Source organism: Medicago truncatula, chromosome 3 (assembly GCF_003473485.1).
Source record: "Medicago truncatula cultivar Jemalong A17 chromosome 3, MtrunA17r5.0-ANR, whole genome shotgun sequence".
NCBI classification, from domain to species: Eukaryota; Viridiplantae; Streptophyta; class Magnoliopsida; order Fabales; family Fabaceae; genus Medicago; species Medicago truncatula.
This window is the reverse complement of record NC_053044.1, coordinates 54,026,142-54,128,779: the sequence shown is the minus strand read 5'-3', so window position 1 is coordinate 54,128,779 and position 102,638 is coordinate 54,026,142. Positions and strand designations below refer to the sequence as shown.

The 102,638-nt window shown below is 32.4% G+C and overlaps 12 protein-coding genes across 22 annotated transcripts; 7 read left to right on the top strand and 5 right to left on the bottom strand.

Moving 5' to 3' along the window:
• Positions 1-8,781: 8,781 nt before the first annotated feature.
• On the top strand, positions 8,782-11,788 carry LOC11436098 (BURP domain protein RD22). Its single transcript, XM_003603551.4, has 3 exons — positions 8,782-8,877; positions 10,551-10,656; positions 10,830-11,788. The coding sequence occupies exons 1-3, from the start codon at positions 8,839-8,841 to the stop codon at positions 11,651-11,653; spliced, it is 969 nt and encodes a 322-aa protein (XP_003603599.1). The 5' UTR covers positions 8,782-8,838; the 3' UTR covers positions 11,654-11,788.
• Positions 11,789-14,713: 2,925 nt separating this feature from the next.
• Positions 14,714-28,605, top strand: LOC11436097 (protein ANTI-SILENCING 1). The gene is made up of 11 exons (XM_003603549.4): positions 14,714-15,338; positions 16,989-17,157; positions 17,689-18,623; positions 23,471-23,497; positions 23,673-23,765; positions 24,193-24,271; positions 24,378-24,468; positions 27,337-27,445; positions 27,553-27,669; positions 27,786-27,869; positions 28,341-28,605. Exons 1-10 carry the CDS (start codon positions 14,994-14,996, stop codon positions 27,837-27,839), a joined length of 2,019 nt encoding a protein of 672 aa, XP_003603597.1. The 5' UTR covers positions 14,714-14,993; the 3' UTR covers positions 27,840-27,869; positions 28,341-28,605.
• A 3,406-nt stretch (positions 28,606-32,011) lies between these two features.
• On the top strand, positions 32,012-35,487 carry LOC11432502 (protein ALTERED PHOSPHATE STARVATION RESPONSE 1). The gene is made up of 4 exons (XM_003603547.4): positions 32,012-33,169; positions 33,378-33,553; positions 33,713-33,936; positions 34,497-35,487. The coding sequence occupies exons 1-4, from the start codon at positions 32,218-32,220 to the stop codon at positions 35,281-35,283; spliced, it is 2,139 nt and encodes a 712-aa protein (XP_003603595.1). The 5' UTR covers positions 32,012-32,217; the 3' UTR covers positions 35,284-35,487.
• Positions 35,488-42,613: 7,126 nt separating this feature from the next.
• On the bottom strand, positions 42,614-44,208 carry LOC11428859 (two-on-two hemoglobin-3). Its single transcript, XM_003603544.4, has 4 exons — positions 44,018-44,208; positions 43,755-43,885; positions 42,947-43,091; positions 42,614-42,862 (listed from the first exon to the last, which is right to left on the bottom strand). Exons 1-4 carry the CDS (start codon positions 44,152-44,154, stop codon positions 42,763-42,765), a joined length of 513 nt encoding a protein of 170 aa, XP_003603592.1. The 5' UTR covers positions 44,155-44,208; the 3' UTR covers positions 42,614-42,762.
• A 1,070-nt stretch (positions 44,209-45,278) lies between these two features.
• Positions 45,279-47,223, bottom strand: LOC11425869 (glycine-rich cell wall structural protein). The gene has a single exon (XM_003603543.3). It carries the CDS (start codon positions 46,659-46,661, stop codon positions 45,483-45,485), a length of 1,179 nt encoding a protein of 392 aa, XP_003603591.1. The 5' UTR covers positions 46,662-47,223; the 3' UTR covers positions 45,279-45,482.
• Positions 47,224-50,846: 3,623 nt separating this feature from the next.
• Positions 50,847-55,360, top strand: LOC11432006 (serine/threonine-protein kinase AFC3). 4 transcript variants are annotated; one of them, XM_003603541.4, is made up of 12 exons: positions 50,847-51,182; positions 51,259-51,385; positions 52,233-52,259; positions 52,345-52,498; positions 52,625-52,673; positions 53,092-53,206; positions 53,381-53,472; positions 53,559-53,706; positions 54,215-54,279; positions 54,365-54,462; positions 54,645-54,747; positions 54,858-55,360. In XM_003603541.4, the coding sequence occupies exons 1-12, from the start codon at positions 51,090-51,092 to the stop codon at positions 54,993-54,995; spliced, it is 1,209 nt and encodes a 402-aa protein (XP_003603589.1). In that variant the 5' UTR covers positions 50,847-51,089; the 3' UTR covers positions 54,996-55,360. The 4 variants fall into 4 exon arrangements, with proteins under 4 accessions (XP_003603589.1, XP_013461931.1, XP_013461933.1 ...); XM_013606477.3 differs by having other exon boundaries at positions 50,848-51,182; positions 51,267-51,385; XM_013606479.3 differs by having other exon boundaries at positions 50,848-51,182; positions 51,267-51,385; positions 52,233-52,498.
• Positions 55,361-55,840: 480 nt separating this feature from the next.
• On the top strand, positions 55,841-59,013 carry LOC11432005 (pentatricopeptide repeat-containing protein At2g20540). Of its 5 annotated transcripts, none has more exons than XM_024778352.2 (4): positions 55,841-57,791; positions 57,886-57,968; positions 58,583-58,701; positions 58,806-59,013. In XM_024778352.2, exon 1 carries the CDS (start codon positions 55,899-55,901, stop codon positions 57,600-57,602), a length of 1,704 nt encoding a protein of 567 aa, XP_024634120.1. In that variant the 5' UTR covers positions 55,841-55,898; the 3' UTR covers positions 57,603-57,791; positions 57,886-57,968; positions 58,583-58,701; positions 58,806-59,013. The 5 variants fall into 5 exon arrangements, with proteins under 5 accessions (XP_024634120.1, XP_024634121.1, XP_003603587.3 ...); XM_024778353.2 differs by having other exon boundaries at positions 58,803-59,013; XM_003603539.4 differs by having other exon boundaries at positions 55,841-57,777; positions 58,583-59,013.
• Positions 59,014-60,981: 1,968 nt separating this feature from the next.
• On the bottom strand, positions 60,982-62,775 carry LOC11432500 (tRNA (guanine-N(7)-)-methyltransferase). Its single transcript, XM_003603537.4, has 2 exons — positions 62,671-62,775; positions 60,982-62,009 (listed from the first exon to the last, which is right to left on the bottom strand). The coding sequence occupies exon 2, from the start codon at positions 61,992-61,994 to the stop codon at positions 61,227-61,229; it is 768 nt and encodes a 255-aa protein (XP_003603585.1). The 5' UTR covers positions 61,995-62,009; positions 62,671-62,775; the 3' UTR covers positions 60,982-61,226.
• Positions 62,776-70,422: 7,647 nt separating this feature from the next.
• Positions 70,423-72,615, top strand: LOC11432499 (protein CUP-SHAPED COTYLEDON 3). 2 transcript variants are annotated; one of them, XM_013606475.3, is made up of 4 exons: positions 70,423-70,582; positions 70,778-70,982; positions 71,223-71,494; positions 71,944-72,615. In XM_013606475.3, exons 2-4 carry the CDS (start codon positions 70,778-70,780, stop codon positions 72,538-72,540), a joined length of 1,074 nt encoding a protein of 357 aa, XP_013461929.1. In that variant the 5' UTR covers positions 70,423-70,582; the 3' UTR covers positions 72,541-72,615. The 2 variants fall into 2 exon arrangements, with proteins under 2 accessions (XP_013461929.1, XP_003603583.1); XM_003603535.4 differs by having other exon boundaries at positions 71,941-72,615.
• Positions 72,616-74,271: 1,656 nt separating this feature from the next.
• On the bottom strand, positions 74,272-80,613 carry LOC11437083 (uncharacterized). 3 transcript variants are annotated; one of them, XM_039832062.1, is made up of 15 exons: positions 80,151-80,611; positions 79,734-79,861; positions 79,525-79,596; positions 79,333-79,446; positions 78,691-78,759; positions 78,533-78,589; positions 78,142-78,195; positions 77,995-78,057; positions 77,786-77,848; positions 77,390-77,554; positions 77,160-77,315; positions 76,396-76,476; positions 76,238-76,299; positions 75,973-76,102; positions 74,272-74,617 (listed from the first exon to the last, which is right to left on the bottom strand). In XM_039832062.1, exons 1-14 carry the CDS (start codon positions 80,299-80,301, stop codon positions 76,021-76,023), a joined length of 1,317 nt encoding a protein of 438 aa, XP_039687996.1. In that variant the 5' UTR covers positions 80,302-80,611; the 3' UTR covers positions 74,272-74,617; positions 75,973-76,020. The 3 variants fall into 3 exon arrangements, with proteins under 3 accessions (XP_039687996.1, XP_003603582.1, XP_024635208.1); XM_003603534.4 differs by having other exon boundaries at positions 74,293-74,617; positions 75,973-76,105; positions 80,151-80,599; XM_024779440.2 differs by lacking the exons at positions 74,272-74,617; positions 76,238-76,299 and having other exon boundaries at positions 75,973-76,105; positions 80,151-80,613.
• Positions 80,614-94,650: 14,037 nt separating this feature from the next.
• Positions 94,651-95,472, top strand: LOC11436095 (probable calcium-binding protein CML45). The gene has a single exon (XM_003603533.4). The coding sequence runs from the start codon at positions 94,824-94,826 to the stop codon at positions 95,361-95,363; it is 540 nt and encodes a 179-aa protein (XP_003603581.1). The 5' UTR covers positions 94,651-94,823; the 3' UTR covers positions 95,364-95,472.
• Positions 95,473-96,380: 908 nt separating this feature from the next.
• LOC11436094 (bZIP transcription factor RISBZ4) lies at positions 96,381-100,697 on the bottom strand. Its single transcript, XM_003603532.4, has 6 exons — positions 100,469-100,697; positions 97,613-97,718; positions 97,353-97,503; positions 97,187-97,262; positions 96,958-97,083; positions 96,381-96,870 (listed from the first exon to the last, which is right to left on the bottom strand). Exons 1-6 carry the CDS (start codon positions 100,598-100,600, stop codon positions 96,574-96,576), a joined length of 888 nt encoding a protein of 295 aa, XP_003603580.1. The 5' UTR covers positions 100,601-100,697; the 3' UTR covers positions 96,381-96,573.
• Positions 100,698-102,638: the final 1,941 nt, after the last annotated feature.

Genomic DNA, 102,638 nt, shown 5'->3' with positions numbered 1-102,638 from the left:
ACCAAAACTAAAAACTACATTACTAGCTTTCAACCACCACAAGGAATAAGATTTTACTTTACCTAACAAATGTGGTAAAGAACTATGATTATTACTGAAAACGCTATCATTCCGCTCATTCCACAATATCCAAACACACAGCAGCCAAATTAGATGAAAAAAAGACCGTCGTGCTCTCAAACCACCTGCATAATTAATAAACTGCAAACAATGGTCTGTAATTGGACATGTATTATTTGACTAAAAGGCCACATTGTATGCATTTCTTAGTGTGGTTTAAAAAACCTAAACAACTATACTTATTGTAATTAAATAACTCATAGTCAATCACTTGAAACAAATAAAATTACGGTTGAGAAAACTCGATCGACTTTAACTAATTTAAGATTCCATTAACAACAAAGCGATTCAATCAATAGCCAAATTATTTACATCAAACTTTAAAAGTCAAACTTGAATTTACGTGCAGATTGAAAACCATTATCCGAACAAAACTTTTTCCAATGTGTTTTAAATTTTGTGGTTGGATTCTTCTAAACTCTCTTTAGAATTACACAATACTCCATCCGTCCCATAATATATAAAAAAAATATATATATCATTTTCTTTGTTCCAATATATAAGCAAAAAAGATAAACTTTTATCCTATTTAATCTTGTTTTTTTAAAAAATCATCTTTTCCAATATTTTGTTTGATTATTCTCATAAAATTAAATGCAAATTACATTCAATTTTCTCTCTCTTTTATTTTCTCCATAACCAATAGTCAATGAAAATTGTTTTTACATCTTCCTATAAAACTTTTTGCAAAGAAAACACAAAAAACTATATTTCAAATTCTTATGTTTTAGTTTTCTTAATAAGTGTGATTTTTTTTTTTTGCTTATATTATAGAACGGAGGGAGTATCATTCAATTTTTGTAGAGCAAGTGGAACTTTCAATATCATATTCTTGAGTTGGATAAAATATCTAAAATCTTTTTGAAATGTCTACATGCAAATAAATTAAAAATAATAACTACCATAATTGACATCTATTGTCAGTCATCTCTCTAAAAACGCTCTCACCTTTCTCTTCTAACCTAATCGTCGTTGCACCCCTTCCTTTTTAATCGTGTTTGTTTCATTTTTTTTAATATTTAAATTTATTCTTGTATATTTGTTACATGTGTAATTTGTATTGAAAATTAAGGGTATTTTTAGAAAGGGAAAAAGTCAACTCAAAAGAGCTGAATGAGGCTATTGGGAGCTTCTATGAAGAAGTCGGGGAATTGACTTTTTCGGTAAAGTCGTTTAATTCAGCCAATCAGATTTCAAGCCATGACACGTCAGATGTTGGGACAAATTCTAATATGGATCACTTGTTTCATATGTTCCACCATAGACAAGTTTATTTCAAGATCTTAACGGTTAGATTTGTTTGGTCTCTATGTTATTGTGGTACACCCTCTACACATGATTTTTCTTATTTTTCCAATTCTCTTTCCTCTTTATCACTCATTCATCTCTCTCATATTTCTTTATCTTTCTTTATTTATCCATATTCTCTTTCTTCCAGATTTTTATCAAATCACTATGTCACTCTTCAACATCTTCATCATACATTCATTGTCTTCATCATCTTCATGTGAAAAAAGTCGGAAAAAAAAAGAAGAAAAAGAAATTAGAAAATTTAAAAAAAAAATATAATAAGTAATTACATTTGCATAGAAACAACAACAACGACGTAAAAATGCAGATGAAGCTATAGATCTATCACAATAAACCTACCATAGATTCAAAAACGTCAACAACAATTTTGGGTATTTTTTTGTTGAAATTAAATTTATTTCTTTCAATTTGAGTGCTTAAAGTTACAAAACATTGCTTGAAATTGCAAAAAAATGTTACTTTTGTTCATGAATATGTGTTGAAAATTAGTTTTTGATGATAAAATGACTTAAAGTTATGTTTTTTTGGTTTTGGGTCACATGAATTTTAACCGGGTCGTTATGATCCGCCTAGAGGTAGAAGATGAAGTATTAAAAAAAAACATCTTCCAACATTATAAGAATCAAACCTATGACCAACCATTTGAAAATGTTTGCCTTAACCAACCAACTAACAACTATGTTTTGGAAAGTTAGGCGTTCTGATTTTATTTAACGGGTTTTAAATTGAATGAACAAATAATTATCATTAATTTCATGCTTTAGAAATTTCAATAGTACTCCTTTTTATAAGATACAAATGTAGAAAATTCCACCGACCAAGAAAATCAATTTGTTTACTATACTACCGGAAATTATATAAAAAAACAATTATATTGATAATTTTTTTTGTTGATAATATTATTAAACTTTTAAAGATATCAAAGAAAAATCATAAGCAATAATTGGACATGTCATTAACACAGCAAGGGTATTGAACTAAATTAAATCAATTGACTTAGTTGAATAGTTGGTCTCTATAAAAAATTGTAGGTTCTTGTTAATCGATGTCTTTAGGATAATAGTTAAAGAATTTACAGATAAAAAATTTGTCTTAAAAATATTTAATAAAAAACATTTATTAATGTTGATATTTTGAAATAGTCATGAGTTTTTAAAATAAATAAATTTCTTTTGGAGATATTTTTAAAATAATAATGAACTATTAAAGTTTTATCTTCGGTGTAAGTCGATCTGACAAACTATCACATTTGAAACCTAGTCAACATGGAAGGACATTGATCCGACGATCAAACTGACCAAATCGACTAACGATATCAAATATAATCAATCAGACCGTTGAGTATGACCTTATTAGAATAAGAACGAAGTAGGAACTGGGATTTTGGAAATCGAAATCTTCGGTGTAAGTCGATCTTACAAACTATCACATTTGAAACATAGTCAACATGGAAAGACATTGCTCCAACGATCAAAACGGACCAAATCGACTTAACCATGTCAAATATAATGAATCAGACCGTTGAATATGACCTTATTGAAATAAGAACGAAGCACGAACTGAAATTTTGGAAATCGAAATCTTTGATGTAAGTCAATCTGACCAACTATCACATTAGAAACCTAGTCAACTAGGAAGTACGCATGTCCGACGACTGAAAAGAGTCTAGGTCACAAACATAAACAAATATAATCAATACATTTGAATATGACCTTAATAGAGTAAGATGGAAGTAGGAACTTGAATTTTTCAGATTGAAATATGTTTGGTAAGTCGATCTGACAAACTATCCCACCAGAAACCTAGTCAATCGAGAAGTACGCTTGTCCAACGACTGAAAAGGGTCTAGGTCACAAACGGAAACAAATATAATTAACCAGACCGTTTAATTAGATTAACTTTTTTCTATAAAGATACAAGAGTACAAAATTTACTTGTCAATATTTTTATTATTTTTATTTTTAAAATTAATATTTTATTTCAAATAAATATCTCAACAAACTATTGATCTTATCCACAAAATATTTTATTTAATCTTTTTATTGAATTCCTAATATTTTATGTAGAGTAAATATCCCAACAAACTATATGTAATACTTTCAATCTTATCCATTAAATATTTCACTCCATTTGTTAAATAATTATTGGTTTAATGAATTAAGGGCTACTTCAATTTTAACATTATTTGTTTCAATAAATTTAGTTTTATATTTATTTTTGAATTTACAAATTTTCAATAAGTAGTAGTATAAATATATAATATATTTCACTTGATCACTAAAACAAGTAGTTGATATAGTTGTTAGTTTTTCAAGGATTTATTTTTAAGTACACGGTTCGAAACCTTAGAGCCTTCAATTTTTTCAAATTCTGATTATTTTTTTTCTATAAAAATCAAAAGTCAAAGCTATTCTAAAGTAATTGCGCATTTATTTCGGTATTTACTACTCCCTCCGTCTCTAATTATAAGACCCTTTTGAGAAAAAATTTTGTCCCTTTTTATAAGACCCCTTTGTTATTTCCAACTACATTAATTATTTTTTTACATACATGCCCCTATTTATTATACATCTTTTTCTTCAATCAGCAATAAGTAGCATATGGAAAACATAAACTAACTCTCTCTCTTAAGGATAAAATTGTAAAAACAATAGTGATTACAAACAACTTTAATACAAATATCCGTTTTCTTAATTCCCGTGATTTTAGCAAAAGGGTCTTATAATTAGGGACGGAGGGAGTATTATTAATAGGCATACCAAATCTAATAAATGCTTAATTATGTCTATAATGAAAGAAATCCACACATTAACTTTTTTATCATGATTTATTCTTAGCTTTCCTTAAAAATATTTGCTGCCGTATTAATTGGAAAACACGTCAATTGCAAAACAAAAATAAAGAGAGCAGGATCGAACCCGCGACCAAAATGTTTTGAAAATTCGCTAAACCACTGCAATGCATACAATCTATTTGTACCTTTTTTCGCTCTTTTCTATTTGTAATATATAAAGTCCGATTAAAAAAAAGAGGAAGTCGTCTTCAACCTCCAACGGGGTCGTTTAAACCCGATTCAGACCATTGGCACCCGAAATTGAACCCGATGATTTGTACTTATTTTCAAGGTTGAAAATGATGATTATAATTCGTTTTCAATACTCTTCTAATTCTCCTCTTCCTTCCTATCTATTTAAATCACAAAATCAGGTGTTTGGAAAAAATGTTGTGTGTTGTTCAAACAACATTTAAACCATCGCTGGATTACTGTTGTCATCGTCGCGTTCATCCTATCTTTGCGCCTATGTTGCTGAATTTTACGACATTGATCTGGAAACTTTCATAACACAAATCATGACATTTTAATTTTTGGAGGTGAATTAGAGTAGCTATTTTGTTTTTTGTTCAATAAAGAAGATGATGAAGGTATGAACATGGTGATGATGTTCATAATCTTCCTGGATTTATTTACTTTTAATAATGAAATATTTTTTTATAAAAAGGATTATCATAAAAAGGTTCATTCAAATATTTTTCGAAATAGAAGGAAGAAAAATTCAAAAAGGAGAAAAGAAATAAATATAGTGTGAAAGGCACCACAATAACACCAGTGAAGTGTTTAATTCGATGATTCAAAAAATCTAAGGGTTAAAATACAATTAAATTTGACTGAAGGTATACAATACATACAATGCATCCACCACTATAACATGACATAACTAACACACGTGGCGTGTTCTTATTAGCTGTAGGATTACTTCACCGAAGAAGTCATTTTGACAACTTCACCATAGAATTTCCCTTCTTTCTTTTTATATAGTACAGTTTATACATGTTTTTTTTTTTGTCGAATTATTTTATACATGTTCAAATGCAAGGGTTATCAAATAAAGATGCAAAGCAAGTCCATTGGGGGAGGTTATATTGATACAATTGTTTTTCTCACATACCTAATTGCTCTTTTACACTAGTAAAAAACAATTATACCTCTGATGGTGGTTAACTGCTGCCGAATTCTCAACGTAAGAGTTAACAACATTTAATATCGTTGTGGGTATAATGGTCTTTTACTAGTGTGGTAGAACAATTAGCAATTAGGTATGTGAAAAAAGCGTTTTTTTTATACTCCTTCCGTTTTAAAATGAGTGTCGTTTTAACAAAAAAAAATTGTTTCAAAATAAATGTCACTTTCAGTTTCCAATGCAATAATAACTTTTTCTTTTCAATTGTACCATTTAATTAATACTATATACATTACTTCAAAAGTATTATTTTTAGGATAATTTGATCGAATAACATCTCTCTTTCTTTTAATTAATACATTTTTTAATATGTGTGTAAAAATCTTAAACGACACTCATTTTAAAACGGAAGGAGTGTTGAAAAGGTAAACCCGCCCCACCATTGTTGGGTTGCCAAATGTAAAGCCAACAGTGCCCGAAATTGACTTCCTTAATGACTCAAACCACAAATATTTTCATTATTAACTAATGACTTGCTTTGATAAACTAATTTAACGTGAAGTAATAACAATTTGATACCATTTTTCCCCACCAAAGATTAATAATTAAAGGCTTAAATATGAAAATAGTCCCTGTAAATATCTGACATTTTAGTTTTAGTCCCTATAAAAATATTTTTTTGGTTTTAGTCCCTGCAAATATAAAAAATTTGGTTTTGGTCCTTTGTATTTTGATTTAGTCCTTGTAAAATTGATTCATATTGGATTTGGTCCTTGTAATATGTAGAATATTTGATTTTAGTCCCTCAAAACGAGGACTAAAATGAATATTATAGGGACCAATTTCAATATGAAATGATTTTACAAGGATTAAAACAAAATACTAAGGATCAAAACCAAATATTCTATTTTTGCAAGGACTAAAACCAAAAAAATATTTTTATAGGAACTAAAACCAAAACGCAAGATATTTGCAGGGACCATTTCCATATTTAAGCCATAATTAAAATACAGGGGTTTTACAAAAGCCTAACAGAAATGAGTACCAGTAATAGTAGTTATAAAGAAAAGACAAGCTAATAGTAGTGGACTAGAGCATTCTTTTTAGCCAGGCTAGATAAACCCACTGTTTCTTAGTTGTGAGTTGTGAGCATGTGCTGAAATGTATAACATTAGTAAGAACTTTAACATTTGATGTGAGATGACCATGTATACTCCTTTTGAAATGAAAAATAAGCAAATAAGGTGGTTGAAAAATGAATTAAATCACATACATTGACTTTTTAACTACCATTTTTCTTTAATTTTTAATTTTGGAGGAACTATTTCATAAGATTTAATACGTTATTTCATTGCAAGCTACGTATAGACTTTCCTCATAACCCAATATTATTATATTGAGTTAGATGGATGAAATTACACTTGATATAGTGGTTAGAGGAGGTAGGTAGTTTAATTAGTTTGAGTTAAGGTTAAAGAAGTTGAATGTTATGTATTCAAATTCGGACGAATATAAGAAGTTATCTCATGGCCAGTTTCTCTTAACTTAACGATGATCATCATATATTTTAGGGCTAGCTATTAACTTAACGATGACCATCATATACAAGGAGTTAAACTTTTAAGGGTGTCGTGAAGGTTCGTGAAAGCATGCTTTCGTTATAAAAAGCATTTTTAGGAAACAAATATCAATAATGCTATGTGTAGCGAAGGAATGCATAGCGAATGAGTTCACGAGACAGTTGGCAAATTTTAATGGCTTTGGCTTTTGTGTTCTCCGCCATTCCGTCGTGTTTTCCGCTAGGCACTGAATTTTCATTGGCTCAACAAATATACATACTATCTGCAAAGTAAGAGAAGCGAGGTTAAAGTGTACAATATGCTTATATCATGTCATTGAGGTGAAGTATGCATGCAATCATCGATGGATTAATGGCTAGTAGAGGATAGCTTGATTCGATGATATATATTTGAAAACGGCTATTCACCCACCTCCTAAATAATTCATTATTTCATCACTAGTATTTAAAATGTCAGTGTTGCCTTTTTTCTTCTTGTTGATGTGAACACGCATTTTCTTCTTTCTTTTACCAAGACACAATTCGTCATCCTGTCTGGTAACTTTGACCTACCTTCCATTTTTCCTTGCCTGTTTTGGTTGAAGATATTAATCGCAAGTATAATTAAACAAAGGGAAATGTTAACCCATTTTTGCGGCGGCTTTAGTTAAGAATCTAAAATAGTAACTTTTCATAAAAGTTTGTGCAATCTAATGTATTGAAATTAAAAAATTTGACATTTTTAAAAAATAACTACTTAATTTAATATACTTAAAGAGTGTTTCGGTGACATTATTGATTTAATTAAACTAGAGTTTTCTGTACCAAAAAAATTAGAGTTTAATTTGTATGAATGATTTTATATATATAAAATACACATTTCGTGAAGAAAAAGATTACACATATGTCTGATCATATTTCACTATTTATATTATGTCATAATATGATTCTCTAAAATATACAGACATGTTCAAATTATGAAATGTGAGTGAATTTACGTTTTTTTTTTATAACATTAGTACATTCATATAAATTATTTAAATTACAAGATTAATTATAGATTGAATAAATTTGTGAGTGCTTGTCCACTTTACTCTATTGGTTAAAATTTATATAATCCCACCTAATCACACATGGGTTCAGGTGGCGTTTAGTATGGACGAGCATTAGATTGTTTTACAACGGTCTAATGCACTTTGAACTACTAGATTAAACATAACCATATGTGCTATGATATTAGTCTCTCCACTTGATATTTTTTTTATACTATCTTCAATCTCTCCTTTTCGGTTGAAATTTTTATTTCATTTCTGCAATTCATTTAAACTATTTTATATTTTTTATAATAGTATTTAAATTATAAATTAAAAATTAATTTAAATCTCATTAAAAGTAAGAACACTGCTATTAAAATAGGATGAACAATCAACAATAATAGAAATGATGTTGGACACTATAATTTATTTATTTATTTTGAGCTTATATATAAAAATATTGCGTTTTTGTGTAACATTTTTTCCTTCATTTTTACACTTCACTTAATTTTTTTCCACCATTTTATCATTTCTTGCCAATAAAAGTGAAAAGACGGACACGTAAATACCTATCTTGGCGCTAGTATTTATAAGGAACAAAATTATTTAACCCCAAAAAAACTCTAAAATAAAATAACAAATAATTTGAGATATATTAATAATTCAAATTAAGTATCAACTCCTATTTGGTAACAAAAACTAACTACTATCGTCCTAAGATAAAAAAAAAAAAAAAAAAAAACTAACTACTATCGTAGGCTTATAAATATGCATTTAGGACAAATTGAGAACCATATCATTCTATCCAAGCTATATTTGCAACCAAGCTTTAGGTTGCAGTTTTAAAGCTCCCAGTATGGACTACCCTCTTCTACCCGTTTTTACGATACTCAATGTGAGCTTCAACTTTTTTTTTTTTGAAAGAATGAGCTTCAACTTTTAAACAGTCATGTTTCTTACTACACATATTTCTCTTCAAGTTGTGGTTTTATATATGTAATTAACTATGATTGCTCGATTTCTTCCTCCTTTATTTGTATTAGGAAATTGTTATTCTAGTTACTATAGGCTATATAGCTAGAGAAGTGGGCAGTATCTTTTGGTTATTCAATTCAATTTTTTTTTGGTAAATAAATTCAAAAGCTATTTTTAGTTGATAATATTATGGTGTATGTTTAAAAGGCTATGGTTATGATTTAAATCAATTGTGGTTGCACCATTTTGATTGTTTTTGGTGTTGAGGAGTGTTTTGGTTTTATGTTTTGGTGGTGCACATGTTTTGTGTTGCTTTGGTCTTGACTCTGTGATGGATAACTTATTTTGTTTTGATCATACCTTATGTTTGTATTTTAATTTTGCTTTTAATGATATTTTTTGGCTTCTTAAAAATAAAAAGATACATATACTTGTTTCAAATATTCAGCTGGGGTTTCGGCACTCCTTATGCTGAAATCTCCAGGTTTTCAGTAATATAATTCATTTTAACTTCTTAAAAAAAAAAAAAGAGATAGTTTTATATCTAGTTTTAAGTAATATTGGAGGAAATATATGATAACATAATGGTTTAAATGTACTTTTGTTCCTCGTATATATATATATATATATATATATATATATATATATATATATTTTTTTTTTTTTTTGGTTCTCCTATATTTAAAGTCAATTTTTTTGGTCCTCCAATTTATTTTTATGCATCATATCATTTTTGTTGATGTAGTAGTCTATTCATTAATGGTGTCACAATGTTTATTAGGCATTCTTTTGTTGGCCTGAATATTCAATGTAACCATGTAAATCTTGTGATAACATCGGTAAAAATGACCCAAAAATGGGACAGATATGGAACATTCAGGAAAGAAAAATGAAATTGGGACCAAAAAACTAGTTTATAACATAGGGGAACCAAAATTTATTTTAATTTTCTTAAAAGTACGGTGACTAAGAGTGCATTTTTTTACGCCTAAAATAATATTTATAATGAGATTAAAAATATGATAAGATTTGAAAAGTATATACCATTGATATATTTTGTAATGTTGTGGGACAAAATAAAATTGAGAGTAAATTATTTTCATCTCGTGTGCTTCAAATTCAAGAAAACTAAAACAAACAGATATGTCATTAAATCGCTAATCGAAAAAGAATACTGATTGTTAAAGAGTGTTAGAAAGAGTTAAAGAGAGTATTAAAAAGAGAGTGTTGTTGTTGGTGTCTTTCTCTCTCACACCTTGTGCAGGGGGAGAAACGGTTGTTTATATAATATATCATTTTGATTTGTTCAAAAAAAAATTAAAAAGAGAGTGCTGCTAGCACTAAGTTTTATTCCAACCGAACAATATAATGATTCTTTTAAATTTTATCTAAGCTTATATTTTGTTCGTCTTAACTAACTTAAATTGCAAGAAAAAAACACTAACATAAATAAGAAAATATAGTACTGTACAAATTACAATCTCTACATACTATATGTAATGTAATTCAATGCTTACGATAATTTTTTTTTTTTGAATAATGCTTACGATAATTGATACTGACGAGTTTCTATATTCTTAATTTAATTTGCAGCTTGTATTGGTTGCAACTCATGCTGCTTTACCTCCTGAACTTTACTGGAAGTCAGTGCTTCCTACCACGCCAATGCCAAAAGCCATAACTGATATCCTCCACCCTGGTTAGTACATGTATTGTTCAAGTTCATGGTTCTATGTTTAAGGACTAACTATTACTAAAGTACTAAATAGAGGTATTTTTAAATTGGTGAGACAATAGACTTTTACATATTTAAAATTGTATTAAACTTTTTTCCAATGAAGATAATCTTTGTTAATCATAATTACTATGCAGGTTGGATGGAAGACAAAAGCACAAATGTGGGTGTAGGGAAAGGAGTTTCTGTAAATGCAGGCCATAAGAGAAAGGGGAAGCCTGCAACTGTTGTAGTTGGTCCACACTCACCTTTTGCTTACAACTATGCTGCCACTGAGACTCAATTACATGATGACCCTAGAGCAGCATTATTCTTCTTGGAAAAAGACTTGCACCCTGGAACAAAAATGGACTTAAACTTCATTAGAAGTTCAAATGTAGCCACATTCTTGCCTCGACAAGTTGCGTCTGCAACACCGTTTTCATCCGAAAAGTTGAGTCATATCTTTAATAAGTTTTCTGTCAAACCTGAGTCAGAGGAGGCTCATGTCATGAAGAATACTATTGAGGAGTGTGAAGACGCAGCCATTCAAGGCGAAGAAAAATATTGTGCAACCTCGCTTGAATCCATGGTTGATTTTAGCATTTCGAAGCTTGGGAAAAGAGTTAAGGTTGTGTCTACTACGGTGGTAGACAACAAGAGTGCAGGGTTAAAGAAATACACACTAAAATCAGGATTAATGAAGCTAACTGCAGAGGATAAGGCTGTTGTGTGTCACAAACAAAATTATCCATATGCTATATTTTATTGTCACAAAACAGAGAGCACAAGAGCTTATTTTGTTCCTTTGGAGGCCGATAACGGGACTAGAGTTAAAGCCGACGCTGTAGTGATATGCCACACAGATACATCAAAATGGAACCCCGAACACATTGCCTTTCAAGTGCTCAAAATTAAGCCAGGAACCCTTTCGGTCTGCCACTTTCTTCCTGTGGATCACATTGTTTGGGTTCCAGAGTAATTAGTACTATATTTTACTGGCACCAATCCTTTTACCCCGTCCTTGAATAATTTGCACTGCTTTGTTGCATATTTTTATTGTTTGTTCATATGTATTTTTACCATGATGTGTTATGTATGTATATTTTGAATGTTATTGTTGTGTAATCTATATATATATATATATATATATATATATATATATATATATATATATATAGTGTGGAGTATAAATAAACGATTGCGCTAAGATCATTATATGTTCAACTATGTGATTATATTTGTTGGATACCACGTCATACTTGTTAGCGCACATAGGCTGCTATTCAAATCTCGAACACTTAATTATAAATGCTACCAATTGATCAATTTAAGAATGTGGAAGCAGGGGAAGACCCTGGCCCCTGCTAGGATCTGAAAATGATACTCAATTTTTCCCCGATAATTGCTATGTCCTGCGATAGACTAAACCACGAATTTCATGATATGGGTTCAATTATTTCAGTGGAAATAACAATTTCGATCTTTGATTTTAAACCTCGCGGATAAAATATAAAATAGTTTCTAGATACGCAAAATGGTTACAAAATCGTTTCGGAGGGATGAATTGGGATTTTAGAACTTGGGGATTATGTGTGTTAATTTCGATTGGGAGGGATGACCTTTGGTTTACTTTCATTTTGGTCTCTAGATCCATACCACACATTGCGAGACAAATCAGTTGTTAACTCGGCATTTAACGGTCAATTTTAACGACAGAGACTAAATTGGCTAGTAGTTGTAAATATCTATTTTAAATTTTATCCAAGTGAGACCATATTTTAATGTCAAGGACTAAACCACTAATTTATTAATATACATACATCAAATAATGACAACTATTTTATACATACATTTAATAATGTGTTTTCATGTCACTTAATCGATACGACATTTTATATATTTTCATATTCAATAACTATCGTGACAATATAACCCTCAATGTATGTGTAAAATAATTGTACGCAAACAATACACACCAATTAAATTCTTCTATTAATTACAGACAAAATTACATTCATGATTTGCTAACTTAATTTCATATAACAATTTAGAAGAGCTTGATCGCCCAGTTGTAGAGTAAAATGTGTCATGTTTGATGTGCACTGTTCGATTACCTGCTGTTAGGGTTGGGAATAGGCCAGGCCGACCTACAGGGGCCTACGGCCTGGCCTGGCCTGGACTGTTTAGTAGATAGGCTTAGGCTTAGACTTTTTAGAAAGCCTGTTTAGTTAAATAGGTCAAGCTTAGGCTTCAAAAAAAGACTGTTAAGCCTAATAGGCCGGCCTATTAATACTTATTTATTAAAAAATATTTTTTTTTTATATTAAAATAATTGCATATATTAAAAATATAAACATATTTTTCTCTATCTATTAGTCCCTTAATAGGCTTTGTTGTTGTAGACTTTTATGTAGGCTTTAATCTAGTTGAAATTTACCTGTAGTTAAATAGGCTTTTAAGTAGGCTTTAAGACATGTTTAACCTATTTAGTAGGTCAAATGAACTATTTGATGACCTTAATGTAAAGTAGGCACGTAAGTAGGCTTTCAGGTCAGTCCAGACTTTTAAATAGGCCAGACCAGGCCTAGAAAAACGGCCTATGATAGGCCATAGGCCAGGCTCAGGCTTGTGATTTATTTCGTAGGCTAGGCTCAGGCCTACCAAAGCCTGGCCTATTCCCAGCCCTACCTGCTGTGTCATTCTTAATTTTGAGTAACAAAAAAAAATCATATAACAATTTGGTCATTTATTTATTCATTGAGAAATGATATTTGAACATCTATTTGGTGACAATTTTTGTGACAACTTTCTCTCATACTCACATAATTTTTTACTTTATCTCTCTATTGCTTTGGTTTCCGTGCAAATACCTACATTTTCTTTATAAATTATGGTTGTCACACAAGTTGTCAACCAAATTAATTATTCATTTTACCATATCTTTGCCTTTTTCATCAATTTACATTTGAATTTTAAAGCTTCAAAACAAAATAATCACTTTTCAAACAATCTTTTTTTTAATCTCACTCCATAATCAAGTGGATAATACATTGAAATATATATTTTTCCCTCTCCCTCCTTCTCAAACCTTAGTCGTCGCCCATTCCATCTTCTTGTCTACCGAAGATGAGTGATTTAGAGTTAATTTTGACATAAAATGAATAAGTTATTTCCACATAATTTTAGTCTTATTTCATTTGTTTTTGTAATTTCGTCGTCTTTGCACGACTCTTATTTTGTTTTGATTTTCCGTCTTAGTGCGCTTTTTATTTATTTTAGGTTGAAAGATTAGCTCCGAGCAAGTGCAGATATAATAAATGAGTTTTGCGACGTCAACGTTGCAAATATCGAGACATGAGTATTCCGAAGACTTTAATATAGTTGTATTTGTAAACATATGATTTTTGCCGTTTTATGCCATTAATCTGGATGCTGAGAATTTATTCGTAAATTTTTCCTTTTGTTTTTACCGACTTTGGATTAGGGTGGAAATATGTTAGGTCGAGCTAGACTTTGCAAGCGTGGCCTGTCAAAATTTTTAAGGCTTATGTCTGGCATGTGGCCTTTTATAAACTTACTTTTTAGGTTTGAGTTTAGCCTTTTGAAAGCTTGATTAGGCATGTTTGTCTGTTTAAAAACATATTTTATATGAACATCTTTAAATATATATTATAATAATAAATAATATTATTCATACTGACCTAAGTAGACCGGCCTAATAGGCCTAAGAGACTTTTTTAATAGTCCATGACTTGACAATTTAAGCTAAATAAACTTAATAAAAAACTTAGGTCTTCTCTATTTAAAAAAAAAGTCTAACACAGTTTAGTCTCTAGTAGTCCAAATCGTACGGTTTCTATAGGACGACTTGACATATTACCATCCCTAGTTTAAATTTGTAGTGTATCAATATACTATATCAATTTGAATACATATCATTTATTTTTTTTAATTTTTTTTTTGGACAAGTTAAAATGAACACTTAGTTTTATAAATGAAAATAAAAAAAGTTTTAATATAAAAGTTTTGATATTTTTGTTTCCCTTAACCGATCGATTCACTTCCCGTCCCATCACTCTTCGTTATAAGTGCACACAAGATAGTTGTAACGTGCGTCTCTCCAGTTCTTGTTAGGGTTTTACGCTTGTTGCCAGACGGTTCCATTTCTTCCCGCTCGCTCACAATAACCAATGCCATATCAGAAAACCTAACAATCTTCCACAAACTTCCCAACTCTCATTCCATCAATTCTCACTTTCGTAACCGTTTCGCTTTCTGAATTTCATTTTCAGACGAAGAATCTGTCGAACCATCCAACTATGGTAGAAGATGCAAATGACAAGGATCCTGAATTCAAATGGGGAAAACATAAATGCTTCGGTGGCAAAAAAAGGGAAGTTAATTTCTACGAATCGTTTACTTACGATGGTGTTCATTACACTCTTTACGATTCTGTTTATCTTTACAAAGAAGGTGAACGTGAACCGTTTATTGGCAAAGTAATCAAAATTTGGGAAAATGCTAATAAGAGTAAGAAAGTTAAGATTCTATGGTTTTTTCGTCCATGTGAGATTTTTAATTTCTTGCAAGGGTACGAGCCTGTTGAAAATGAGTTGTTTTTGGCTTCTGGTGAAGGATTAGGGCTTACAAATATCAATCCTCTGGTAATTTGATTTTGATTTTTTGTATTTGAAATTTAACTGTTTGTTTATTTCATTTGCATTTATAATCAAATATATCTTGTATAATTTTATGGAAATTAGGGTTGTAGTGTTGAAAATGTTTTATTGAAATCAGGGTTATACTGTTGCAAATCATATTATTATGACACTGGATGATTGGATAATTGTTCTGTGAAGTACCGGAATGAAGAATCCCGGTTCTGTTAGAATCTTTACCACTATTGTTTGGTTAGAGTTTAGGGGGTGACATGACATGATAACAAACAATGGACACTAGTTACCATTGTTTTGGTTATAAATTGTGGTCGCGTTGTGATTCTCGACAATGCAGAAAATTGATTGCTATTGTGCGGCAATGCAGTTGCCAAAGTTGCAAAAACCATGATATCGAGTGCCTGCGGCTGCAATCATGGCTCTGATGTGGACCTTTATTTGAAACCTTGATTTGTGCTAATACTGTGGTTGTGTCAGTTTGAAATTCTAGTTTGAACTTACATCATGCAAGTGTCAAGTATTTAAAATTAAAATTGCTGTCAGAATTGGATTTTATAAGAGGAATTGGATTTTTTTGGCTGAGTCAAACTGCCAAACCTAAATCTTTGCTATAAGTTTATCATGTGCATGGTTGTTTGTTTTCTGTGGAACAATTTATGTGTTACAGAAACCTTTGTTGTTTTATTTTAGTGGTGCTACTGTTAGATGAGTAGCTACACAAGACAAGATAGGGTAAGCAATAATATTGTCAAGAGAAAAACAGTAGGTTGTTTGGGCAAAGTGTAGAGAAGAAGACCGATAGAAACATTGCCAAGGAGGATAGATATGACAGAAGATAGTTCATTAGACAGAAAGATACCTACTAAAAGTCAAAACATAAAGAAAGACTTGGAGTTTAATGGACTGTCTGGTGTTGCTGAATGGTTTTGTCCATGACACATGATCGCACCATGATGAAATGGTGTGGCTGAATTTTAACAAGACACCATACAAAGGCTATGGTGTGGTGACTTCCTTGTGGCTGGCCATGGTACCTGCTGCATACATGTTGGAAAAAGTCGAAAAAGCATGAAAAGGGGGTCAGGTAGCATGACCCAACCACTTAATCCTGCTATCACAGTTCTGTTTCAACACAAGCTGCTCTCTCCATCTTTCGGTCCATCCATTCACCCCTGCAACCTTCCTCTTGCAAACCATATACCTTTTTCTGTTTTCTTAACTCCATCTTTTATGTCCTTTTTTTTCTGTCTCGTCCTTAATTTTTTTTTCCTTTCTTTTTCCTTTTATACGATGCTATTTTCTCCATCCTGCTTATTTCTTGTATCTCCCCCAGTTGATCAACAGATTTCTCCATCCTGCTTATATTTTGTATCTCCCTGAGAAAAGGAAAAGAATACAGAGCATTACACTAGTAAACAGAGAAATCATAATGAAAGCAAAGAGAAAACAGTAAGAAAAGTGAAGGCAAATAAAACAGAACAAAAAAGAGAGATTTTGTCAGCAAGCTTCTTTATTGGATCACAATTTTATTTGCCATACTTGTATGATGAATTGTTGTTGTTACTATTGTAGTATTCCTCTTTAATGGTTAACAGCATGACTGTGCTATGTTTTTATTCGTATTGTATACCACATCAGGAAGCTATTGCTGGAAAATGCAATGTTGTTTGCATTTCAAAGGACAACAGAAATCCACCTCCACCAGACAAAGATCTTCAAAATGCCGATTTTGTATGCTATCGTTTCTTTGATGTTGGGCAGCATAAAATATTGGACAAGGTAGATGATAAGATTGCTGGAATTGAAGGTACGCAATTATATTTATTTAAAAAATATTATCGGAAATTCCTGTAAAACTTAAGACGGAAATACAATCACACCTGCGTTGTTTAGGGCTGTTTCATTGACATCCATATGAAATTGTGTCTTGCTTCACTTATCTCATTCTTGAGAAATCAGCTGAGTCATATTTTTTAAGAAATGAAACTGACATTCCAGGCGTTGCCTTTTCTATTATGGAAATTGAAGTTATTTTACATAATTACTGATTGTAATTAAACATACAATTAACGAGAAATCTTCAGATTTTGAGAAACCTGTAGAGCGAAATTCGTTCCAAGTCTTGTCGAATGATTTTTTCTTGCCTAATGGGAATTTTTTTGTTACATGTGCATACTGTTTTATAATTGAATCTTCAAACTATTTCAAATTTGTTGTTAATATTAATGTTCACATTGGGAAAATTTTTATTTTTAATGTTATAACCCTAAATAATATGGAATGAGTGTAATTTTTCATGATCGAATATATTTTGAAGTTGTTTATTTAATTGTTGCAGTTAAAAATATTTTTAACAATTTATATAGTCAAAAGCTTGGCGGTTTTTCGAAACTTGGTTTAGATGAGAAACAAGTTGGCGTGAAAGTCACGGAAAGTAATGAAGCGGTGGCTCTTTCAAGTAAAAAAAACAATAAGCATTTGATTGAAAAACTAGATGGCAAGTGTTTTGATAATGTTGATTTTAAGCCATCATTGGGAGAAAAACGTACCTCTAGCCTTGGTTTAAAGGACACTAGTAAATCGAATGGTGGTTTGCACTCTATTTCCCGTGACAAGACCTTGCCTCAAGCCAAAGAGAAAGAGAATGGGGTTAACAAGGCTTCTTTGGTTAAACAAAAATCATCTTCCAAACTATCACATTGCTCTAGCGATGGTTTGGAAATCGTAGGAATGTCTAAAATTGGAGGAAATGTCTCCATTGATAAGACCGTTTTGAAGTCCAAGTTTGATTCAGAAATGGGCGGACGTAATGTTGTTGGGGTCTCCGATCGACACATCAACAAGCGATTGGGGGAGGGCAACACCTCTGAGAAGGATAAGTACAATTTTTCTAGTGCAAAGACGACAAATAATGTTAAAAATCGAAGGGATGTCGATGTGAAGGAAGTCCCTTCAAAAAAGCTAAAGATTGACACAACGTCAGTTAAACTCTCTAGTGACAAGTTGGCCGACATGCAAATTAACAAGCGATTGGAGGAGAGAAAGGCTTCTTTTAAAGAAAAATATGGCGTTTCTAGTAGGACAAATCATGTGCAAAATCAAAGGAACCATGATGATGATGTGAAGGAAGCCCCTTCGAAAAAGCTAAAGATTGACACAATGCATACTAAACTCTCTAGTGGCAAGTTGCGTAAAGAATCGTCTACAACCTCTCCAAACTTGGAGCACAAGCAAGATTACAGTGTAACGGATGTTACTCAAAGACCTGACGTTGTAAGTTGCAAAACAAGCACTCTCATTTTGTCATGCTAATTATTCATCTCTTTACACCTTATACCTTACTAGTTTAACATTATCCCAATGAAGGACGTTGTCAAAATAGGGTCAACATATAATCTTAGCCTTCATCCCAATTGTGTCTTTAAAGCTTGTCTAGAAAAATGATATTGTCATGCTAGTATTTCACGTCATTTGTGCTTTATCATAGGATTGCGCAGTGTTGTCAGATAGCGGTTATAGTGTAATGGAATTTAAACAAATCATTATTGTTCCTCTATACGCTATTGTGTTTAGTGTTTTGCAACAATTTGTAAAGTTAGGGGGTTAAATTGCTATGTTTTTTTATTAGGTGGTCGAAATTGCAACTTTTGAATTGTTTAAGGGCCAAAATACACTTGAACCTTAATTTTTTTTCTTCATGTGATAATTTTGGGTCCAAACTTGTCTCATTTTATGTTTTCTAAGATTCGTATAGGCAATACTAAAAACAACTCAAATCAAAGATACCTTATACTTTTACCATTTTAGGTCTCAATAGAGGTTTCCTTTTAAAAGATATTCATTCGTAGTGTTAAACATTCTAAGCCTATACACTATTGATGAACTAGTCATTGCCATTAGATTTTTCATAGTGTTAAACATTATATCCCTTATTATTTTTGATTGAGTGGTTGAAACTAGGGAGCAATAGAAGTAGATGGAAACCATAGAATTCAACCTGGGTGGTTGAGATGGAGGAGTGCCTTAAGTGTTTTATGTGATGAGAAAGTACCACTCAAGTTTAAGGATTTTTTTTTATGTAAACCATAGAATTCAACTGACGATGTTCAACGTGACAAAGTGTTGGGTGGTGTAAACCATAGAATTCAACCTGGGTGGTTGAAATGGAGGAGTGCCTTAAATGTTTTATGTGATGAGAAAGTACCACTCAAGTTGAAGGATATTTTTTATGTAAACCATAGAATTCAACATGATCTACGAGACAAAGTGTTGGGGGTAAAGAACCAACATGAAAATAAATTAAGCGTAGTAGAGATGAGAATTTTGTGTTGGATGCGTGGTGAAACTAGTTAAAATAAAATTAGAAATGACTACATTAGAGAGTTGGGGTTGCACATATAGTAGAAAAGAATGTAGAAACTAAACTTAAGTGGTTTGGACATGTAGAGAAATTACCAGAGGTAGAGGTAGAGGAAAACCTAATAAAACTATGAAAGTAACTATCAAGAAGGATCTAGAGATCAATCAGTATGACAAAGACATAGCTTTTGATAGAACATTATGCCATTGTTTGATTCATGCAGCCAACCCCACTTAGTGGGATAAAGATTGGTTGTTGTTGTTGGTTGATTGGTGTCATATTTTACTATCTTCTAAATGTAAAGGTGAAACAAAAATGCAGTTTTATGTTTGAACTTGGTTGTATCAAACAAACATAATCTATAACTTTTTCAAAATGAATTTTGTTGTGTTAATGGGTAAGGTGTTGAGTCACTTGAAAATGGAAAAGAATTGCTCGAGAGAAATTACACTTATCCTTGTTGTTTATAACCAAGGGATTACAGTCAAACCCCTTGATTATAGGGATAAGAACTAATAAACCTACTCATATAGAGATTTACTCAATATAATTAAAATCCTATACATATCTTAACACTCCCCGTCATGTTGGTGCATATGTGTGTGTGCGCGTGCGCGTGCGCGTGCGAGTGTGCGTATTAAGCTTCTCACATATATAAGATATCCTCAGGCCTCTAGCAATTTGATATAGATATCAACCAACTGATCATTAGAGATCACCAAGGATGTAACTATTTGCTTGGAAAGAATTTTTTCGAACGAAGCGACAATCCATCTTTATGTGCTTAGTCCGCTGATAGAAGATATGATTAGACGCGATATGTAAAGCTGCTTGGTTATCACAAATGAGACTCATCAAGCACTTGTTTCAACCAAATAAGTTCACAAGCAGTGACAACCATGAATTAGTTATGTGAAATGTTTGTGGGGTAGTTGAACCCAAAAACCATCTTTATGTGCTTAGTCCGCTGATAGAAGATATGATTAGACGCGATATGTAAAGCTGCTTGGTTATCACAAATGAGACTCATCAAGCACTTGTTTCAACCAAATAAGTTCACAAGCAGTGACAACCATGAAACAAGTGCTCCCCAACTCGCCAAACAACTTCTTATTCCTCAAAAGAGAAGAAAGTATATGGCATGCAAATTTGATTTCAATGATGTACATAAATTTGAATTGAGGTGAAATTTGGAGAACTTATTCTAAGTTAAATCTCAGTTTTATGTATCTTGGGTTTATAATATGCAAAAATGTGGAAATAGAGGGGAATGACAATCATTGTATTCAAGTAGGCTTTGATGAAAAATGAAAGAATGTTTCGAGTTTTAATTTGTAAAAGAAAAATATCATTCGAGCTCAAAGGAATAGTTTGTACTATTTTAAGACATGTTGGGCAGAGGTAAAGGAAACATTGAAAAAGATAAGTCACATGTTGGGCTAGACAACATACCTATTGAAGTGTGGAAAAACCTTGGAGATAGAGGCATTGCAAAGCGTACCAAACTTTTCAACAAAATTATGAGATCAAAGCAAACACGGGATGTGTAGAGAAGGAACACTTTAATTCCAATCTGTAACTCATATCATGAAGTTATTGGAAAGAGTGATTGAACTGAGACCAAAAAAAGAGATGCAAGTTGCTGATAACCAATTTGATTTTATGCTTGCGAGGTCGACCATGGAAGCAATCTACTTACCACAACATGTGATGGAGCAGTATAAGATGGATAAAAAAGACTTGCACTTAGTTTTCATTGATTTGGAGAAGGCATATGAGAGTGCCTCGAGATATTTTGTGGAAAGCCCTAGAGAAGAAAAGTGTTACGATTGCCTATATTTAAGCTATCAGGAATATAAATTAGGGGGTCTCAACTTGTGTGAGGACACATGATGGTGAAACCAATAATTTTCCCACAATAATAGGATTACCCCAAGGTTCAACCCTAAGCCCTTATCTTTTTACTTTAGTTTTGGATTTACTTACGGAACACATCCAAGTGCTAGCACCAAGGTGCATGATTTTTGCAAACGATATAGTTCTACTTGGAGAGTTGAAGGAGGAATTAAATAGGAGGTTGGAGATGAGCCTTAGAAACGTATGGCCTCCGCCTGAGTAGAAAGCAAAACAAAGTATATTGAACGTGTCTTACTTTTCCTAAAAAAAAAGACATATGCTTTAAAACTTGTCTCTTATCTCATTTATTTATTATCTTATCTCTCCAAGAAGTACCTCATTGGAACTTGATGTTAAATCCTGGTGAAATTGTTTATGTTGTGGAATCCTGTCGATGCGTGCTATTCATAGCCAGTCTCAAGCCCTAATAAAAGGAAAGGGTTTTGTTAGGCCTCAACAACCAACCTAAAACAAATTCGAATCTTTATGACATTGATGGACCAACGATATTATCAAGATAATGTAAAACATTATATAGAGAGATGTCCTATGTTTGTTGGGGAACAAAATTGAGTTTTTGTGCTGTCTTTTATCCTTTTTCTGTTATGTCCTCTCACCACTTTCAAATTGAAACAATAATTTTTATGTTATCCTGTTCTTTAAGTTTTTGCAATTCAATGGATCCTACGAGATTACCTATCAGATTCCTCCTATGCTTTCAACTCATACAACACCTCCTATACGTCTCTTCTTCATACTTGCTCTCATTATCTAGCTCTTGATACCAAGTCTATTAGGATCTTCTTTTGCATCCATTCAATCAATTTATTTGTCAATAAAATGTCTGCATAACAGAGCATGTGAGTACGATAAACTAATCTATATTGCTTTTGTTACTAATTGAGACACGGTGCAGAAGTGACATACAAAGATCCCCAAAAATAGATAGAATATAAAGGAGAAAATGGTGATGGTTGGAAGGCCGAAGAGAAGAGAATCGTATAGATAGTGGCATTGTTATACTAGAGTTTCTCATTTAAGTATAGGGATTTCACAATTTTGCAATAAAACCATCTGTCTAATTTCGCCCCACTTATGACAACATTGGTTTAAACCTCCATTTTGTATTGTTTTTCAACATAAGAATTAGCACTATTGATTTTCCTCGTGGGCTTTTGGCATGCTAAAGTTGGTCCTTATTTGTGCACCGGAACAGTTGGCACCTGTGTTGTGTCGGGAACGTCATCTCCATATGAATATTTATTTTTCCTTCATATTGCTCCAATTGGTCCAGCTTATCAAGAGGATAGATTTCATGACATTTGGTGTCTATAGATTGGAAGTAATTGAAGAATTTTATTGCTTCATATTGCTTCTGATTATGGCATATATTAACAAGAACTCTGTTAGGATCCTACAAATTCTAACCTTCAAATATTAGGGAAATAGATTATTCGCACATGAATTTGTTGATTCGAAAGAAATTCGGGATACAAAAGTGATTCTCCCCTCAACTAGTGCATTCTCTAGCTCACAACTTTCACAAATTAATTTCCTAACTATACTAAATGTATGATTAGTCCTATTTATAAAACAAACTAAAATACCAGAAAGTCTACTGTCTATACCTAGACTATTCTAACTAGCAACAACAAGCACAACTAACAACCACTATACATTCTTATACATTTTCCAGAGAAACAAAGATCTAATAAATTTTGACTTTACATATTGTATTTAGTAAATCGATGTACTTTTGTCAAGTTTCAATTGTTCAGTTGTTTTGATGCATGATGCTTTTATACATCAATTTTTAGTTTTCTTATGCATGTTTTTCTTCTTCTTTTCTTTCACTTGATGACAGGATAGAAGCAAATGGTTTAAGCCAATGGTAAGTTTTCTTTTTAATTCTATTCTCTTTCAACATCTTTATTTGATTGACTCTTGTAGGATGTAAACTTGAAGTTTCTCTTTTTTATCTTTCCGGAAATCGGACAATGCAGTTGCATGAGAGTAAGTGAAACATAGCTGACTTATGTATGATTGATCTTTCTTTACGTTTTCAGCCTTGGGAGGAAAGAATGAAAGATGCTTATGAGCAAGGGAGACTTGTGCTGCTTGAAAATTTGGATCCTTCTTTAACTTCATCAGAAGTGCAGGTAATAATCATTCCAAAACCGGCATTTTCATATTTTTGTAGGTTATGGGGAAAATTATTATAAATACAAAACTAACATTCTATAACTACTGCATTACCAGCGTGTTGAATCCTATGTAGACTCTAGACGTGGTTAATTTGTGGGGTAAATAGCCTCGTTTATCAGTACTCCTTGGTTTTCTTTGTAGTTGTGTTTTATTTGGAATAGAAGAGGCTTTATTTGCATTTGTACCATTTATTTTTGGGGTGATTCACTTTTAAGGCTGTGAGCATCTGTAATAGAGATGCAATATTCTAGCTGTTGCATGAATTCATTTCTTTTATGTAGAATGACTAGTCTATCCCTTAATGACAATTTCATCCGCTTTGTTGTTATCTTACTAACCTTCCTATCTCTAATATCTTTGACATACTTTTCTAAATCACAGGATATTATTTTGGATGGCTTTAAAGAACGATGTACTGCAAAGCTGATCCAGAAGACCGCATATTCTAGTCCTAATTCTGGTTAGAAGCTGCAGTCTTTGCTCATTTTTTCTTACAAGCTAGCTGAGATTGCATGCACTTTCATATTCCTCTTCTCATCTGTGTTTCAATATTATTTACGATACAGGTCAAGCTTTTGCTATATTTAAAAGAAAGGAAGCAGCAGAATCTGTCATTAGAAATTTGGAGGAGGGGTGTTTCTTGATGTCAAATGGGCGGTATGTACTCCTTTGTAAATTCTTGATAACTGCACTAGCAAATGGCTTAAATCTGTCTATATGATATTAATCATGCACAAACATTCATGAAGCATGATGTGCGTACTCTCTAAATATTTTTGTACCGATTGTTTCTTATACCTCATGAGAGTTTTATTTAGATTCGGGGAGGGGAGTCGATATCATAAAGTGTGGGAGAACATTTACAAGAAGAGGTAGAGGGGACTCAGGCTAACAAGAGAGACCGAGACTTGTGAAAACCCATAATCAGTTCAAAGTGTAATAGAAACTAAGCTAACTGTAAAGGTAGAGGAAAGTTTAGAGAAAGTAAAGGGAGGCTCTGGAATGAATTCAGTTAGTTACCATCTATTTGACGCCTAACTGAATCTTCTTCAGTTAGCTACAAGTGACTCTAATTAGTTAACTCTGACTCAATTAACTGTAGGTTAGTTAGGACCAATGTTTTGAGTCTATCCCGTGCAGGGTCCCTAGACTCGACTCGCAAACTCATAAGAGTTTATGGACTTCAAGAAAACCTATAAATGACATATATATCCTCCGGTCACTATTATAAGCAACAAACCACTTTATAGGTTCATTGAATAACTAATGTATCTGGTCTACATTATTAGACCAGTTACATTAGTTTTTCGGTGAATCTAAAAGGTGATTTTTTGCTTATTATAGTAACCAGAGGGAGTAGATATTAGATAATAAACCACTGATCTAACATAAAAGTTATTTCCACATTTCAATTTCAACCTCAACCTCAAATTGGGGTTAGTAAAAGAAAACAGAACAGGTCAAAAAACATGCTATAGTAAAAGAAAAGGAATAAAGATTGCTTCAAGAAACAGAGCAACAAAAGAACAAACCAGAGCTGCTCGTTAGTCTTGATAATAGATAGCAAAACAAAGCAAAATAGCAAAACAAAGCTAGATAGCAAAACAAAGAGCAACATTATAAGATAGCAAAACAGTTAAGAGGTTACAAGAGAGGAAAACAGAGCACACAAAATCAAAGAGTAAAACAAGAGCATCGCATAACACAACTGACTTAACAAAGCATTGCAAATGAGACAAAATGAAACAAAGAGGAACCCCAAACCTGACACGTGAAAACAAGAGCAGAGCGGTGAAATACAAGCAAATCTTATATATCGAAGAGAAACACTTAGGTTTGTAGTTTGTCCTGAACTGTGAAGACGATTTGAGAGCCTTAGAATTCAAGAAACGTTGAAGCAGTACTGCATTTTGGGCTTTTTCCATAAGCTTTTTTGAACTTGCAACAGAATCATGAGTTTTTCCTGAGGCATCTGTGTCTGTCCAGAAAACAATTCCGCTTGCAGTCAACTCAGCCTTGGCTAGATAACATACTCGGAAAGTTAGTACAGCTAGATAACATATTTGCAATCTCCTCTAGTTACTACAGAGTTGATCATTTGCTCTATTACTTTCCCTCAAAGTCAGGATAGCAACTTAGAGAGCTTTTGCCAACAGCTTTGAGCTTGTCTTTTGAGTGTATGAAGTTTTAGAGGAGACAAGGGTTTGATGAGTAGATCAGCAACATGGTCTAAAGCTGGAATATGTTGAACTACAAGGCTCGGAGAAAAAAAGATGGCAAGTTTCATGTGCTTAGTTTTGGCATGCAAAACACAATTATATGAGAGGAAAGGGAAACATGATGACATTAACTCTGTCTTACTGCCTTACCGTAACTCAAGTGGTTGGGACAGAAATGTTTTGAAAACATGAATTTTGGAATTTGCAGTAAGATTCAGTCATGAATCCTGGTATTGAGCAGTATCTTTGATAATTGGCGTCGATTCATCAGAGGAAGCCATGGTTTTGGATAAAAAATGAGCTCTGTGATACCATAATAGAATCTAAGCCATTGTCAAAGAAAAGGAAAGTGCAGAGAAAGTAAAGGAAAGTTCTGGAATGATTTCATTAATCAAAAGATGAGTAATATACTTCAATGGTATTTATATGGACACCAGCTATCTAACATCTTTTAACTGAATCTCTTAAGTTAGTTACCAATGACTTAGTACAGCTAGATAACAGATTTGGAATCTGTTATTCGATTAACTATAGTAACTATGCAGTTACCCTATTAAAGAGCGTAGTCAGGTACGATTGTCTTATGTCTGAAGCAATGTTCTGAAACCAGACCGGTCGTTGAATTAGTAAAGACACCAGTTTATGGTTCAACTGTGGTAAAGCGGTTGAATCAATTATAGTTAAATTATTATTGGTATGTTTATTATATTTATTAGATGCTAATATAAATTAAATTCAATATTTATATATAGTCCTAGAAACAGCCTCTTGTGTATAAAAAAGGGTAAGGTAGCGTACAATACACCATTTGGTGGGACGCCTTCCTGGGCCCTGCGTAAGTGGGAGCTTTAGTGCACCGGGCTGCCCTTTTTTATTTTTTATTTTTTTAGAGTGTAATACACATAATAGTGCTTTCTAACATAACGCATTTATAGGAATGATGTAATATTATTGACAATAAAATGATGCAAAAGACTGAAAACGAATTTCTATTTATAAGGTATATTTGTAACATGCTGAAAGTTGAATAAGCATTAGCTTGGAGATTTTTACAATATAAGATTATCTTAGAATATCTTTATACTATGTTAGAGTATCTTGGTTTATCTCGTAAGATTAGTTTCCTTTATCTTGGATTGGTTTCCTAAGATTAGTTACCTTTTTTTGTTGAGAAAATATAACCCGTGTAATCATATATCGTAGTGCGCTAAAGCGTACAACAAGTTAAATGTTTGTAAATTTGCTTGATATTGTTTGCTCTTATGTATTGCTTACTTGGAATATTTAATTTTACTGTTCGGTATAGCCCACTTGTGGGAAGCTTTGGAAGACTCCCTTGCATTCCGGAGAAGAAGCCGACATTTTATGGTCATCATGTTATTGACCAACTTCGATTGCAAACACAACGTGAGATGGTATGGTCAGATTAATTCTTGTTTGAATTCGTATCCTAATTTTGAAATTATTTGGCAACAAGTTGGTTCATTTTCTTTTTTTCGTGAATCTGATTTTGGTTGAACAGAAAGATGCAATATCTACTTCACATTGTTCTCAGCCCAACAACATTGAATATGATATGGCTGTAGAGTGGTGTTTACTACAAGAAAGAGCGGACAAATCTTGGAGAAAATTATATCAGGTATTGAATTGTTGAATTGTGTCGGAAATTATTCATTTCTGCTTTATTTTAAGCAACATTGAATTAGTTTTGCTAAATCTTAAGCGATATTGATATTTGGTTATAACATTTTTAAGCGACAAGGTGGGGAGTTGAGCAAACTCAAAGCTAAGTTGAAGTCTAAACTCTAAACGATTTCCATTGACCCTTCTATTTTGTTGGTAAGTTTTCCCTTAAAAAAAAATTTGGTTGTGAAGTTTTTTAATTGGATTTTCTCTATTGCTTGTATTAAATACGAGTTTAGACTGTTCTAAGCATTATATATTCAACTCAATGTTTTTTTTGCTGCAATGCATGCGTTTTATACTAGCAGATAGGTTGTTATTTTTATTGAACTGATTCTGTTTGATCTTTTGAAAAAAAATAAATCACATGATCGAAGTTTTCTTGTTCTTCAAAGTTCTTTTTTTTTTTGTTTTGTTTTGTGATATTTTGTTCTTCAAAGTTATACCATAAGTATCGAAACTATGAAGTTATGTCTATGGATCTGGTTTTGAGACTATGACATTTATATTTTGTCTTCCTCTATTTTTGAATATAGAATGAGTCCTATGATCAAAGGCCTGAGCTGTGGTTGGTTTGTAGTGGGTTGTGAAATTTTGATCTGACAAGCTTCTTTTTCCTCTCTGCAGAACGACACTGACTTTGTTCACCTAGGTTGTGGCATGACTGGCAATTGTTTTGGTTCAGCAGGTGTAGATATAACATTCTTGGGGGTTCTTAGTATACAGCATCTCCCTGGAAAACTGTTGAACGTTTTATTGCCCAGTTAAATTTTGCTGTTGTTGTACTATATATAGTTCCTTGTCTTTGATGCAAACCCCATTAATTTTCTTTGGCAATATAAACTCCATTGTCATTCAATTCAGTTCTTATGATGAGTATAATCCTTTTCAACTTTCTTCCTGCCATATTGTTGTAACTTGTCCATAATATGAAAATTGGCTTGAAGCTATTTATAAAATACTCCCTCCGTTTCAAAATATAAGCAAATTTTATTTTTTAGATTCATTCAATTAATGATGTACTCCCTCCGTTTTAACATCATTAATTGAATGAACGTAAAAAGTAAAATTTGTTTATATTTTGAAACGGAGGGAGTACCTATTTAAAATGATAATAACAAGAAAACAGTAAATACTAAGTTGTGTATAGCGACAAATAAAAAAAACATAACAAACTAACACCGAAAATACTCCTGCATGGTTATTGGCAAAGTTTGGACTTCAATAGGAAGAATCAAGAGTGATTTTCAGATATCCTAAATCCGGAAAGAAAGATAAATTAATGGAAGATCATGTTGATGGAAAATAAGCATTTTAAAATGTCTCACTAGTTTCCTCTACATCGCTCAAATCTGTTACTCCTTCCATCCCAAATTGTATGTCACTTTAGACAAAATATTTGTCCCAAATTATATGTCGTTTTACGATACCAATGAAAAAATAATGTTACTTTTCCTATTATATCCTTAACTATTTATTACTCTCTCTTCTTTCAATTTCTTTATTTATCTTTCCCATATCATTTATTGAGGACAATTTTGTAAAACAACTCATAATATCTCTTTTCGACATAATATTAATTACATTTCTTAATATGTGTAAAATGTTCAAAACATCGTACAATTTAGGACGGAGGGAGTAAAATACATTGTCGGACACTGCTAACATAAGGATGGTAGATCGATAGAATATATTTAAGGATGATAATGGGTACTCTATGTATGGGGTATTATAGTGATCATCTTCATACTGCATTTGTAAAAAATGTCTGTATTCTTGTGGGCAACTGTCCATCTACATACCATATAGACACCTAAGTGTTTATACCCACACTTTAACTATGAAAAGACAATAAAAAAACATCACAATTGAAATAAAACTATGATCTAGTTTTTTTTAAAAAAAACTTACTCAGAAAATAGTACGAATTGTAGTATTTAACCAAATAAAAAATATTCAAAATATCCCTAAAAAATTGTACACAGGAGGGAGCGGTTATTGTATTAAGCAATTTTTAGGTTTTGATTTAGGCTTAAATAGTTAAATAAATTAATTAATTTTAGAAAAAAAATTATTTATCATAATAGATAAATGAGTAATGATATTTGAACGACTATTTCATGACAACCTTTGGGACAACCTTGTTGTTCTCTCTTGTTATTGATCAAAAACAATAGAGAGAAAAAGAAATAGAGAAAATAATAACACAATGTGACTATGATAGAGAAAGTTGTACAAAAATCATTGAACTCAAGCTGAGTGGTTGAATTGGAAAAGAGTCTCAGATGTTTTATGTGATACGAGAGTACCACTCAAGTTAAAGGGAACGTTATATTGGATAGTTGTTAAGCCAACAATATTGTGTGAAACAGAGTGTTCAACAGTCAAGAACTAATACGAGGATAAAATAAGTGTAGCGGAGATGAGAATGTTGCATTTGATATGTGGTAAGACTATGAATGATAGGATTAGAAATGACAACATTAGAGAGAGTCGAGGCAACACCTATGATATAAAAGATCATGATGAAAAAAAAAACTTAGATGTTCGAACATGTAGAGAGAAGATCCGTATATTATGTAATAAGGAGAATAAATTAGATGATGGATAATCATATTACAAAAGATAGAGGAAGACAAAAAAAAAAGTAAAAGAGAAACTATTAGTAAATATTTAAAGATTAATGAGTTAGATTCAAATATAGTTCATAGTTCGGATAGGACACTATCATATAATTTGATCTATAAAATCGATCTAATTTAGTGGGATAAAATTTCATTGTTGCTGTTATATTAAAACATAGTTGATTAGACAAAAAAATTACTTTTAATTACAAAATAGTTTATTAAAACAAATATTCTAGAATAAATTCTCCTCATATTATTATTTGTTGAAAGATCGATATACATTCTTTAATATAAGAAAATTTTCAATTTTTTTATTCTATTTATAAGAATGAAGCGTACATTAAAAGATTATAAAATATCATTTATGTAGTCTGAAAGATGTATAATTAGGCTTGAGCCTCAACCATAAGTTGGACTTTATATCAGGATGATTAAGGTGTTAGAACTAAAAATCGTATCTTAGACTGCTTTTTTAGTGCACGGTTGTACACATATCATGATTTGTTTCAATCAGACAACCTTCACTTGATCTGATAGTTCTGATTATGTCTTCTACGATGTTTCTAGGGCGAATCTATGTAATGAACCACTTATGAGCTAGTGACTCTGGATTACCCGGTCTATTGATGAATTGAACCTTGCCTAGTTCGCAACAAAAAACTACATTATAGAAACTAAAAGTTCATATGTCCAACCACATAAAATATTCGACCATGAAAATGTGGTAGAATGAGGGAAAAGGATGAATGAAGAGGAATGGAAGAGGAATGGAAGAGGAGAGATCGTGAGAGAAAATGAGTGTTGAAAATGTAGTTCTAAAATTGGAGTATTATGGTCTTTTCAAGGTGTAACTAGTTTTTTTAAAGAGTTAAATAAGTTTTTGGTCTCTGTAAATATATCAAATTTTGGTTTTATGGACATGAAAAACGTGGCATGTTTATGTCTTTATAATTTTTTTAGCGTGACTTTTTAAACTTGTAAATTTTTGAATAACTTTTTACAATCTCATTTAGGACGTTATAAAAAGTTCTTTAACAAGAAGTTGAAATTTTTTTACATTAAAAAATTAAAAGTGAATTTTTAAACTTTCAAAAAGTTAAAGATAAAAACAATGAAAACTATTGGCGATTGAAATCTATTTTTAAATACATCTTTAAAAATTATTAAATTTTTTAAAAGTTTAAGGATAATCAAACATATTTAAATTTAACGGCGACTATAATTTTGCGGTGAAAAATTTGATTGACTCCAACCGTCATTTTTTTTTATGATGATTGGAGTTAATGACTCAAAAAATGACATGTTTGAGTCTTAAACTTAGATTAAATGTGAAAAAACTCTATGAAGTATTAACTTTTTTTATGACTCAAAATTTGATAGAGAGTCTATGAATGTTTATTTATTGAAGTTAAAAACTTATTTAACCTTTTTTTAATGGGTTTGACTAGAAAAAATTAGTTATTTTTGGGTAAAGTTTTTGATTCATTAAAAACAAACGAGTTTCAATTAACTTAATTTAAAATATAATTAATTCAATACTTAAATAAGAAAATATTTGAAAAAAAAAGGTATTTTTAGGAAATTTAAAGAAATGTGAATGTCCACTGAAAATATGACCGTTGTTTAGTATAGACAAAATTAAACTCCTTAGTCTCATCTCATCACCGAATCAAACTAAACAAAACAAATAACTGTGTTGGGTTGTATGTCACTACCTCATTTTTGGAGTTCATCCTTCTCTCTCTTCTGTCCTCTCTTTGTCACCATTCTCATTCTTCTTCACTCAAATCTATAAACCCTTTTCTTCTCAATCCGACGTCGTTTTGTTTTGCTTTCAAGTTCAAATCCAACACACACATTCCATTTTCTAACTCAAAATGGGTTGCGCTCAATCACGCATAGACAATGAAGAATCAGTATCACGTTGCAAAGACCGTAAAAACTTAATGCGTGAAGCTGTCGCCGCTCGTAACGCTTTCGCCGCCGGTCATTCCGGTTACGCCATGGCTCTCAAAAACACCGGCGCCGCTCTATCCGACTATGCTCACGGCGAAACTCATCTTGACGACATTGAGCTTCATCCACCGCCTCTTCATTCTGATCCGCCTCCTCCACCGCCTTTGGAAGAATCCCTCCCTCCTCCACCACCTCTTCCACCTAATTTCTCACCGGCTTCTCTCAAACGCTCTGTAACATTGCCGCCTGTGTCGTTGCAGTTACAGCACCGCAAGATCGGCGGTGGAATTAGTGGTGGAGGTGACATTGTTGAAGAGGTGGAGAAAGGGAAAGGCGGTGATGGTGATGGACTGGTTCACGCGCCTCACGCGCCTCACGCGCCACCTTCTCCTTCTTCTGGGAGTAAAGTGATGCCGCCACCGCCTTTGCCGGATTCGAAGAACATGGCTTGGGATTATTTCTTTATGGATATGGATAATATGGGAAGAGGTTCTTTGAATGAGGAAGATGAGATTGAGAATGAAGAAGGCGAAATTGAAGGTGAGAATGTTGATGTTAATGGAGGACATGTGGAGGATGAGATTGAACCCAAGACACCGGAGAAAGTTGAGGTTGATGTGTATAATAAGGAGCATGGACATGAACATGAACATGAGGATGATGTGATAAGAGAGGCTACACATATTGAACATTCTAAAACTGCTCCTGCTGAGTTTAGAAGAGCAATTAAGGTGGTTCCTTCTGTTACCCTTATGCAGATTCTTAGTTCTCTTGATGATCATTTTCTTAAAGCTTCTGAGACTGCTCAAGATGTTTCTAAGATGCTTGAAGCTACTAGGTTGCATTATCATTCTAATTTCGCCGATGGTCGGGGTAATGTATTTTCTATTAGATTTGTTTCCTTTATTTATTCAATTTCAGTTAATGTTTGTAAATCGCGGGCACCACAAAATCCTTGATGTCATTTTCCAAATTGTGGTCCTAGACCTTTTTTTAAAACACTAATTGTGTAAAGTTTAAGGTTTTTAGTTGGTTGGAATGGACATGTAAGGTTGAGGCTAATTTGCAATGACATGAGCAGGTCACATTGATCATTCTGCTAGAGTCATGCAAGTGATAACATGGAATAGGTCATTCAAGGGTGTATCCAATGGGGAGGGTGCAAAAGATGATTTTGATTCTGAAGATAAAGAAACACATGCCACTGTTTTGGACAAGTTGTTAGCATGGGAAAAGAAACTCTATGAAGAAGTCAAGGTAGATGTCATCTTCCATTTTTTACATTTATACTTTCATTCATCTTATTAGTTAGCTTTCTCATTGTTTTGATTTGATTTGATTTTCCATTGTACTGTTATGTTTTCTATTACTATTAATGAGGGCTTGCCTTTTTAAAATTTCACTTATTGTCGACAGCAAGGTGAGCTTATGAAGTTTGAATATCAAAGAAAAGTTGCAATTCTGAACAAGCAGAAGAAGCGTGGTGCCAGTGTTGAATCATTAGGAAAAACTAAAGCGGCCGTAAGTCATTTACACACAAGATATATTGTTGATATGCAGTCGATGGACTCAACAGTTTCTGAAGTGGACCATATTCGCGATTCTCAGTTGTATCCAAAACTTGTTGCTCTTGTTATTGGGTAAGTATTGCCAATGGGAAATCAAAGAGATATAATTGATTATCCTGTGCTTATTTGATATCTTAGTGGTAGTGAATAACTATGCTTGAATGAAGAATAGTGAAAGAAACTCGAGCCGTTGTGAACTTACTTGAAAACTTCCTTTAACCGATGACAACGTCCTAAGTTTCATGCTTGTTGGCCTGAATTAGTCTTGAATGTGAGATAATCCAGCATCCTAGTAGTAACCGATGTGCAAAATATATTCTAGAAAATCGTAAGTGGGACATCCCAATCGAAAAGCATTTTATTTTGCAGTTTAGTACTTAGATTCTCGATCTATATTTGTCATTTAAATTCTGAGCCTAGATACTGAAGTTTATTTTAATGTTGTAATAAATGTCCTAATAATCGTGTCACTTTACATGTATTGTTTCCTAGTTTTCAATTTGTTCTGGTATTGGCTGCTACATGATCCAAAATTTTGCTAACACACCAATCAAGTACCAAGTTTCTATTTTTTGCATCACAAATGGATTTTATCTTAACCATGATTCACGAATCTACTTGATTTCTTTCAGGATGGCCAATATGTGGGAGAATATGTTCATGCATCATGACAGCCAGCTGAAAATAGTTACAGACCTCAAATCTCTTGATATTTCTCAAGATCATAAGGAAACAACCAAGCATCATTACGACCGCACCGTGCAGCTTTGGAATGTAATCCAAGAATGGGAGTCACAATTTGAGAAGCTTGTGACTCAACAGAAGCATTACATCCAAGCTCTTTTTAGCTGGCTCAAGTTAAATCTCATTCCCATCGAAAGCAACCTAAAAGAAAAAATCTCGTCTCCGCCAAGAGCCCAAAATCCACCAATCCAAGCCCTTCTTTATGCATGGCATGATTATCTCGACAAGCTTCCTGACGAGCTAGCGAAATCTGCTATTACCTCATTTGCTGCAGTGATAAAGACGATCATACTTCAGCAGGAGGAAGAGATGAAGTTAAAGGAGAAATGTGAGGAAACTAGAAAGGAATTCTTGAGGAAAAACCAAGCTTTTGAAGAATGGTACCAGAAGCATTTACAGCGAAGGGGGCCCGATGATCCAGAAAGAGATGATGTAAATACAAACAATCCGGTCTCGGAGAAGCAGTTTGTCGTGGAGAGCTTGAAGAAGAGATTAGAAGAAGAAACTGAATCTCACAAAAAATTGTGTGTTCAAGTAAGAGAGAAATCACTCCAGAGTCTCAAAACTCGCTTGCCTGAGCTCTTCCGTGCGTTATCGGATTATACTCAGGCGTGTTCTGATGCTTATGAGAAACTGAAGTCAATTGCACACTCTCAAGGTGGTGGTGCGGCGTGACAAGTTTTTCTGTTCTTTCTCTTTTGAGAAAGTTAGTTTATGTGTAATTTTAAACCTAAGTTAAGCTGCATCCTCACACACGAAAGCAGCATACATGTTTTAGCTGAACATGCTGATTTATCAATCTTGTGTGAAAATTTTGCCATAGCTTTGTAGGTTCTAACCATCCTTAATTATGGAAAGCACATTTGCTTAAGTGTTCAATTATGTGCCTTAAGATAGTGTTGTGTAGGGTAATATTAAATTATTAATTATTTAAGTTGAAAATTCAAAAGTTCCTATCAAATTTAAGTTAGTCATAGCATATGTTATGACTCATTATGCTATTGACATGGATCTAAGTGTATGTTTCGTTTCACTTTTAAAGGAATTAAAAGTGATTCTAACATGTTTGGTTCCTTTAGAGGAGAATTGATTTTTCCTCTTTACTTATTTTATTTTAGATCGCAAAATAAAAAATACACTAAACAACAAAGTGCATACATATAGTCAGAGAAATGTGTTCATTATCCTTGACTTGTGAAAAATGAAGATGGAAAAGGAATCTCAACTTCAGTGGCGGTATCTGGTTTGGCAGTATTTACACCGGTGGAATAAGTTAAAATCTTCAATTATGGTCAGAATAGTATCCATGTGAAACTGATGAAAGGAAAATATATATATATATATATATATTTTTTTTTTTTTTACCAAAGGAAAATATTTTATTTAAATATAATATACAGGAATTAAATTACATCCTGAGTTGGTGAAATAAGAATCCTATATTTTGTAGAAGGTAGAATAAGAAAATGGGTAAGGTGATAGAATTTAGGGTTAATTATATCCTGAGTTGGTGAAATAAGAATCCTATATTTTGTAGAAGGTAGAATTAGAAAATGGGTAAGGTGATAGAATTTAGCGTTAATTATGTTTTAGGTCTTATAAATAGGCGCGTTTCTAACATTAGTCCTTACTTACATTCTATTAAATTTTTGGTCCATGACATTTTTTTTCCGTTAGCAAAATAGGTCCTCGCTGTTAATTGTTGCTGATTGAGCAAACGGAAGCACACGTGGATGCCACATCTGACTTTTTTTTTGTTGGGTTAAATATGTTTTTAGTCCCTATAAAATTGAGGCATTTTAAGTTTAGTCCTTACTTAATTTTAATAGTTGTTTTAGTCCTTACAAAAATACAATGCATTCAATATTATTCTCTGCTCAATTCAAATTTGTTTAATTTATTCTTAAACTCTTAAGTTTTTTAACAATTTTTTGTAGACGTGTTAAGAATATTACTAAAAGTTCCGCCGCAAAATTTGATTTATATGTCCATATTTTATTACTTTTATCTTTAACTTTTATTGTTTTCAAAAATTCATATTTAATTCGTTTCATGTTAAAAAATTCTAAATTTTTTTAATTGAACCTTTCATAGTGTTCTAAACTTGTCTCAAAAAATTCGTTCAAAAATTTAAGAGTTTAAGGAAAATTAAACAAACTTTGTTTTAGTAGGGACTAAAATTATAAGTAATATTTTTTTTTTGTAGGGACTAAAAAAACCTACTAAAACTAGTTATGATAGTATTTTCATCAAGAAAATATATTTTTGACTAGTAATTATTCCAAAAAAAACTATCAATTCGGCAACAAAACCACTCATGCCCGACAATGCAAAAGAAGTCATTGATAAGATAGTGAAAATCGTGAATATTTTTGGCATTGGGATAGTCATTCCACCCATTTCGTCAAGATAAAGAAGACGGTAGTCTATCATAACAAAAGATATTGACCAAAAGATGTTGAAGCGGCATAGATTATTTGAGCAGAACCTAATATCTAACCAGGGGCAAAATATTGAATGGGCGTGGAAAAATAATTCCATATTAATTCGAACCAACCCATATGCTTCCATTTCATGCAAAATTAGTGGCAGTATACAAGATGCCTACAGATTAACCAAAGAGTAATGCTTAACACATCTACAAAAAATTGTTAAAAAACTTAAGAGTTTAAGCATAAATTAAACAAATTTGAATTGAGCAAGGACTAATACTGAGTGTATAATATTTTTGTAAGGATTAAAACAACTATTAAAATTAAATAAGGACTAAACTTAAAATGCCTCAATTTTATAGAGACTAAAAATATATTTAACCCAACAAAAAAAGTCAGATGTGACATCCACGTGTGCTTCACCGTTTGCTCAATCAGCAACAATTAACAGCGATGACCTATTTTGTTAAAGGAAAAAAATGTTGGGGACCAAAAATTTAATAAAATTTAAGTAGGGACTAATGTTGAAAACGCGCCTATTTATAGAGACTTAAAACATATTTAACCCTGAAGGGTGTGATTGGAATACTGTTTATTTATTCTTATTTTTAATACTCAAAGCTTAAATTTTCATATTTGGCGGTGCATGTGTAAAACAATGACTCGTTCTGCAGTAGTATAACTTTGACACTTCAAATGAATACACTTCATTTATTATTGTTTTTTCTCTTTAATATCCAATGGCTGTTTTACATTACATGAGACTTTTATAGAATTTCAAAGTGTCTAAATCACCTGGTTGTTGCCATGGTGGCCGATCTAAGCCTAATTTCACCTCATCAATTATTATATAAAGGATTATGGATAAAGATTAAGGACAGGACAGTTTCACACCAACAAAGAGACACAACTACCTTCAAATACTTGGTAGTTATAGACATTGTAAGTAAAAAAAAAAAAAAAAAAAAAACCCTTTAAATATATAGAAAGGGATATGCCAAAAAATTCCATTCACCTTGGCTTTAAGCTTATGAAGGAAAACTTGATATAGTGATAGAAAATGGACATGAAGAAGTACATGTTTGGTTCAAGAAGGGAAGCAAGGTTAGGTAGGAGCTACACAACAAAGACAAATTATCATAGCAATATTTCACCAAGCAACTATGATGGTAGCAAAAAAACAGTATGGCAGAAGATTTGGAAAAAGCTAAAAAGAGATAAGAAGAAAGTTTTCAATTCTCCTTCTCCTTCTACTATAGTTGAAGATGGTGTATCATATGATCAAGATACATACTCAATGAATTTTGATCATGGAACAGGTTGGATGGAACCAGATAATCTCCCTCGTTCATTTTCAGCTCGGTATGCTGATCCATGTTGGATCTTAACACCTAAATATTTAGTTGGTCGATGATTATATTTTTTTTTTCTGTTCTCTATTTCAGAGTCCATTTTTCTATATCATCGCAAAATTTTATCTGATTATTGAGGTGTTGATCAGATTTACCAAAATTTGAATCAACTTAGAGTGTGCAATCTATGATTGTAAATTTATTAGAGAAACAATAAAATATACATAGAAATCTTAAGAGAAATTTAGTATGGATAAGTTTTTCACGAAAGTCATGAATGTCTAGCTGTGAATTTTGTATATGATAGAAAAAAACAATGCTATAGATTGCAAGAAAAAACATAACGAATGCATAGCGACAAACTATGATCGGTTGATTCACATCACCAGCAATGCTATATCTCTAGAAAAATAACATCAAGAATTCTTCAAGAATAAAGAGCAGCCAATCACAATGCACTATTTGCCACAATTCAAGGAGGTGTGACTGAAAAATATAAAGTGAACAAATAAATTATGCAATTAAAACTTGTCAGCTGTGTATTGAAAAATTCTTGATGCTGTTTTTATAGAGAAATAACATTTTCCTTCACACCACTACCTGGGTGGGTGTTTTGCGGAAAATAGGGAACTTAAAGCAAAATTTAAAAACCTTTTTGCTATGTATAACACTTTCCAAATATATATTTATCACTTGAAACTTTATCTTTGCATCATCTCAAGTTTAAACAATAGATTATAAAAGAGCGCTTGAATGGAATGATTCAAGTATCTTTGAGCATAATCAAAGAGAATAAATGTGAATACAACAATGTTAAAATTTTTAAGATAGATGTCCGGTTTGTTGGTTTGCAAGTGTGAGTTATATGTCCCACATCGGATAAAATAGTAAAGATTGAACACCTTATAAGTAAGAGGACTCATAAATCTAACATATTATCTTAAGGTTTTGGGTAAGAGTGTGATGTCTCTCTTGCTTGAGTGGTTGTTCCATCCTCGACGTGGACGGTCCCCCCTAACTCCCGAACACGGTTCAAGATATCAAAGATTGTACAAAGGTGATAATTGTTGCACCTAAACCCTTGATTTTTTTGTTTTCATTTACCTTTTTTTTTCCTAACACTTAATGGCGTTACATTCCGAGTTGTGATATCAAGTTGTGGATTTTGTGTTTGTTCTTTCTAGCAAGTAGCAACTCAATAATGATTTGCTGTTCAGAATTGACCTCATTGTCGCAATGAAGGAAAACTACAGCAGACCATAATAAAATAAAAAAGTATACGAAGGTTGAATGTTTCTGACTTTTGTGTCTTACCTAGTAAAAAAATGAAAGGTAAATGCAATGCTGCTACTTTTTTTATTGTTCCCAACAGAAAATGTTCCATATCATTACTTTAAAATCTTACCGACCATGAACAATTTTGTATGAGACATTACTAACTTTTCGGTCGGATTCCATATTACTAGAGTTTCTTCTCATAAAAATCGAATGATTGATGTGAAAAAAAGTTACGTTATTCCTTAAAAAAAAAAAAGTTACGTTATATTTTTTTTTAATTTCATAGATCATGAAAAAGTTCATTTTTTTCTCTTTTTGCTTTCCACTTTTTCCCTGCGGTAGTGGTAAATTATTATACCTTGCTAAACCCTATTTATATGTTAACCCAATTCACATATGTATACACGTTAATTCAGTTCATCTATATATACGTTAATGAGTACGCATGTGAACCGAAAACTATTGGAATTTAAATAGGGTTGGTTAGATCTCTCCCTCTCCAATAAGCCGGCTCTAGTTTTTTCTCTTTAAGTTTTCTCTTATTGTTTCTTCATTGAGAGATGGTTTTGGGTCAATTATTGACCTAAAATCACCCCTCTTCATCTTTTTCTCTATATTTCAATCTAAATAAGTGATTTTCATATAGATCTAGGTTTTTTTCTTTGTGATTTCATCATCTAAGTGTGATGGTTTATTGTTCGTCGTCTTATGCGGCGTGTTTCATTTTCCGTCCTCGTGCGGTGTTCATTTGATTTATATTGAAAGATCGATTATTCAATCGAAGATTTGGGCGTCAACGTTGCAGATCCGGAGGCCATGGATATTCGGGTCACTTAAATTTTATCATATGTTTTTGTAGGCATTATACAGTTATATGCTATTAACTTGGATGATATGGGTTTGTTCGCAGATTCATCCTTTACGTTTTTAGCGGTGTTGAATGATGTAATATCTCGATTTGAATGAATGAATATCATTTTGTTTTTGTAAAAAAAAAAGGGTTGGTTAGTGTCGTCGTATTGACTAGAAATGAGCTACAAGAGTGATATATACAATAATAACAAGTGATTCATATACTTAATAAATCAAGATTTTAGATAAAGATGCGTTGTGAAAGTCTTTTAATAGTCCAAATCATTAACTTGTTGTGCTCTTCTGGACTACAACAAAAATATATATGTTGACGTGAACTAAGATACGTTAGACGAACGTGGAAATTATGGATTTACAAGTGTTATTCACGTAAAAGGTATATGTTAACGTGAATTAAGATACGTTAGGCGAACGTGAAAATTATGGATTTACAAGTGTTATTCACGTAAAAGGATTTGAAAGTTATATGTGGCAAAACTATTTTTTGACCTATTGAGGATTTTTGGACCTAGAAAAAATGAAAGGGAAATGCTGGTACTTTTTTTTTATTGTTCCAAACAAGAAATGTTCCCCTATCATGTAACAATTGTAAGTTAGAGTTCGATCAAGAGTGAAAATATTTTTTTTGAAAAAAGGATCACGAGTGGAAGGTTTTTTTTAGATTACTCTCTTTTATTTAGAGGGTATTTTATCCTCTAATGATATCAACCAATCAAAATGTAATATACATTGACAATATTAAATGTCATAAATGAGTCAATTTTTTTCCAAAATAAGAATCAATTACAATCATAAGGTAACTTTTAATACTTTTAGAAAAATCAAGTCATCATACCTATAATTAAGATAATGATTACACCTCAAGTCAACATTAAATGACATGATTACTTTTAATCTTTAATTAAGATAAAAGACCCATAATGTAATATTGCCTTAATTATATTTAGGTGTTCAATCTTAATTAATTTACACTACATGACTGACTTAGAACAATTAAAATTTCACATCAAATTTCTTTCATCTGAATGTCCTTAAATTTATCAATTATATTCATAAAATTTATTCCTCCCATTTTGATTGTTCAATTTTGTCGTTCCCAACTGCCGCATTTTTCAATTTTCGTGAGAATCGTCATGATTTCAAATATCGTGAGAATTGCCGTTATTCTAGTACAACATTAGGTATGATGACTTGATTTTTATTTTTGATTTGATTTTTCTTGGTTGTGAGGTAGTTAATTATAACAATTGAGTAAATCATCCGTTGTACTTTGAGGGCTGCTAGCATGTGTTGCCGCTGTGATGTTGTGGGAGTTTGCCAGCATTTTTTTGGTTGCTGCTGAAATAGTTATGTGATGAGGCTTTTGTTCTTTTATTTGGACTTAAAAGGCTTTTGCTGATAGTGAGACAGGTCTATGCGTGTTAACAGATTTTATTAGGTTGGCTGCTTAAATAAAAAAAATAAGTCACGATACCTGACACGGTTCTAGAAACAACGACAATTCTCACGATAATTGGAAATTGCGGTAATTTGAAACGATAAAATTGAACAATTAAAATGGGAAGAGGAATGAAAAAAAAACTATATGTTGAGATCAGACAGATTAATTATTGTGTGTGAAAATGTTTTTTAACTTGGTGAAAGAAGTTTGGTATTTGGTAAGCATTTAAATATTGCATTTATGTGATAGAAGATATTGACCGAGAGAAGAGATTCAAATGTTGAGAAAATGGTGGTTGTGCCTGTGTCAGTGTGCTCTACTTGTAAATACCCCAATGACAAAGTTATTGGATGAATTTGGGGTGTTTGTGGTTTGGTTTAGAACATATTTAGGGTAAAGATTCATACGGTCAAGAGATTAAAATGACAAACGGTTCAGTTCGGTTTGAATTGCTTCATGAAAATCTAATCTGATCAAAAGCAATTTGGATTAGACTGATTCATTTGATTTTATGATGGTATATTTATACTATGTCAAATATAATTGGTCCCTGTATTAGTGTCTCAAATTCATTTAGCAAATTTAGAGCATGATTGCAAAGTTTTGTCTAAATCGGGTGCTACGAAAGATTTGAAATATGAACAACGACATGAACATCAATAAAAAAAATTTGTTACAAGATCATCAACAATAATTGATGCCGGATAGATTTGAAAAACTATATAAATTGTATAATACTAGTTGATAGATCCTTCAACCTTTTGCAGAAATAAAAATGCTAAAAGTTTTTACATGGATGCCTTCCATCTGCATCCTTGCAAGGGTGAAGGCTTTGATTCTTTTGTTCAACTCCAGCAACAAGAAAATATGCAGTGTGCCTGAAAACATAAGGTTGCTATTTATTTTTATTGATTTGATTTCTACAATGTGATCATATAATTGAATTGGGGAAGATAATAAACCTGAAAAAGTTCATCAACATTATCTTGGAATCATGATCTATATCTGAAATGTTGTCCAATGCTTGTTGCATATGAAGTAACCACCTCTCGGCAGCTTCATGTGTCACAGGAAATGGTCGATGTCTAGCAATTAGAGCAGGATGTCCTGTAATGTGAAGTACGGCATCAAAGATTTTGAATTTCAAGTTGCTTTGTTTTATTATTACTCTATTTTCAGTGTGATATATCAATATATAAAATTCTTTCCATTTTCTGTGATTCTGTTGTCTAAAACTTTCCATTTCAATAGGGGGAAAAATCAATTTTGAAATTTATAAGGACAAAATAAACAAGATAAGTGGATGGAATAGCAAAATGAACTAAGCCACACGTTTATTAGAGATATATAAGGACCTAAATATAAGTTTCAAAGCTTAGGCAATAATCACTTATAAACTCATTTTGTAGTAAGTTCAAAACCTGTCATTTTACTAAGCATCCAATAAAGAAGAGTATCATTGACTAAATCACATACACTAAAAAAAATTGTTAGTAGGTGTTAAATTAATAGTATTTTTCTAAATATATCTATCATAGTATTTATTTATTTATTTGAAAAAATCTATCATATTGTTTTCTTACTTGAGTACAAAAAAAATCAGTAAAATAGTAATCACTAATTAAAAGTATTTATTTTTCTGAAAAGTTAAAAAACTAAAAGTGTTTCTATAAAAAAAAGACTGTTTGTTTATAGTTCTAATGCTGGTGAAGTATGAAGGTTTAATAAATAAAAATATGAATAATAAAAAATAAAATAAAGAATATTGACCTCTTCTTTGAGAATACAGAGGAGGACCTCCCATTCTCTGTACCAAGAATTCGTACTGATTTTGAATTGCTTTGTCTTTATCAGATTTGGCGAATATTGAACGAAACCACTCCTCATCGTCAACATAAACTCTATTATTTATAGCACAACCATTAATTATCATGAACATAGTGAAGAAAGATTATTTAATATTGAAATATATATATATATATATATATATATATATATATATATATATATATATATATATATATATAGAGAACCTGTTGTAGAAATTGGTGGAAAGGTTAATGAAAGTTTGAAGGCCTAGCTTTTGAAACAAGTTAGTGTCATCAATGGCAAAAGCATGATTTGTCTCAACACCACTCCATTCAGAAGCCTTCTCTTGCAGATTCTGCATCTTATTCTCTAATGTCTATGTATGTATGTGTGTGTGATGAAGCAAACTGCTTTGTCGCTTCCATATTATATAGAGCTTGTGGGGTTTGCGTGGATTGCACGGTCTTCGTGAAAATGATACGGTAAATATCATAACATCATGAATTAAATAATCATTTTTTGTTAAAAAAAAAATATATCATTTATTTTATTTACTACAATCGTTATTCGAGTCGTGAGCATAACTTAGTTAGTAAAGACATTACAATATATAAATATCTGGGTTCCAAACAATCAACTCAAATAAAATTCAACTTGGTCATCCAATTTGATAATCATGTGTCCCAATCAAAGATTTCAGTTCAGCGAAGTAATTTGGCAAATTTTGCCACCTGATTTATGAAAACTCTATTAATGCAGACTCTACTATACCCCTTCAATTCACCTAATAAGCAAATTATCATTTCCATGCGTTTACACATAGCTATAGGCAGGGGAGTCAAGAATTAATATATCAAAGATTGCTAAACAGAGTAGCAAAAGTCACAATATATTGATTTTTTTGAGTGGACAGTATATTGCATTGAGGAGTTGTATGCAATAAATGAGAAAGCTTAATTGTAGGGTAACCTTATACGATAGTTTTACTCACTAGCCATATTAAATTGATGTTTTAGTCCTTGCAATGCATTGTAAGTAGATTGAACATAGCTCTCATGATTCATTTAACTGCATGCATGCCTATGTTAAAAAGAATGGGGCTACCATCTTCCAATTTGTTATCTTCTATACATAGATACATATATAGAAGATCTAAAGCAAGAAGCATTAAGAGCAACCAACAAATCACCCTGACAACAATCAAGACCCAGCATAGTCTCTCTCACATCTTTATTTTGTTGGGGCTCGTATCATGTTTTGGTGACACCAGCTGACTAAGAGGGTCTCTAAAAATTTCAGTTTTACTTTTATATGTAAATTTAGCTAGGTAGGTAAAAAGGAGCAGTATCGTACTGTGCAATAAATGGAACCATCAGGTAATTTGCTTAACAGCCAAGCCATTCTTGACACTTTAGTTGGATTGGATCTATTATCTAGTCAAGTTTTGTGATCTCAAGTAAGAAAATGAGCCGTTTGAAAGAATAATTGAAGAGAAAGACAGAGATCACATTACAGATGTTTATAAGCAAATAATACTCATTAATTAAGAATACCAATATAAAGCATAATTAATACTATTTGAATCACACAAAAGAGAGGATTGTAGCTTGACTAAAAATTACTAGGCATTCATAGTTTAAAACAGATATATAATGACTCAGTATCAACATTCAACACTAGTAATACCGCCTAAGGGCTGCTGCCACCACCGGCTCCAGCGCCACCGCCAACTCCAATACCAGCACCGACTCCAAAGCCGCCTCCTCCACCACCGCCGACTCCTCCCCCAAGGCCTACTCCTTTTCCAAATCCACCACCAACACCAACCCCTCCACCAGCACCTCCGCCTACACCACCACCCCCGCCAAAACCACCTCCTCCAGCAGCTCCACCTCCAATCCCACCACCCGCTCCTACACCGCCTCCACCTCCTGCTCCTCCACCAAAGCCACCACCACCTCCTGCTCCCCCACCAATGCCGCCGCCACCTCCCGTCCCTCCACCAATGCCACCACCGATACCATGGCCTAGTCCACCTCCACCACCAACACCTATGCCATGGCCTAATCCACCTCCACCTCCAATGCCACCACCACCTCCTGCTCCTCCACCAATGCCACCACCAATACCATGACCCAATCCTCCTCCACCACCAATGCCGCCGCCAACACCTGCTCCTCCACCAATGCCACCACCGATACCATGACCCAATCCTCCTCCACCGCCAATGCCACCTCCAACACCATGACCTAATCCTCCACCATGACCAAGCCCACCACCTCCGCCAATGCCACCACCTACACCATGTCCAAGCCCCCCACCACCACCAAGTCCACCTCCACCTCCACCTCCTAGACCCCCACCACCACCTACTCCTCCGCCAATCCCACCACCATGACCAAGTCCACCACCGGCACCACCACCAAATCCGCCTCCACCTCCTAAACCACCGTCTGCACCTCCACCAATGCCGCCTCCAACACCATGACCAAGCCCACCACCGCCACCAAGTCCACTTCCTCCATCTCCACCAATGCCCCCACCAATCCCATGTCCAAGCCCTCCACCAGCACCAAGTCCTCCACCTCCTCCGACACCCCCACCAATGCCACCACCAACTCCACCTCCAAAACCCCCACCAATGCCACCTCCTAGTCCTAAACCTCCACCAGCACCAATGCCACCACCACCAAACCTTCCATGTTTGAATCCGTGACCTAACAAATGTGGTGGATGAATGAATGGTGGATGAATCAAATGCTTATCATCCTTAACTTGTCTACCATCCGCCACTTCAAACAAGCCAGTGACAAGTAGAATATTGCACAGGATGAAAGCAACCACAACGCCATTAGAAAAAACTCTCATTGTTAGTGAACTTAATGAATGTGTAGTATTGAAGGAAGGAGTAGTGAGGTTATATTATATAGTGAAGGATGAAAGGTTGATTTCAAATTTCAATATTTCTCAACTGCCACATTTGAAAGAGGAGTAAATGAATAATAAATATTTCCAACTGTCCTCTTCTCTTCTCTTCTCCTCTCAAACACGCTCACTGCTGAATGCTGATCTCTAAAAATAAACTCATGCATGTTTTTCTTTGTGATACGGTAACATGGTTTTTTACTGCTTTTTCTTTTACACCTTATTGGCCATTACCTATTTCAATCTCGTTGATCTGCACAGGGGGTCTTACACTCTAGTAAGCTGCTTCTGTCGTATTTATTAATGTCTTCCACTGATAAGCATTAATGTCTCTACCAACCAATGTTCTCTAACTGAACTCTACTATTCTATTGGTGCTACTGCTAGTATTCCGTTCTATGGGATCAAGGCTAACAGAGTGTTTCAATATAGATTGATACTTGTGAAAATGACATGTATATCAATTTAACTTTAATGTGTTTGTTTGGAAGAAGAAATCAATTTTAAACAAGTTTTCTTGTGCAAAACTTCTTTAAAAATCTGATTTTATTTAGAGAAAATTACATGAGTATTGCTGTTGACACATGTTGTTTGGCTGAAAAACACATGTAAAATACTAAAATACCCTTCAGCAGTTAATTGCTGAGGAAGTCCAAAATCAGCTGCAGTTAACTACCGAGGAAAACCTCGGCAGTTAACTGCCGAAATTCAGTTTCACCCATGTAGAGCATTTTCTTCCATTCTGTAGTCATTAATGCATTTTGCTTTAATTATGCCCCCATTGATTTGATTGTAATTAAGATTTAAGATTTTTAGTTAGCACTATACACACTAAGAAGGTCAATTAGAAAGTTTTATTGAAGTTAAATTATATATTTAATTGAGCTGCGCAAGTCAATTATCTTTTATGGATAAGAACCAAGTGAATTTGTTTTTTTAGAGGAGCAAGTGATTTATTTTATCATTATAAAGAATTATTTTTTCTGGATAAGAACCAAATTCGTCATATTTGCGGGGATCAAAATCATATTTTAACCTTTAAAGAATAATTACTTAATTTAGAATGGTTAAAGAGTGCCCTGGAGACACTCGTTAACAAGACCTTATAAATAATTAACTTCTTCAATCAAGGTCTCTGATATCAGAGCAATGAAAAAGTGCCAAAGCTATAGAAGGCTAGATTGATTCATAAATATCCCAAGGTAAAATACAACTTGAAAATATCAAAATATTGTGAGATTGTTGTAGAATTAGAACAAAAACGGATCCACCATCATTAATTACTTTTTATTTTGTGTGTGTTTATCTCCTCAAATGGTAGAAAAGGAGAGGATTATAAATGGAGAGAATTTGGAGCATTGTGAAGTGATGGACATACAGTAGTTGCACGTATTGTGTTCCACGATGCAAGAATGTCTTGATAAATTTGAAAATGTCGAGACTTCTTCCAAAGTGACATTAACAAATACATCATTCGGTCACTATTATAAGCAAAAATCTATTTTTTAAGTTCATTCAATAAATGATGTATGTGGACCACATACATCATTTATTGAATGAATTTAAAAAGTAAAATTTTGTTTATAATAAATCAGGCTTTGAGAATCCCTTGCTTATTGTCTAAATCATGAATCCCTTTCACCAATACAACCATTTGTTAGATCAAACAATTCAATGGAAAACACAATAATAAGTCAGGCTTTTAGAAGGCATAAGAAATTTGTTGGGAAATGCCAGTACAATTTCTCTCCTCCGTGAACTCAAAATAGACACTTTAGCGAAAACGTAAAATGACACACAATAAAATTTTAGCGTGGAAAACCTTCTCAATGTGAGTAAGAAAAAACCACGGAACCCGTAGGCCTCTTAAATCTCCACTATAATAATAATGGGAATACAAATCTTCACCTTTAGATGGACCTAACTATATATCTCAATTTGTAGATACAACTCTCATACAAATTGGCTCACTATATTTTTCTCTCACTCTTATGAGGAACTTTCTATTTTTCTCTCAACTCTGTGTGAGTGAGGATTGTGCTATGTTGTGGTGTGTTTGCTTTGCTGAAGCTCTTCTCTATTTATAGAGAGAAATGAACCGTAAGCATTAAATGCTTGGTTCACACTTTCAAACATTGTTGCACCCATTTTCCATTTATCCTGACACAAGTAGAAATTAAGCACCACATGCTATGATCATATGTGCATGTAGGATAAGAAAATTCAACATTTCACATTTGTGCACAGTGCACCACTGTGCACTACTGTTGGCTGGACCCCAACAAAATTGCCCCGCCTCAAGTCTAGTCTTAATTATGTGTCCAAAACCCTCCAGAAAATGTGTGCCACCAGCCAGTCGTAGGCAGGGTAAGACCTCCAAGACAACAAGTGTTGGATCCCAACCTCATAGCCAAATTTTTATATACAATCGAAACTCAGACAAAACTATGTATAAGAAGTCGTATCCAAAATGGGGTTGTTAGATTGGTTCCTCTGTTTAGAGGTTATAAAACTCCAAACTTTGCTACATTCTTGGGGGAAGTTGGCAAATAGGCTATGGAGCACATCAGAAGATTTATTGTCCAGTGCGGTGAGAGGAACTAGAATGATTCCAACAGTTACATTTGTTCCCTTTATTGTTGATATGAACAAAATTCTGGTGGTACTTTTCCCTCCCACCAAACTCAATCCAAGCATGGGAAGACATGTAAACTTGTTTCCATGACAAGTTTTATTAGAAGTTATGACAGTTGATCTAATGAATCTCAAACAACTAGTAGATGAATCAGTTGATGACCTCGTTGAAAGGTTAAAAAAAAATGGTTGGGAAATTTTTAGTCTAACTTCTTGACGTTGAATATGCGTCAGTGGATGCTCTAACAACTAAAAGAGAAATTGGTTGGTCAATTATGTCATGGTTTGAACGAATTGGCTTTCTAAGAAGCATACATATATAGAACCGCTCATTCAAGAAAGTGAAAATATGTGTGCTAACCGAGGGAGATGTCTGCACCTTATTTCGATCGCATACGGTAAGGAGTTCGATGATGATATGTTAGTCGATTCAACAAACAAATATTCTAACAATTCATGAGAAGGCCAAACTGAATATGCCTTTGACATAACAAAAGTTGGGCATATATTCTACTATCTGCTTAAGAATAAGCATATTCTGCTATTAGATGGTCATAAAATTCGTCTAACTGACGAAATCAAAGACAAATGGATTAAGCAATTGCCCTTGATAAAATTCGGCTACCATGACACAATTCTTACAACCATTCGAGACCGACTGCATTATCTTACGAAGAGCCACTCAAAAGGCAATTAAGCAATGCATGCTTTAGTTAGTGAATAAGGGAGTTTTGGAAATGTCCATTGATACCGATTCCTTTCCAACCATATAGATAGTCATGTTATCATTCTTCGAACCAAGTAAGACAAGGTCCTATTTATCCAACATAGATCATGCATCTTACGTTAAGGGTAATTAACAATGGGACTAAAATTGGGGACTTAAAAGTTTAGGAAGACTATTATTCAATTAAACGTTTTAGAGAGACTAAAAGTGAAAGTCGAGACATTTAAAAGGATAAGAGGCATATTAACTTTTAAGAAAATCCTAACAACTTGTATAGTCAACCTTTAAAAAGTATAAAAAAAATCGTTTATGATATAAAATTTGCTTTTTTAACCATAAGTCTTAACAATATCAATTTGTCTTAAAATATAAAAAATTAACACCAATTTATTTATACACAAAATATAATCTAGTAATTAATATTCCACAAAAATTGTAATAAATAGCCATACACATTTTAAGTAAATATATGATTTATTAATGTGTACCATAGTATAAAATTATTTTACATGTTGATCTTTTATTGTGGTGGCTGAGGTTCAAACTTCGCACCTTACATATATTATTTATTGTTCATACTAACTGAGTTAAACTCATAAAATATTTACACGTTTATCTAATGATGTGTTACTATGTCATTTAATTTAATATATTTAAAAATAGATAGATTGTCATACTCATTAGTTGACTTGTTAAATTATCATTGAATAGACATGTAAGATAGCTTAGATATACATAACATACTAGTACTAATTAATTTATCCCTAAATTTATTCGTTACAAAATACCGAATATTGCAATTTACGATTAAACCGAACCCTAACTCCCAACGGCTTATTCTGGTTCTCCGTTCTTACACAGACACAGGAATCCCGTATCTTGTCTCTGGATTTACATTCTTCATCTTCTTCCTCACAACTGTCAATTTCACAGTCCAAATCTAATTTTTGTTAGAAAATTTCGTCGCAGATATGCGTTTCAACTCATCCATTAATTTAATCTGCATGTAAATGGTATCTAATTTCATGGAAAGGGAACGAACTCGGAAACGACCTCGTCTCGCTTGGGATGCAGCAGCAGCTCCACCTCCTTCAATTCCAAAGGTATGTAAATTAACCTCCTTCAATTTCACTCTCTTGATTTTTTTATTATTTTTTTATTTTTAATTTGAAATTTTAGGTGCCCAGAAATTTGGCAGTGGTCGGTGACGATGGAATCGAAAGAAAGTATGCTTCGCCTCCGAGAAGAGACGACGATCGTGATGGCCATTATGTCTTTAATCTCGGCGAAAATCTCACTCCTAGATGTAACTAACTTCTTTTCTTTTTATATAATTATTATTATTATTGTAAAAATCATAATTATGGTTATGAACCCTGTTTCTCAATTTAATGTGTGTTTGGTTCTCTAGCGACCAAAATTTATTTTGAATGAATTGATTCAGCAAACTTGATTTCGGCTAAACAACTTAATTTGGGATAAACAACTTAATTTGCAACTCAATTTTGAATAAGCTATAAGCTGTTTTCATCAGCTATATTGGAGAACTTATGAAAATAAGCTGAAAACAGCTCGTGGACATGTCATGAGTTGTTTTTATAAGTTCTTCCAAACAGTCTAGTAACTAATAAGTTCTTATTCAAGTAGATAAGCTAAAATAAGTCAATCCAAAAAGACCATTAATTTGTGACTTGATGCTGCTTTTGTGCTAGTTAAAATATTAGTTTGTTGGCTTGATTGCACTTTTGGTCCCCTATTTTATAAAACTCATGAAAATAGTCCCTTCTTTTTTAAAATCAAACTTTTAAAATAGCCCCCCCTTTTCTAAAATATTTGTTCGTTGCAATTTTGATCCCAACCCATGTTTTTTGCCCTCAAAATGGTGATTTTTAGCGCTGCCCCAACATTGATTCTTAAGACAAAATATCATTTTTGATACCTAAACTCACCTTTTTGGATTCCAAAAGCCACAATTTTTAGGGCAAAAAAACGAGGTGGGACCAAAATTGCAACAAATGTGAAAATAGAGGGACTATTTTTCGTTAGTGTAATTAAGCCTAGTTTGTTCGTTGTCTATTTTTCTCACTCTTCAATTTGGTGTTTATGAAAGGTGTGGTGGTTTGAACTTCTTTTTCTTAATTTATTTTTGACAGATAAAATTCTCAGCAAAATGGGTGAAGGTTAGCGGTCAAGTGCTCTCTGAATACAAGTTTAAATTTTTATTTGACTCTGCTTGTGTCATTCAGCATGTTGCTAGTGCTGTAGGCACCTTTGGTCGAGTTTTGGAATGTTGGGATCGTCAAACCAGAGATTATGTAGCTATCAAGGTAATTAGAAGCATCAAGAAGTATCGCGATGCAGCAATGATCGAGGTTGATGTGCTTGAACGTCTTGTGAAGAGTGATGTGGGATGCTCAAGGTACAACAATATATATAATACCTGCTAGAGTTTTTTTTTTTTTTTTTTTGGAAAGGATACCTGCTAGAGTTTGCTTACTGATTTTTTTAATTAAGAGATGACTAATATAAATATTATTATTTGCAGCTGTGTACAGATCCTGAATTGGTTCGATTACCGGAATCACATATGCATTGTAAGTAGTCTTATTATATTTTTTTCATCAAAATGTTTTCCTCATTTACCATATCCAGTTAGTTTGTTTTGATAAAATTTGTTCCTGACCTGAGTTGAAGACCCATATAATACCGGGTGGTGGGGTAGGTGATAGTTTTGTATTATTTTGAAAATGGGTGTCATGATTCATGATTGGGATTATTTTGAATAAATTAGTTCTGTTCTCGACCGACACACAGTCTTGTTCTTTTGTGCTGTTTGTTTTTTTAGGTCAGGAAGTATAGGTGATTTATCCCAATTTTTGTTGCAATTTTGTTGACTCGATAAGTTCAGCTATAATAGATTATTATGTACACACATGTCCATGTGGGATTTATTCATAGATCTGGAAACTGAGTGGAAACATTCCTTTCAACGCATTTTAATGGTGTTATCAGGTCTTTGAGAAGCTTGGACCAAGTTTATTTGATTTTCTAAAGAGAAATAAATACTGCCCATTCCCTGTGGATCTTGTTCGTGAATTTGGACGACAGCTTTTGGAATCTGTAGCATGTCTGTGGATTATTCTTGACCTCAAGCGTTTATTCATCATGTTTTATTATTATATCTCTTGGTTATAAATCAACATCATCTTTTTCCTTGGCTTGCTTAGTTTGTCCCATAATGCAGTGTATCTTTGTTGTGCGTGCTTACTTTAATATGTCTCTCGTGCGTTGTCATATTCAGTTATGCATGAACTACGCCTAATCCACACCGACCTGAAGCCAGAAAATATACTTCTTGTTTCTTCTGACTATGTAAAGCTTCCTAGTTGTAAGGTACTTGGTATTTTCAGATAAAAAATAACTACATTTGTTGATTCATTATAATAATATATTTAATGAAAATTACTTGATTGGTACAGAGGGTTATGTCAGATGAAACGCAATTTAGGTGCTTGCCTAAGTCTAGTGCGATTAAGCTGATTGATTTTGGCAGTACTGCATTTGCAAATCAGAGTCATAGCTCCATTGTTTCTACAAGGCATTATAGAGCCCCTGAGGTTATCTTAGGTAACGAAATATGTTTTTGGTTGGTCACAATGTGGTTGCTTTACTTGTTTGTCTGTTTCTTTGTCCAGAGTAAATGTCGTTCTTGACGATGAAAATAGTAAATGACAACGAGAAATACTTTGACCTGTTAAAAATGTTTCCAGTAGCTGCATCACATCTCTGGTTAAATATCCCAGCAACCATTTCCCAGCTTATCTTATATTATCCTAGATCTTTGATCTTCACTATATTTGTTGTTCTGAGCCTTTGTACTGTAATGACCGACATTTTTCCGATTTCCAATTTTGATTGTGCTCTCATGATGGATAGCCAATTATTTTTATTTTTTTTTCTTATACACTTTGGTGGCTGTTTTGTTCTTCTCTCATGTTGATGTTATGAAAATAATATAGAAATGCCAAATCTATTTTTTGTTGATGACTATGTGAAATTAGTAAAACTGTTGGGTTTATCAATATAATTTATAGCTGTTAATGTATTCTCACATGCATCTAAAATTACATTCCAGGTCTAGGGTGGTCATCTCCGTGTGATTTGTGGAGTGTTGGATGCATTCTCATTGAGTTATGCACGGTTGGTTTTCCATCTATCAAGATGTAGGCATGTTTTGAATCTGGAACAGCTGGTTTTAGCATTCTAACTGTGGAACTTTTGCCAGGGAGGAGCATTGTTTCAGACTCATGAAAATTTGGAGCACCTGGCAATGATGGAGAGAGTTTTGGGACCTCTACCAGAGCATATGGTTCAAAGGTCTAAGTATGTAATAGATTTTCGGCATGGTCTCTAATTTCTCTTTCCATTAAATTAACTGTTTTTAAGATATATTTAGTGTCTTGTAAGTTATGAATCATTGACCAGGTGATTAAATGTTATGATTGAGTGCAGTAAATTTGTTTAGTAACATATTTTAAATATATTTGCTTCACAATATCTCGCAGGGGTACGGAAAAATATTTCAAGCGTGGATCACGACTAAGATGGCCCGAAGGAGCTGTTTCAAGGGAGAGCATAAATGCAGTGAAGAAGCTTGGCGATCTTAAGGTTTGTTTTGTTTCTTCTTCTATATCAGTAGTTTTGGGGCTTGATCTTAATAAATCTATTAGTTTGTGTGAATTTTAGCATGTAATGACCGATTATTATTCTTTATGCAGGATATTATATCACGTCATGTTGAGTCGTCAAGGTCCTCATTAACTGATTTGTTGTATGGTTTATTAACATACGAACCATCCAAACGCATTACTGCTCGCCAAGCTCTTGATCATCCCTTCTTTAGGATTCCAACTTAAGAAGCCAAATACCTTATGTTATTTGAATGATTATCAGTTGCACAGACTACAATTTTGCTTTAAATGGATTTATCATTTATTGCAGTGGTTTAGTCGCGTAGAAAATATTTATTTATCATGATCGTTTTATTCAACCAAACTGTATTTGCAATGGATGGGTGGTATGAGAACTTCACTCTACTGAACATAGTTATTGGATAGAGGAATTATGTTGTACTCGAGAAGGTGAAAAGTAAAATAAGTATCAAGAACATAATGCCAAAAAATTAGAATGTATCCAAACTTTGATTATTTTTTTTTTTTTAAGATGGCACTCTGGTAAGCAAGGCCTACTGGGACATCATTATTTGAAGGTTCATTCACAATCGATTCTTTGCAACATTTATTAATTCTTGTTTATGCCTGGATGGGATTGATGTTTTGTTTACGTGACTTTTACTCATGTAAAAAAATAGTAAGGGATTACACTTTCTAATTCTATTATTGATCAAAGTTTCATATAAAATGGTCTTTTTTTTTTACAATGGACCAATGGTCATTTAGTTGAGCATCCACGATGAACACCCTCACATTTGAGATCTTAAACGGATCCCCGATGGGGACATCATTTTTTTATTATTTTTTAATAATAGTACCTAATAGGTACTCAACCACTCAAATAGAGATCTTCTATCAAAAGATATAAATGGATCCCACCAATAACAAAAGCAACTCAAATAATGATTATTTTATTGAAAAGTGGTGTAGGGTCCACTTAAGATTGAAGGTCTTAAGCGAGACTCCGGGTCTTAAGAGACCCTAAAAAAAAAATTCTCCATAATGGAGTAGAATCATTCATGTATTGTAGTTCTACAATCATTCAAATAACATACATTTAAAAAACCCTTGGATTTTCTCTAAAACATGTTGATTTCCTTATGTTTATGTTTATCTCTACCCAAGCTCTTCTCATATTTTCTCACTCTTTCGAATATCATTCATAATTCATCAATGGCAACGATTTTCATAAGAGAACTCGAAAACCGTTACATAACCTCATTAAAAAACTGCTTCAAAATAACACAACTAAAGAAGATTCATGCTCACGTCGTAAAGCTTTCACTTTCACAAAGCAACTTTTTAGTCACAAAAATGTTGGATTCATGCGACAACTTGGGTCACGTGAGTTACGCTACCCTGCTCTTCAAGCAACTCCTTCACCCAAATATCTTCACCTACAACGCTATCATCAGAACCTACGCTCACAATCGCCACCATTCTTCAGCAATCTCTGTCTTCGTTCAAATGCTCACACATTCAACAAATTCAGTTTTTCCAGACAAATTCACGTTCCCTTTTGTGATTAAATCATGCACGGGAATTCTGTGTCACCGGCTTGGTATGCAGGTTCATGGGCTAGTTTACAAATTTGGAGCTGATTTTCACTGTATAACCGAGAATGCGTTGATTGATATGTATACAAAATTTGGGGATTTAACCAATGCGTGCAAGGTATTTGAGGAAATGAGTCATAGAGATGTGATTTCTTGGAATAGTTTGATATTTGGGTATGTGAAATTGGGGCAGATGAATAGTGCAAGGGAACTGTTTGATGACATGCCTGTTAGGACAATTGTGTCTTGGACGACTATGATAACTGGGTATGGGAGAATGGGTTGTTATGGTGATGCATTGGATGTTTTTCGGGAAATGCAAATGGTGGGTATTGAACCGGATGAGATTAGTATTATAGCTGTTTTGCCAGCATGTGCACAGCTTGGAGCTCTTGAGGTTGGGAAATGGATTCATATGTATGCTGACAAAAATGGGTTTTTGCGGAAGACTGGTATATGCAATGCGTTGATTGAAATGTATGCCAAGTGTGGTTGCATTGATGAAGCTTGGAACTTGTTTGATCAGTTGGTTGAGAAGGATGTGATTTCTTGGAGTACCATGATTGGAGGGCTGGCTAATCATGGGAAAGGTTATGAGGCAATTCAACTCTTTGAAGAAATGTGTAAGGTGCGAGTAGCTCCTAATGAGATAACCTTTCTTGGTGTTTTGCTGGCTTGCTCTCATACTGGCTTGTGGGATGAGGGGTTGAAATATTTTGATGTTATGAGTGCGAGTTATCATATAGAACCAGAAATTGAGCATTACGGTTGCCTTATTGATCTTCTTGGACGTTCGGGATGCCTTGGTCAGGCTCTTGACACAATTTCAAAGATGCCAATAAAGCCGGATTCAAGGATATGGAACTCTTTGTTAAGCTCGTGTAGGATTCATCGCAATCTTCAGATTGCTGTCATTGCAGTGAAACAACTCATGGAGCTTGAGCCAGAGGAATCTGGAAACTATGTTTTGCTTGCAAACATGTATGCAGAACATGGCAAGTGGGAAGATGTATCAAATATTAGGAAACTCATAAGAAACAAGAGGATAAAGAAAACCCCGGGGAGTAGTTCGATTGAGGTCAACAATGTGGTTCAAGAATTTGTATCATCTGATGACTCAAAGCCATTTTCACAAGAGGTCTTTTGGATCCTAGAAGGGCTGGCTTTAAATCAAACTAGAACTAATGACTTGATGGAACCTGTAGAGGAAGATGCTGATAAAAGTTCACTGTAAACTGTTACTTTTCTTGTGTACTTCAGCCTTTGGTAGCACTATAGGCACCTTTGGTTGGGTTTGGAAATGCTGGGACTGCCAAACCAAAGAATATGACGGTAACTAGAAGCATGAAGGAATATCTGAAGCAGCAACGCTGGAGGTTGGCGTGCTTCAACCTCTAGCATAGAATGATGTGAGAAAATCACGGTACATACTTATAGAGAAATCCTGCTAGAATTTGGTTGTAGATTTTTTATTAAGGAATAACTAGTATTTACTCCATCTTAATTATTATATGCAGCTGTGTACAGATCCGAAATAGAATTGATTACAAGTTGAATTATTGTGAAAACAAATATGATGATTGGAATTTTTAAAAAAATGGTTAGTTTTTTTTCTTCCTTTTCTACACTGATATGTACCTGTCTTTATGTTGATTTCTTCTGCTTTATCTTTTAATTCAGAGAAGAATGGTGATTAATCCCCACTTATGTTGCAAGTAAATCGACTTGCTAAGTTTAGCTATAATAGATTTGTATGTGTATATATGTCCATGTGGGGTTTATTCTTAGATCTGGGAATGAAGCAGAAATGTTCTTTTCAACGCTTTTCAATGGTGTTATTATATATTTGGAAAGCTTGGACCAAGCTTATTTGATTTTCTAAAGAGAAATAAATACAAGCCTTTTTGAATTTGGACAGCAGCTTTTGTTATTTGTAGTGTTGAATGTCTCTGGATTATTCCTCATACTTTTATTCTTTTATCTCTTGGTTAAAACCAACCAAATCCTTTCCCTTAGCTTCCTTACTTTGTCCCTGGATGCAGTGTATCTTTGTTGTGTCTGGTTATTTTAACTTGTTTCCTGTGCCTTATCATCGTAAGATATGCAGGAACTAAGCCTAATCCAAACTGACCTGGAGCCAGATTATGCTTGTTTTTTCTGAATATGTAAAGCTTTCAATCTGCAAGGTATTTAACATTTTTTGACGCAATTCAGGTGCTTTCACAAGTCCAGTGCTATTGAGCTGGTTGATTTTGTACTGCATTTGATAATCAGAACCATATAGTTCATTGTTTCTACAAGGCATTATAGAGCCTGAGATATCTTATTCTTAGGTAACTGAATATGAGTCATTGACTAGCTGATTCATTTCAATTGAGTATTGCTAAATTTATTCAGTAACATCTTTTAAATGTATCTGGTTGACAACATGTAGCAGAGGTACAGAAAAATATTTTAATCTGGGAATTGGGATCGCGACTAAGATGGCCTGAAGTAGCTGTCTCAAGGGAGAGCGTAAATGCAGTGAAGTAGTTGAATGACTCCCATTTTAATGATTATTATGTTGCACAGGCCACAGCTTTGCTTTATATGTATCTACTGCAGTATTTGTTATTTATTGTAGTTGCTCATTCTTCCCCCCCGTTTATTTGGTATATAAGTTTCTTTACTCATTCTTTGTTTTTTTAACAAACCGTTTTTGCATTGGATGCACTCCATTCAACTTCGCGTAGTTTTATTTTTAATCAATTTTACATTTTATATTTGGATAGAAAAATTATGAAGTGCTCGTGAAGAAGGTTAAAAGTGAAAAAACTACCAAGAGTAGCACTAATATTTTTGAATGTATAATCAAATTCGTTGGATATTTTGATACCTGGTCTGAGATGGCACTCTGGTGTGCAATGCTCTTTGTGAGATCACTAGTGTGTGACCCATGCCGACACATGGATATAGATATCTTTTTTCGAACAATTTAATGTGAATCACACGAATGATATCTAATAATGGAAAAACGCTAAATATAATTTATTCCTACGGAACCTATTCCCAATTCTTCAATATTGATAATACTAATAAGAACAAAACAATGACAAGTAGAGTGATGTATATAAGAAAACATTTAGCCATTTTAAAAGTATTGATAAATATTCTAAGAATGTGAAAATTATGAATGAAGGTGAAATATTATAGTGATAGAACGAATTTTGTAAAATGTCAGTTACATTTATCATTATTGTTAGCGTTACCGTTATTGTTACCGTTAATTTTATTGTTCATGATCGTTGGTCAATGAGTGAAATATTTAAGTATGTTCCACCATCTAAACTTTTGATAATTTTACCGTTTCATCGGGTGTTTTCCAAAATATATGTCTAATCAATAATTTAGATGGCTTAATAGTACTATGAAAATTAAAAATTCAAATTAACATTAAATATATATCAAAGATTAATTAAGATGGGGTTGGATTAGTGTATATGACGTGCATCAAGGTAAAAAGGGTGTAGCAACAAAGAGAGTTTAGCAACTAAGATAATATAGCAAACTTTTAATTGAAAACCACAAATATATTACAACTAATACACATAAAGAACCAAAGCAATCAAACAACGCTTGACACTTAATGGTTCAATGCATAATTATACACTACAACACATGGCACATGGTCATGATATACCCTTACAAATAGAATTAGAAAACCAATCACATGAAAAACCAAGATAACCACATAGACATACAATCACGCAATGGAAAATATCAACAAATTACATTTTATTCAATTAAAAAAAAATAAGAGTGAGAATCAACACTACAGGTCAGGTCATCACTTTCCCTTCTTCAGTAGCAGAGCTTAAATGCTTAACAGCCGGATCTGCTTCAAGTTCTTTCTCAGTCAAAAGTTCAATAATGGGTGATTCTCCAAACAAGATTTCATCCAGTCCCCAAGTTCTTCCACGTCTGTTATGCTAAGAAGTCCCCTCCCTAATGGTGAAGCAAAAAATAGCACAAATTGGGGAAACTTGATATTCACTTCAATAAAACTAAATGTGGTTGGTATCATGGTGGGTTTACCGAAATCACAATGTCATTTTGCTAAAGATAAACCTTCACCATAATTTCGATAAACTCATTGTGATACCAAACATGTACTAAAGCTTCTCCGCAAAGTAATATTGCAATGATATATTGATATACCCATTTATTAGCTAATAACGTTGTGCAGAATGGAACCAGTAAACCGTAAAATGATTGAGTTTTGGTGCCTAATATTCTCTTAACGAAAATTGCCAACTAAATGTCTTTGGTTGTTGCTTTCAAAAACAATTAACCTAACATAGCAATAAGGATGATTTAATCATGCTAGCATAGCAATGAGCTGATTACCAATAACATACCTAATAGTCTAATACACAGCTTAGATTCACCATAAGACACAGGCAGGTGGATGAAATATTAAAATGCTGTAGGAAATAGTGATAAACAGAAGGCAAACAAACAAGTAGTTAATTACAAATGAATGAAAGTAAATAAATATTCCTTTTAGCTTCTATGAGGCTTCTTTCCATTCCAACCAATGGCCTTAACCATTGGAAATTCATAAGGCGTTAACATTGCAAAAGTGAAAATAATCATATTGATGGCAAATATTAAAGAACCAAAATTGTCACCGGCAACAAATCAAATAGGTTGAATCCTCAACTACACTGCATGATAATTTTGTTTTCAATATCAAATAGGTTCTATTCAACATGAAAATAAGCACATATATAGCAAATAAAAAATGCCAAGACCATATGATTCTTCTAAAAGCAACATATTTTTGAATTCCCAGCACATTAGATTAAGCAACTAAAATCTAGGATATTTGATCAGATGCTGCAATGCGTCTGTATACAGCTTGGAAAGTTTGTCCCTCATTTCTAGCAACCTTTTGGCCTTCTTCAGTAGCAGAGCTTAAAAGCTTAACAGCCGGATCTGCTTCAAGTTCTTTCTCAGTCAAAGGTTCAAACAATGGGTGATTCTCCAAACAAGATTTCATCCAGTCCCCAAGTTCTTCCACATCTGTTATTGTGTATATAATTCCACCAACCTCGAGAACAAAAGCATACTCATCTAGTAAGAATGGGCTGATAACCCGACGGCGATGGTTCTTCTCTTTAAAATGAGGATCAGGAAACAGGAAAAACATCTTTGAGAGTTGTGCTTTCTCAAAGTGATTGGGAATGTACTTCATGGAGTTAGTCCGCACCACAGAAACATTTTGGTATTGACCTGGATTTGCTACCCTTAAAGATAAAATTCGTTCCTTAACATACTCGGACACTTTATCTCTAAGTTCCATTCCGATCATCAATGTTTCTGGGAACAGAGTGGAAAGACTGATGAGCAGCCCTCCAAAACCACAACCAATATCGGCAAACTTAATCTTTTTGCAACTATCAGCTTTGTCAGACGAGGGAAAGAATTGAGGATAATGGAGGGAATAGTCAACATGACTGGGTGATAATGGCACAGGGAAATGAGAGTCACTGAGAGGGTTGCTGTGTGCTCGTGCTCGATAGAAGCGCTTTCGAGGCAATCCTGTAGACTTGCTGAATGTTGAATTTCCACCAGTCTCAGGCATGTCTGTTTATTCAGACTGCAACATAGTCAAAGCGAGAATCTTCAGAATAAAGGGGATACACGATTGATAAAGTAACATATTTCAATTATAAAAAGTACATAAATATAAATATCAAGTGAAAGGCTTGTGTGTAAATAACCAGGCTCCATCATGGGTCATTAACTTCAATCAGTTTACTAACTCTACACTTTTCAGGGCGACAATCAAATGGCGAATATCTTAATATCAAGTAGATCAAAAATTGAAACTATGAACCTACTTTCATCTAATCAAACGAGCTGTTAAACTTGTACAAAGAGATAATCAAAAAAAGAAATGCAGGTTTAAGCATAACATTAACAGACGAAGCAAAGAAGGATTGAATACTTAAGAACCTAACTAAAATTCATTAGAAGGTCAAGCCATAACTAATTCTAATACATTAGGATTTATCAACAACAGAAATTACAATTACAAAGAAACCAAATTGGTTCGAATGCTTTTTCTATTCGGTTATAGTTATTGATAACAAATCAAAATATGAAATACAATAAAATTGGACAACTAATGCGATATATATGTATATATATAATTAGCAAAACAAACCTTTAAATTCATCCTAATTCGAAGCAATAAAAATCTTAAGCAAATGGCTAGAAAGAATAATAATAGATCGAGATAAAAAAAAAAAAGTTACCTGGCAATAGTAGCAACAGAAGGATTCGGAATTCTTCAAAAACTTATATTGAACGAAGGGGTAGCAGACTAGCAGTTCTAACGGCGACGCAGAAGGGAGGGAGGGAAAGGAACGCGAACAGAGTAATAAATATGTTTGGGCTAATCTTGTTGTATTGGGCCTCCAATCTAACTTTGTGTCAAGTGACATTTGGTAATTGCTATATAAACCCCCTCAGATTATTTAAACTTTTAATACTTAAGAGACGACTATGAAGCTTCATATAAAAGTTTAACAACAATATTAATATTTTAACACTTAAACAATCAATTTCATAAATTAAAATAAAAAACAACTTCAATACTTTTAATGTATATAAGAGACCCTTTTGAATGATTTTGCCTTTAAAATATTAATTTTTCACAAAAGACCGCAAAGAAACTAGATTATTAGTTCAATTGATAAAAGATTGTCGTGTCCTTTCCAAAAATATTGGTTCGACTCTCGTTGTCAATATAAAAACCTTGTTGTTGATTAATCTAAAAATACTTTTGTGAGAGCACTTGAGGTCTTTGAGATTCAACTTTCCTAAACTTTGTATAACCAAAAGAATATGTACCACAAAGGAGTGCTTAAAAATGATTGTGCAGATGTGTCAAATGTAAAAACATGGGAGTATAAGATAAAAATAAAAACAATAATAATATTTCAACAACTTTAACACTCATTCAACATCTCATTTTCCCTTTATCTCTTTTTATTTTATTACATCTATCACATCATTCTTTATCTCTTTCTTTCGAAGCGTATACATATTTATATGAGTATCCACTAAATATGTTTCAAAAAATAACCCCACCTCCAAGTAAGCAGGTGTATTTAATAACCCAATCTTCATTGTTTGACTTTACTTTGTTTTTTATAGGAGAAAATAGAGTTAATAATAACATGAGTCAGGTCTAATGGAAGGGTTAGACTTTTACAACCTAAACTAAGTTCGATTCTCGATTGATATGGTTATCCAAATTTAAGGTCCTATTCGATTCTAATAAAATTACCTCTAGAGGAGGAACATATAGGAGAAAAAAATGTAGTTAGGACAAAAATAGAGGTGTGAAATTGTAGCATATGTCATTATTTGGAATATTTTTTAGATTTCAGTTGTTGCACCCAAGAGGAATGCCTCAGAAAAACAGCAAAACTATACAGAACTACGTTATGAAATTAATCTAGTCTTTGAATTCATTCTTTTGGTGTAATGTCCAAGTTTCCTATTTTGTGTAGATCATGATAGAAATTTCAAGCTATAAAATAATGTCTTTTCATATGCTGGTGTTCCTTTTGTAAGTTTTCTTGCACCATATTATCAGATATGTTAGGTTAGAAAATATTAAACCCCTTTCCCACCTTTACTTCTGGTTGGACTTTTGTAATCATAGAGTCTGCAGGAACAAAGGGTGAATGATGGTATATCTTTGCATACAGAATATTGTATTTTTTTCAATTCTTTAACATCTATATATATTACGTGCAGGAAAAATTATTTTGACTGATTATAAAATTGAAGGTTTAGCAATCTGCACAAATTGAACAATAAATAGAACAGTTTGCAGTTTATTATGATTTACATTCTTTAATCCATCTTAGTTATATACCATGTTGCCACTGATTTTACAGTGAGCACTCATGGTTTTAAATTGCGTTCTGCAAACGCAATTGTGCCCGCAATATAAAGGATTTTAAAGTCCCCCTAATGGCTTCACACCGGTATTTTTGACTTGCCGTTGACCTCATTTTACCACTTTCTGTTGAAGTACTTCCTCCGTTACTAATTATAAGCAAATTTGACATTTTTATGTTCATTCAATTAATTTGCTTATAATTAGAAACTATAATGGATCTCAGTGCCACAATCACAATTTAAACCATTTTAACCAGATCAATTATATTGAAATTGTCCAATTTTCCAATATCTGTGATATTTGGGTATAAAAAGGTGTGCATTATGAATACGCACATTTTTTCAGGTAAATTCATGACTTGCAATGTCATAAAAGCAAACAGAACATATCAAGTCACGGTGAAACAAATTTGAGTAATTAATTCAGACAACTATACGATGAAAACTTTTATATAGTAGAAACGTCTCAATAAAAGATTATAATAGCTCAAATTTAAACTTCAATGCATGTAAGCGCCGACGAATTTCAATTACTTTCTAAATTTGCAGCTTCATTGTAAAGATTGGCTGATATTTCCAGAACAGGTAAACATGATAGAGACTGTTATAAATTAGATTATTTGAAGTGAATGTTAAGTAACTAGTGATTGTGATATAAAAGATTATGGATATTGGAACATTTGTTTAAGCTCTGAAACACAGTTATAAGAGTCTTATAATTAAATGGTAAAGCTATGAATCTTTCCAATATCATAACTACCTAACTTTGAAAAAACAGCAACAATCAAAGGATATACTGCAAATAATTCACCATCATCCCGACAATTCAAATAACGTATGAAACAAGTAATGCAGCTTTTACATTCAAAGACAAGATTAGTTATAAATCAAAAAACATTACCATGTTATTGTTTAATGAAATATATAATATCTTATGAGTTTTTGCAAAAATCCCTGCTGTGTCCATCTGGCAGACTAAAAAATGAAAAATTTACATGAAGCCGATTAACTAAATCTAGAAGCGTTGAGATAAAGAAAACTTAGATTTGAGCCTCCAATTTACTGAAGCGGAACGAAAATGCAGACTGGTTTCTAGAGGGAGTACTTAGGAATGACTATTCGATTATTGAATTCAATTGTGTTTTCGTAGGATATTTGGATTTTGAGCTTTCTTTAGGAGCTCTTTCCAAAGCTGTTTTTGGACTTTAAAAAAAATATATAATTCAATAAGATACTAATGAAAAAATATAGTATTACTAGAACTGTGAATAATGTTGGCTTTGGGAGCTGAAATGAAACATGAAAATTTTCTATTTTATAGAACTGTGAAAGAAAAAAAATTGTGGATTTGCTTTGCTTATAAAACGACTCGAATACAAACTTCGTAATTTTTTGTTTGACTTATCTTCGTAATTTTTTTGTAAAATGTGAAATTACCACCATTAGTTTCATTATACCACTAGCGTTTAGAGATGTATCCGCTCTTTTTATTGCGAAAATACGTATAAATTAAATTATGAACAATATCCTTTTATGAATTTTTTATTATAATTAGTTTGATTTTGATTAAAATTATATTTATAGGTAATATATATATATATATATATATATATATATATATATATATATATATATATATATATATTTTGCATTTCATATTGTACAAAATTATACTTATCTTTTTCAAGGATATCAACAATATAACAAATATAATATAAATTTTTATCTTTTTGAATAACACCAACAAAATAATATTCTTATTGTCAAATTTAGTTAAAAGTATAATTGGAAGTGAAAAAGCAACCCTAGATAGATCATGTGTTCTCTCTATAGTATAGATATCAAATATAGATGCTAATTTGTATACCGATATATTTTTATTTTTTTTTATAGAAATTAATAGTTATTTTGTTAGGAGAAAAAAAAGTACCAACAACATATTTCAAAATTTTCCTTAAAAAAAAAAAACATATTTCAAAATCTGAACCTCGTTCTTAATATTTCTTTGATTTATCTGCTCATATCATTGGGATATACCTTCAGAAATTTGATAGTAAATATATTATCTTTTGTCAAAAAAAAAAAAAAAAACTAATTTTTTATTTATGTTTGATAAATAATGATGATTCGTATCAATATTACCGATAGCCATAGTGTGAAAAGTGTAAACTCATTCAGATGCCTATTCGGTATTAATTCCACTCTAAAATAGTAGTACCAAGCTTGAGTGACACATATTTGGTCATTGAATGACATGTATATTCGGTTTTGAAGAGAAAATTGAACCTATCTTTTTATTTTTTAACAAAAAAAATTGAACCTACTTAGTGTTTGAAATTAGTGTGACTGCGCTGGTGAGGCAAAGAGAGGTGGTCGATGGCGAACTAGTTTGATATGATAATAGCGGTGCAGATTTCCTCTTACTGCTAAGCTAATGAGGAGGTGTATTAGAAATAATTGACGACCATTAAAATATTGTTATGTCATTTGATGACAAAAAAACCCATTTTCTTGCCAACAAGTTGCAACAGCCAGGTGTGAGGAAAAAGGCAAGTTGTGCATCAGGGGAAAAGGATTCCCCTTTCTTATGTTAAATGTCACCACGGTAAACGGTCAAAACACGTACGTATCTTCAAAATTTAACATCTACTTGCTTAAATAAAAAAGTTACATTTACTCGGTAAGTTCTTAAGGAGAACGAAGCACATAGATTTTTTTTTTTTTTTTTTTATGAAAATGGATTTCATTAACTTAAGAGCAAGCTGGGAATTGGAACTTCAGTTCATGATCTATAGGTCATCCAAATATTTAACGGCATCCAATTTTTTTCTCTTGACTAAGCAAAAAATTCCCAAGTCTTACTATTCACCCCAATTTGATCATCTAGAAGAGGAAAATAAAATAAAAATGACTATAAATTAATCCTGTATATATTATCAACATAATTAAACTTTGTTTAAAATAAACATAAATAGCGCATTAGTTTCGGTGTATTATGAAGGAGGGGGAGGCCTTAGTCAACAATGAGAGAATATCATATGTTGCTTTAATATGCATTTATTGTTTTTGAAGGGACTTTAATATGCATTTGTTGCCTAGCATTTGCAAAATGATACAGACACAAGTTAAAAAAAAAAAAATGAATGCATATGTTGTTGTTCTTTTTTCTTTTTAGGTTCCTAAATAAAATAAGATAAACAATGTTTTTTTACATGTATATAGAGTACATAGGGGCTACAATGCTTTTCGCTTCCGCTTTCTCTCTACCTTGTAGCACAAGCAAATCTCATGACTATAAAGCCATATAGTATATACATTAATTAATTGAGTTATAACACTTTTTCACCAATTATTAAGTAAATTTAAATGCCCTATATGTGTTCTTATACTGATCACCTTATAATTAAAGCATGGCCAGTATTTACTCTTATCTTGCCTCAACAAAAAAGAAAGAATATTGATCTAACTGAAATGTAGTGTAAGTGATAATAAAAATAGAATATATTATAGAGCTAGCAAAAACAATTAATTGAGTGTGGAAGGTAATTATCTGAAGCTAACAAGTTGAAAAAAGACAACAGGATTCCTGGAAACTGGCCAGGAAGAAAAGAAACGGTCTTCCTTGAAATAATTAATACATTTTTATGTTTTGGTGGTTGGTTCCTTTTATTGACAAAAATGGTTGGTTTCTTAGGGAACCCATATTCATTCATGTGGTTTTGGTTCTTCATCGTCATAAATATTCTTATTCCTCGTGCATTTTGACTTCTTTGTACACATGGGCTCCACTATAAATATACACTAGTAACGTGGCTGATTGTTATTCGTTATTGTAGATTCATTCATGCTTAAAAAAGAAGGACCTACTAACTCAAATTTTCTCTGAAATCCACACGTGTATTTCTACTTTCTAGCTAATATCTTTTACGTGCCTATTTTTTTTTTTTTAACGAACAATTAATTTAAATCAATAAAAACTTCGATCCATGACAATATAAATATCAAAGTCGTTGAACTATAAATGATGAATTTGTGAAGAAATTCACATAATATCAAAATACATACAAATGTGACAAAATAAAGATGTTTGAAGTATCCATTATAATGTTGAAAATACCAAAGTTATTGTTTGAATTTGTAATAGACACCAAAAGGATTTTTTTTTTATCAATCTAAGCTAAACAAACACGACACAAATATGAGAAATCAAACAACGTTGCAACAAGATGACAAACAAAAACAACATTGAAGGAGGAGGCAACTAGATTGTTAGGTTTGCAGGTTTACGTGCCTATTATTATTATTATTATTTTAATTTTTGAAAACTTGGTATCCAGTCTATCAACCGACTAATTCGAGAGGACCAATCCCACCGCTCACTTACGGGGCTCCATTTAAAGTCAAATCAAAGTTTTGTATGGACTTACCCAACGAAATTGGCAACAGAGGAAATCGAACCTGAAACCTTAAGAGGAGCAAACTCCAAGATCCCAAACCAACCACTAGGCCAACCCCAAATGGGTTGTGCCTATTATTATTATTATTATTAAGAATTCAAAAAATACTATTGTGTAATACATTACACACTCCAATTCCACAATGATCGATCATTGACAGAGTACTTCCTTCAAGCATTATGATTAGATAATAAGGGATCTTTTATAAGGTTTTCGATTCAAATCCAACCCTAAAGGACAACAATATTAAATCTCTTAAAAGAGAGTTTCGTCATTTATAAGAGTTTTACCAAACTCAAGAGATCAAACTCTATAACTACGTACATAGATAATGTGGCTTAAAAATTGGTTTTGTCTAAGTGAACTAATAAATGACTTTGTTCATAAAATGACTATAAATAAGATCCTCTTGTTTTTTCTTTTTTTTAGGGAAAGATCCTCTTGTTTTGTAAGGGTTTGACTACCTTTGTTTTTGCTTGTCAAAAAGGAAAATCAAGCATGATTATTAATAAATGCAAGCCTCATATTTGCTTAATGAAAATTTAAGATAAAAACTAATGTTTCATATTTAATAAATGAGAGAAAAATTGGAAACATAAAATTAATAATGGCCCCTCAAAAAAAAAATAATGTAATGAAATGACGAAGCGACATTTAATTTGCTAAAGCAAATATTAAACTAAAGTGGATGGAGTACAAAACTCATTTGTTACGAATTAAAAAAAAAATTGATATTTAATAATTTAGAGACTCTATAAAAACTAAAATTTGTTTTATGTTTGTCTCCTGGTATCAATCTATTTTATGTTTGTCTATCACAATATAAATTATTTTAAAAAAAGTTAATCTAATTTGTTTGAATACAACTATATAAAAGAGTCCTAACAAATTTAGTTTGTTTGGATAAAACTCTTAAAAGTAATTATTTTTTTAAAATAAATAATTGTTTGCTTAAACAAAAACAAGAACAAACAGCCTGGTATATGCATGTGGATGTGATTGATTGATTAAGGGAAGAGTAAAAAACTCCTCTTATAGTCTTAATAATTAGAAGTAAACGTTTAACTTCACATTTAGTTTTTATTTTTTATTTTTTATAGGCGTTAGTTTTTTTTTTGACAAATATATGGAAATGCATAATATATATGCAAGGTCCGGGTTTCTCGGTCATCACAAAAAAAAAAAAAAAAAATATTATGTGGATTGAACTCAGGATATGATGAGCTATTTACGCATGACAACATCACATTAACTAAATATTTGATTAATTATAATTAGTTAATTTTGTGATAAAAAAATATTTTTGAAATTTCTTTTGATAAGATTTTCACTCTCTAAGTCTCCTGTGTTCACGTATGTAATTCGTTTGGGTAGTCATGCACTAAATTTTAAGGAGACAACTTGGGTTCGATTCTGAAAATTAACATAACATTTAATTACTAACATTTGCCTAAAAAAATAAAAAAAAATAAAACCCTTAATGATTTAAATTTTACAGCTAGCAAGCTGGTCTATATATAAAAAAACTTGAAGGTGAAGACCCACATTTGGTGGAAGCTTAAAAAACACACTCCTCCACTGTTTTCTTCTTTGCCTTAATACTTAAATTCCTCATTTAACTTCATATATATGCATGATTAGTAGTAACTAGAAAGCTCTCTACAACTTTGCAGTATCCTTCAAGTTACTGTTAATTTCGTTTCCTACTGAATGACATATATGACTACCACTCAATATATATAAAGCATCAATACCTAACATTAAGAAGAATTTGTCTCTCTCAATCCATGCGCAAGTAAGCAACTTCTTTATTCACATTCATCTCTCTCACAATTCCTACTTTTCAAGGACATGTCTTATTAATTTTATCCCAAGAATGTGCTAGCAAGTGAACTTAGAACATGCTTAATTGAACTTAATTTTTGTGCTTGCATGGTTTAAACTAATTAAGAAATCTATGATTATGTAACTTTTTGTGCGGTATACACAGATGGAGAAGGAGAGGACCAAGGATATAGAATTAATGGAAGAAAGTGGTGGAAAAGAGGAAACCCTACCACCGGGATTTCGATTTCATCCTACAGATGAAGAACTCATCACTTGCTATCTCATAAACAAGATATCAGATTCTAGTTTTACAGGCAAAGCAATAACTGATATAGATCTCAACAAATCTGAACCATGGGAGCTACCAGGTATGTATACACACGCGCGCACTAGTGTGTATAACCTTATATGATTTTATTTTTTTTGAAGGACACCTTGTATGATTATTTTAGTCCCAAATAAACCTTATGCGATTTATGTGCATACATACTATATATAGTTGTAAACATTATAAAATGATGTTGATATTCTCATTAAACAATTAAGAAAGAAAAAATTGCGTACAAAAAAAAAATGAAGTTTGTCTTTATCGTGCATGAATATTTTAGGGAAGGCAAAGATGGGAGAAAAGGAATGGTACTTTTTCAATATGAGAGATCGTAAATATCCAACCGGTGTGAGAACGAATCGAGCAACAAACACCGGATACTGGAAGACCACAGGGAAAGACAGAGAAATCTTCGACAGTGTTACATCGGAGTTGGTTGGAATGAAGAAGACATTGGTCTTTTACAAAGGCAGAGCTCCTCGAGGAGAGAAAAGTAATTGGGTCATGCATGAATACCGTATTCACTCTAAATCCACCTTTAGAACAAACAAGGTATGTAGTATAATATACAGGCATAGATTTATGACAATAATTAAGTCGTTAGCTTACTGATAATGTGTTTGAATTTTACATCTGTGTTTTCTTTATCTTTTTCTCTACATCTATAAAAGCTTGCACGTCATCCTTATAGTCATATTAATGGTAAGAAAGTTACTCCTCCACTAATTGATTGGATCACATGGTCTCAAACCACTCGAGTCACACTTAGTAGATGTTCAATTTTAGCATGTTAGATTAGATGAGATATAATCCGAACATGTGTTGATAAATCATCGTTCACATTTTAAGTTGATTTTGTAAAATTGTGATAGACTTAACCAAAATTTGAATAAGATGCCTACAATCTTGCACTTTACTAGTGCATTTAATAATTACATGCCCTTATTATTGTGCAAAGAAAGTGAGCAAACTAACTAATTGTGATATGCGCTGCGCAGCAGGATGAATGGGTGATTTGTCGGATTTTCAAGAAGAGTGGCAGTGGAAAAAAGTACCCTTGTAATTCTAGTTCCAACAACAATACAAGAGCAGGATTGAATCCTTATAGCATGCATGAAATAGGTCCTAATAACATAAATCTGATATCGATGCCACCACCACCAATGATGCAGTATCTGCATGAAGATTTTCCTTCTGCTCCTCGTAATTTCCTTTACGGACGGAATCAGCATAATAATAATTACATCAACTGTAGTACTACCGCACCAATGATGCAATATTCCCAGTTGAACTACCCTGCATCTTCAGCAACAGTAGGAGAAGGATTCAGCATTTCAGGGCTTAATTTGAACCTTGGATCGGGCGGAGGAGGAGGAGCTACCACAACAACACAAACCACTTTGCGGCCAATGCAACATTCCCCACATTTTGCTCATGCAACAATGAATAGTTATGTTGATGCAGATCAGAATATTATTAATAATATTGGAGTACTAGAAACCATGAGCAACAGCAATAATGACTCAAATGGTAATAGGTACATGGGAATGGAGAACTGCATTAATGGTCTAGATACTTACTGGCCTAATTCCTACTAAATTAATTATCGTTAGGAGACCGGTGATTGGTTAGACTTGAATATGAATAAATAATTAAATAGTAGTTATCTATAATTGGTTTTAAATGTCCTTCAAAGTTTCGTGCGGGACGGGTTACTAAAAAAGCAGTAGCCCTGTGATGCCTGTGCCCTTTGCACCAAATAACTTTTTGAATGTTATTGTTTACCTTACCTATTTTCCAATTATATACCGCAAGATAAAAAAGCACGCGATTTGGTTTGCTTCGGTTGACTTTAAAAATAAAATCCGAACAAACCAAACCAATGTGGTTTGGGTTGGATTGGTTGGTGCGAGCTTTTTCGAGACGATTCAATTTTTAGTTTCCAACATTAAAATCAAGTAAAAAAGATTAAACACAACTTATTTTCAGCAATGTTTTAAATTTCATCAAATATTACAATTTCGTTTTCATTTTACAATGTTTTCGACAATATAGACTGCATAAAAAACATGGACAAAACGTAATCCTATTTTGTAAGAAATGCAAAAGACTAAGATTTTATCATTCTCTAAAATTTCAAGTGGCACATAAGCACGTTTTTAAATAAAAAGTAAAGAAAGAATCTAACAAGATAAAAAAATATGTCATTTTATAAAAACTTCCATTGAGTTTCTATGAGTATTGGTCTTAGGTGAGATATATTTAACTAACATTTTTCTTATGTTGCGGTTTGGTTTGGTTCGGTTCAATTGGTAAAATGAAAACCGCAAACCAAACCAAATCATACGGTTGAGCAAGAAAATGATCCGATTACATCCAAACCAAATGCGGTTTTTGCAGTTTCGGTTTGGATTGGTTCAGTTTGCGATTTTTCTATTGGATTGATTCTGTTTTAAACACCCTTGGTGAGAAGAACGGTACTCCGTACAAAGCTAGGTGATTTTTTTTAATCATTTTTTGCTTGCTTTGATTTGTATCAATACCCACATTGTCTTGTATATATTTGGTTGTCTCAAAATAGTTGTTCGAATAAGACACCTCGTCTTTTTTTTAAGCAACGTCCTCTTAATCCCATCTCTGTTGACAGAAATATGTATAGGAAATTGAGACGTGATTGCACAACTCATATGTATACGAAATTGAGACGTGATTGCACAACTCATCATTTGGTTAATTGCCTAAACCAATATTTAGGTCAGTAAACAAGACGTCTACTAGCGCAAACATATCCATCACCCTTGTAAAATTTACATAAACCGATGAACAAAGTAATTAATTAAACAGTACGATCTGTTATAGTTGCAAAATATGATAAAATTGCTAAGCAGCCTCTTGTAGTTGTATTCAAAATACGACCAATGGCAAATAAAAATTTCTTTGACAAATAACTTCCAGAAAAAATTGTCGTAAATACAGGTGACAAGTATATCCAAACGAAAATTTTGCTCCCGTTGCCCACACCCAATCCAAGCAAAGGATGTATTTACAACAGAGGCTCAGTGCATAAACTGCATAGCAGCATGTATAAATAAATCCAAAGACACAGAAGAAAAATGTTATTTGTTAGCAAAAAAAAATGTAATACTTAAAACTCTTAGATGAAGTGAACAAGTGCACTTAAAATTCAGTGCGTCTTAACATCGTGAAATTGAAAATGGTACTTTTGTCCACTGAGCCACAAATCACCAAATTAGTTCGCTAAACGTATCATTACATAATTTTCAGAAGACATTTCAACAGACTTGATTAACAACAAAGAATAAACCAAATGAAAAAGGGAAAACATGAAGTTCCAACAAAGAATAAACCATGAATCAGTTTCTTTGTGTGATAAACTTATAGTACAGACAACCGGAATAGGCGCTCTAAATCTAATAAACATACTTGAAAGTGGAAATGCTTTTGCTAGTGTCTATAAATTTAAATAAAAAATCAACATAAAAGAGTGAGTACCAGGTTTAATAACAAATATAACAGCCATAATACATGAACACCCAAACAATATTGTGCGCCCAACTCTACAGTGAAACGTCCTAAATTTACCTAACCCAAAAAGAAGTGCAACATTCAAGCCCCACGTTCAAATAAATATGTAGCCCCACATGTGCCAGCCATCTGCAAGATACAGAAAGTGTTTTTCAGTGCTATATTGAACTATGATTTGTGAAAAACATAAACATAGAAAGCTAAAAACTATAAACTTATTAATGAAATGCTACATTGTCGAAGTTAATTCATAGTTTCATTCCTTCATATTTCTGTATGATAATCAATGTCAGAAGCCAAAATTCAAGATACAGAAAGTGTTTTTCAGTGCTATATTGAACTATGATTTGTGAAAAACAAAAACATAAACATAGAAAGCTAAAAACTATAAACTTATTAATGAAATGCTACATTGTCGAAGTTAATTCATAGTTTCATTCCTTCATATTTCTGTATGATAATCAATGTCAGAAGCCAAAATTCAATGTCCAAACTCCAATACTCTCAGTTCTCACATTTCAAAGTCAGCAATCAACTAAGAGACTGCTCGGTTTGACAAAATATTGTATTTTAATTTTGTTTCCTTTTTCAAGGATTTTCATAAACCTATTTAAACAGAGAAGAATAAATGGTGCTTTTATAGTTAAAAGGAAAGAAAAATTAAAACATTATATTTTCTCAAACGTTTTGGACCTAAATATACTCTTCTAATCAAATGGAGAAGTATACGGTGTGTCCTCTGAAATCTATGTTTTTGAAAAGGAAAAAAATTCAAAGCATCTAGTCGGATATGAACATTTAAGATCACACAAGGCATCCTGAGTCCCACTGTGGAGACAGTTGGTGATTCCTGATTTTCACAAGTTTTTAAGATCACGCCAAGTCCCACTGCTGAGACAGTTAACGATTCCTGAATTTCCTCCACTTTAGCTACCCTTCCCTCTGCCAATAAGATGCTCACTCAGACAATGCCAATGCACCGGTCAAATATGCATATTTAAGATCACACAAGGCATCCAAGGGTGTGCATGATGCATAATGATGTAGATACTATCTAAATCGCTGAATAAAAAATTAATGTTGACAAATGAGTTTATTGTGTTATTTACAAAGCAACCCATACCAGACATACATGCCAAGCATGTGTGTAACATAAGCTTATGCATTACTCTCTGTTTTACTTTGGGACATGTTTCGTAAAAGTCGGATATGCACATTTAAGATCACACAAGGCATCCAAAGGTGTTGAATTGAACACCCAAAACAGTTTTCCCCAAATAAAAAATTAGATCTACATGATATATGATGAATGATGTAAATACTATTTAACTTGCTAAATCAAAAATTCAAGGTGACAAATGAGTTAATTGTATTATTTACAAAGCAACCCATACCAGACACGCATGTCAATAACATAGCTTATGGTAAAAAAAATATCAAAGCATGCTAGGGATCATGTATGCTACAATAACAGAACAACATACCTAAACTTCTCTCCGAAAAAAATAAACCAGCAGCCAACTTCATGCTATCTACTTGTCTGGATGACCTCGCTTAGCTTTACGACGAGCATGGTGGGTGTTTCCACTTCGAGCGGGTTTACTTGCCTTTTTGCTACTGCAGATGATAAAACATTTGTAACTATGTGCTCTTTTTTTCAATACAAATACGAGGAAGTGCATATATGGAAAGGAAAATAAAACAAATCAGTATGGGTTTAAAAAGAAAAAACAAACATCTAAGACTAACCAGAAAATGGCAGAAAAAACTCTAGCTATTAAGATAATAGGCAAGGCCAGAAGGGCAGAGGCCTGCATAGTTTCAATTTGATATGTTTGTCAAACCACCTAACCATATTTATATTTTAGTAATAATATTTAGGATATAGAAAATACTCCGATACATACCGCAAACCATTCCAATTCTTTGGTAGCAAGAGGTCTAGTAAGCTCGTGCTTTTTCAACGTCTCTTGAACAGTAGCTTGGACCTTGAATAACGAAAGACAATTCAACACTCAAAAAGGAGCTAAGAAAACTATTATATAGTGAACTATTAAAAAACAAACCGTTCAAGATCTGGAACTAATAAGAATTTCAAAGAATAAGCAGTGAGGGAAATAAAATCAAAATTGTAGTTTCACATTCCCGTCACAAAATGATAAGCAGAAAGGGTAACTGCCATGTCTATATCATGTTGCAATCTCCAAAAAGCATATCATGAAAAGAAGACACACAGCTCCCTACGATGAGGAAACATTAGTATGGTGATGTCATAATATCAAGTTGCCTTTGACTAGATTTCAGATTGTGGGAATAAAGCAGCTGTAACTTTCAAAAGACAGAGACAGCCAACTGAAGATTCTATTTTCAATTATCTGGTGTGCATATACAGTATGGAGCAGGAGATATACAGCATTAAATAAAATCACACATTGCCGGCCTTGCTAACAACAGCAGCAGCAGCAGCAACAACAAAAATACAAGAGGATCAGGAGGGGTTGGGCACAGCTGGTTTGAGCTAAGGGATAAGGAGTTGGAGGTCCTGGGTTGAAACCCGAATGAAGGAGAAAAAAAACTAATCTAACAACTAATTACTAACATTTGCCATTCAAAAAAATAATACAAGAGGATTAGCATAAATATATAAATAGTAGGAAAGTAAAGTCTGAACCTGGCGATGATATGCAGTGGCTGATTCCAAGAAATTCCCATAAGCGAGAACAACCTTCTTTGTGTAGGGCTTCAGAACCACTTGTACATTCTCAACATGAGGCTTAGCCGCAGTAGCGACCTGATCAATGTATGGCTTGCTAAACTTTCGAGCTTCCTGTCAACCAGTTGAGAATACCTCAAGAAAAACATAAACAAACAAACCATACAGTTCAATGAAAAAACTTATACCTGATAATAAGGATCTACACATTCTTTTGCCTTGTTCAAGTGGGGAGCAAGTGCATCCTTTGAGGACTTGTAAACCTCAACAGTCTTTGAAGTCAGTGCCTGCACATGAGGTTCGGCCTTTGTTTTCACCACAGACCACTGTTCTTTCACGGCTGGAACCCATTTCTTCAGTTGAAAACAGGGAAGAGTGAGAAATAATAACTTAATTTGCCCAAGTATTTAACACACTAGGAGCTTTCTGCCAATGTTGAAACTCCTAAATGGTCAACAAGCTATCAGGACCACGGGTAAAACAAACAAATTGTGGATGAAGCAAATCCAACATCTAACCACAGGGCACAGTAATTGCAGTAACCTAAAGATCAAAAGTATGAAAGATATAAATGATAGACTTACGGTTTTAATTGTTTCCACGTGAGGTTCAGCCCATTTTCCAGCTTGTGCCTTTTTCTCTAGGGCCTAGAATGCATAGGAAAAGCGTTAAAATACAGAAATCAATAGGACTTGTGTGTGCTGAAGAAGAAGAATTAAACCTGGATCTATAATTTATTGAAGTAGCAGAAGAAAACATAAGACTGATAGCCAAAATAAATATCATATAGTACCTTTTGAGATATCACTTCCAACAGAGGCTTCCCATGTTCATTCCAATGACTCTCAGCCACGGACTAACAAAAAAGAAAAGAAAATTATTAGATAATGTGAATAAGGCTGTTCTAACCAACGTCACAGAGCATACAACATAAACTCACCTTACTACGAATATAATGTACAGCCAGCCAAGGAGGAAGCCAAGCACCATGAGTCTGATCATTAACACCAGTAAGCATCAATTAATAAAATTTAAAATCCACAATATACCTTGTCTGATAGTTTATTTTTATAGTAAACTATCAGGAATAGAACCAATTACCAATATCACATAATATAAGGATTTTTTTTACTAGGAGAGCTATTTATATTTGTGCGAGCTTTCCTTCATTCATCTATATACAAGAAAATGGCATGAATTAAACATTTCTTTTCAGTTTTAGATTGAAGTCACATGTTGCTAATAATCATGGATTACTTTTAAGGTTTTCTGGTGGCTAACAACATTTAAAAAGATTACATGGTTTAGGGGCTCAACTAATAAACTATTACCTCGCTCAGCTCTTTTGCTTTGGTAGTTGCCTCTAGCTTTGCCTTTAACATTTCTTCCTAAATAAGAATATCAATAGAAAAACAAAAACTTTCATCAAAATCACCACCATCCTACACAACATTGGCAAGAAAATGTATGCACTCACAGTCTCACATACCTCGGCAACTTTAAGTGCACGTTCAGTTTTGCGGATTTGTTTCTTTTGTTCCTCATTTATCTTTTGAACCTGTGGAGAATACACTGCTCAAGTCAAATCATCATCAAAAAGATTATGTTTTGATAACAAACTGACATCATTAGATGGTTATAGATGAATATTTTAGAAATATAAAGAATAATATCTTAATTTTTTTTTCATTAAGTAGTTAGGCCCATAGCGGCCATGAATCATGACAACTGCACAATTGGCTAGTGACGATGATTTTGAGAACAACAGCAATGACCCAAAATAGGCAATGTGAATAACCTTAGGAAGTGGTAGTTGTGGGAGTGTAGTAAAGGTGGACTGAATTATACAGATAAAAGAAGTTAGCAGAGGTAACTTCTGAGCATGCTGATCACAATCAGAATGTGTTTGTTTACTTAATAAGCATCTCATTTTGCAAAAAGACAAGAAATAAAAAGTAAAATATAAATAAACTAAGTATAAGTATTTTTCAAAAGAGTAAATTAAGTTCCATGACTGCAAAAACTTCTTTTGCAATAATACACACACACACAAACAAGAATAGGAACTAGTCATAAAACTCAGATTTACTTCTAAACAAAATTAAACAATCTAGCCAAGTGTACAACTTACATCCTCTAGTTTTGAGTTCAAATCATGAATCTTTTTCTCTAACTTGGCTACCCGAGATTCCCAGTTCACTTTCTCACTGTTTTGTGCTTCGAGTTCGCTTTTAAGCTTGTCAACCTGCATTAAGAATTTCAGACTATGCACAAAGAATAACAATCATTGCATAATATATCAATTATCTCCTTCATACATGACCTGCTTCTGTAGTTCACCGGCACGTGCATAAGCCTTTCCAACCTGCTCCTCAGCATCCAATGACCCTTTTTTCTGAGGAAAAAATAATAATTTTGAAGGGTTTAAGCAAATAACAAGTGGTGAGTATATGATCTCATTGATAAATACAGGTTTACAATTCCAAATGAATGAAAAATCCCTAAAGAGGGTCTAGTGAAAAGTGATCTCACCTGAAGAGAAGCAACCTCATTCTGCAAGGATTGAATGCTACTCAACTTATCTTGGAAAAGTTTTTCTTTTTCTGCAATTACTTGATCCTTTTTCTTCAATTCTTGTGTTTTCTCACTGATTTGAGACTCTTCAAAACAAAATTAAGTACAATAACATGTATTAGCCACAAAAATCACGATTCACAAATATAAAAGTTCCTAAATTTGTAAATTAATAGCCACAAAAATTTCCTCAGTAATTTCAACTAATTGAAAACGCTAACACCACAGTAACATCGATTTAGGAAAAAGAAGTTCATAAAAAAAAAAAAAAAAACTTGGTTCAATCGACTACACAGTGTAATTAACTACAAAAATTGAAAATGGATGAATCGAAATGAAAGAAAAATTATGATAATTGAGATTTTGGATTGATACCGAGAGATTGGATCTTAGAATTGAGTTGATCTAATTGGATCTTAAGAGCAGAGGAATCAGAATCTTCAATAGAAACATCGGCTTCGGAAGTAACGAAGGAGAAAATTAGGGCAACGGAAATAGCGAAGACGAAAAGCTTCGGAGGCGCCATCAAAACCGCCAACAAAGCTTCGTTCGGAAAACAGAAGAAGAAGAAGAAGAAGAAGAAAACAAGTTAACTGTTATTCTGATATTTATTACACCATTACACTGCTCAAAAACCAAAGGGTTTGGTATCAAGATTTTCACTTTTTTTTTTTTTTTTTTCTTCTTTTTAGATGTTTTGAATGAATTTATATGATCAATATTTTTTAAGTTTTAGTGTGACAAAAATTTCGATGAAAAAGATGTGTGACAATTATTTATTAATTGAATCATAACATAAAGGTGGTGGATGTTGGTTGATTCAATTTTGTAAAAAGAGTGTCGTGGCTGTGGGAGAGAGTATCTAATCTAATCTGATAATAAAATCAAAATCATAAAGTATAATATAGAATAATCTAAAAAAATAAAGTGAGATCTAAACATGTGGCAAGCGAGGTCCATCAAAATCTACTAGTTAACTTGTTGGTGATGATATTGATGATGAAAGATAGTTTTGTTCACCGTCAATATTCAATATTCAACAACTTGTACTCACCAAAAATAACTAACGTACTCTAGAAATATTTTTCAAACTTGTGAAATATTCCGAGTCAAAAAGCTAGATGTGAAAATATTCTTTCTAATTCTAATATTATAAAATAATTATTTGACTTTTAAAATATGGTGAGTTTTTTGTTATCGGTAATAATGAGAGACGTGGTTGGGTTGGGTAGGTAGGTAGGTGGTAATAGCCCATCACTGCCGTCGAGGAAGGTTTGAAAATGCATCGGCAAGGACCAAAAAAGTAGTTGAGTTGAATAATATTGATAATCTACATTGTACTCTATCAAGACAAGACGGTGGATTGTGGGATGTTCACATGGATATCCTTTGTTAGCCCTCTTGATGTTGGCATTGCCCAATTTTTTTAGGTCGTAATTACAAATCAACTCACTTGAACACACTCGCAAAAGTTTTTTAAATAAACTAAATTAGTTCACCCAAATTAATATTGCGGATAATTGATCTGACATTATAAAGAGGAGTGTGCTTTCAGTATTTTCAGGTAATTACTATCATATCAACTCAAGTAGATTAACGCACTCACATAAGTATATATTAATTCTTATTAAAAAAATCAGTATATATTAATTAATATGTTCAATAATAATAATATCAAAATTTTGATTCTTTTATTTCTACATTTTTCCATTTGTAAATGTGTTTAAACTATATAAATTTAGAGTTGTGATAAATTGACGTCAATTTTGTGACAACTTAAAAATACACACCCTTACCTTTATGATAAATTGATGAGCTTAGCTCAGTTGGTATAGACAATGCATAATATATGCAAGGTTGGACCACCACCCAAAAAAAATTGAGTAATTAACATGGTGTTTTAGAAAGAAAAAAAAAATTCACTTCTGCGAAAATACCACTATATACATAGAATTGTCGAAATAATTGTTGCAAAAAAAAATGTTCAAATATCATTTCTCATCAATCTATGGCCGTGACCGCGTAAGTATTATGCCTTTATGTTGGGTTTTATTAAAGTTAAAATTAAAATACGATAATTATTTTGTAGGCACGTCTAATTAATTGCATAACATTAGTGTAGTTCACTTTATTTTTAAATAATTATTAATTTTAATTTTTCATATGATATTAGTTATATCATTTAATTAATATATTACTTAATACTTACACAATCACCCAAAAAAAAAAAATTACACAACTTTTGTCATGTCATTTTAATTTGTCCTATTTTTTGTCGGGTCATTCCAATTTTGTCTTTTAGGAACACATTTATTCTCTCTCAAAAAAAAAAAAAAAAAAAAAAAAAAAAGAACACATTTATTAATTAATTCTCATGCGTTTTTCTATTAATAATATTCATGTGCTTTTTTTAACACACTCTTAGTCTCGTTCGTTGATAATTAACGTCTTTGGTAGAATCATTCATTGATGATTATGATGCTGCTCTCCAATGAATCATTCTTATTCCTTATGATGTTGATCTCCAATGATTCATTCTTATTCCAATTCACAATACATGAACATATATCACTACCTGGTTCATTGATAATTTTTTTTTTTTTGAATGGGTTCATTGATAATTGTTGTTTTCCTTGAACTCGGTTTCTACATTTAATTATAGTTTCATCCAATCACCTCTTAAATCAGTCAGCCACCAAGAGAAAGGAGTCGATGTGTTAGAGATCAAGGCTTATTATATGTTGATTCGGGTTGCGTGCATCCCTATCCAATAAGAGACGAGGGGTGGAGGTTTTCACCGTTGACGACCATATTCTCTGGTTCTCACTCTTGTATCATATCAGCAACATCAGGTTCCGCATTATGCGGAACCATTTCTTGTCGTGGATAAAAAATTAAACTTTTATCCGATGGCGGTTATGCAATACCTGAGTAAAATCGGATTGAAGCCGTTGTAAATCGTGCAAAAATGATGGATCTTGTCGTAGGTGCATTTACATGAGCTTCTAGTAACCAAATATGAACTTGTACCATAGGCACTCACTTTGACGGAGAAATCGGCAAATATCGAATCTTTTCCACGTAAGTTGGTTGTACAATGTTTGTTTGTTCATACAAGAAAAGCCTTATAGCTCAATCAATCGAGGTTGCTCAGACTTGTCCACACACAGCCTCTCATGAGTTTTATCCCATAGGTGCAAGGGGCAACCCCCTAGGACTTCTTGTTTGAGTAGGAAGATCTATTTTTATCGTTTCTGATCCCAAACTTGTAGTCTTCGTGACCGGCCTACTCAATTGTGCATCAATCAAAAGGAAGGGCGTTAGAACCCCCAATGAAGTGCCATAAAATATTACTATTAGAATTGAGGATGCTCTAAGCCGCCACAAGGCATGAAAGCAATGAAGCTAGCATGTGTGGGAGAAAGAAGTCAAGTTGTATACCACTATTGCTTTCATAGTTATGCTGTTATACCGACTTAGTTGATGTGAAAGAACCCTATTGCATATTTTTAGGTTCCTCTATTCTTGATCATCTTCTCTCTTTTGTGTATATGATATGCATGTGTTTACTTTGAAAGACGAAAAAAATTGTTGTTTCTCCCATTCTCTAATTTACAATATGATCCATGTCACTGATTTTTTTATATTTATTTTGATGTTAGGAATCTGCACCTACTTTTTTCTCCTAACGAATCTACATCACGTTTTTCTCAATGATTTTTCATTGATTTTCTTGAGTTTTTCTTCAGTATTTTTTTACTTCATTTTGTTCTTCCAATTTAGCCCAGGTTTAACGATGGAATATGAGGTAGTTGGGGAGGATAGATAAGACTGCTAGTTGCTCGATCAGGACCCTAGATTTATTGTGACCCAAAAACCTATTCCAGGGGCATTACCCTGATAAAATTAATTTAATTATCTTATATATTATATTATATTATATTATATTATATATTTTCCTATTTTTCATCGTAAAGAGAATTCAAGTCATTTTATCGACATGAGTGTTCTATAGAGCGAACTACTCATTGCAGTCTTTCCCCAACCCAAAGCCGTTAAGGTTGGTGAGGAGCATTGTTTTGAGGGAGCGAAAGTGTGGTTGACAAGCCACTTCGAGGAAGCGACTGGGGACCGAGAGAGAAGGAAAAAGAAATTTGAGAGTTTTGTTTATAGTTTGTTTTCTTCTATTTCCCTTAATATTATAAGATTTTTTATCATGTCAAAATAATAATAATTATGATTTATTTTTTTATTTTTTTACCATTTTCTGCATGTATCCATCTTCTCCTTCCTTTGTTAATTGTGGTTGCTAAAGGTGATCCCCACATTCGAGAAAATTAGCCGTTCAAAAGGTTGTTTATTTTCTTTCTATGTTACTTTTCGGGTTGCACTTGTGTAACATAGCGGGTTTCAATGTTATATAACATCAACCCTTATGATAAGGGTGTGCCATGTGGCACACCTTTTTCTTTAAAAAAAAAAAAAAGACAAAATGAAACTCCCAACACGTGAGAAGGAAAAAAACTCAGAAGCTTCACACTTTCTTCTTCTTCTTCTTCCTTGATCCCCTTCAAACCAAAACCCACCCACCGCCGGCCGCTACCGCCGTCGATCTGCCACACCCTGTTCTTCTTCTTCCTTCCTCTTCAAATCAAAAGTAAAATTATACCGCAAACACATAAATTCCATTATTTCATACATTAGTACTTCACCAAATTATACCGCCTCCGCCGCCGTCGATTTTGCGCACAACAAACCCTATCTCTCTCTCTCTCTCTCTTTCTAATTCAACAAACATACATACAGAAGGTTTGAATGTTGAAGGTGAAGCCGATTCATGGGACTTTCGTGTTGGTATGTATTTATTCCCTTCCATATATCTATCTTGTTGGCAAGTTCATTTTCTTGTGACCTTTGATTTTGGAATATTAAACTCACCGAGTTAAGTTTTATATCCTCGACGGCGGCGGAGGCGGCGGCGGTGGGTGGGTTTTGGTTTGAAGGGGATCAAGGAAGAATTTGTGAAGCTTTGAGTGTTTTTTCCTTCTCACGTGTTGGGAGTTTCATTTTGTCTTTTTTTTTTTTTTTTTTAAAAGGTGTGCCGCATGACACACCCTTATTGGTTGATGTTATATAACATTGAAATCCATTATGTTACACAAATGCAACCCGTTACTTTCCACCATATTTGAAATGAACCTTACTTTTATTTTGTTTACCAGACTTGCTATTTTTTATGAGTACAACCATTTTAGAGAAAACTATGATTTTATGTTGTGTTTTAGTTTCTAATAAAAAATTGAGACATGTATGTGAGTTTTAAATACATTTTTAAAAGCAATGTATCATAAACATCTTAAAAGGGTGGTTACTATTTACTAATCAAGATCTTGCAGTGAAAGAAGATACCGGTGACGCTTCTCCAAACTCGTTGCATCATCTTTGTTCATGACATTTACATCAAAACACTTATGATAACGTGAAGTAAAATGAAATATAGCAAGTATGATACATAACTAGGAGAAAAAACAAATAACATAGGCCACATTACAGTTGATAATAACCTTGGTGAACCCACTCTTTAACAAAAACAATGCATATAGTTGGAATTCAAGTAATTATGAAGAATTATTGTTTTCTTATAAGAATCTTAGGAACAATTTGATTACGACATTTGTATATATGCATATTTCCGTCAACATCATACATGTCTATTACTTGTTTGCAAATAAAGGTTAAGACAATTCAATAAGAAAATAGATTCAACCAAAATAAATTGAAATCATTGTGTACAATATAAATTAGTTTAATGTGTTAATTATATAAGGTTTAAATATTAGATGTGCATTCTTCTTCTAGACTTAAATGTGCCCAACTTTTAATGTAAAGAAAGGTGAAAGGATGCACCCTCTTTAATGTTTTATTGTGGGTTTATTTTGAGTTCAACCTTTTAAATGTATTCTTAGCCTTTCAAGTTCACACAAACTAATGACTACCGCATAAATTGATTATAAATATGTCTTATGAACAACTCTTTAGTACATGAGTATATGAAATTTCAATTTGAGAGGGTATGTAAGAGTATTGTAGAAGAAGAATTCTTAAAAAATTATGTTATCTTATTGTGCCTTTTTTTTCTTCTCTGGAGTCAACTGAGGAGGATATTGTGGTGCATAATTTATCCGTTTAACTCTAGCACACCATGTTCATAAGAAAGTTTTATTTGTGCTCAAAACATATTTCATATGCTTCTTAAATACAACATTTTTATTTTAATAAGTTATTTTATTTTTGCTTAATAAAAACCAATGGAAGACATTAGGAGGCGTCAAAACATCCCAACTAAGTTTTCACTCCAAGACCAGCTCCATCCTCTGCCACCATGATCATAAAATTTTATTAAAAAAGAGAAAATTGTACAACCGGGGCAACCAAATCAGAACCCGCAAAATAAAACAGAAAAACAGAAACAAAACGAAGACCTATGGAGCCCAACCCAATCTCTAAAAAAATCCTGAACATGCCCATGAATTGGTTCAGCAACAAACAAAATCTCCGGCCTATGATTCCGAAAACAAACATAAAGTGCAGTTCGAGATTCTGAATTTCATATACCTGTTACATTCCAAAAAATATCTTCCCTGAGAAGTGAAACTACATAAGAAAGTTATTTTAAAGTTAGCACTAAACTTGCTAAAAATGATATACACCATTTATATATATTAGAAGATTAAATATTGGAACAACATATAATCAAATTAAATTTTAATACAAATTATTTATGCAAGGATTAAGATGAATAGTGTAATTAATATTTTTATATACTATTTATATTCTATATTCACTTGAAGGAAAAAAAATAAATATATTTTAATAGTATTTTTTAAATCAAATTTCTTATTTCCAGTACATTAAAAAAAAACAGTATAATCAAACCCGTGCAACGCATGGTTATATACCTAGTTACATGTATTTTTTACACAAACCATTAATTTTAGTTCATTGGACAACAAATCATCAAGTACACATCTATAAGAATTCATCAATTCAACTCCCATTAACCTGTAAAATAAATAATAAGTGTGTGACTATCCTTTTTAAAACAAAAATAAGTGTAAGATGCAATTTAGAAATGATAAATTATATTTCAGGGTTAATATGTCTTTACCCCCTTGTCATTTAGGCGAGTTTCGGTTTACCTCTGTAAAAAAAAGTTTGGATTCCAACTCTATAATTTAAGATTCTTTCGTTTTAGACCCTGAGGCCATCCGACTGGACAAAATGCTGACATGGCATGCTGACTGTGCATATATGATAATGTGGCACGCTCAATGTATAATTGATTTTGTTTTTTATTTTTTTAAGGGCACACGTGGCATCTTGCCTATTTTTTAAAATAAAAAATAATTTTAAAAAAATCGTATAAAACAATGTATTTTCAAAAAAAAAAATTATGGAATTTAATTTTTAAAATAAAAAAACACAAAATGCAGAAGAAGAAAAAATTTGAAATTAAAAAAATGTAAAAATATTTTTGATTTTATGAAAAATATATTTTTTTTTAAATTCAGGAATTTTTTTTACTGCAAAAAATATTTTCCAAAATTTTTATTTTTTGTACAAAAATGAAAATCAAACTTTTTAATTTCGAAAGAAAAATCTGAAATTTTTGAAATACATTATGTTCCAGATTTTTTTTCCAATATTTTAATTTTGAAAAAGATTTTATAAAAAATCTGAATTTTTTTTATTTTTTGAAAAAATATATGAATTTGTTTCCCATTTTTTGAATTTTGAGAAAATAATAAGAATTTTTTTGTATATTTTTAGAATTAATTTTCAGTTTTTTTATTTTTAAATGAAAATAAAGAAATTAAAAACATAATTAATTATACAGTCAGCGCGCCGCATCATGTAAAAATGCTGACTCAGCATGCCACGTCATCATGTTTGCACAGTCAGATGACCACAGAGTCTAAAACGAAAGAATCTTCAAATTACAAGGTCTATTTCGAAAGAATCTTCAAATTATAAGTTTGAATCTAAACTTTTTTTGTTACATGAGGGTAACCGGAACTCGCCTAAATTACAGGTGGTAAAGACATATTAACCCTATATTTTATTATTCTCATCTAATTGTGGAGGATGCATGTTATAACTAACTTTGTAGTTGATTATATTTTATTAGGGTAAAATATGTTTTTAGTCTCTGAAAATATAACGAGTTTGGATTTTGGTCGCTGGTAAAAAAAAGTTTTGAAAAACGTCCTTGCAAAATTTTATGTTTTTTAAAATAGTCCCTAAATCCACTTTTCTTGCTGATTTGGCACATTTTCTCTCATGTGGTAGGTGCTGACTGTGTAAACTTGTACATGTGGCATACAAGTGGCAATTATTTTATTTTAACTAATTAAAAAACATTTTAAAAAATCAGAAAATACATTTATGAAATTAAAAAAAAAACATTTATTTTTAATTTATTAAAAACAACAAATCCTTCTACTTCACCCCTTCTTTTTGGCAGATCCTCTTCTTCTTTGTTCTTCATCTTCGTCGTCATTCTATTCAATCCTTCATCAATTCATTTTCTTCAAATCGAAATTTTGGAAAACAAATTATGAATTCATCTTCAAGTAGCAGCATCATCTTCTTGTTCTCAAATTTATTCAAATCCAAATCAAAATTCTGGAAAACGACAGTGGTTTAAAATTCAGATGAATATTCATCCATCTCCAAATCGAAATTCATCCAGATAAAAGATAGTATAGGAAACATGATAAATTGGGTTTGTGTGAATCATACTGGTAGTAGATTGGGATGCAAAACGATGAAGAAGGAAGAATTTTAGTTTTTTGGATTAAGAAAATTAAAATTAAAATAAAACATTTTCTTATTTTTTATTTTATTTTTTAATTTCAGATAAAAGTCAGGTGGGACAGTTCAGATGCCACGTATACAAGTTTACACAATTAGGACATGCTACATAAGCAAAAATGTGCCAAATCAACAAGAAAGTGGGACTAGAGACTATTTTAAAAAACAAAAAAAAATTGCAAGGACGTTTTTAAAAAAAAAAATTACCAAGAACCAAAACCTAAACTTACTATATTTGTAGGGACCAAAAACATATTTTAACAATTTTATTATTGTCTTCTAATTATGGAGGATACATGTTATAATTAACTTTGTAGTTGTATTGATATATTTGATTCTTGTCACCATTTATATTCAATGTTGACATTTTGAAGGGGTGAAAGGTGAATGAGGTTGATGTTGATGAGAAGAAGAACTAGCATGGAAATAGTAAGAAAAACGAGAATGGCGTAGGGAATTAGCATGGTTCGAACTAGGGGTGATCGCGGTGCGGTTTGGTTCGATTTTAAGCATAAAAGTCATCTAAACTACGAGATAAAAAAGCATGTGGTTTGGTTTGGTTCGGTTGATTTTTAAAAATTCATCCCAATCAAACCAATTCGGCTTGGATTGGTTCGGTTTGTGCGGTTTATCGCGAGATAAAAAAATATTACATTAACTCTAATATTGCCAACTTATTACAAAATAAGACATTTTATTTTGTTGTTTATACGATAAAATATTAGGTAAAACTTATATTAAAATAGATAAAATTAAGAAGAAACATAAGCATGAAACAAATTATTTGGAAGTAAATGAAACAAATTCATCACTGAAAATAAATTGAAAGAGATGGAAAGGAATTAGAATCGAACCTGATGGTGCAACAATGGAAAAATCGAATCGAAAGAGATTATTCTTGAGCTATGTAATTGGGCTAGTACATGTTTAAGTAATATTCATTATTCTTGGGGTTTGGTTTTGTTGTTGAGATGCAAATCGCAAATCGAACCGAATCGCACGATTCAGTGTAAAAGTCATCCGAACCAAGTGCGATTTTTTGCAGTTTCGGTTCGAATTGGTTTGGTTTGTGGTTTTTTTATTAGATTGGTTCGGTTTTGAACACCCCTAATTCGAACGACGTTACTTGGAGAAAGAACCATGAGAAGAACTTGGTTGAACCATTATTAGTGGAAGGTGTGTCTTCGTAGTGAGAGTTTAGAGATTAACAAGATCGTTGGAGCTTGAAGGATGCATAAGGGTTTGTGTTGGTGAATTACGAGTTTCTTTCTCGAGTATAAAAAATGAGTGTTGTACTTAAAGTAATTTTTTACGGTAATGATATTTAGACCCCCAAATTAAATGATTCAATATCCTATCTATCTCTTTGTTTCTATCATTTCAATCTCTCTATATAGGTTGAAAAAACAAAAGAATTCTGCTCTTTATCCAACACAAAACACTCGCGCCTAACTGATTTTTCAAATATATTTCTGCGTGAGTTAAGTCACGCTGCGTGACTTAACTCATGTGAAATGATGTGAGGAAATGAGGAAGTTTGAAGCAGATGGGAATGGTAACATAGATTATAACTACAATAAATGTAGTAAAAAAACGTGTAAAACTTGTAAAAAAATGTGTAGAATCAAGGTTGAAAAACTGACCACCGTCCAAAAAATGTGTATTCTTGAGCTCAGACCACCGACCAACCCGCGTGAGTTAACTCGCGCACAGGCAAGTGGTGCATGACTTAAGTCATGCTGAGCTATTAGGTACGTGAGTTAAGTCACACAACGTGACTTAACTCACGCTTGGGTATATTTGGAAAATCAGTTGGACACGAATGTTTTGTGTTGGGTAAAGAGCAGAATTCAAAACAAAATAGGTAAAATTGATTTTGCGGTCTTTTAAATTTGAGCATTTTTTAAATAGTATTTTCTCTCTCCCTTTACCTCCTACTCTCTATTTTAAACTCCAGTTCAAAAACCTAAAAAACATATTTCCTCCGGTCACATTTATAAGCAAAAAAAAAAACAATTTTTTAGATTCATTGAATGACTAATGTATCTAGTTCATTTAAAGACAGAATACATTAGATACTCAATGAATCTAAAAAATTATTTTTTGCTTATAAATATGATCGGAGAGAGTAATATACATTTTTTGCATTAATTCAAATTTATGGACCCTAGCTAATGAGTCGTTTATCTTTACGGTAAGGCGTGATGAGTGGACACTTATTGCACATATGATTTTTTTACAATATAATTATGGTTTAAATGTATTTTTAACCCTTTAAATTTTAAAAAGTTATGATTTTAACCCTATAAAAACAATTTTGCACTTTATCTTTAGGAAAATATAATCTTTTGACCCTCTATTTTTAGAGATATGCTCTTTTAGCTTTCTATCTTTAGAGAAATATGTTTTTTTGCCGGCAAGTTCTATGGTAAACCCAATAAATTTAGATGTATCGGTACACCAAGTCGTAAAATTAATAATAAATGAGTTGTTTTTTTGAAGAAAAATAATTATTTTCTATCATTGACAACTAAGATAATTAAATTTTATTTACCAAAAGCTTCGACGAAATAAAATTTAATTTTTAAGAATTTTTATTACTCATAACAATGAATATTGATTATTTTTTATGACAAAATGTAAATTTTTTAATATGATCCTTATAAACAATGAAATGATGGTTTTTCTTATGAAATGATGTTTTCTAAAATATAAATATTAACAAATACATTTGTATTTCATTAAAGTGATCCTTAATTTATATATTTTGTGAAACAAGAGTCCCGATACACTTAAAATTGTGACTGTACCATAGAAGTTTCCTTTTTTCCCCCTTATCTTTACAAAAAGTTATAATTTTAAAATGATTATTGTACATCTCTAATATGGAACAAAATATGTTTGAAGGAAAAAGTTTCATTTTAGACCGATATCCTCGGTAGGATAATTCAGTTTTTTTTTTGTTAGGTAGCCTAGTGAGTGAAGCTCACATGTTTTAAATGTGGAGAAGTGGGGTATCCAGAGTTCGAACCTCAGACCATATTATTCTAAGCACTTCTCTTTGTTTTTTTTTTTAATTATTTTGATTGCAATTTTTTTCTTTTTTGAATCAACAAATATTATTAAACGTCATCCTCGCAATACGCAAGATATGGACGAAACAAGATACAAAAGATGCCGCACATAGACGGTGCACCATAACCACCAAACAAAACCCATGAAGATTGCAAATATAATTAACCGTTTCTACCACTCTCTCATTCCTCCCACCCTGAACACCCACCCCCTCCCATTCTCTGTATATCTTTAGGGGATTGAATCTCGCACCATTCTCCTCCTTGTATGGATCGTATTTCCAGCTCTAAAAATTCACAATACTACATCTGTCAATGAATTAAAAATAGTGCACGTGACATGAACAACAATTATTGCAGGAAGAAAGGCCAACAAAATGATCCAAAAATAAGTTTAAATATTTGTTGGCACAGCAACTGAACGCGTTTTCTGTCCATCCATGATTTAAAAAATGGCTGTATCACAAATCTGATTCAATCTACAGCCTAAGCTATAAATCATTTCATTTGTGACTTGCATTTGGAGCATTATTACAATAAGATAATAAAAGGAAGTGTACCAAGGAGTACACCCATTTGGAGCATTATTTGATTTATTTTATTTTTCACTACATTGGAGTAATACTTTTATTTTTACATCCAACTATAGTTTTTTTTCTTGAAATAACTTTGTTCATTTAATTAATGATAATAGTACGAATACAAGTGGGTACATTAGTGAAAATGTGGAGACTAACATAAGATGTCTCGTCGCAGTTATAAAGTGAGCAACTTTGTTGATTTGCCTCATAGTAAATTCAACATAAAATTTATGAAAAAAAAAAAAGAGAAATGATATTTGTACAACTATTTTTTGACAACTTTTGTGACAATTTTCTCTCTCATACTTACATTATGTTTTTACTTTCTCTCTCTATTGTTTTGATTTTTATACCAATACCTTTTTTCTTTATAAATTTATGGTTGTCATAAAAATTATCACATAAATAGTTGTTCAAATAACACAACTAAAAAAAAAACTATGTATACCTCTACCGTTGCGAATAATAACTCCAAACCTCGTGATGTCGTCTCCCTTTGCTTTTAAACTTTGAAACTACCGTTTGAGAGACAACCTCAAAATCCACATTACTCAATCCTAGTTCTTTTGACCCAAAACAAACCCATGAGGTAGATCAATTGCTTGTCCTTCAACAACATCAACACAAAGCAAAAACCATTCCGTCCTTGCTAGAAGTCTAGAACCAACCTACCTTCAAATAACTAGAGAACTAATCATCAATATGGGAGTATTTCGTCTGTCCGCTTTATTGAAGGAACCATTTTTAAAAAAATATTAATTAATTGTTTAATTTTTTTATTCTCTTATTTATGTTAGTTAAAAACTCACCCTCTACCAATAAATAAAAACACTCACATAATATTAATGCTTTTAAATGTTCTTCTTTGATCATGATAATTAGACCTCTTAAAAGTATTCCATCTAATCTAAGTTTATATGTCATTCTAACAAAATATGCTTATCCTAAATTACACGGCATTTAGCAAAATAAGTCTGTTCTAAATTACATGTCATTTTACAATAATAATAATAATAATAATAATAATAATAATAATAATAATAGGAAAAAGTTTAATGGTACGATAGTTGAGCGACGAAAAGCAACGAATCCACTGCAGCCATAGGATTATATATTTTAGGCTGTGTTTTAACTTTATTTATTTTAAAAATGTAAAAATCCTACCAACCTTTTATCGTGTGCGTCGTGGGCATATACTTCGCATTATATAGCAAGGCTGATAATAATAAATTAAGGATAATGCTATCAAATGCCCCGGAGGCACTGGTTAAGAAGCAATAAATTCATAAATTCTACTTATCTACCTTAATTAAAGTGAGAAATAATAAGTAACTAATTAAAATTAATAAAAGCTGTGATTAATACTCTCTAAAGGATGCAATTTTGTTTTGAAGAGGACTAAATTACACATTTAATGATTTTGTATTTGATATCTTATTTGATTATGTTTTATCTTTGAAATTGCTAATTTATTTTGGACTTTAAAATATCTTGTCTTTGTTTAATTATTTCAATAACTTTTAATTAAAAAAATGAAAGAAAGCATAAGAAAACAATATGCTGAGTAAAATTCACGGGATGAAAAAAAATGGTGCAAAAAAAAATTCACAGGAAAAAACAATACTGTTGTGAGGAAAATTTACAAGAAGAATTCAAATAATATTAGGTTTCTATTTTACAGTATATAAATTGGTCAACTCTCAAAATTATATAATAGTTGTGCCTTTAAGAGTATTGAATACAATTTTAATTAATTGGTTTATTATTTCTCATATTAATTGAGATAAAATAAATAGAATTGATCAATTTATTGCTCCTTATCCAGTGCCCCGGGCACCGGTTAGCAGCACCCATTAATTAATTATGTTTTTCCTTTTTTTTTTTTTTTTTTTTTTTTGAGAGATTTTCCTATTATGCTTTCTACTATTTATTACTCTACCAATATTAATGAAGAACATTTTTGTAAAGTGATTCATAGTTTCTTAATCTGGTGCTGATCAATGAAGAGACCACTCACTCTGGAGTGTTGGTGGACAATATTTAGTACCAGTGATTAGTGTTCTCAGTCATCTTGTCAGTTTTCCATGCCTTGGATGCAATATAGTAAAACCAAAATTCATAATACATCTAATCTAATACTGCATACACTAATGCATGTATTATGCACTTAACACATTCAATTGATGTGCCAGCTGCCTTGGAACTCTATAATGCAAATATAAAATTGCATACAATTATTAACATTTATTAATTGATAATTGCAACAAACAGTGGCACTTGAGTGATTTACAATTGAAACAATGGCATAATACAAATGATCCAACTATAAAAGAAGTGTCACACTAGTTTGAGCATAGAAACAAAATCTTCCACTGTGCTTTCTATTACTCACTTGTTCTTTTCCAATCTTATTTTTTTCAAATAACAAAGTAGTATTCAAGAGTTTTTTACTTTTTATTTTACTCAAAGTAGTATTTAAGAGTTATATCATAGTGTTTTTGGTCTATTAAGAGGTTCAAATGGGTATAACAGAAGCATTTTCCAAATTTGTAGTTGAATTTTTACAAACATTCAAAAACTCACCACCAAACTCAATGCCTCATCATGATCACCTTGATCAAAATCATCAACAAAATATGCTCAAGCTCGACGAAAGGATGATTCGAGCTCTTGTTACTGTCTTCGGAATGGAAACAAATGGAAGAATCAAGAAGGAAAATGCTAGGCAAGTGGTGGAGAAGCTTGGTTTGATCTATGGTTCTGATCACAAGGAAAACAAGGCTTTTCAAGATGATGATGAAGAAGAAGTGGTTGTTGAAGAGGTGCTTGGTGAATTGGAAGATATGTCAAAGAGAAGTGAGTTATTGCTTGAAGCTTTCAAAATATTTGATGAGGATGGTGATGGATATATAGATGCAATGGAGTTGAAGAGAGTGCTTGATTGCTTGGGTTTGGATAAAGGTTGGGATATGAATACAATTGAAAGGATGGTTAAGGTTGTTGATTTGAACTTTGATGGAAAAGTTGATTTTGGTGAGTTTGAATTGATGATGGGATAATACTTTACCAGTTTGTTCATTCCTTGATTTTAGAATGTAATAATAATTATTGATCCCTCAACTGTAAACTATTAAATTAAGTTAAATTAAATTGTTTTGATTTATCACAGTATAATTCTATGATGAAAATGAATTATGAAGTTTTTGTTTTTTGTTTTTTGCATCATCTGCTTACATCGATCTTGATTGCAATATTGCAGACAAATCCCATTTAGTATATATGTCATACATGATTTTTTGGTTTTAACAATCTGGTTCCAAGGAAAAAGTTGTAGTAACCTAGAGTGGTCGGGAGGTAAGTAAAATATGATCGATAATTATTTTAGTTAAGAATCAAATTGAGCACCCGATCGATTTGATCTTATGAAACTTGTTAATCACTTAAGTTCAATCATTTAATTTTTGTCAGGCATGATTTCTACCTTCTATGATTCACACATTCATTTAGTTCTGTTTTAATATATAACACATACCATAATTGAGTTTTCTGGTTATAAATGTGCAGTAACATATGAACATTTATTCATTGACCTGGAAGCTTAAATGTGCATAAAATTTAAGCATGTTGTCTGTAAGATTATCATATAGCAACCAAAGGCTATCTATACACATCATTCTCGTGTGTATCTCTAACAATCAGTGCATGTCAATGAAATCATTTTCTTTTATTTTAGAAATTACATCGTTTTTTATTTGACATGTATAGCATCATAGCTTTGTTTTGGTAATTTGGCAGCATATAAACGAAAATATAAAACAATAAGATAGTTGAGGTTTTGTAACAAGGATAAGATCTGAGCATATTTGGTGAAACTTTGCCTGATGATTCCTGCCAGGTGTTTGGCACAAGAATGAGTGCAACTGGACCTAAAACAATATTAATTAATAATAATTGTAATTAAACGTAGATGAAGAACAAACATAACAGAGTAGCATTCATCATGGTATTGCTCTTATCAACTCTAATTTTAAAAGGGAAACATTAATTAGCTACACATAATCTGTCATGGCATTGTATTGAGTGATATGAAAAAGTGAGAGGTTAATTTTCTCACAATAAATTACTATAAGAAATATACAAAATAAAATAAACATGAGAACACACTATATTGACGGGCATAATAATTAAAGAGAAACCAAAGTAACACAATAACTTAATATACTAATGAAATAAACATGACATAATATAAAATTTGATCAAGTGAAACCCTTAAGGCCAAATAGTCACACAACTCATAGCATTGCTTAGGACCCCATTGTCGACGACATCATTGTAAGTCATGTCCAAGTTTCCAAACCCAGCAAGATTTGAATTGTGCACGCCAACCGCAACACCACCGTATGAGGCACTATTTCCCTGCTGGAAGTTGATGGTTGGCGAAACATGTGGCATGCGGCGAATGTTGAGTTGTGGTGGTGTGCTCATTTGACATTGATTATGAAGAAATTGATTATTTAGTGATGTGGTGAAAGAGCTTCTAGTGACCATATCCTCAGCTAACTTCACCTATTATAATAGTATATGTTAGTTAATTTCTTCAATCAGTGATATTTATTTTCGTATGAATAATTATATAATAAGCTCACTGTATACCTTAGCTCTCAAAGCTTCAACATCTGATTTTAGCACTCGGTTATTTGTATCAGCCTCATGAAATTGTTGACTGGTATCAGTAAACTGTTTATATAGTGTTGCATTTTCCAGTTTCAGTTTTTCAACCTGAGAGATCAAAATTCAAATGGGAAGAAAATGATGACTACTTATGCTGTTTAGCTGTTATACATCTCACAAAAGATTATGCTCCAAAACATTGACTAGTTACCTGAGCCTCAAGTTCAGACAAATGCGCTTGTTTTCTCCACCTTGACCTCCTGGCTGACTCGCAATTAGAATCCTTCCTGAAACCATGTCATGAATCATTATTATATCATAATTTGAAAACCAAATATAATAAGAAAAGTGTTGTATTTAAAGTTAGACGGAAATACCTTCTTTGGCGTTTCATATCAACTGGATTTGTAATTTGTTCACAAGGACCTGATTCATTATCTTCATCGGATGGATCCGATGAACCACTTGCTGTCCCTTTGATATGATTCTCTCTGCTGTTTGGTTTATTAGCTGAAACTGGGCTTCCAACTGCTCCATATGCAATTAATTCAATCCAAAATGTCAAACTACATACATATATAATGAATGAATGAATGTTGAAATGACTTAATTAATTAATTAATAACCATATATATACCAGTGCCATAAATAGATGACTGAGAAGCAGTGATGGTGGAGTGTTTGGGAGTAAAGTTTTGGGAGTTTGTTAGTCCACCACAAGTTGAAAATGAACTCACAACATCCTGCAATTCAATCATGAAAAGGTTGCATAAGCTGGAACTAACATTTTGATCGTATTCTAAAATAAATTCTTCTTGAGGGCTGTAGCTGTTGTTACATCAATCTTTTTTTTACTCTTCAGCATACACTATAGATCATAAACTACGCATGTATCTAACAAAGTATATATCACTTCATCAAACCGCAAATTTTAAAACGGGTCCACGCAGATAGTGGCGGTAGTATTAGGATTTAGGAGTACTTTATAAATAAATGATGGGAATGGGACGAAGTCTTGCATGTTCACATGCTTAAGAAAAAATAGAAAGAGCAAATGATTAAATAACGTGTATTTTTAAAATAATTAAATGATGTGTTCAAATGTTTTTTTACCAACCATATAGTTTTTCTTTGTTTGTGCAACCATGTAGTATATTTCAAAGGATGGTAGGATTTTTCAAGTTCAGTTGGATCAAGTTTAGACAGTTTGAAAAAAAAAAAAAAAGTTTAGACAGTCTCACAATATGTCTCTATATTGCTCAAATTTGTAGTAAAATACACTACCAATAGCGAGTTTTTGGTAAACCTCCTCCATATTGGGGACCAATTGAGAAGTTGTCTCAAATTTATGAAATATATCCTCTTCATTTCGTACCAAAAAAATATATTTGATATTAATACGATTAGTACAAAAATATTTGACTTTAATTATAGCTTCTTATAAAGTCATATGTATAATATATTGCGATTTACGGATGGTATAAAACTTTCTCCATTAACAACATATCAAAATCAAACTCTTTTTTTTTTCTTTTTCTATCGAGATTAATTATTAACAACAAAAGATGGTGAACATAGTTCTACCAAAAAAATGATAAACCTAGTAAATAATAAAGACAATAAATTATTGGTTATAACTTATATGTGTACTTAGCTTCTTTCTACATGACAATAACTAGGATCCGTTTACTCTTAAAAAAAAAACTACGACCGGTTTACGTTTGGAACACATTTCTTATTTTACTCAACAAAATTTATGTTTATTTTAAGTTGAAGATGAAAGATTTTTATTTATTTTTTATTAAATTGAAGATGAAAGATTTGCGTAGCAAATAATTGTGATAAGAATGCGTTTTCAAAAAATAATAAGAACAATGTTTTGACATTTTCAAAATTTCTTAAAATGCTAGATCTATTTTCAAAAATTGTAAAAGGAAACTATACGAAAACTGTTGGATCTATTTATTTCAATTTTTTTTAAGAAGGATCTATTTACTTCATGTTTATTAGTTAAAGTGAAGATGATAAAAGAAAACCTTGGAAATAAAAATGGGTCCCTGTTTATTTTTTATTTTCACAAGTATATGTATTGCTAAAGAAAAACTACAAGACCTTCTTAAATAAAGAAGGTAAACATCGGAGATGTTTATGAGCAAAGGTAATAAAGGACAGAAAATAAAATAGCGCGGACCATTGATGCTGGTTCTAAGGTTTTCTCTCAATAGTTTTGAACAATAGTGAATAATTTACCCCAACATGATGTGGCATCAATGAAAATTATTCACTTGTAGTCTACTATCTATGTCAAACTTATAAAGTATTTGACAAAATTTTACATATACCTTTTGTTATTTTGAAATTTAACCCCTCTCTCCCTACTCTCTAACAATTGTCATATTATAAGTAAAATATGTTAGCCAATAAATCATCTCTCGTGGATAATTTTTATTGGTCTCACATCATGTGGGTAAATTATACACAATTCTTTAAATGTAACTTAGGTTGATAATGTTCTAAGTTCTAAAACTAATATAAATTGATTGATTGGTATCTCTTCTTCTGAACTAACGAGAGATATAAACGTTGCTTAATATTATAGTAGCTCTTCTCTTAGCCAATAAATTCATTTTCCTTTATTCATTTGAAGAGTCACGTGCAAGTTCAGTCGGGTGGAGCAGACTCTTTTTCATTTGAGGGAAATATTTGTACGACTAATAGCTTGGAAAATGATTCACTAACTCGAATATTTCACAAAATATTTTTTAATACGACCTTAAAATTAGTACTAGTCATCTTTATAATTCTCAGTTCCACCAATCCACCGGGTGCGTGAATTTAAAGTAAACCGAATGCAAATAATATTAATCTTGTGTAGGATTCGATTCCCACCACTAATATTATTATTATAACTAATCTTAATTAAGAAATAAAGACAAGATTGTTGGTGCTGGCTGGAACTGTACTATTATGGATTGAAGACATTGGGTCCAACTCCAAAAGAGAGAGAGCAAGACATTAATAAAAAAAAAGGCCCACACACCAAAGTCATTGCGTTCACACAAGTTACCAAGTCTTTTTGCTCACAAAAATTCTTCATAAGGAAGCAACCCACCACATTCATTCAACATGAGGACCTTTTTCACTTACCCTCTTCTTAACTCCCCAATATGTCCACAAACTATTTTTTTTCATACTTAGCAAAATTTCTAATGCCTTCCTTTCTCTCATACGTCTCAATCCTAAATCTGATGTAGAACGATTATAAATCATTTCAAAAACAATTAACTTATTTTATTGGAAAAATCGTCACTTTTGTTTTATTTTAAGACATAGTTGTAAAGTTTGTTCTTGTTATTTCCTGTTAAGTAAGCGTTGAGCGATCCTCACACAAACTGCATGCATGGTAGGATTCCACGTCATCAGAGGTGACAAAACATTAATTTCAGTTTCAGAATTAATAAACAAAAATTGATTGAAAGAGAGAAGAGTTTACCGGTAGAAGAAGAGTTTGGAAAGCGGCGGAGCAAACTCCGGTCATGAAAGCCTCCGTATCGGCAAGACTTGGATACCGAAACTCATAATCGAGATTCAAAAACTCATCAAGATCCGATTCTGTCGTTGCCATCGCTCGCCGGAGAAGAGAGAAAACTTAAACAGTGGTGTGATAATAGAGAAAATGGGAAAAGGGAGTGAGGTTAGGAGCTTCAAGGGTATAAATAGAATTTTAGAATGTATTATGCACACGTACGTGCCATTATTATTATTATTATTTTAGGGAAAATGAAATTTAATTGGGCGGCATATCACGTTAAAATATGTCAGAAGAAATTTTGTTGCTGATTTAAATTACGAAACTAGCCTACCACTAATTATGAACCCTATGATGATGTCATGGGGTTTTGCTGCAAAGTAATATGGACCGTTTATCACCGAATCTGTGAAATGAGATTCTCTTGTGAACTGACACATCCTAAAGTTTATATTTCAAACCCAAAAAAAAAAAATCTATTTATTTTTGTTATTTATATTTTCTTAAAATAAATAGATTGAATATTTTCTTAATTTAGCAATGTAAAGGAGACAAAAAAAAAAAAAAGAAATAAATTGTAAAAGTAGATATGCCGATGAGCTTAGCTAAAGGGAATAATGTTATATTATATGCAAAGCCGAAGTTCCAACTCCGAACATCCTGCTTTTTCATTAAAGTGAGTCAAACTATAAATTTGTGTGTGAAAATCAATTTTAGAATCAAAAGTTATAAATCAAATTCTGAAGACAGAATCAATTCTAATCAACAACAATTAAACATGTCAAAATCAACTCTACACATCCAAAATCAATTCTAATCCCTCTAAAAATAGAACCAAATATACATTTCATCGATCACAAGTATGCTTGTAGAAAAGCAAAATGACACCTTGATAGTTGAGATTACCCACCACAAAACCTGTTTCGGCCGTGAAGCAAAGGATCTTTGATAATATCTTTTACAAGCAGCCAATAATAATCACAATATGAAATGGCAAGATAGTAGTGAGCTTCAATTCAACTCGACGTCAGCGTAAAAATAATTTATAATGAAATTACGCACCCACTTAACTGATATCCAATTGCCCCATCGATTAATACTACAACACTACTCAATCTAGATGTTGGTATAGTTTAATCACCACTAATTCATTTTATTTTATTAAACCAATGATGACAACTTTGTTTCTATTTCTAAAATTATCGATTGCTTATTCTAGCTATGAATTTGGGTACCACTTGGGTGACATTGATCAATCATAATGTCATAATGTTTGTGAAAGAGAGAGAAACACAAGCATTGTAATATTGTGATTGGTCAATGTCACCAATATCACCCAGCTTTATATCACTCAAGTATTATCCGACAATCAATATTTAATATGTCCAGTGGTGATGGAGTTTCATTCTCTAAAAAATTCCAAAAGAAAATCACCAATTCAAGTTCATAAGTGCTCCTACTCTTTCTTGTCAAAAAATAAAATAAAATTGCATCAACTCTTTTCCAATATATATATTGGCCAGAAAGTGAGAAATTTTAATTATATATCATGCCTGGCAATATGAGTTTACATGCATGCATCCATCACCACTTGTAGTTTGTCACATTCCCATTTTTTTTTTTTTGTTTGAGGAAAGTTTGTCACATTTCTTTGTTATTTTTATTTGACATGACTATAGTCTTATATTTGACATGACTATACCCTTTATGTCGACAGGCATGATATGATATATAATTTAATTCATATATAAAACTTATTGCTTAAGTTAAGGCTGCACGGAGAGGTCAAATATATACTATAATTGATTGAAACTCTTGCGAAATTTCAATCCGTACGTAAATGATAGTATATGGTAGAAATGTAGAATACAACTCAAAAAAGTAACCACACGATCTCATAACTTTCGTTCTTTGTTTTCTTCTATGAAATAAAGCAGGTCGATTCATAAACGAAGCATTTAATGCCATTTGCAAAGTATAAAAAGGATATTTAAATTAAATTAAATTAAAGCATGTTTACTATATTGGCAGTCACAATCTCAATCATGCAAAACCTCACATTCTTGACTACCAATCAAAGAGAGATGAACCAAGACACAATAGGCAGGTGTTTGTACCATTAATTAAGATATAT

Excerpts from the sequence above, each read along its gene's own strand:
- LOC11432500 (XM_003603537.4), bottom strand. The coding sequence starts at position 61,994 with ATGCCTGAGACTGGTGGAAATTCAACATTCAGCAAGTCTACAGGATTG.
- LOC11432499 (XM_003603535.4), top strand. The coding sequence starts at position 70,778 with ATGGAGAAGGAGAGGACCAAGGATATAGAATTAATGGAAGAAAGTGGT. Across the intron at positions 70,983-71,222 it reads TGAACCATGGGAGCTACCAG|GGAAGGCAAAGATGGGAGAA; the intron begins GTATGTATACAC and ends TGAATATTTTAG. Across the intron at positions 71,495-71,940 it reads CCACCTTTAGAACAAACAAG|CAGGATGAATGGGTGATTTG; the intron begins GTATGTAGTATA and ends TGCGCTGCGCAG.
- LOC11432005 (XM_003603539.4), top strand. The coding sequence starts at position 55,899 with ATGTTGATTTCCTTATGTTTATGTTTATCTCTACCCAAGCTCTTCTCA.
- LOC11432502 (XM_003603547.4), top strand. The coding sequence starts at position 32,218 with ATGGGTTGCGCTCAATCACGCATAGACAATGAAGAATCAGTATCACGT. Across the intron at positions 33,170-33,377 it reads TAATTTCGCCGATGGTCGGG|GTCACATTGATCATTCTGCT; the intron begins GTAATGTATTTT and ends TGACATGAGCAG. Across the intron at positions 33,937-34,496 it reads CTTGTTGCTCTTGTTATTGG|GATGGCCAATATGTGGGAGA; the intron begins GTAAGTATTGCC and ends GATTTCTTTCAG.
- LOC11436095 (XM_003603533.4), top strand. The coding sequence starts at position 94,824 with ATGGGTATAACAGAAGCATTTTCCAAATTTGTAGTTGAATTTTTACAA.
- LOC11436094 (XM_003603532.4), bottom strand. The coding sequence starts at position 100,600 with ATGGCAACGACAGAATCGGATCTTGATGAGTTTTTGAATCTCGATTAT. Across the intron at positions 97,263-97,352 it reads GATATGAAACGCCAAAGAAG|GAAGGATTCTAATTGCGAGT; the intron begins GTATTTCCGTCT and ends ACATGGTTTCAG. Across the intron at positions 97,084-97,186 it reads TGTCTGAACTTGAGGCTCAG|GTTGAAAAACTGAAACTGGA; the intron begins GTAACTAGTCAA and ends TTGATCTCTCAG.
- LOC11428859 (XM_003603544.4), bottom strand. The coding sequence starts at position 44,154 with ATGCAGAATCTGCAAGAGAAGGCTTCTGAATGGAGTGGTGTTGAGACA. Across the intron at positions 43,886-44,017 it reads TCCACCAATTTCTACAACAG|AGTTTATGTTGACGATGAGG; the intron begins GTTCTCTATATA and ends TATAAATAATAG. Across the intron at positions 42,863-42,946 it reads ATGTTGATGAACTTTTTCAG|GCACACTGCATATTTTCTTG; the intron begins GTTTATTATCTT and ends TTATGTTTTCAG.
- LOC11436098 (XM_003603551.4), top strand. The coding sequence starts at position 8,839 with ATGGACTACCCTCTTCTACCCGTTTTTACGATACTCAAT. Across the intron at positions 8,878-10,550 it reads CCGTTTTTACGATACTCAAT|CTTGTATTGGTTGCAACTCA; the intron begins GTGAGCTTCAAC and ends TTTAATTTGCAG. Across the intron at positions 10,657-10,829 it reads AACTGATATCCTCCACCCTG|GTTGGATGGAAGACAAAAGC; the intron begins GTTAGTACATGT and ends ATTACTATGCAG.
- LOC11437083 (XM_003603534.4), bottom strand. The coding sequence starts at position 80,301 with ATGGCGCCTCCGAAGCTTTTCGTCTTCGCTATTTCCGTTGCCCTAATT. Across the intron at positions 78,760-79,332 it reads TGAACTCAAAACTAGAGGAT|GTTCAAAAGATAAATGAGGA; the intron begins GTAAGTTGTACA and ends TATTCTCCACAG. Across the intron at positions 77,849-77,994 it reads TGGAAGTGATATCTCAAAAG|GCCCTAGAGAAAAAGGCACA; the intron begins GTACTATATGAT and ends TATGCATTCTAG.
- LOC11425869 (XM_003603543.3), bottom strand. The coding sequence starts at position 46,661 with ATGAGAGTTTTTTCTAATGGCGTTGTGGTTGCTTTCATCCTGTGCAAT.
- LOC11432006 (XM_013606478.3), top strand. The coding sequence starts at position 51,148 with ATGCAGCAGCAGCTCCACCTCCTTCAATTCCAAAG. Across the intron at positions 52,499-52,624 it reads AGTGATGTGGGATGCTCAAG|CTGTGTACAGATCCTGAATT; the intron begins GTACAACAATAT and ends TATTATTTGCAG. Across the intron at positions 54,280-54,364 it reads TTCTCATTGAGTTATGCACG|GGAGGAGCATTGTTTCAGAC; the intron begins GTTGGTTTTCCA and ends AACTTTTGCCAG.
- LOC11436097 (XM_003603549.4), top strand. The coding sequence starts at position 14,994 with ATGGTAGAAGATGCAAATGACAAGGATCCTGAATTCAAATGGGGAAAA. Across the intron at positions 23,766-24,192 it reads TAACTTCATCAGAAGTGCAG|GATATTATTTTGGATGGCTT; the intron begins GTAATAATCATT and ends TCTAAATCACAG. Across the intron at positions 27,446-27,552 it reads TGCAAACACAACGTGAGATG|AAAGATGCAATATCTACTTC; the intron begins GTATGGTCAGAT and ends TTGGTTGAACAG.